At 38.2% G+C, this 123,764-nt stretch overlaps 5 protein-coding genes across 10 annotated transcripts; 4 read left to right on the top strand and 1 right to left on the bottom strand.

The window, feature by feature from the left end:
* The first annotated feature begins 29,196 nt into the window (after nt 1–29,196).
* Nucleotides 29,197–34,246, top strand: LOC104605825 (lipase-like PAD4). Its single transcript, XM_019199185.2, has 4 exons — nt 29,197–29,291; nt 29,392–29,731; nt 31,728–32,444; nt 33,129–34,246. Exons 1-4 carry the CDS (start codon nt 29,284–29,286, stop codon nt 33,903–33,905), a joined length of 1,842 nt encoding a protein of 613 aa, XP_019054730.1. The 5' UTR covers nt 29,197–29,283; the 3' UTR covers nt 33,906–34,246.
* Nucleotides 34,247–37,566: 3,320 nt separating this feature from the next.
* On the top strand, nt 37,567–42,502 carry LOC104605826 (Tetratricopeptide repeat (TPR)-like superfamily protein). Of its 4 annotated transcripts, none has more exons than XR_016085834.1 (2): nt 37,567–38,270; nt 42,213–42,502. XR_016085834.1 is itself a non-coding variant. In XM_088904217.1 (2 exons), the coding sequence occupies exon 2, from the start codon at nt 38,890–38,892 to the stop codon at nt 40,501–40,503; it is 1,614 nt and encodes a 537-aa protein (XP_088760343.1). In that variant the 5' UTR covers nt 37,886–38,270; nt 38,870–38,889; the 3' UTR covers nt 40,504–41,594. The 4 variants fall into 4 exon arrangements, 3 of the variants coding, with proteins under 3 accessions (XP_088760343.1, XP_088760317.1, XP_010269045.1); XM_088904217.1 differs by lacking the exon at nt 42,213–42,502 and adding an exon at nt 38,870–41,594 and having other exon boundaries at nt 37,886–38,270; XM_088904191.1 differs by lacking the exon at nt 42,213–42,502 and adding an exon at nt 38,739–41,594 and having other exon boundaries at nt 37,886–38,270.
* An 18,191-nt stretch (nt 42,503–60,693) lies between these two features.
* SECA2 (Preprotein translocase SecA family protein) lies at nt 60,694–98,047 on the top strand. 2 transcript variants are annotated; one of them, XM_010270744.2, is made up of 31 exons: nt 60,694–61,066; nt 61,145–61,279; nt 61,365–61,434; nt 61,532–61,596; nt 61,673–61,793; nt 62,603–62,694; nt 62,780–62,845; nt 72,114–72,178; nt 72,254–72,341; nt 72,463–72,528; nt 72,692–72,807; nt 73,005–73,095; nt 77,948–78,031; nt 78,176–78,268; nt 78,372–78,467; nt 78,561–78,646; nt 80,538–80,616; nt 80,997–81,110; nt 81,525–81,620; nt 81,700–81,763; nt 81,880–82,169; nt 85,433–85,488; nt 85,809–85,926; nt 86,026–86,106; nt 86,472–86,551; nt 88,114–88,168; nt 88,295–88,364; nt 88,484–88,673; nt 88,766–88,889; nt 97,575–97,649; nt 97,720–98,047. In XM_010270744.2, exons 1-31 carry the CDS (start codon nt 60,893–60,895, stop codon nt 97,882–97,884), a joined length of 3,165 nt encoding a protein of 1,054 aa, XP_010269046.1. In that variant the 5' UTR covers nt 60,694–60,892; the 3' UTR covers nt 97,885–98,047. The 2 variants fall into 2 exon arrangements, with proteins under 2 accessions (XP_010269046.1, XP_010269047.1); XM_010270745.2 differs by having other exon boundaries at nt 97,746–97,939.
* A 2,479-nt stretch (nt 98,048–100,526) lies between these two features.
* LOC104605830 (Photosystem II reaction center PsbP family protein) lies at nt 100,527–104,563 on the bottom strand. The gene is made up of 3 exons (XM_010270749.3): nt 104,246–104,563; nt 103,995–104,150; nt 100,527–100,946 (listed from the first exon to the last, which is right to left on the bottom strand). Exons 1-3 carry the CDS (start codon nt 104,561–104,563, stop codon nt 100,686–100,688), a joined length of 735 nt encoding a protein of 244 aa, XP_010269051.1. The 3' UTR covers nt 100,527–100,685.
* Nucleotides 104,564–104,833: 270 nt separating this feature from the next.
* SRT2 (sirtuin 2) lies at nt 104,834–123,306 on the top strand. Of its 2 annotated transcripts, XM_010270747.3 has the most exons (11): nt 104,834–104,973; nt 106,463–106,502; nt 106,662–106,923; nt 107,056–107,121; nt 107,825–107,870; nt 109,685–109,845; nt 109,932–110,061; nt 118,875–119,039; nt 120,083–120,210; nt 122,551–122,650; nt 122,746–123,306. In XM_010270747.3, the coding sequence occupies exons 1-11, from the start codon at nt 104,932–104,934 to the stop codon at nt 122,797–122,799; spliced, it is 1,194 nt and encodes a 397-aa protein (XP_010269049.1). In that variant the 5' UTR covers nt 104,834–104,931; the 3' UTR covers nt 122,800–123,306. The 2 variants fall into 2 exon arrangements, with proteins under 2 accessions (XP_010269049.1, XP_010269050.1); XM_010270748.3 differs by lacking the exon at nt 107,825–107,870 and having other exon boundaries at nt 109,714–109,845.
* Nucleotides 123,307–123,764: the final 458 nt, after the last annotated feature.

Here is a 123,764-nt window from a genome sequence, read left to right as displayed (position 1 = left end):
GAGATGTAATCCTCTCTCTGATAAAATGCCGGTCCACTTCAATATGCTTAGTTCTATCGTGTTGTACAAGATTATGGACCATATTAATGGCAATTTGATTATCATAGTGCAACATTAGGGGTTTCTGATAAATAATACCCAACTCCGCAAATAACGATCTCAACCATAGAATCTTAGCCACACCATTTTCCATGAACTTATATTCAGCTTCAACACTGGAATGAGAAACAACACTTTATTTCTTACTCTTCCAAGAGAGAAGATTACCTCCTACAAAAGCATAATATCCAGAGGTAGATCTTTGATAATTAACACACCTAGCCCAATCAACATTTGTGTAAACTTCTTCATGTGGTCATTATTCTTGAACAAAATGCCTCTGCCTGGGGACCTCTTCAAATATGCTAATATTCTCTCAACTACAAGGAGGTGAATAGTTCTAGGAGAGTGCATATACTGACTAACTGCACTGATTGTATAACTGATGTCAGGTCATGTGAGACAAAAATAGAGAAGTTTTCCAACTAACCGTTGGAACAAAGCTTTATCTTCAAGAGGCCCCCCACCCTTTACACTAATTTTGTGGTTTTGTTCAATAAGTGTGTCAGTAGGCTTAACACCAAACTTTCTTGTTTCTTCCAGCAGATCAAGAACATACTTTCATTGAGAAACAAAAATCCCATGCTTGGATCTAGCTACCTCAATGCCCAAGAAGTATCATAGTTCTCCTAAATCTTTTACCTCAAACTCTTGATGAAGGAGTTGCTTAAGAGACTCAATTTCACTAGTATCATTCCTTGTTACTACAATATCGTCTATATATATAACAATTAAGGTTAAGGAAAAATCCACTCTCTTAATAAACAATGTGTGGTATGATTGGGCTTGCACATATTTGAACCTCTCAAGGGTTCCTCTGAATTTGTCAACCAAGTTCTGGGGGACTGCTTTAGTCCATACAAGGCTTTGTTCAATCGACAAACCTTATTTCCTATCTCTGTACCATAAAATCCAAAAGGCAACTTCATGTAGACTTCTTCCTCCAAGCCTCCGTTGAGGAAGGCATTTTTAACATCCATCTGATACAACGGCCAAGAGCAACTAGTTACAAGAGATAATAGGACTCTGATAATGGTCATCTTTGCTACTGGTGCAAAAGTTTCCAACTAGTCAACACCATATTGTTATGGTCTAACACAGGCTTACCCTTGCCCACGCTTGGCAGGCTTACGTTAGGGACATCACCATCATTTTCGCCTGTAAGATTTTTGGGAGAATTGATGTTATCTTCAGGAAGGCCACCAAAAGCTTAACGTACTCTTTGAGGAGGGGTGGTCAACCTCCTTGGGTGCCTAACCTTGGCACTCCTAGACCTTCATCCCCTTGCGGGGCAGCCCTGGTTAACGGCTAGCATGGCTACTAGGGTTCCTCATGGGCGCACACATGCTCATGGGGACAGTGTTGGACCGGCACTGTGCTACCAATACTCAAGGGAGGCTTGGCATGCGAGCCTGGCTCAAGCATGACCCCTCACCACGCCAGCCCCATTGCCCAAGCTGAGTGAGCTACCCCGTTGCCTCTAGCGCATGGGTGTGTTTTGGCCCAAGCGGTTGCCTACCATCATGGCACACAAGTGCCTGTCATCTTCGGCATACAGGAGACCCATCACATCGGTGCCCAATCACCTCTCCGGCGCATAGTCACCTTGCATTATGGTCGTCCCCCTTTAGCACGTAAGTGGTGCCTCCCATGGACCGGTGTGAGTAGAAGAGTGCCCCGGCATTGGACTTGAGGTCATGATCCAATGCTACTGACTTTGGTGGAGCCATCCCATCGGGCAACTCCTAGCCTCTCAGCGCATAAAGGCTTGTCCTGGCCTACCTTGGCCTGGATGCCGCACGGGTTTCTTCCGCTGTAGAACTACCCCTGTGACAATATGTCAGAGTAAATCCCTTTGTAACTAATCGGGCCTTATACCTTTCTACAAAACCATTAGCATTATGTTTCGTAGTGAACACCCATGTACATCCAACTGATTTCTTCCCTTTAGGCTGATCAACTATCTCCCAGGTATTGTTTCCGATGAGGGCATCCATTTCTACTTTTATTGCATCTTTCGACTCAGATACTGACAATGCTTCTTGTATTGTTTTGGGAATGGGAATATCAACAATGGATACAAGAAAAGATTTGTAGGATGGAGACAAATGATCATAGGATAAGAATTAAGAAATGCAGTGAGTTGTGGATGTGGTGCAACGACGCTTTCCTTTACGGACTGCTATAGGGAGGTCTAGGTCATTCAATGAAGGTGAAGGCTCCATGGTGGGAGGTCTCTCATCTATAGTATCTAGTGAAGAGATTGTGGTATCTAGATCTAGATCTGTAGAAAGAATTAGGGCTAGCCTAGACTGATGATGACCAAAATCAACCTATCTCCACCGTCTGTGATAGACTCTCACATCCCAGAACCTTTGACAACCTTCCCCACTACACCCCTCTTCACTTAATGGGATTGGTATTCTGATGAGTTAATCCCAACCTCACTACTCTCTCCCTAAGGAGAAACCCTTGGATAATAAGGTACATCCTCAAAGAAAGTGACATCCATCGAAACAAATCTCTTCCTAGAAGTGGGTTCATAACAGTGATATCCCTTTTGAGTTTGTGCATAACCAAGGAAAATACATTTTGAGGCCTTAAGATCAAATTTGGAACGATGAGGGCCAATGATCTGAACAAAGAAAGTGCAACCAAAGGTTTTAAGGGGAATGATAAATAATTCTTTATTAGGGTATAAAAGGGTAAATGGAGATTTCATGTCAAGAACCTGGGAAGGAATTCAATTGATGAGATATACTGTTGTAAAAATAGCATCCCTCTGGAAACGTATAGGCACATTAGAGGTAAACATAATGCTTTTGGCCACCTCCAATATGTGTCTATTCTTTCTTTCAGCAACCTCATTCTGTTGTGGTGTATGAAGACAGGTACTCTGATGGATAATCCCATGGTCAAGTAGGTAGGAGGCTAATGGGTTTGCAAAATATTCTTTTGCATTGTCGGATCTAAAAATTTTGATTCTGACCCTAAATTGGGTTAAAATCATCTGGTGAAAGATCTAGGTCAATGTTAGAACCTCATCTCGAGAACGCATAAGGTAAACCCAAGAAAAATGAGTATAATCATCAACAAACAATAGGAAATATTTATACCCCCCCATGGAAGTGGTATGATAAGGTCCCCAAACATCAGTATGCACAATTTCAAAAGGAATTTTGCTTCTGTTATTACTCAATGAATAGATTGTCCTACAATGTTTTGCAATGTCACAACTCTCGCATTTCAAACTAGACATCTGAATAGATTCAAATAAATTAGGAAACAAACTCTTCAAAGCCCGAAAGGATAAACGACCCATCCTACAATGCTAAAGCATCACCTGATCAATAGACTATGAAACAAAAGACTTCTTAGTTTCACTATCTTCACAATGAGAACTCCCTCCAAGCAGGTAGATTCCATTCATCTCACGGCCAGTCCCAATCACCTTCCTTTTCTCTAGATCCTAAAAAACACATCGACTAGTGAAAAAAATTATTGAACAATTCTGGTTTTTTGTAATGCTACTAACTAAAAGCAAGTTAGTACTAAGCTTAGGAACATATAAGACGAAAGATAAGGAAATGGCATTAGACAATTTGATGTCTCCCTTGCCAAAAATAGGAACAAGGGAGCCATCAACAATGAACACTTTGTCTTTATCGGAAGATAAATGATAAGTAAAAAATAGTGACGACAAGCCAGTCATATGGTTAAATGTTCCTGAATCTATTATCCAATAATGTTTTGTATTACCTAGAGCTGAAGCATGATAAGCTGAGGCCTGATTACCTGATTGAACAAAGGATGAGGTTAGAGGAGTTGATGATGGTTAAGGAGATGGTACTGAGTTACTAACTTCACTTTCCAATTGTGTCAAAGCAGCTCGGACAACAGCTAGGGTGTCTAGAGGAGTGCCTCTTGAGGCTGATGAGGCTGCACTATCAGTGTTAACAACCATATTGGCATTCCCCTTTTTGTTTTTGAGTTTTGTTGGAACTAGATGTGGGTGCAATTTTCAACAAGTGTCTTTAGTGTGTTTAGGTTTCTTATAATGTTCACATACTAGGTCCTTAACTTCTTTCTTCATATCCCTTTCCTTATCACCCCTAGACTTGGGTTTAACTGCTTCTAGGGCTGATTCGAAGGGATGCTATTGTAACATAACTTTTCTTCTAGTCTCTTCATTGTGCATTAGGGAATATGCTTGAGATAGAGTCACATTGTCTCTTGTTAACAACTGCTATCTCACAATATCGTACTCAGAGTTCAAACCAGCCAGGAACTCAAATACTCTGTTAGTTTTAACTTGCTTTCTATAAGTTCGTGTATCTTTCTGACTTTTCCATTCAATTGTTTCAAGGTGGTTAATTTCATGCCATAAAGATTTTAAGGTTGAAAAATAAATAGAGACATGTTTCTCTCCTTATTTGAGATTTTTAACCTCACATTTCAGCTCATAAGCCCTAGCAACATTAAGGGGTTGAGAGTAGGTTTCTTTCACAATATCCCATATATCCTTAGTTGTCTTTGCCTATAAGTAATTTTGGCTGATGTGTGGCTGCATGGAATTGCACAGCCATGTCATCCCCAAATAATTTTCCCGAATCCACTTAGCATAAGTGGGATCCTCCTTAGTTGGTTACTTCATATCCCCCAACAAATATTTCAGCTTTCCTTTACCCCCAATGGCCATCATGGCTGATTGGGCCCATTCTTAGTAATTTGATCCATCAAACTTTACAGTTGTAATTTGGAAAGTATTCTCAATCATGTTACCTGAATCAGTCCCAAAAACACCCTCCCCTTGGCTCTTAAAATCCACTCTTGATTAGGAATTAATTAAAAGGCACTTCCTAATTACGGTACCAGTCGGCCTACTGGGCCTATAACTAGTAATAGTGGGTCTGGATGTAGAATTTTGATTTAGTAAAAGAAAACTTTCTAATTACTATGACAGTCGGCCGACTAGGTCTTGAGACTGATAGCAGTAAAAAATAGATTCAGCTATAATAGTTCTACTAAAACAGCTCTCCTAAGTCTTCCAAAGAGCAAAGAAAATCTTTAAATCGAGGGAGACAAGTAGGCCGAAAGGAATATAGAAAGGAGGTTAAAAATCATGAGGGTTTTCTCTTAAACCCCAAAAAGGAATATAGAAAGGAGATATTTTTATAACCATACCTCTTAGATCAAGTTATTCTTGCTACCGTTCTCAATGAAGAATGAAATCTTACTAGGAAATTCTGAAAAAAATCTGATCTTGATCAAAACTTCTAAAATTCTGATCATCTCTTTCAGTTTTGAAAAGAAAAAAAAAAACTAATCTTGAACCAAAAAAAAAACTTCTAAAATCAAGAACTGATTTTGAACCTCTTATCTTTCTCTAATTTTTTTTGGTTATCAAGGATACAATCCAATCTTTAGACTGCTGCCATAGATAACCTCCAAGAAACAGCCAAATAAAGATCTTTCTATTCTTCCATCACTAGGCAATTCTCATGTGGTCGGTTGGATCAAACTCATATGAGATGCCCTAGATCTTGCTTTGATACTAAGTAGTCATACAAGACTACAAATATCTTTAGGTTTTGAATAGAAAAAAAAAAAGAAAAAAAAAAAAGGAGAAGAGAAGAGGAGAGGAGGAGAAGAGAGATAGAGAGGGAGAACTCGTGGAGAGGTTTTAGAAAGGAGAGAGTGGTTGGTATTATGGAAACAGTCGCTCCACTCTTTAAATTTATATACAAAGTTTTATAATTGTAAAAGGACTGAATGATTACATGGCAAAATAAGATTAAACATAATTAAAAACTAATCCTAATTACAACTCAGTGCTCATAGTGCTATCGTACGAACACATTAATGTGGGGCCCATAGTTTTCTACAATAATGTTCAAATGGTTCTCTGGTTGATGGGAGCACTCTCAAATTATTACTATTCATTGTTGTTAACTCTCCTAATCCCATCCTACATTTGTTAAAAGAAACAAAAGCTTCACTAATGACCATAAATTACTGCTAATGGATGGTACACGATCAATTTCCCTAAGAACATAAGAGAATCAAAGCACCAAATTTTATGATAACATGACCTCAATACACCTAACAGTTTGACATAAAGTTAGCAACTGAATTGGTTATGAGACATTTCTGCCTTAACAAAGTTGGGGGGTTAATAGCTAGTGGACCCTATCTCACTGTCTGCAGCTCTTCCTTGTCGAGAGTTAGCTTGTCATTTTGTTTATGGGGCCCACTATGTCCATCCTAATATTTTGTCCACAGAATTTTCTCATATCATTGTCTAAAGTCTAGATACGACAACTCGCTTTTGCATTTAAACCATTCATATTTCAGAATTCTAACTGATTCCTATGCAAAGATATTTCCTCATTTTAATGCTCATTAAAAGCATAAAGCATATTGTTGCTACCAAAGTTGGGTTGGAGGGCAACAAGGGAATTTTTCTGGTGTATGAGGCCGATAAATCTGACATGTAAGTAAGAGAAGAGTACAAATTAGATGCCCCATGTGTTATTCTAGGGGCAGAGATTCCGACAGTCAAATTAACTAAGTGCTAAAGAGGGGTTGGACCAAGTTTAAGACAAGGGTTCAAAACTTAGTCCTTAATAGTTAAGGAGAGATTTCTTGGGATTCTGAATGCAAGAGAGCAAAGGTGTCTTACCTTGGGATGGGAATCCCCTTTTATAGCTGAACTTGCTTTGGAGTGGTTGGAGGCGGTTAGAGATGTGTGGCTAGGATCGCATTTGGCCGATGCCATGTGGTGCGATCCAAGACCTGCCAAGTATGCCTACATCACATATCCTAAGGAGGTGCCTAAGGATTTTATAGACTTTTTTTTTCAACTTTTCTTTAATAGAAACAACATTAATTTAATCTTTCTCTTGTACAAATTGGGAAGCTTAAATGGTGTTTGATAACTAATGAAACAAGAGCTGAAAGTGAATAGTAGGAAGATCTCAAATTTAAAAATGAATCAGCAGTAATGGAATGATTGTTTTGCCATTGAAATTTTATCATGCACTAATAATATACATGAATCTGAGCCATTTTTGAATTTGGAATCTTTTCCACATTAAACTTTCAGCACCCTTTTCAGTCCTCATCAAAAGGCCCCTCTTGATTCATTTCAATTAATATTATTAAAAATTAGCAAACTTATTTGAACAGAGTTCTATTTGTTCTATCCAATTGGAATATGGATCTTGATGGGGAAGTCCCTGTCAATGGAAAATATCCAAGAGAGATGGTAACAACATATACTTTGAGTTGGGATCCTTTGATATCACCTATGAGATGAAGACATATCCTTCATCTTTCTACCCGGATTAGTCGAGGGCAACAAGGTAAATTTGCTCACAAGTTCCGAAGGCTTTGAGGATTCAAAGGAGGGTAAGCCGAGGCCGAGGAATGTAGGCCAAGGCAAGATGCTCACTTCTGAGTATGGTAGAAGCCAAGGACTACAGGTTGTCAGATTGGTGACAAGAGGTCCCTAGAGATCCGAGGTACTACAAAACAAGAGATGTCAGAGGCCTCAGGTGGAGACCCGAGGCGGATGCTCCGACGCTCAAGTTAGTACAAGGTGCAAGGTGGGGGAAGGTGCAGATGAGGTCTCAGTGGTAGTCCTCGGATGCACTGGATCCCTAGGGGTAAATGCTAATGAAGCAAGGTAGGTGCAAGAATTTAATTCAAGGCACTGAAAGTAAATGTGGGAGTTGGATCAGGATTCTGGGATCTGGATCCCTTGTCAAGGGAGAGTTACCTCATATTTATACTTGAGAGAGCTAGAGGCAGGTGGGGATGAACATACTAGATGAGAGCCGTATGAAGTCAGGAGACAGGTCCACGCGAGTACGCCTAACTGCTCCACGGTTGCCTCCGTATGAAGGTAGTAGGGCTCCCCTTTGCTATGGTTGGCGTTGTCAAGCGTCAATGGGCCGGGCCTCTCAACCCATAATGGGTTGGGCCTAGCTAGCTCACATCACTTGCCCCCCACTCCCGAGGCTGAGGTGAAGTCTTGGCTTTGGCTAGTAATGGAGATGGTAGTTGAGGTAAGGCTTCGGCTTCGGCTTCGGCTTCGGCCGTCGGGAGTAGTGACTATTATGCCTTTGGGTTCATCAGCCGAGGGGAATTCTACAGTGGCGCCACTTTCACTTTGTATGTGTCTTCCTTCCTCACTGGTTTCGAGATGTGTGTGGTGTGGATGCCTCATGTTAGTGGGGATGGTCCCGTGTTACATATGGTTAGGTTGCATCAAGGGCCCCGTGAGGAGGACGATCACCTAGACATGCTAAGCGCGTGTTTTCCGGGCTGAGCAGTTTTCCCGGTGGGTCACGACGGGTGGACTCTGCGATTCGATCACTGGGTTGTGGTGGGCGAGCCTCGCGGTTCATCCAGTGTCATTTTGACTTCTAAGGGCATGCGTCGAGAGGTGCGGTATAGCTGGTTCACAAAAGCGGAGGGTCCACATGACCATTGGATCTATAGTGATCTGAGTCGTTGCTTGGGCATCATTTCGACTTCCGAGGGCGAGTGCCGAGTGGTGCATTGTGGTTTTATGATGGAAGCGAAGGTGCCTCAACCGTTGGATTCAGTGAGATTTGGGCCATCCATTTTCCTTTAAATAGGGGCCTTAGTGGCGACTTCCCCCATCATTTGAACGTAGGCGTCCTTGCTGTTGAGTGAACTCAACTCCCAGGTTCTCAATCCTTCAAGACACCCCCGTCTTCACCTTCTTCACCATCTTCTAGGTAATTCGCAATGCCTTTCTTAGACTCCGGCCCAGAGTGTTATGAACTCCTGAACACCTTGGGAGGGAGCTCTCCTCAAACCCCTTCCCCTCTCTCCTCGTTAGGTCCCTTGGCCATTGTCCCTCTTCGGCAGGAGATTGTAGTGCTTAGGGAAAGAGTAGCCTCTAGGGGCATTGAGGGATACCACCGAAGCGATGACTCTCCCTGTGAAAGCGTCGTGTCGGTATCGCTGAGGGAGCCCGAAGGGTCTCCTCAGGCCGAGGGGGAAGACATTGCAGAGCTTGTCGCTGGACCGGTGGGAGGGAGCACTGCCCGAAGGGTGGTTGGCGCTAGTATCCCATGCTCAAAGTTTGATAGATCCTTGGAGGTGGGCCAGGTCAAATCCTTGGCAAGGAGGTTCCACATACCCCAGTCCTACGATCTTAGGGTTCCCTACATAGGTGATTGGCCGTGGATCCCTGACGACGGGGAAATCTGCATTTACAAGCATCTTTTAGAGTTGAGACGAACGACCGGCGAAGTATAGGTAGCCAAGGGGCTGGTTTCCTCAATAAAGGCCAAGGCATCACATCGGCGAAGCCGGGGACTCAAGTTGAGACGAATGACCGAGGCAATCGGGGTTGTCATTTTTATTGCACTAAGTATAGGTAGCCGAGGGGAGCACTATCCATTGAGGAGGTGATGAGGCGTGTAGGGCCTCGTCCACCTTGGCGTGCTGAGGGGGTCACCATCCACCAAGGAGGTGATGAGGCATGTGTTAGACAATTGTATGCCCTTAACTACAATCAGAATGATGTACATTATGAATTTATTGTAAATGAATAAAGTACATATTTGATTCATGTTCCTGTGGTGTGTTTCTGTGTAATACCCTTAAACTGGACACTTATGAGACTCGTGTTAGTTTAGAATGTTCACAGCCGTTGGATAAGTCTAGGGAGATTTATCCTGCCAAGGCTGACACTGGTGTGTTGCCAAATGTTGGGGTGACCTGTCTCAGCCGCCAAGGTGAGACCCAAGACACATGTAGTGTAGGATTAATTGAATCTTTGAACCGGACCAGATTTCCAGAATTGTCCTGGACCTTGGAGATTGATGGGCAAAACTAGAAAGTTACACCTGACCCCTAGACTCGTTATGATGTTGCACTAGATGTCGAATTGGGTTGTCTTTGATATGCCAATCAGTGAGATCCTTAGCGGGGGTCAAAACCTGGGCATGTTGGGACAGTCTGAGAATTCATCTGAGTGGGTGATCATAGTGACAGGATCAGCCCCTTTGTCGGACAAAGGTAATGATCGGGGATGCACTCTCTCTGATGGAAACCAAGACCGTCAGAAGCCAATTTCAATTGTTGAGATTTGTTTTGCAAAATATATTTTATATGAGATATAAAAGTATATATATATATATATATATATATATATATATATATATATATATTATGGTCTCAAAACGTTTGCAAAAGGTTTTAATTCCCGAGATCCATGTGAGTAAAGAGTGCATCACTATTCCTTGTAGCCAAGGGAGAGGTCCTCTCTTGTCGGGCAGTGTTTGATCATTACGGGCTGAGAGGTTAAGTGTAAGACCATTAAGGGTAATACCTGATGGGCTAATCTTGCATTTGCCAACAGTCCCTAGGTGTTACAAGGTGGTTTGGCCTAGGGACCACTTAGGGTAAGTGTTGGGCTCATAGAGCCCATGTGATGGGTTTCAGGGGGTGCACTGTCCATAACAGTGTATTCGGCCAGGCCTTGTAACAAAGGTTGGGCTGAACCCATGTGGCTGATGTGTAGATCAATGTTTGGGTCCCACGCCATACAAGGAAGCACAACTGGGTAGTAGTTTGGAATGCTAAGTGAGCACATAACCTTATTGGGCCTAAAGCCCATTTCGAACTGGGCTGATTTGATCAGTTAAATAAGGGGCGAATTTTGGTATTATATTAGAAGATAGGATTGGGTCTTAACACTATCCACTCAGAGAGTCTAGATCTAAATGTGATTCAGATCTGGAAACCTCCTAATGAGATTAGGAGAAGGTTGATCTAATCTACAAATAAGATAAGGGTTTACCCTTATCACTTAAAGGGAATTATGATCCAAATATGATTTGGATCATCAACTCCTAATGGGATTAGGAGCTGATCCCTTTAAAGTTATAAAAGGAGGAGGGGGCGGCAGCCTTTAGTAGAGATATACATTCACATCCTCTTCGGAGCTGAAATCATAGAAGGAAGAATTCAGCAACCCTGCGAAATTCTTTCTTGTCGCCTCCTTCCTATCGCCGCCTCACCTGCCAATTCGATCTCCAGTTAGGTGGGAGAAATCAAGATTGGATCTTGATATCAGTTTCTTGTGAAGGTACTGATAGGAAGCTGTGCTCACGTGCCGTTCTACTGATTCTTGCGAAGGATCAGGTTCTTGGGAAGAACGCTGCTGACTCTGCTCCATCCTGCACTGCGCCATCTTCAGTGGGAGTAGTTTTTTGTTCCTTCCTTGGGTGTGAACACCTCCATTGGGAGATACTATTTCTCCGTATCAGGTATATCCCTTCCCCACTGCTTTTGTTCAGATCTGGTTCGGTTCACGGTTCAAGATTGATCCTTGAAAAATATGATTTTTCTAAAATAGGGAATACGATTCCCAGTAGGATGGAGAGAAATTTTTTGAAATTCGCCCATTCTATTCCGCAAGATTCAGGCGTCCATACGATGGATATCTCATCCCTTCAGCATGAAGGGCCTCGTTCGCCCTGGTGTGCATGTTTCTAGCAAGGTGCTCATCCGAGGGTCATCACAGTCTCCTGCATCAGTCCATTCCGAGCACTCATCCCTCGGAGGAGGGTTTCAAACGTTGGCAGGTCACGAAGCTGAGGGTTTTTGAGGACTTAAGACGCACATTCATTCAACATTTGAGCCAAAGAGGAACTTTTGCTTCATTCAACATTCATCACTTGGCCACATTTATTGAAAATACATTCGAAGATTCTCCGAGTTCCACGTCCGGGGGATGGGTTTTCCATCAAAGTGTTCCAAGTGAAGGGTTCTAGAGCCGAGGACGTGTTTGACTCTGTAGGGACCTTCCTAGTTGGGGCCCATCTTTCCTACTCTAGGTTTGGGGACCATGACCTTTTTGAGGACGAGGTCTCCTTCTTAGAAGTGTCTTTCTTTTACTTTCAAGTTGTAGTGGTGGGCTACGCGTTGCTAGTAGCCTCGATCCACTTGGTGAAGTAGTCCACAGCAACGACAAGGTACTTCCTGCCCTTGTGGTAAAGGATCGAGGAGGTTCATTCCCCATTAAGCGAAGGGCCAGGGGGCTGTTGAGGGTTGAGAGGGTTATCGAAGGTTGATGACATATGTTGGCATGCCTCTGGCACCGATCGCATCTTTGCATGAGTTCAGCTACATCTTTTTGAAGTGTTGGCCAGAAATATCCCTATCTCAATGTCTTCTGGGCGAGGACCCTGCCGCCGAGGTGGTTTCCACAGATGCCTTCGTGAATTTCTTTGAGCACGTACTCCCCTTCCTCAGGGTGGAGGCATCGGAGGTATAGCAGGGTGAAATATCTTCTGTACAATTTTCCTTCAAGTAAGGTGTAGTGGGCCACCTAATGCCGGAGCCATCTAGCCTTGTTCCTGTCATCGAGTAGTTGTTCTATCAGAAGGAAGTCGATGATGGAATCCATCCATGATGGCTCGACCTCTATTGGTAGTACTTGAGTCTCTTCAATGGACGGTCGAGGTAGCTTCTCCATGCGAACTATGCAGCCAAGGACCGTGCCCAAGGAGCTTGGGTCGTTCCTGTCGTCGGGAAGTTGTTCTGTTAGAAGGAAGTCGATGATGGAGTCCATCCGTGATGGCTCGACTTCTATTGGTAGTACTTGAGTCTCTACAATGGACGGTTGAGGCAGCTTCTCCAGGCGAACTATGCAGCCAAGGACCGTGCCCAAGGAGCTTGCCAGCTATGATAGGTCATCGACCCTTGCGTTGTCAGCTTGCGGGGCTTGCTTTAAGGTAAAGTGCTAGAAATGGTGGACTAGTTCTTAGACTTTGACGAGATACTTGGACATGCTTTGCTCTTTGGCTTTGTACTCACTGTTCACCTAGTTCACCACCAATTGAGAGTTCCTAAAGGTTTCGACATGTGAGGAGCCGAGCTCCTTGGCCAGTTGAAGTCCGGCGAGGAGAGCCTCATACTCAGCTTCATTGTTGGATGTTGGGAAGTTGAACCTCAGTGTGTATTCGATGGTTTAGTTGACCACGATGAGGAGGATAAGGCTAGTGTCGCTTCCTTTGGCATTGGACGACCCATCCACAAAAGCTTCCAAGCAGGGGGAGCGTCTCCAGTTGGGTGCCCTTCTCCTAGTTCACCTTCTGGGGCCTGGGGAGAGCTCGGTTGAAGCTGCACTCTGTCACAAATCGACAAGGGCTTGTGCTTTAATGGCGGGCCTCGGCTAGTACAGTATGTCGAATTCGGAAGGCTCGATGCCCCATTTGATCAAACACCCTGAGGTCTCAGGCTTGGCAAGGACAGCTTTGAGGAGATGATTTGTCAACACTGTGATGGTGTGAGCTTGGATATATGACCTAAGCTTCTTGGCTGAAACCACGAGAGCGAAGGCCAGCTTCTCCACTTCGGGGTATCTGGTTTTAGCATCGCATAGTACCTTGCTGATGTAGTATATCAGCTTTTGTGCTCTGTCTTCTTTGATCAGGACTAAGCTGACTACTTCATCCCCAGCTGACAGGTACAAGTATAGAGTTTTTCCTGGGACTGGGCAGGCCAAGACAAGATGTGAGGTGAGGTACTCCTTGAGTTCGTCAAAAGTTCATTGACATTCCTTCAACCATTGGAAGTCTTTCAGTTTCTTGATGGCTCGGAAGAAGGGAAGACACTGGTCAGTTGACTTTAACATAAAGCGGTTGAGTGCCACCACTCAACCAATGAGCTTCTGGGTTTCCTTCACTGACCGAGGAGGTGCCATGTCTAATATGGCCTGTATCTTCTTAAGGTTGGCCTCAATGCCTCGTTGAGGGATGATGAAGCCTAGAAACTTGCTCGAGGTGACGCCGAAGGCACACTTGTTGGGATTTAGCTTCATATTGAACCTCCGCAAAGTGTTGAAGGTCTCGGCCATGTCCGAGGTATGTGCTTAGGCTTTCAGGCTCTTCACCACCATATTATCTACATAGGCTTCAACGTTCCTCCCCATCTGGTTCTTGAACACTTTATTAACAAGACGCTGGTAGGTAGCTCCTGCATTTTTAAGCCCAAAGGGCATCACCTTGTAGTAGTATATACCATGCTCGGTGATGAATAAGGTCTTCTCTTCATCTTTGGGGTGCATCTTTATTTGATTGTATCCGGAGAAGGCATCCATGAAACTAAGCAATTCATATCCTGTAGTGGCATCAACAAGGTAGTCTATTCTTGGCAAAAGAAAACTATCCTTAGGGTATGCTTGGTTAAGATCTGTGAAGTCAATACAGATTCGCCATTTCCCATTAGCTTTCTTAACCAAAACTACATTTGATAGCCAGTTAGGATAGTATACCTCTCGGATGAATCCGGCATTGAGTAGCTTGTCAACCTCTTCTCTTATAGCCTTTCATCGCTCTAGTGCAAAGTTCTTCTTCTTTTGTTGAACTGGACGCTCAACTTAGTACGAGGTGCAAGGTGGGGGAAAGTGCAAATGAGGTCTTGGTCGTAGTCCTCAGATACACTAGATCCCCAAGGGTAAATGCTAATGAAGCAACGTAGGTGCAAGAATTTAATTCAAGGCACTGGAAGTAAATGCGGGATATGGATCAGGATTCTGGGATCTGGATCCCTTGTCAAGGGAGAGTTACCTCATATTTATACTTGAGATAGCTGGAGGCAGGTGGGGATGAATGCACCAAACAAAGTCAGGCGATAGGTCCTTGCGAGTATGCCTAACTGCTTCGCGGTTAGCTATGTACGAAGGCAACAGGGCTCCCCTCTACTGTGGCTAGCATTGTTAGGCGTTAGTGGGCCGGGCCTGGCTAGCCCACATCACTTCCCACGGTTCAAAGTATTGATACAAAAAAAATACACAAATTTTACATATTACACGATTCAAAAGGGTAATACTCATGATTAGAATCACTTTCAGCTTTCAAGATTTCAACTAAAGATGAACTAGGAGGGGTATTAACAACTGATAGAAAGCCTTTCCTCCTAAGCCCTTGTATTTGATGTATTGGTGGATTCAAAAACCGATATGCACTGATACATTGCAATACTACCTGAAATTCCATCCTCTGATTAAATACATACAGAGGATCATACCCACAAAGAGGTCTTTGACTGTTAGGGAATTAAGATAAGGATCGGTGCATGGACTAAGATAGATTACATAGAGTTCTAAGAAAGAGTCTTAGATAGAGTTTAAGAGTTTGAGTTTGAATAGGTTTGATCTCTGTTTTATCCGATAGAATTCTTGGTTTTCCACGTCCAAGAGATCAAGAGAACAAAAAAAATGACTGAGATTCAAATGAGAGAAATCAATTTTCGAGCCTAGTATTATTGCTCTGATACCATATGTTCCTTCCTGAGAGAGGCGAGAGAGAAAAGAGAAGAAAGAGGAGAAGAGATGAGAGAGGCGATTGAGACTCAAAAACTAAGGGCTGGCGGTTCCTATTTTCTTATTTATATTCCCTTAATGTAATAAGAACTGAAATTACAAGAATGCCCCTGACAGTTCCTAATAACAAACAATTAACAAGGAAAAAAGAAAGTTAGTTGTCATCACTTAGATAGACTAGGTTGACGATTAACATACTAACAACATACTAACACAGAACCAATAAATAAGATTCACAATAGTCTATAAATAAGATGTAATTATCACATTCATTAATGCATTCTTTTTAGCCTTTCTTGATTTCTATCACTAACATGTTCCTCGAGGTGTGCTAAATCCTCTATTAACCTCAAGGAAACATGCATAACTTCATCTCCCATGCATGTTATATTATAAGGTGGTCTCAGGGATTTCAATTCCTCTCATATCTTTTACCTAAATCATCATGGTTGCACTTCTGATCTCAATTCAGCACTCAAGAGCCCTTGTGTAAATTCTTTTGAGAGCCCAAATTTGCTGCAATTGATGGCTGTTTTAGGGTCTGTTTAACCAATAACGATATTCCACATCAGCCATCAAATCTATACGTCCCAAAACCATTCCAATCTCTCACTTCGTAAGCATGATGGACGTGTTATTATCGAGTTCAAATCAGATCCCCACAAGACTGTGCCCCACAACATCCCACAGCACATCCCGTCATGTATTGGAAATATCTCCCATTATTTCTGGTACCATCATTGGGAGATGTTGTCAATACACAGCGGGAATGTGCTGTGGGATGTTGTGGGGCACAGTCTTGTGGGGGACTGATTTGATCTTGTTATTATCGGTTAAACAGTGCCTAACACGGTCATCAGTGCAGCTGATCTGGGCTTTTCTTATTGAGTATAATTTATCTATTTCTGTATAGAGTCCGGATCAGCTACCTACAAAACATCAGGGCTGCACATTGGGAATATCTCTCCATAAATGACAATATACAAATATCAGAGATATTTCTAATGTTGGGCTGTAATTTCTTGTGGGTAGCAGATATGGTGTCTTGCATAGGGGCTTGCGTAAATATGAATCTGTTCAGATTCCAGAAGGTCGTTAAACCAGCTGTGAAATTAATACAACTCTTCTTTATCTAGGCTGTTTGAAGCCTATGACAGAGGTTTTATTTTCCCATGCAAAATTAACACAAGAAAATTGAGTGAGAAATGGAAAATATGATGGTTGTCCTTTTAACGGCTTATTTATTTTAAGGCCAACAAAAAAGGTTTGAGAAATATGATAGTATCCATTACACCGTCTGTACAACAAAAAAACATGATTGATTGAACTAACAATGCATACAACTTGTTAAATGTGAGAATATAATTTATGAAAAGTGAAATAAAATGTATACAGAATTTTATGTGATTGATTGAGATCTGATTTAATATTAGTGAATGCACCTAATTCAACACTATCTTTTCTCTTATTTTATTTTCTTCCACTTATTCTTCCATATATGTTTATGATTATATGCCCATATTTTTCAGACAAATTTGAGTTTATGCCCTTATATTCTTTAGCTTTAGCATTTACCCCTCCTCTATATTATTGCATCATTTTCATCACCTAAAATTTGCATTTAACTAAAATATTTTGAACTATTTTATTTAGAACCACAATATTGATGTTGAATGGTGGAGACTGTTTTAGTTATTTCTAGTACCAAACCTTGAAAATAAAATCTTTCTTTTAAACATCAAGGGGCGGCTCATTCTCATAATCAATGGGCCAATTGCTACATCATTCTCATAATCAACAAGTTCTATGTATTCAACCTTTCTCTTGTGTCACATGTATAATACCGAGAATTATACATTGCATGATAATGAGAATGATCCACCATAAAACTACAGAGGTAGTCAATGCATGAAAAATGGTGCAATCACAAGTGATTCCTTTGCTGCGCCACCAAGCACCTACCGTGTTGTCACGGGGTAGTTCTAATAAGGCACTAAGGTAATAGCGTTGAGTCCGAGTCAAGGTTCAAAATATCAATAGTATCGGTTTGTATCGATATTTTTTTTAAGTTTTATTTATTTTATTTTAAAACTGGGTCAGAGGGATCAGTTTAAGGTCCGGCTACCTTCTGAATCATGATCTGACCCGATACAACCCCTAAATGGGTATATCGAGAAGCCATCGGGCACAGTACGTATCAATACTTTGACAAGACCATCACAACTCTAAGTCTTAATTTCGCTCCTCTTTGTCACAATCCCATGACCTCACCTCTGGCCCCATGTCACTCGTCACATGGTTATGGCAAACACTTGGACGTTTTCTAGAGTGGTGCATCTGACCAAGGTTCTAGAAGGGGAAGTGGTTGCACTTGTGTTCACATGTGAACTTCCAAAAAGAGCAAAAACTCGAGTGGTGATGTAATTGCATGACGAAACCCTAATTTGCTTCATGTGTTCCAAATCCTATAAAATGTTCTCCTCCTTTTACCATAGAGATTTTTATGACTTCGGATCTCTTGCCTATGAGAACTCTGCCATGCTACCCACAATATATTATCCCCCGTGAATCGGGAACATCTCCCTCTGCATAATACTATGCAGAGGATGAGATATTCTTCACGTGTGACTAAAATATGGACAAAATTCTCGTGGACAAGAGATCCAAATTCAATTTTTATAAATAGGGGGTCTCCGAGTATCCCCACACGCTATCCTATCCTAAACCTTGCATAAGCTTTTCCATTTTTAAACCTCAGATCTTATGCTCTCTCTCTCACTCTCAGCTCCCTAGAACCTCCCTCCTCCGCCATCTGCCGTCTTTCAGGTAGAGCACCTAAGTGCCTCCCACCTCCACTTACAACATATTTGTCGTGTAATCCACACATTGGTTGCATTTTCAGTGTATGTTAAGGAAGATCATTTATGCCTTGGTTGCCCTGCATTGTTTGACACCCAGCCTTAGGCGTGCAACTAGGGTAGGCTCAATTTGAGCTTGGACTGACCTAATCTACAATTTTACATGGATTGGGTTTAGATTTTTGGTCATCCTGGTAGATCCAAAATTCTAAGCTTTTCTAATTTTTAAGTTGGGCCCAAAACCTTTGGCCGCTCAAACCTATTTCGACTACATACATACACATATACATATATACATACATGCACATATGGATTCATATGGGCAAGCCTAGGGTGTTGACCAGGCCACATCAACTCAACATGCCCTTATACTGTTATGTTAGACTATTAATACAATAGCACCCAATAGGGAAATGTTCAGCTGTTCACTGTATCGACTATATATGATTGTCCTTAACTAAGAAAGTTGATGACATGACTGCTGAAAGATTAGTTAAAAGGTTATTTACATATCTTGCATGCGGGATAGGGTTCTCTACAGAAGTCACCTAGCAAAGAAATCTAAACAACCTAAAGTTTCTCAGGTGCTAGCTCAAAATGGCTGCACCCACATGGTCTATGATCACACCTCGTTTAACAACTTTCAATCCAAAAAGCCTTTTTCCACATAAAAATCAAATGTAGGGTTACTAAAGGCAAACCTACCACTCAAGGGGCAAAGGGCACCATCCGTTTAGAAAGTTAGGTCTCTGTCTCTCTCTCTCTCTTTCTCTCTGCATGTTCCATGTTTCTTCCTTTACCTCTTAATAATTCCATGTCTTCAATCAAGTGATCAGGGTTCAAGGATTAATTTCTTGAACACTTTTCCACCTAGTCTAGTCAGGTCCTATCATATGGCCCCACTCACATGGCAATGGGCCAAAATCATCATGGCACATTTCCTAAGTTTATTGTTTAGAACCACCGACCAAAACTTCTGCCACAGACCAGTTTTAATGTTGATATGGAATCGAATTCCGTAACCAGTACTTTGGGAAAAAAGAGTCAGAAATTTTAGGCCTAAAGTATAGTTAAGGTAGGTGCCTGGAATATCGTATGCAGATTATCTTCTCAGTTCATCAATTAATGGGTCCTTCAGTTTTATTGCCATTTATTTTCAGTTCATGTGTTGTTTGTTAGTTCCACATAAAAACTCTTCCCAGTAAAAATACATACAAAATGAGATTTGTACAGTCGAACAGTTGAGATGAAAATAAGAGCAGAGCAGAACAGAGTTGTACAGTTGAGATGAAAGTAAGGACAGGCCAGTAGTGCACTAGGCTCCTGTCAATTCAAGATTTGAAATCTGGCCACCCTTAATTGTCCAGTGGAACAATATTCCAACCATTGCACCACCAATTCAGGGAGCCTGAGTTGGTCATTGTTGCCATCTCTACGTTTGAATAGGTGCAAATTCAGACCTGTGAAAGAGTAGGTTCTCTAATTTTTGTGAATGCCAAGCCAATGGGCGGCATGTACATCCCTGTCACTACTCACTCACTCTGCTAATCAGATCTAGTGCATAGCACCCAGCCCCACTTTATGAGGGCTAAAGCTCCCTCACATACTTGAACTTACACATCTCCTGAAAGCAAAAATTTTGAGAATACAAAATCTAGCTGCACATCAAGAATATATTGTCTTCCCAATGTGTAACTGCATGTCCCTGTTTAAGGATGGCAATTTTTCATATACCTGGTTGGGTATTTGACCTCCCCGAGGTCGGGGATGGGGATTGCTTTGGCGGGTGGGGACGAGAATGGGAATTAATAGGAATCCTCGATTGGGGTCGGGGATGGGGAATGAAGTTCCTTCCCTGACCCGATCCCAATTATATATATTAAATATTATTCATAATAAATATATTATATATATGCTATTATTCATGTTATTTATTGATCAAAATATATTTAAAATATTATTTATACTTTGAAGTTTTCTTCTATTTTAAATAAAATTATTTAAAAAATATATATATTGTTAATTAACAGTCTCCATCGGAGATCAGGGATGGAGGATAACTTTTATCCCCGATGAAGATCAGGGATTAATTTCAAAATTGGGATCAGGAATGGGGAATATAATCCCTGCCCCGAACCTCCACCATTATCATTCTTATCCATGCTTGCTAGTGTTTGTAAATATAGGGTACCCCCATAGGACCATCAAAAATGCCTCCTAAACCAATTATTGTAAAACTGGAGAGTAATTCATTACTTGCTCCTGAATTCCTGAAGGTCTTATAACAACAAAGATAAAAAGAATATGAAGTGGCAAAACACTTGTTTGCGTTCAGTTAAACACCAAAGAACTCAAGAATGACCTAGCATAGAAGACATCTAAACATGGTTTTTAAAAACGAACCGTGACCGAACTGGTCAGGGGTCCGGTTACCAGTTCGAACGACTGGCCCATTCTGACAAAAAAATAAAAGAAAATTAAAATTAAAAATAAAAAATAAAAAATTGGAAAACGGTCAAAACCGTTTGAAAGGTTAACTGACCAGTTCAGCGGTTTGCTGACCAAAATCAACGGTTTTAGGGGAAAAAGCGGTTTTGGAGGAAAACGGAATCGATCAGGTGACCGATTCCCGATTTTTCCTGTCCGACCATCTGGTCCGGTCCAGTTTTGAAAACCATGCATATAAAAGTGACTTATTTTTCCAAACATTAACATCTCAATGAAAAATCTATTTATAGGTGTGAGTTCTCTTTAACGTTAGAAAATATTACTCTTAGGAGAGTTCGAACAGTTATGAGGCTAACTTGGATTTAGCATCAATTGGACCTGTTATGTTTGTTGGATCAATTATAGTCAAGGTTTTCAAAATTGGATCGGACAGGGAACCATTCTGGAAACCGGTTCTCAGGTTGAACGGTTTGACTGTTCAACTACCTAGCCAACTTTGCCAATCAGTTATTGCTGATATGGCAATAGTTTGTTCAGCAGAAAAAAAAAATGCAATCACATAAAATAAATAAAAATAATACTGCATTAAGCATAAGAGACATTTTTAACCATTGGTGTTCACCGAGCTATTGCCCGATTGATTTATCCTTACAGAAAGGTTATTTTGATTGAGGGCATCTGGTCATTCATATCAACAGCTCCATTAGATGAAAATAAATAAATAAATAAACAAAAAAACCAGTGGCTCACTTGTGAATCATAAGATTCCACATCAGATTTCCTCCTGGCTCTCTTGAATCCATTAAAAATTTCTTATTTTTATACTTTTAGGCTATGTTTGTTTTGAAGGAAAAGGTAGGAAAAAGGAAGAAATCAAAGTAGAAAAATCTATACAAAGTTCGTAAGGTTTTTCTTCCTTTTCCTACTTTTTCCTTCCGACCAAACACAAGAAAAAAGACTGGAAATTCCAAACCTATGTGATCCTTCATGGTTTCTCTCTACCTATGAAACCTCATCATCATTTCTCTCTCCTGTGGTTTTTTCCAATAGCAATTAAAAAGCAGGGAATCCATTGATCTGCATGTATATTTATGTATGTGTTGTGTCATGGATTGTAAACTGCTACTTATGTTTCTGTTCAGAAGTCTCTTTTATGTTTCTGTATGGTGGAGTTAAGATTTTTAAGGGTGGATTGAACTGTAAAAATCCAAAAAAAAATATTGAAGTAGAATTAAATACTTTTCCATGGATGTGTATCCGCAAATTCATGTTTTATCCTGATGAATCAAATTCTTGGACATGTGTAATAATAATAAGAAGAAGAAAAAGATAGCACATACAATGTCACGTTAGGAAATGTAAGTAAAAAAACATGTATTACATACATATATATATATATATATAGGGCTTTTACCGTTCAGTCCACCCCTAAAAATCTTAATTCCACCATACAGGTGCAATGAATCCTGACCATAGATCAATGTCAAATCTATGGGCAGGATGCAATTTATAGGGGAGAGCTGTAATTTCAAATTTCTGAAGGGGAATACAGTCTATTTATCCCTTTAATTATGCCCAAGGCGACAAATTTAGAAGAGTCAATGCAACAATAATTAAGTGGTTGTTAAGTATTGTTGAATTAATTATAATATTATCCAATTGAGCTATTGCTGAATTAACCTTTGAATATTTAAGAAGAATTTTCAGAGCTAACAGGTGTGCTCGGAGAAATCGGATTTGGTGCTCACATTGATTTTACAGCTCTTTGTATTGAAAACACCTTTTTTATATGAATAAAAAGAAACAAGTATGAAGATGTTCTCAATACACGGCTGAAAATGACTGTGGGAATGGTATAAGCACAATTTTGTAAGAATTGAATCTGCCCTCGTGTTTGGATGTTTAATCCAATCATCACCTAACCACTGAAAAAGCACAATTCACAAAGCTTCTTGTTAATAATCAATGAAGGAGGGATATGAGATCGGCTTCAGTCGGTGTAAGGCCCGTGTTGTGTTGGAATACCATTTGAACAGCTTTTACAGTCTTGTATCGGAAAACAAACTGCTAAAATATATTAATTTGCTTGCTCCAAATAAGACCCGCATGTCTTTTTTTCACTCTTCACTGTTTTCCAACCGTAGTTCTGCCCATTCTTTTCTGTTGTTAAAATCTTTAAAATTAAACTTCTTTGGTAAAATGAAATTTAGTTCCTTTGTTAAACAATTGATTTTTCACAGCAAGCATTGTGCTTTCGATGCGAGGGAATTTGCAGCACTGTGACTATGGTATTTCCATATAATCTTTTTTTCTATTGTTTCACTAATCTATTTCTAATCGGCTACATTTAATTTTTCTATTCCAATTTATTTTTGCTAACCAAATCATCCGGCACTGTGTGTAGGGCTGTCAATGGACTGGATGTTGGTCTAATCTGGTCCGATCCAGCATGAATCCATTATAAATGGATAGGTCCAATCCAATCTGATGAATACTTTGGACCATTCTGGATTGGTCCAATTTAATGTTTGGACTGTCTTAACTGTCTGAATTGGTTTTAATTTAGATCAGTTCCAACCCAAACTGGGTCCATTGACACCCTTACTCTTATCTTGTGTCAATGGACTGGACATTGGTTCAATCTGACCCAGTTCAATATAAACCCATTACAAATGGACCAGGTCCAATCCAATCCAATAAATACTTTGGACCATTAAGTTTGGACTGATCCAATTCAATATTTTTTATTTGTCTATCCAATCTGTTCAAAATGATTTTGATTCAAACAGGCTCCAACCCAAACCTGGTCCATTGACACCCCTAATTGTCAGTGCCATATCTTGGCTAATTGTGGAGTCATTTACCATGTTAAACACTAGGTGTGCATTCACCACACCTAGGGGTTGGACTGGATTTGGTCCAATCTGATCTAGTCCAATATGAATTCATTACAACTGGACTAGGTCCAATCTAATATGATGAATACCCTGATCCATTTTGGACCAAACAAATTCAATGTCTGGACCATCCAATATGTTCAAATTGGCTTTGATATAGATTGGTTCCAACCCAAACCTGGTCCATTGACACCTGTATTTTTATCTCTATCAATGGACCACATATTTGTTTAATCCAACCCATTCCAATGTAAATCCATTACGGATGGACCTGGTCCAATTCAATATGTTTTATCAGTCCGTCCATCCCATCCAAGTGGGGTCCAACCCAAAACCACTCCATTGACACCCCTAACCACACCCAGATCCTTTTCCCTCTCAAGTAGCACCAATGCTTCAATACTTCCATTTTGAAGTTCCAGCACATATGGTTGTTAGCGAGAAAGTCCTTTTGTACAGATGCTTCTAAACCTACATCATTGTTAGAGACTTCAAAACTTGCCACTGATTATTATTATCTACAATTTTTTCTTCACTCTATTATGTGTCTTCAATCCTTTCATCCTCGTGATTTTCCACCTAGTTCTCTTTCTTCGACTCTAACTTTACTAAGAAATCTTAGCCAAATAAATAAAACAAACTACAAAATGTCAAGAGATGAAATGAGGGGCTTTGGAGATAGGTTATTAAGAAGCTCTTAGGCTGTGTTTGGTTTGAAGCAAAAAGTAGGGAAAGGTAAGAAAATCTTTACAAACCTTGTATAAGAGTCTCTGCCCTTCCCTTCCTTTCCCTGCCTTCTCCTTCAAACCAAAAGCCTTAGTAATAACAGGGGCCTTCATATTTGTATTTGGTTTTTCATCCCATTTTCCTTCCCCTTTTCTAATTAATTTCATTTTTCTTCTTTAATTTGCATTCATTTTCACCATGTCCTTGTTTCTTGCAGAAAAGGCAACATTTGGAGAGGTTCCCATAGATAAGTATTTTTTGCCAATAACCCTCTTTCTCAAGTCCAATCTAAACCCAAGAAGGGTTCTCTTTTAAGAGGTCATCAGGCATGCACGTAAGTTTTAACTTGGCAAGATCAACTTTTAAGATTTTCCTAACAACCTTAGTGATCAATCTAATATAGTTTTCATTATTCAAGTTAATAAGGAGGCAGGGAAAGCTTTGATCAAAATGTTGAATAATCTAAAAGGACAATCCTTGATCTTGAAGAATGAAGACTTCTTTCAATCAAGCCCACATCTGATTCAAATCTTATCAATATACTAGTGGGGACCTGTGTGATGCACGGTATTTATTAAGCGAAAGCTAAATAATAAAAAAGGTCATTTATCAAAATACCTCTTATATTTTCATGGATTTACTAAAATCTACTCTATTGTTAGCATTTTACTAACACCACTTATAATTTGCAATGGATTTATCAATATTCCATTAGATAATAGTGGAAAATGATAGTATTGAACCTAATGTTTATTTAAATAAATTTAATCAAAAGAAAATAAAACTAAAAATACTATTTTTGCCCTTAATAAGACACAGGCATCACTCTATTGGCTATATTTGGTCAATTTTGTTTTCTGTACAAAAAAGTGTTAAGGGTATTTTTGAAATAAAAAATCATGGGCCTAATGGCAAAACAAATACTCCTTAATGAAAGGTTGATTAAGTAAATAAGTTGTAAAATATGTGGAATGTTTTAATAAAATGAAAACTGTAAGGTAGGTTTAAGTAAATATGTAAAACTATAAGGTGTGTTCTAATAAATGACCTTAATAGAAACACATAAGAGTATACAATCGTTTTATATTTTCAACTTTTTAAATAATTAATAACTATTCATATTTTATATACTACTTTTAATAAATTTTTTATAATACAAAAATAACAATAATTAATTTCAGTTAGGTTTATTCATTAAACTGATAAAATTGACCAACCAAATCAATTCAACCCGAGTTGGTTGGTTTTCTAGTATTTTAGGTCGACTTTGGTTCAAAAATTTCTCAATTTGACCAAATTGGATCAGTTTCACTTTGATCATTTGTAAACCGACCCACAATCAAATGGCAAAACAAATATTCCAAGCCACAGGCATTAAAATAGAAGAAGCTTTTAACATGGCAGCAAAGGAGGGAGGATCCCCTAGAGGAATCATAGACTCCAGGAAAGCCATCATCTCATCAAATTTGGATTAATTGAACACAATAGCATAGTGGACAATGGAACCAATGATAATGCCCCATGCCAATGAAAAAGAAAATGGGCTCAACAGTGAGAAATTAATTGGTTGTGGGTCTCATATATTTTATTAGTAGCATGGAAATATATCATTGATTCCACAGCCCGCTGAACAGCTATTGCATTCAACTAATCCTTACTCCATTTCATCTTATCTTGCTATATATGCATCAACCGGCTCTCCCTAGCTACAACTCGGTCCCTTGGTAGTTCTACACTTTTTCAAAGCTCAAATGTTACTTCAACACTATCAAATGACACTTAAAATGAAGGTTCCATAATACTTTTCTCTTTGAAATTGATGTTTTAAAAAATCGACCCAAAGCTCCTTTTTCCCTACAGAAAGTAGCAGGTCAATGGTTCAACCAGCCACGTCTAAAGGGTCAATCCATGGTAAAAATGGTTCTGGACAAAATTATTGGTCCTAGGACCAAAACTTGGCAACACATAGATCACAAAAAAAAACCCAAAATAAAAAAGGTAAAATAAATGCATTTATAAATACATAATTTTATGGATGCACCTACGTACATAAATGTATATTATTAAAAAATAAGACTAAAATAAAACAAATATATATATATATATATTGTAACTTAAAACCTGTGACCAATTGACAACCTCCTAGGTCAACAAGTTGCTAATTAAGTCAACGGTTTTTTAAGTAATGGTGGGCTTTAGAATTAACTCAAACGAAATCATGATTGGGTGAGATGGGATGGAAGGTTAAACCTGCTGTTAGCTAGGTTAATGATGGGTTAAAAACACTGTTTGAAATACATGTTAGATTTCTTAAAAGTGGAGATCAAGTTGGAATTTGGGTTCAGAAACCGCAAATGATGAAATTTTGACATATTTTATATCAAAAACAGACGCCCAGATCAGAAGTTAAAGATATTTGAAGTTTTATCATCTCTTTTGGCCTCTTTTCTTCTTTTTTGGATCATGGGCTTCTAAAAGTCTTTCAGCAACCTGCTTTTGGTAGAGGGGGTGCAGCCCTATTCATGAGAGATGATGAACTATGTGGCTGCTATCAAAATGGAGTGTGCACGCCCAAAATAAATTAGTCTAAAAGAAGAAACTAAGGCCCCGCTTGGTGGACGGGAATAGGGGTCTGGAATCGTAGTTGGAATTGGAATGGGCTATTCTGATTCCAATTGTTTAGTTGGGTGGAATCAGAATTCTATTCTCATTTCTGCTGGAATGGCATTCCCCCATTTCTGCTAGTGATGCTTACTAGCAGGTAGGACTTCTCTCTTATAAATTGACTTGTAGATGATTAAAAAGTTAGGTCAGATAGGGTTGGCTATTGAAGATTAGGTTAGGTTAGAATTGAAAAATATAATCTCAACCGAATCTTGGGTTGGATTAGGGTCAAAACCTAAGGTAAACCAACCCAACACAAGTGTATGCATGTATTATTTATTATTATCATAAATAAAATGGTCATGACGGTTATTGTTATATTATCACTTTAGTGGTAATCAATCAGGTGGTATTCATCAAAATTCACGGGATTTGATTGATCAAAGTTCTTCCGGCATCATAAATTTGTCCAATATATAACTATTATAAAAACAAAAACACAATAAAAAAAATAGCATGTAACTTAATGCCTTTTTATCTCAACTCTCAAAGAAGAAGTGTAGGTTCAAGTCCCTTCAATGTTGTTTTTACTGACAACAATAGATATTTGGCCCAAGGGCTTCATTGAAAACTGAACCGCTGGTTAAAGTTCTTCCGGAGAGTTCGATTGGTCAAAGTTCTTCTGGTATCATACCTTTCCAGCATCATAGATTTGCCCTATATATAATAAAAACACAATAAAAAATAAAATACCATGTAACTTAATGCTTTTTTTTTCTCAACTCTCAACGAAGAAGTGTAGGTTCTGTCTAACTATGACAACGTTTCTTTAAAGGTTAAGATTTTTATATAATATACCCGTATAATAATTCTTTTTTTTTTTTCTTAAGCCAGTATAATACTCCAAAAGCACTAAAACTTTGTCCTTGTATATATATACTGAACAAAATAATTTAGTGCTTTGGCTTTTGGTTGATATAATAATTGTTGAATAGTAAAATAGTCAAAGGTATTGTGATCAATCCAACTTTAGCTCTCATGTAACATATCCATTAAAAGATAGAAGCAATAATTCATTCAATTCAATAATTTCAGTTGTCATCAAATGGCCTCAAAAGAACAATTGGTCCATACCCAATTCAAGTCCAACCCATCCTGATGTCATAAAAATGGGATTGAACAACAAGGGCTGGGCTAGTGTTGATCTCAATCTGGCCTGATTTAAACCTCTAACTACTTTCCATTCAAGATGCGAATTCACATCTGCCCCCCACAAAACATGCCCCAAAAACGTCCCAAAGCACATCCCAATATGTATTGGGAATATCTCCCAATAACGAGTATGGGAAATGTTCTCAATGCACGCTGAGATATGCATATGGGGCATTTTTGGGACACGTTCTGTAGTTGGCAGATGTGAACTCCCAAGATGGGACCCATGTAGCCTTTTAACCATGTCGGCCATAAGGGTATAATAGATAAAAGTGCTTGGTATAACTTGCCTCAAATTAGGAGTGATATCATTCATTGCCTAGTCTGTCTAGACTGTAAATTTTAAGTTCTTGATCTAGGAGTCTAGGGGGTGATCATGGTTTGGGCCCAGTTCTAGGTCTAAGACTTTAAATATTATATATATATATATATATATATGACAAATAATAAATGTATAAAATTTCTGTTATATATTATAAAATATTATATGTGATATATCATATATTTGTATATAATATATTGTATAAAATAAGAAACATATGCACATATAATACTTAATACATGACTGGGCTGTGCCAGGCTACAAATAATCACTCCTATGCAGAACTCCGGGTGTTGGCTGGCCGGGTCAGCCCTGGGCCAAGGTTAAACTTCCTTTAAACGGGTGCTAATTAAGCCCGGGCCCATGATCATCCTACCTCAAATTCTAAATACCATCCAATCGGACCATTAGGGATTTCTTATCCACCCTCTATCCGCCGTGAACCATATATCTTTATAAGAAAAATAAATAGGAGATTTGGGCTCCAATCCCAATCGGACATGCTGTTTTTCAGTTTTCACTTGAAAAGTGATGTTCTCACTTCAACAATATGTAAATTCAAAGAAATTGTCACCAAGTTTCTATGTATTTGACAACATGGGACCCACCAAACGCTCCTTCAAGATTTATAATTAGACCCAACCCGTTTCAAAAATCTCTCTCAATTAAATTCTCTCTCTGTCTCTCTCTTTGCAGCTGCAATCAAACTGCAAGGGAGTAGTAGTGTTAGTAGTAGTAGAACAAATGGAAATGTAATCTGAATTGTGACAAACTTCTTCTTCTTCTTCTTTATCAATAGAGACCCCATACTTTTTGATTAGTTTTCTAACTCATTTTGACTACCCATTTCAGGTTTGATATCAGCGAGATGTTGGCAGCTTTCCTGGCTTCAACTCCTGTGCTCTCCCAGTCATGGCGCCTCTGCATCCTCGCAAATGCTACAGAAGGCGGAGGATTCATGGTTGATCAATTTGGAGACGTGGGTTACATTGCTTTTTCTGGGTTACAATCGTTTACTGGACTGAACCTGGACGGAAACAGCTTGGTGCAATTGAATGATGCCAGTAGTAGTACTACTGGGTTTTCCTTCTCGTTGCATGAAAGCGAAGAAGACGAAGAGCCTCCCATGGTTCATGCTGGTTTCTTTCAGACCTTCCACTCTCTTTGCACCAACAATTGCTTCAAAAATGAGGTTTGATTCTACCTTTCTCGTTAATTCGATCTTCTTGTGTATTGCTAGGGTTCTGAGTTCTGAGTTCTAGTTTACGAGTCACACTGGCGTCAATGGTTGACGAACTGAAATTTTCATGTTCTGGTTTTCATGACTCGTGAGCAATATCGTCAATGGCAATGATCTTAGCTCAGTTGTAGGTTGTTTGATCAAATTGTCACTTAGTAACACATGCAAGTACGTAGAGTTTATCATCAAGGAGGCTAGCTCCAGAGAGTGCTGGGCAATCGCTACATTTAACAGCCATTGCTAGCTCTAGACCCAGTTCAAAAACTGCTGCATTCCACAGCTGATGAATCAGGTGGGATCCATGACATTTGCTAGATTTGAGGACTGTGATCATCCAATCTGGTCAGTTCTAGTCATGAATATAAGATCTATCTCTTGGATGGACAGTGTGGTTATATAAACTACTCTAACCCAGTTTGATTCAGGTCATATATATATGGTTTGCAATTCTTTTGCTTTTTGGGTTTTTTTTTATTTTTTCTAGTTCTTCAATCCAAGGGATATTTTGCCCCTATGGTTCTATCTGACCACACAATTCGCCAAACCGGCCGGTTCAAGTTTAGAGGTTGTTCTCTGAACTATGTGGCCTTATAATTGTCTTGGGCAACGTGCTTGTGGTAGTTGAAAACTTGGTGAACGATTCCATTGATATGACTCGGACTCGGTCGAGTTGGAACGGTTTTGTCCATTGCTTTTTTTTTGGGTAACCATCTCTTATTATTGGGGTATCTGTAATAAAGTTAATTACTATAATCCATTAATAGAAATGTATGTACTTAGAATAGCTGTTTCTTTTAGGAAATGATCTTGATTTGTTATAAGAAATGTAAGGGCCGAGTCTTACTGTGGATTTTGCACAATTGGTACAACCTGGTGGGTTGATTTGGGATGACTACCCAGTCAACTCGACCGACAGTTTTACACCATGGTTGAAATTTTGAAGAGAGGATGAAATACTAAAATCAGAATTTTTTAGGGTTTTGAGAGAATTTGATAACATTGATTTCATTAGAAATGGAACTAAATTTAAAATTAAAGAATGGCATAACTTTCCCTTAGTCAGAACTGACAGTCCTCATCAGTAGTTTGGTATGACCTGACCTCTAATTTCTAAGCATATCTTGAAGGAAAAACTTTGGCTGTTCTGAAAAAAATAAGGTGTTTCCAAGCTTTTTTTTTTTTTTTTGTTTTTTTCAAACAGCCAAACTTTTCTCCTTTTTGGTTCTACTGTTCTTAGTGGTCGGTGGTTGTGATTGGGTGAAGCCTGCATTAGCCTTGTTAAAAGAGAATATTTATGAGGAGTTAAAGTTAAAATGAAAAAAAAAATAAAGATAGAAGTAAAAAAAAGAAAAAAAATAATAGATAATATTAAAGTAAGATCAGTACAAAAAGATATCTAAAAGCAAATATGAAAAAAAAATAGAAAATATAATAAGATAATTAACAATAGTAAAATTATAATAATTAATGGTTAACTTATAAAATATGGTTATTTTTTAATTATAAATTTCACATAATTGTGTATATTATGTATGTATGCTGTGTGTATGTAAATGAATCATCCAAATATGAAATAATTGCATGGATCTGGTTTGGACTTTCAGAGTCCATTGACAGCCCTAGATGATCTTGAGCCAGAACAGCTCAACAGCCTCAACTGGTTTGGTCTGCCAGCCTAGTCTGGCCATATGGGTTTCACTACAGTAGTTGAAAGGTTACCATTTTCTAATTTTTTAAAATACAATCAAAACAACCCACCTTGTTGTACCATCTAATTCATGACTATTTGAATGAAATAACAAAATGGAATTGGCCCTTGAAAATGACCATGGATGCAGTTATCAATCTTAGAATCCACCAAGAATGGTTTATATAGATGTTTATATTATCATACAACAGTTCAAGGACTGAAGTTATTCATTATCATTATGTTTATGCCTATATGCAGATAATAAAATTAATGGAGAAAAGCAAGGCAGTGATAGTTACAGGACACTCAATTGGAGGAACAATAGCCTCTCTTGCAACTCTTTGGTTGCTCTTTCATTTACAATCTTGCTCCTCTCCTCACTCAGTCCTCTGCATTACCTTTGGTTCTCCATTACTAGGTAATAAGTCCTTCTCGAAAATGATCCTCAGAGAAAGATGGGGAGGAAAGTTTTGCCATGTTGTTTCCAAACACGACGTTGTCCCGAGGTTATTCTTTGCTCCCCTCATCCCTGTAGCTCCACAACTAAATAAATTACTGCAATTCTGGCACTTCTTCATGAAATCTCCACAGTTTTGTAGTCTTGAAGCAGGATTATCCAATGAAGAGAAAACTAAATTTTATCAATACATAATGGATCATACTGAAGCTGCTGCAGCTGAAAAAGATGGGTCAAAGAGCTGTTCATATCGGTCATTTGGGTGTTACCTGTTCTGCTCTGAAGAAGGAGCAGTTTGCATCAACAATGCGATGGCAGTTACCCAAATGCTGCATTTGATTTTCACAACAGGTTCAGCTGATTCTTACATAGATAATCACCTCAATTATGGAGATGTTATATTGAAAGTCTCTGGACTATTCTTGAGGAGGAGAAACTTCACACAGGGGGTTCTTCCTGAGTCATGCTATGAAGCTGGGATTTCATTGGCAATGGAGGCCTTAGGAATAGATTGCCAGGTAGTTTTCTGACTCCTCTCTTTTGTCTACTTCTTTCTGTAAGAACCAATTTCTGTGTAAATAAAACAATTGATTGATGGATCGTTCTTCTTGAGCATTTTCCTACCAGGTTCTTTCCTATATCCCAAAACACTAAACTGATCTGAAAATCTTAACAATCACAATTAGCTGAATTTGGAAGTTATTTTGCCTCTAGAAGGAGTAGTACTTCATGAAAGTGTTAATTAAGGTTGTGTTTGATTTGATAGAAAATAACAGAGAAACAGAAAGTTGAGAGAAAGTTCCTAAAGGAATTTTACAAAAATCCTTTAGAACTTTCCCTAAACTTTCTGTTCCTCTCTTATTTTATATCAAAGCAAAGATAGCCTAAGTTGATTAACTAAAGCATCATATTAGCCTGGTCAGGAGCTATATGCCCCATATGTGTTGCACAATATTGGTAAATCTGATTGGTGAGCATTTGTATTTAATAGTTGATCAATAGATGATTGATCAGAATTTGTTATTGTTGTTATATGTTGAAATTGTATTGAAACCCAAGTAAATTGTATGGGTATGACTGCAAAAGTTCTGTATCAGATGCTCTTCAATTCCACTCATACAAGTAGGCTTGAAATCTCTGCTTAATATAGGGGACACAAGGAATGTTGTTGTTCTTATCCTTCTTTTCTAAATAACCTGCAGGACATAATTGCAGGGCCATTGATGGAGAGCCTAAAGTTGGCAAAGCAGTCGGGCCGTAGGCTAAACCTAAAAAGCGCCGAGCTTGCAATTAGTCTAGCCAAGATAACACCTTATAGAGCTGAAATTGAGTGGTACAAAGAAAAATGCGACAGTTCTGCCGATCAAAAAGGATACTATGACTCCTTCAAGCTCAGGGGTGCATTTAAGGGAGGCTTTCGGGTCAACATGAACAGGTTAAAGCTTGCTTTGTTCTGGGATGAAGTAATTAGCTTGATGGAGAGCAATCAGCTACCCCATGATTTTCACAAGAGAGCAAAGTGGGTCAATGCATCCCACTTCTATAAACTCCTTGTTGAACCACTGGATATAGCTGAATATTATAGGGAAAATATGCACATAACTAAAGATCATTATCTAACTCATGGAAGAGAGAGGAGATATTTGATCTTTGATAAATGGTGGAGAGATAGAGAAGATGTTAATGAAAATGATAACAAAAGGACCAGGTTTGCAAGCTTGACTCAAGATTCATGCTTTTGGGCAAAGGTGGAAATGGCAAAGGAGTGGATGCAGAATGCTAAGAATGAGAATGACCCAAATAAGTTAGCTGTACTTTGGGACAACCTGAATAGTTTTCAATCCTATGCTAGGCAACTGGTTGAGAGTAAGGAGGTCTCTAAGGATGTTCTGGCAAAGAATTCAAGCTATAGTTTGTGGTTGGAAGAATGGAAGGAGTTCCAGGCATCAGTGCTGTTGCAAATTCCTAATAGGTTGTGAAGTGGTTATTCATCATTAGGAGATAAGAAAAGGAAGCATTGTAGTTCCATGTATTATACATGTTAGTGATGAATAGGTAGTCTTGTATTGAAATACTTTGTTATCTGTATTGAAGTACTTTTTTTTTTCTTTACTTTGTTTGTCTCAGTTGTACTTGGATTAGGAAAGCTGTTACAGTCCTTAAGGTTAGATATGGCTTGGATTGACATGTTGCAACAGTCTTAAGAATGTTGGTCTATTGAATTTAGGGGGTGTCAATTGGACTGAATTTGGTCCAATCCGATCCAGTCCAATGTGAGTCCATTACAAATGGACCAAGTCCAATCCAATCCGATGATTATTTTGGACCAATCCAATTCAATGTCTGGACCATCGATCCAATCTGTTCAAATTTGTTTTAATTTAGATTGGTTATAACCCAAACCCGGTCCATATTGACACCTATAGCTTCTATCAATGGACTAGATATTGGCTCAATCCAACCCAATCCAATATAAATTCATTACAGATGGACGAGGTCCAATCCAATCCAATAAATACTTTGGACCATTAAGTCTTAACTGCTCCAATTCAATATGTCATGTTGGTCCGTCCAATCCAAAACCAGTCCATTGACACCCCTACTATTGATCAAGCATGTAATAATTGGCAATGGAGCCTACCCCCATATTGCATCTTTAGTTTTGGTAATACATAGTGAGGACTAGGATTCCAGCTATGGAGTTATGGAAAGGGATGACAAGGATTGTTTTGTAGCAACGGGTTTTGGTGCTTCATTAACAGAAGTTATGGGCTTATGTCTTTAAACGATTCGGAAACGGAACCGTTCTGATCACCGTTCTGACAATAAAAATTAAAATATATATATATATATAAAATGGTCAAAAACCGTTGAGCGGGTTAACGGGCCAATAGTTTGACCACCCAGATCAACGAATCATTGACTGATTCAACAGTTTTTTGCCAGGGACCGGATTTGGGATAAAATGGAACCAGTTGCCTAGATGATTCCCAGGCTGATGGTTCAATCGTCCAGGTCAACGAAGGTTCAAAAACCATGCTTTGAAGTGTGGTTTTGTCAATATAGTTTTGGAAATTGACTCTAGTCTGTAGGGTCAGTTCAACTATATATGTAGTAGAGAAAATTGCATGTAGAAAATGATATTTGTTTTCTCATAAAGGATGCTATCACCTTGTCAAAGAATCTTTTTATTTGGTTTTTGGTTTTCTTTTGTTTAGCACACAAAGGTCTATTAGCGCATGGAGACTATATCCCTTTTTTATCCTCTATGGTTAATAGATATATGGTGACTCAAGATTAATATGAAGTCTTGATGATTAGTTTACTAAACATAGTTACATTTTGGATATGCTAGATGATTGAAGTTTTAAATCATCTAATTAATCTTACATCTTTTCAAATTAACAAGCAATTTTGAGCATTCATACTATAAGAGTATAGGACTATTATCTTCAGCTATGGTTAGTTTGATAGCCTAAGGTAAGATCCACATGGGCCTTTAATTTCACCCAATTTGAGTTGTTTCTAAATAGAAACTAATACTTGGTCCATGGGACCAAATTGAACGAATTTCATGAAACCCTTAGGCCCCATTTGGTATTGTCCATGCATATTTTTGTTCTTGAGGAACTTCTTGTTCTGGAACAATGACCCTGTTTCTTATTCCAAAGAAACAAGTGACTTGTTTCATAAATTGTTCATGAGGAACATATTTCTATTCTATAGAAATAGAAATGATGTTTGGATAGCCCTAATTCTTTAGATCAATTTACATAACATGTAAAACAAATAAAAGGGGATTGGATAGTTGAACTAACAAGATTAAAATGATCCATTTCCCCCCCAATTCTCATGTGTACCATATGCACATGTGTGTGTAAAATTTAAAAGACACGTTCAGAGCGCACTGTCACGGGGTGACATAATTAGGCGCTTGGCTAGAGGTTTTTTAGATGTCTCTTGAGGCTTCTAGCCAACTTTGTATGTTTTTGGGCTATTCTGAAGCGTTTTGGGGCATTTTAGAGTGTTCTCCATATGTCTAGAAAGGGTTGGATGCTGGTGGAACCCTCTGGAACCTTGTGGAACATTCTAGGTTTGTGTGGAATGCCCTAGGATAGTTTGAAGTAATCTAGACTTGCTCGGGAGTGTTCTTATACCTTATGGAATGGCATCCCCTAGAAGAGTGTAGAAGATAGATTGTTTTAGAGGTGCTTCTAGATGATGCCAAGTATACATAGTTTTAGAGGATGCTTTGAGTGGGTTAGTGTATAAATTGGGGTCTCCTCCCTCATTTGCAAATCATCCAGGGTTGTGAGAGCATTCTTTGAGTTATAAGCCTTATTCCATAGTGCAATACAATATTTTCCTCTTACATTACTTGATGTGCTCTTGTGCGCCTAGTATGTGTCATTAACACTTAAACAACTTAACAAGAATGATCTTGGACATACAGTTTAGTTGATTTGCTTGAAGGGCCAAGTGAGTGCAACATGACTTGGCCAATGAAAGCGATCGGGTCATGACAATACACATTCTCAAGCCATGGTTTCAAAGAAACACCAATTTTGTCATTTCTCTAGAACACGCCAAACACGTTTCTGTTCTATGGGGAAATCTGGAACACTAGAAATATTCCCATGGAATAATACCAAACAATGCCATTGGGTTTTCACTTTTAACGAAAAGCAAAGCCTTATTTCTTTATGAAAACCCAATAGAACTGATAACTTTATCCAAACAAGAGGAATAAAATTCAGTCATGTTATGATCAATTGGTCTTCTAATCTTGGTTAAAAAACAATTTTTTGGGTTAGAGTTGGGTCAGCCTTGATCAGGTTCTGTGGGCCATGTTAAGCCCGACATGCTAACATTTTTTCTCTTGGTAAAGACCTACTCACATTGCAACATTGAAATATTTATATATATGGGGTTATATGGAATGAGTGGCATGGGTAAGGGTGTTCACAGTTTGGTTAACTGAATCATGAGCTAATTTTTTATATCAATCTGGGAACCGAAGTCGAACCAAAATCTATCGGTTAACTAATTGATCAGTTTGGTTTTTAACCAATTCAGTCCATTTTCTCGATTTTTATATGTTTAATATATATTATAAAAGTATATAAATACTATAAACATATATAATATATTATATTATAAATAATTTAATATATATATATTAATATATATTAATATATATATAATATATATCAGTCGGTTTGGTTGACTGTCAGTTTTTCTTTTAGGTTAACTAACAACCTAGTACCACTTGTTTTTCAGAACACAAAACCAAAACTGAATCGATTGGTTTGATTAACCGGATTTTTTTCGACTTCCTTGATTTGGCTCAGTTTTTCGATTTTTTGTTGAGAACCCTAGGCATGGATTTGTTAGGGTGGGGTGTAACTCAAGGTTGGCCCAAATTAGCATTTTACACTATTTTGACTCGGGCCTTTAGGCCAAATTCATTCAAATTTTGGCAAAAGCCTAACCCAAACCTAATGGGTGCAACCATGCAACTTGGGCAGGGTGGAGGTCAACCCAAGCCTGATTCTAAAAGGTGCAAACCTTGGGTTCAGGCCTGGTTCAACCCAAGCTTAACCTAATACAACTTGGACCAGGCTCGGGCTTAATTGGATTTGGGCAAATTGGGCAGGTTTGAAAGAGTTTATGTACATACCATCTTTCATTGGGCTTCTTGGTCCAATTTAAGGGCAAAATAGATAAAATGTATGTATTTATTCGAATGGGCTCAGGTTAAATTGGGCCCGAATTGGATTAGGCCGGGTCCAGGATCAGTTCAACCCAAACCCAATCCAAATTTAAATTAGGCCCCAGTCTCCAGGCCCAGGACCAGCCCGAAAACTTAGGCCCAACATGTTCAAAAACTCAGAATAGATCAGGTCGGGCTTGGGTTCGACCCGCCCAATTGCACCTCTCTAATAAAACCCTAGAGTCCAAGGAATCCAACCTCATGTTTTCGTCTTCAAGAACAGAGTACCGACGGCCGACGGATTTTCCTTTTGATTCTTCAATTTCACTTTTTTGTTCATGTTTTCGTCTTTGATTTTGATTGAGAACGACGGCGACCGACAACGAACTCGGCATTCAAAAGCAGTGTTTACCCAAGTTTTCATCTTTGCTCAAGGCGACTACCCATGAATCCGATGACCCAAGGCAGCGGCGACCACCATTAAATCCGGCGACCCAATGCAGCGGCACCACCCTCTTTAAGTCTATCGGCCAAAATTCAGAGGGGCTTTATGTAGCATTGAACCAATTACCACCCTCTTGGGTCTGGCGACCAGAAGCAGCGACTTTACGCCTTCACCAGCGAGCGAACGGTAAATATATCTTCTGATTTAGGTTGAAATAATCCTTTTATTCAACTCAATAGAACCTTAATCCAAAATTCCGGACGTATTTAGGGTCAGTTACATGAATCTTTAGATCATTTCTTACAAGTTCAGTCCATGTCTTCTTTGGCTTTCGGCATGCACTTTTTGAGCCTTCTAGAGAAACTTTCCAAATTCCAAGTTCTTATTCAATTGCAGAGAAAAAATCCAGATAACAATTTAGGACTTTTTGCAAAATAAATGACCATAAACTATTTTGGGCTTTCACGGTCTTTCTCGAGGCCACCTGCTTCTTTACTGAAATAAGTTTTGAATTTTGCTGATCGTGATTTCTTTGTTGCTCCATCGAATTCATTCGAATTATCTAAAATTTTAAACCAGGGTTTCAGTAGTTAAGTGGTTTCCATTGAAAATAGCCAACATTGCTCTAAAGCCAATCCAGAAATCATTATGTAGACTTTTGGAGGAGAAATTCATCTCGTTGTTGCAGACATGTAAGGATCTAAAACACCTCCAGCAGATCCAAAACCAAATAATCATCCATGGTCTTGAACAAAATGAATACGTCCTGCCTAAAATTGTTGCAGCATGTGCAAAATGGAATAAGATGGGGTACGCCCGCCTGGTATTTGATCAAACTCCGGACCCAAATGCTATCCTCTGGAATGCGATGTTCAAGGGGTATGCAGAGAATAAATTCCATAGAGAGACATTGGTTCTATTTTGCCAGATGAAGAGTAAGGATGTCAAGCCAAATGCTTATACCTTCCCCTTTGTGATCAAATCATGCGGGAAGATCCTTGATTTGGGTGGAGAGGAAGTGCATTGCTGTGTAATTAAAAATGGGTTTGAAGCAAACTCATTTGTAGGGACTACATTGATTGATATGTATTCGGAAAGGGGTGCAATTCAGTTAGCTTATCAGGTGTTTTCTGAGATGGCCGCAAAGAATGTGGTTGCATGGACAGCAATTGTAAGAGGGTACATTATATATGGTGATGTTGGATCTGCACGCCTCCTCTTTGACCTGACACTTGAGCGTGATGTCATTCTCTGGAATACTATGATCTCAGGTTATATTGAATCCAAGAATCTAGTGGAAGCAAGACGACTCTTTGATGAGATGCCAAATCGAGATGTGATGTCTTGGAACACTATGTTGACTGGATATTTTAACAATGCAGACCTTGAGTCAGGTGAAGGGCTTTTTGAAGAAATGCCAAACAGAAACATATTCTCTTGGAATGGTTTGATTGGAGGTTATGCCCTCAATGGTCAGTTCTTCAAGGTTTTGAGTGCTTTCAAGAGGATGTTAATGGAGTCTGATGTTACACCTAATGATGCAACACTTGTGAGTGTTTTGTCTGCTTGTTCAAGGCTAGGGGCTCTAGATTTGGGTAAGTGGGTGCATGTCTATGCAGACAGCAATGGGTTTAAGGGGAATGTATATGTTGGCAACGGATTGATTGATATGTACGCAAAATGTGGGAGCATACAAAATGCTATCAGCGTGTTCAACAATATGGTTTCAAGAGATTTGATCACTTGGAACAGCTTTATTGGTGGGTTGGCTATGCACGGACATGGGATTGATGCTCTGAATGCTTTTGATCAGATGAAAAATGCTAGGGAAAGACCTGATGGAATCACCTTTGTTAGCATATTGTCGGCTTGCACACATATGGGTCTAGTTGAAAAAGCATTTCTGTATTTCCAATCCATGGTTGATGACTATTCCATCGTGCCTCAGATTGAACATTATGGATGCATGGTTGATCTTCTAGCTCGAGCTGGTTTGCTCAATGAGGCTATGGATTTCATAAATAAGGTGCCTATTAAAGCTGATGCTGTTATATGGAGTGCACTGCTTGGGGCTTGTCGGATATACAAAAATGTCCAATTGGCTGAGCTAGCTCTTGAACGGCTTATTGAGCTCGAGCCAAAGAACCCTACAAATTATGTGATGCTTTCAAATATATATGCGGATATTGGGAGGTGGGGAGATGTAGCTCGACTGAAAGTTGTTACAAGGGAGATGGGGGTTAGAAAATTACCAGGGTGTAGCTTGATTGAGGTCAATGATAATGTTACTGAATTTTACTCGTTAGATGAGAAGCATCCTCAGAGAGAGGAGATTTATGGGGCTTTGAGGGGATTGACAGAGCTATTAAAGCCATCCAATTATGACGTAGACCTAAAGGAATTTGAGGAGGTAACATGAAAAAAATAAAGAGATGCCATGAACAATGAAAGCAAAAACTACTCCCCAGCCTTGTTAACACATTGATTGAAAATTGAAAGCCTTTGGTTTATTTGGAAAAATAGAAATAATAAAGTTTTCAAGAATTCCGCGCTCCCTCCTCAGCTCCTACTTGATAAAGCTATTGCATTGGCTAAAGACTTTGTGGCCATTATTAATGAATTAAATGCTGTGTTGCTGATAAAAAAAGAATTCCTAGCTATTGGGAGGGACCTCTCTCTCCTTCGGGGTGAGTTGAAGAAGATAATTTGTATCCAATGGATCCCCTAGCTGAGAGTTTCATTAAAATAAACTTGGATGCATCCAAAAAAGACAATGGGGGATGTGCCATTAGGTGGGCTTGCTTGCAATCCTAGTGGCTGTGTGCTTAGTATTTTTTTCCAGGGCGGTTGGGTACTCAACAGTAAATGTTGCTGAGGCTTGGGCAGCTTTGGAAGCTCACAGGTTGGCGCATGCTTCAGGAGGGAAGCAGTAATCATTCAAGGTGACTCAAAGGTCATGGTGGACTGCCTGAAGAGAAGAGTAGATGAGTAGATCCACCATGAAATGTCAAGCCCATATGATTCCTGTTTTGAGATTAGCCGTTGTTTAGCCTAAATGTTTCGGTACTCCCATGTTCTTTGAGAGGTGAATGCTGCTGCTGATTGGTTGGCTGATGCGGGGCACAATGACCAGGCCTTTCATCCATTGGTTCAAATGGTTGTTTTGAGCTAGTTTTGTTGTAGTGATCCTTGGGGTCGGGCTAGTCCAGGCATGTGTAGTCCAGTTTCTTCTCCTTGATACCCAAAACAAAGTTTTTCTCCACATTTTTTACCGTATCAAGTTTTCTCATCCCTTGAATCTACAGATAATTAATGTTAAATTTATACAGCACTCCAGTTTTGTGTAGATAATCCTGACTTCTGAAATGACTATTCTCTTGTCTGCAATTTCCCTGTTTTGAATTATATGTTTACTAGCAGTGACCCATGTGATGCATGGGCTTTTTTTTAAATGTAATTTTAAGGAAAAAAATGAAGTAATAGTGATTTACTAAAGTTTTCTTTTCCTTTTTAGTTATTGAGCTTCAAACTTATTCCTTTTTATATAGCCAAAAAATGTGCTTAACATGAGATCAAGAACCAAGTTAAAAAACAATTTCAAAATTGAACTGATGAAGATAACCAAAGACTCACTTTAAGTGTTTTTTATTGTCGAACCAAAAGAATCGATGACACAAATTTTCATTAAATTAATAAAAGAATAGAGAAAACCTAATAACTCATGGGAAGGAGAAGTGGTTTCAGAAGAAAATTGGTTCACCCCATATACTAAAAGATATTCAAGAGGAATTTAATGGGGAGGGGAGATGTTTTACAAACATTGACTATCAAGGAGAGGGAGAGAGAGAGAGAGAGATGGTGTTATTAAATGAAGACCCATGAGGGTTTTAATTTTTCCTTGTTATATTTTTAATGATTCCATTTAAAAATAAACATGCACACGTGCAAGAAAGGAGAGTAGGAGAAGGCACATGTGATCTTATGGTGAGAAGACACCTCACCTCCCATCTTTCCTCTTTATCTTCATATATATATATATATATATACCAATTGGTCAGAAGTGTAGTTACGTATGATGATGATGAAGTAGAATATCAAGACTATGAAGGCCACATGTGTTGTCTACAGGTCTACAGCAGTCTTCTTTGTTTATGGGAACGATGGTTATTCCTTTAATGCAAGTATAGATGCCACCAAAGTGAAGAAACTTCATACTGTTATATTTGTCCATGACCAAACCATTTGAAATTTGGAATCAGATGGTTAATATTTAATCCGCTGAACTGTCAACAATTGTATGTCACTTTTATTTAATTTTTATTTTTTGAAAAAGGTAATTGTATATTAGTATAGATCAAAAGAAATTGATGTACGTGAGGGGATGTACATACTAACTACGTTACAAAAAACACTCCCCCATACAGGGTTCATGAAAGCAATGAATTGTTGCCGTACAAAAAGTCCATGTAAGCTCTTGATTTGGCAAGATTTATGTGTAAAAGAGCCACAATGTCCCTGGCTTCTAAGAGGTAATGTGCTACAGTGCTAGCATCAAGGCCCTCCCTGATTTCTGACATATGCCATTTTTGGCTTACCCCTAATGCTTCAGCTTGCAGCAAATTATTCTTATGGGTGCTGTTGATGATCTCCTGAAAAAATCCAGACTGATTGCCTTTACAACCTTAATTCAGGCCAAAATCAAGATCAGGAGGGATTGATTAATACTGATATCAAGATGAACACAGTTTGGTCCATGTTGATTGGGAGTTGAGGAAATGTTAGACATTGAGGGGGCGTTCTTTTTTGGATTTTGAGAAGGGGAAAGTTGGTCAATGGGATTTTGATTCCCATTGATCAAGAATCCCATGTTCTTTTTTTAGATTAACGTGAGAAATAGGAAATAAGTGATACCCATCTCCTAGGTGGGTAAGTAACTTTCCCATCAGGGGGAAGTTTCTAACATTTGAATGGAACAAAAATGCCCCTTTTAATAATGGATTTTTATGGTTAAAATGGTTATTTCCTTTTTTACTTGGGAAATAAAAGAACATAGGTAAATACACTTACGTGGGTAAGTGTTTCCCAGGAAAATTTACCTAGGTAATTGCATTCACCCGAGTAAATAACTTACCGAAAAGAGAGCGGGGCCTAAATGAAATAGAACTACAGTTTAACTTCAATAGCTAGTAATAGATCCATGCACAATGAAGTGATACTGTGACCAGATAGTTTCCCAAGCTAAACTCTTGGCATTTCTATCATAATGTAGCCAACAAATCCCGTCTTTCTTGAATAAATCCCCTCTTCGTGGATATTTTCCGCATTGCTGACATTATCCCATTGCACATTGCATGTGATTGATTATTTGCTTGATTTTGGTATTACAAATAAACCATTGTTTTAGTATTTTGGACATGGGTCTTCAAGCACAATTGTACATTACCTTTGCTAGGAGATCAGCAAGACCAAAATTATGATCACATATGGCTTTTAATTATCAGCTAGGATTACCTCCTTTGTGTTGGGAGAAACATTAAAACGAAGTTTCTTCCGACAATTGGTTTTCAAGTAAGTCAAGACAAACATTTATAAGATAAATAACCGTACAAAATAGTATGATGGGACAAATGCCCACACAGTGATGACCTGGCACTGTTTATCAAATAAAGGGAAACCATACCAAACACCTTATTAGAATTTAGACCTATTCATGGGCTAAGTAGCCCGATGGGTTGGCCCAGCTTGGCTTGTCTTAAATCAGGCTTGGACAATTTTAAGCCCGTGGGCTTGGACTTAGGCTTAGGCTCTAAAAACTAGGCCCGAAAACTCGGGCTTTTCCAAATAAGCCCGATCCAATAATATTACATATATAACAGGAATTTAATATATATTTTAGTAACACATAATATATTATATGATGATATAAAATTAATAGCAAAAAAAAGTATTATATATATATATATATATATTAAATGTATAAAATATTATATAATATATAATATATTATTAAGAATATATAATTAATATGTTATAAAATACCTATCAAAGTCGGGCTTCAGGCTTTATATAGGGTCAGGCTCGGGCTCAAGATCTAGGTATGGTTGGGTAGGGCTCGGGCTCAGGCCTAGTATTTTTTTGTTTATAAAGAGGCAAAGCCTGGCCTGACCCATGAACAAGTCTACATTTTATTAATAATTGGTTTTATTATGTGATTTGACCTAGTTGTACAAGGTAGGCTTAATGAAAGTTTTCACGACATGGAATGGATTGAACCAGTTTCAGAACTCAAAAGCTAGGTAAGGTTGGGCTGACATTTGGATTCACTTGCACCTTAATTCTGTAGAGGTTAGTAGGTGTAGTGCATTTTTGGGTGGGAGAATTTGGGCAAAGGTGTAGTAGGGGTATCAAATCTCCTATCAACAAAATATATTCAACACCCTACTAACATGATCTATCACCGCACATCCCATACATGGCGAGCCCCACTTTTATGTGTGGTGTCAAGATGATGTTGGTAGGTTGATGGAATGTGTTCCCTTTGGCAGGAGATCCCAACTCGCCCATGACTATATTATCTCTTGCTTTTAGACCCTTAGAAGGCAATCTTATGATTTCAGCCATGGATTTGGGGATTTAGTATAAAAGTTGGTATTCCAGTGCTTTTGGGCGTTCTAGATCATGGAAAGGGTCCAGTTGGTAATACTCTAGGTTATAATGGTAGCTTATAGTCAAGCTTGTGCTTATAATGTAAGAAGGGAGGATGACTCTTACATGCATTTAGGAAATAAGCCCCAACTAGCGAGGGCATGATGATAAATTCGAAGGAAAAAACTGGAAATGTAGGAATTAATAGAGAAATTGCATGTCAGGAACCACATTGGATGATTAAGCATGGATAGAAAAAGTAGTTTAAGGTGTGATACATAAGCCAGAAAGCAAAAAAAACAAAGCAATAGTTATGAAGTTCATAAAGATGTTGTTAGGTGCTTAATAACTGCATATGTGTTATCATGAAGGTGACAACGCTTCAGTGAAAGCTGATTCATTTGTAAGTGTTGAAGCAAAGAGGGAGTTTTTAAAGAATGTTCTTGCCCCATTTATTTGATGAGCTAGTCTCTCCAACGTGAACTTGCCCAATGCCTGGAAAAGGAAAATTCCATGTAAATTGTGGGCAATATTGTCAAAGTGTGTTTGTTGTCACACTGAATTTTAATATTCTTTCATGGAAGGAAGGTTGCGCTTGTTGGGCAAGTTTGATTATTGTTCAAATATGAAATATAATGAACAAAATAATTGTATGGTTGCAAGAATCAGACTAAAAATTCTTAGACTGGTGTGATTGTACCATGAATTGATTAGTGGCAAAAGCGGTCTCTGACATGTCGAAACCCTAGGGAAAAGTTTAAGTGAAAGTAAGTTCAATAAAATGATAAAACAAAAACTATGTCCTTAAAATATATACATATATTTTAATATTTAGACATGAAAAAAAGGAAAAAGCTCAAATAATATTTTCAAATATAAAATACACTAAAACACAAAAATTACAAAAAATATAAAAAATTATAGAAATTGCACACAAAATAAAAAGTTATTTTCAAATTATAGAAACTATAGAAATTGAAAAATAAAATCAGAAAATAAAAGTTGTAGAAAAACACCAAAAATTATAGAAAAACACAGAAATTGCAAATAAATAAAAAAATACAAGAAATTTTATAGATGGTAGAAAATAAAAAAATGTAAAAAAACAGAAATTATAAAAAATAGTAGAAATTATAACAAAACACTAAAAATGTAAAAAAAAAGAAAAAAAGAAAAATGGAAAATGAAAAAGACCCTTTTCCTCTAACTCGCCATGCAAGGGTGATTTGGCCGTAAAAATTGTTACTTATTCTGACATGGACACCTCTGTTAAGAAACATTAACGGTGCACTAACAGAAGGTGAGTTTTGAAAATAAAAATTTACTAACTTGGTAAGTTTTAGATGTTTTGAAAAGTTGTAGTGAGTTTAAGAGAAATAGTAAAAACTCATGGTGAGTTTTTGACAATTTCCCTTAAAGAAGGCTATTTTGAGCTATAATTCAGTGTGTTACATGCAAACCAAAATCTCCTATAGACCTGCTTCATATCAGTAATACCAACCCACATTTAAATGGACTTAACTTCAAAATGTAGACAAGATGTAAAGATAAAAGTATATAGGAAAGATAATTAACATCAATTTAATCAAAATCTCTATCTGAATATTGTATGCTGCAAGAAATATAAGACCAAACCACTAGAGAAAATTATGGTTTTGATCAAAAAATTCAAAATGCATGGCAATTATTGTCTCAGTTCTTGAAAAATAAAAGAAAAACACCAAGTAATAAATAATGCATTTTATGTGTTTTTTGTTTTAAGAAAAACAACGTTTCTCCAACCATGTTGGACAATGCCTCGTAAAGTTGGTAAACAAATGGAAAAGCATATGGGCAAACATGAATACACTCTCTGAATGCATGCCCAAATACAAAATGAAATTAAATCTCTGAAAAAGAGTCCCTTAGACTACCTAAAAAAATATATGGTAAGATGTTTCACTGGTGAATTCCATTGCTGTATATGTCCATAATCAATGGAATTTTCTTCAGCATTCTAGTTTGAATTTCCCAAGTGATGATCTAAGTTCTGGATGAGGGTCACATCAAGTGCCCATGAAAGGGATTTATTTACTTATTTTTATAAAAGGCCCATGGAAGTAATGCCACTAAAATGGAGAGAGTCAAGGACTTTGAGTTCTATATTAAACCTCTTATTATTTGGACTCAAAGAACTGCCAGCTTATTAGCTCATTCACTAGTCAGATAAGGAGTTCCCATGGATAATTTATTCAGGAATATTCCTTAGCAGAATTTGGATTCATTTATACACATTTATATAGGGGAGTCAAACCGGATTCAGCTGCATCATTTACTATTGGACATTGTATCTTAAATATGCAAATACATCAAGGGAAGTCAGGGTTACTCTAGCGCCGGCAGAGGTACTTGTACTACTCTCATCAAAGGTTAGGATCCATCACTATTTTCTGCCAAGGCAATCATGGGCATGTCTCGGTGAATTTCTTCTGATATAGGGAAGTCAAAAGCAGACGAGAAGGTTGCCAATAGGTCGGCGGTGGCTTGACACTTAACAGCTTTGGGTTGTGTATATTCTATATCGTACTCATTAAGTTGCATCATCCATTTCACGAGTCTACCAAATAGGGGAGGTTTATCCATGAAAAACTTGATCGGGTCACTTCGTGCGATGAGACACCCCTTTTGCCCCATAATATAATGCCTAAACTTCTATGTGGCGAAGACCAAAGCTACACATTGTTGTTCCATGTGGGAATAGTTCTTTTCTGCCGCTTTGAGGGTTCTACTGGCATAGTAAATGGGAATTTCTAATTTACTCTCATCTTCTTGCGCTAACAGGCACCCTATGGCCTCCATCCACGTTGCGATATACATCCTGAACTCCTATCCATCTTTGGGCGATGACATTGCAGGTGCCTTGGCCAACGCTTGTTTCAACCGCTCGAAAGTGTCTTAGTGCTCTAGGGCCCATTTGAAATCAGTAGCCTTCTTGACCAACTTCATTAATGGTAGAGCCACATGTGCAAGGCCAGGAATGAATCTCCTTAGATAGGAGACTTTCCCAAGGAAGGTCTTCAATTGGGACTGATTTATTGGTGGTGGAAAGTCTAGGATAGCTCTGACTTTGTGCTCATCCAGGTGTATCCCAGCTTGGTCTACTTTGTAACCTAAGAATTTGCCTAATTGTACTCCGAATGCACATTTCAATGGGTTCAACCTCAGTTTGAATTCCCTGCATTTGATAAAGATTCTCCTCAAGACTTCGGGGTGTTCCTCTTTCTTCTTAGCCTTGACCACTATGTCGTCCACATAGCAGTCTATTTCCTTGTGAATCATATCATGGAAGATGCTAGTCATTTCCCTCTAGTATGTGGCCCCAACATTCTTTAACCCGAAAGGCATCATCTTGTAGTAGAAATTTCCTATGGGTGTCCTGAAGGCTGTGTGAGGTGCATCCTTGGGGTCCATAAAGATTTGGTTATACCCACTATAAGCGTCTAGGAAGGAGAAGAGTTTGTGCCCCACCGTTGAATCTATCAGGACTTCCATATTAGGGAGAGAGAACTCGTCCTTGGGGCAAACCTTATTCAAGTCTTTAAAATCGACACAACATCTGCGATAAGGCAAGGGTTAGTATCTGGGTATCATGCCACCGTTAGGGGTCAAGTAGGGAATACAAACCTTAGTTGCCCGTTCTTCCTCTTTACTAGGACCACGTTGGCTAGCCACTACGAGTGCACTATGGGCTTGATAAAACCTACTTTCAGAAGCCGCTCTATTTCCTCCTTAATCTTCAGCGTCACTTCTATCTTAAAGACTCTTTGCGGTTGTTTTACATGCCGAAACTTTGGGTCGATGCAAAGAGAGTGGCAGACTAGCTCTAGGTCGAGTCCTGGCATCTGGTCGTATGACCAGGCAAACACGTCCTGAAACTCTGTGAGGAAAACACACATTAGGCTGGTTCTAGGTTCCAAGGTCTTTTGTGATAAGGTGCTCATTTTACCTTTTAGGAGTGTGGTTAGTTTCTCTCTATCATTTGCTGATAGCCTGGCAGATATGTACAAGGGTTTCTTGTCGGATCCGTCAGCCGCTAAGTTGATTTCTTCTAATGGATCTTCGACCGTGTCAATGGAGTTTGTCATGCACTTTGGGGATGCCCTAACTTCATCGCAATATTCTAGTGTGTCCTCTTTCAGTTCCTGGGGTTGTTTAATTGTTATTTGTCTGAGTCTTAGGTGTTTTATATTTCATATGTAGTTTGAATATTGTACCTTTGCGCTTAGTTCGGTGGTCGGTGTATCGCTTGATGGCATAATCATAGCGATATCGCTTTGTGGTGTGGTGAAATAGCATTGGTTGAAACATTACTCAGAATCTTCGGTTAGACGAAAAATGCGGGTATGTTTTATAGATTTTCTTGAAAAGAAAAGTAAAAGACAATTTTTTTCTCTTGATACATAGTGTGATCAGGGCATATCTAGGTAATTATATATATATATATATATATATATATATATATATATATAAAAAAAAAAAAAATAATGCTCATACCTTGAGGATAGCTTTCTTAGTCATGGGGAGTCCATCATCTCCCGTCGTTCGCATGCATCTACTCCTCTTCCGCCGCTGTGATGTCCCCACGGGCTCATCTTCAAGCAAATGTGGCAGCTTTTCCCCTTCCGCTTTGGCCACCCTGGTCTCACCGTCTTCTACTAGCTCCATGAACTAGACAACATCTTGAAGATGTGTTTCGGACTTATAGAATGGGGCCCTGATAGTCAGAATCCTTATTGACCTCCCTCGATATCTAGCTTTTATGCATTGATGATATGTTGAAGGAATGAGAGCTAGGTCATGTATCAGCGATCATCCCAGGAGCGTGTGATAAGAGGTCTTCCCCCGAACTATTTGAAATTCTTGCACTACGCTGAATGGCCCGACCGCGACTTGTAGTTCTATGGATCCTTCAGTAATCGAGGGGTTACCATTGAAATCTGTTACTTCTAACGGCAGCCCCTTGATGTCTTCCTTCCGAATACCCATCAATTCTAGTGTGTGGACCGGGATGAGGTTCACGGAACTTCCGAGGTCAACCATTGATCTCCGAATGTCGTACCCCCTATCTTCGCCATAATGTACAAAGGCCGGTTATGTAGGGGATCGGCTGCTAGTATGTCATCTATTGTGAACTCGACACTGCCACAATCATGGTTGTAAGGCTGTAATGGATACTAGAAAACTTCCGCCAATGCTCTAATGGCCAATTTCCACATTGCCGTGTTGGCCCCTTGTTTGGCAAAGAATTGTTGCAACTCCTCATTTGGTGTTGCCCGATCGTCCTGGCCACATTAACACTACCTCCTCGAGCATGTACCGACAGGGGATCAATTTCCACCTAGGCTGGCTCTTTCATCATGAACTGGTCCAATTTCACTTTCTATGCAAAAATCCTCCTGAGGCTGAAGCAATCCATCAATTCATGATGTGGTGTTTGATGGTAATGCCACCACCTATCGCTATGTTTGTCCTTCTTCGGATCTACTCCCGGAGGTGGCGGTGGCAAGCTGATGACTATCTTCCACCAACTTATTCATAATCATAATAACTTCTTTGGTGTAGGGAAAAGGGGGAGGTGTTGGTGCATCTCTCCTCCCCTAAGCGCTTCCTCTTTGGTACTGTCTTGGCTTGGCTCCTCCATTACTTCTCAGTCTTCTGTCGACCGCATAAGCCTCCTCCCTGTTGTATGGAGTCGCACCTTTGGCGGTTCACGCCATCCTTTCTGCGCATTTCTAGAGTTGGCTAAAAGTTTCTGCTTTGACATTTTCAATGTCGATCCCATACGCAGGGCGCATACCCTGAACGCATTGTTCAGTGAAGCTCTTCTTAGTAGCATGCTCGTCAAAAACATAATGGGTAAGTTTTTGGAATCTGAGCACGTAAGCGAGAAGATCCTCCCCCAACCCTTGTTCTATATTCTACAAGTCTTCCATCATCAGCTTCCTTTCTAGGGTGAACCATTTAGATAGGAACCTTTTGGCTAACTCACCCCACGAGTCGATGCTTCTGGCTGTGAGGCTCACAAACCACGTGTACGCTGGTCCGGTCAGCGACTTTGAGAAATCACATACTTTGAGGTCTCCATCGAGAGCATAGGGACCGAGGGAATCCTCAAACTTGTTGATATGCTCTTGTGAGCTGCCCCTCTGCCCGTCATTTTGTGCCCACTACTGGGGAGAGGCATACCTGGTGGATAAGGCTTATATAGGATGCGGTCGGAATAAGGCTTCTGTAGGACCGCTGAATCTTGGGTCCAGTTGCGGCTTTCAACCACTAGTCCCTAGACATACTCTTTCAACTCGTCTTTGCTAAGAGGAATTTCTAACACTAGATCGGTGCTGGGGAAACTACATGTCTAACAAACGGGTACAGAGCCTGTCTAAGATAGGGGTATGTTGGCCCTGTGGTGTTGCTCCAAGATAACAGGGAAAGAAGGGATGGTATTAGAGTCATGATGACCGTGGTTGAAATTGGAGTTTGGGACACTCGTAATGGTGGCGCAGGTGTCTGTTCGGCCTGGGCAGATCGACCAAGCAAGATCTGGAGGGTGCTCCTCGTTTCCTCCATGCTTTGCTCGATCTTCTTGAAACATTCCTCGAAGAGCAGAAGGGAAGCCTCAAACCATAGACCTTATTCAACAAGATCTCAATGTCGGCCTAGATGGGTGTCTCCATTTCGGGTTGGTTCTCCGCTGCGATGTTGGTGTCATCTGGAATGTCACCCTGCTCTTCGAGAATGGTGGAGAGGTTGATTCTTCTTGAGGCCATCTTTTGTAATCCAAGACGGAAACAGAGATTCTATTGTGGGAGCCGGATGTTAGGCTAGGTTGGAGGATGATCTCTTTGAAAGATGAAAGAGTACCTTCAAGGAGAGTCAACAAAAGAACTCTCTCTCTCTGATACAAGGATTAGGGAAAAGGGTGTTTAGGCAAACGGTTGAGGTTTGAAAGTCTCAATGAGGGAAAATGCTTCGGACTCTATGATCTCTAACGTGAGGGGGATCTTTTATTTATCAAGAAGATCCCAAGATCCTAAAAGGTAGGAGATAAGGATCTCCGCTCCATATCGGGAAAGGGAGCATATTTCTCGCTAGCAATCATTGGATGCTTCACTAGGGTTTCACCACGTGTATCATGAGGATCTTTCCGATGATTGGCTTTCCTTATCCTTGAGATTCCTCATTACTCATGTGTGCTACTACCTTTTTTGCGCAACGTGTATAATCCAACAAGACATCGATGATGTCGCCACTCGGCGAGCGGTGTTTTGCTAATCCCTCGTGGTGTCCCGCTACATTTTTTGCTATCATAGGTTCCTCATGTCTCTGAGTGTGCACGGGCCTCGCTATGGGTTCGGCCTAAGTATCTCCCGGCCCAGGTCGCAAGTGGGCTTGTGGGTTGAGGGTTCGTCGCACGCTTTAGCTGGTGTAGCCTCACCACTCATTCAGGTAATCTTGGGGTTCCCGAATGGGTTTGACTATGGTTTCTTTGGGTTCGGGCGCCGACTGGACTTTGATGAATAGCAGGTTTATCACGATTCCACAATACGTATTGCGAGTTCATTACAGGGTTGATGGTGTGTTGTGGGTTCATCGCAACGTAAGAATTGGTTATGGGTTGTTTGTATGCAACTTTGTGATGCTGATTTTGATGTTTGATATTCTTTGAGGACCCAAATGAGCTATACATACCTACAACATGAAAACGGTTCAAAAAAGAGACCTGAGTATCTCATCAAAAGCATGTATAAAGAAAATTAACAAATTAATCCTGCTTCAAGGAAAACATTGAAGTGGTTCAAGAACTCCAAAAGGGATGAATAAAGAAATCCAGAAGGTTTATAACCACTGGAGTACAATCGTTTTTACCATAGTTAATTTCTCTTTTGGAAAGCCCTAATAATACAACCATTTTTTGTTTTCTTCTCAGGTAGCTTAACCAGATCTTTAGAATTAGGCTTAGGCCTGTTAAGTCTCCAAAGAAGTTACACCAAATGATAGGGATCAAGCATAAGAAGTAAAATAGCAATTCAAAATCCCTAACTTGGCGGTATGATAAAAAAAGACTCGACAAAATATTAAAGAGAAATAATACTAAAGAAATATGAAAACTCTTATTACAACAAAGGCACATTAAGAAAGAAAACAAGAAAAATAATACTAAAGAATAACCTAACCTCTTTGGGGATGGAAAGAAGACTTGAAGTTAATGGTTAGAAGCTGAAAACAAGAACAAAAACAATGATAAGAACATAAAGAATAAGGCTAATAAACAAAGAAGATAAAGAATCAACTACCTGGTGGATGCAAAGTAGGCGAATGGTAGGTAGAAGACACCCAAAGATACATAGCATGAGGTGGGGTGGGGCCTCTATGTAACGCAACCACTCAAGAAATCTAAAGTTTTGTCACTCTTGTAGTTGGGAGTTGACGGGTCGAGTGAAGAGCTGATGCATCCGCCTCCAGCTGCAAATGAAAAGCTTCACGCCTCCACCTTTAGACTTCATAGGAAAGAAGTCAACAAAGAGAATTTTGATTTGATAAGGAAAAGTACGACCAGATCAGAATCCCGAGTCTGAGAGATCGATGATGTGCAGTGCTGGTGTAGAAACAGAACGATAATGGTGCAAAGTAAGGCAGAGTCACCTTCTTCCCATTTGGAAGATTGTAATCTCGAGTATGAGAGATCGATGATGTGCAGAATGATGATGTTCTTTGTAGAAATAGTCGCCTTCTGTTGATCAAAAAGAAACAACCGCCTGTCTTCAGTCGAGTCTGAGATGATGATGTTAAAAACCGCCATTGAGAAGATGTGAATGAATTGTGCTCTGAAGACACATTTAATGTGCTCAGAAGGCACTGCATCGCTGCTTCAGCCAAGTAGTGCCATCCTGTCTTCATCCAAGTAGCCGAGTAGCCGAGTCTTAGAAGCCACATTAAATGTGCTTCTTTAGTCGAGTAGCCGCTTTTTTTAGCACATTAAATGCACTTGAGTAACCGCCATTAAATGTGTTGTGTGAGTAGCCGAGTCTCAGAAGGCACATTAAATGCGCTTCTTTAACCGCTGCCAATCCACTGCTGCTTGAGTACAGGATTCGAATCCATTAAATGCGCTCAGAAGGCACATTAAATGTGCTCAGAAAGCACAAGATTCTTTAACACGTTTAAGAATTTGAATCACAGGATTTGAATCACCAATCCATTAACACGTCACAAAGAAACAACACAAACTTAATACACAGAAACAATACACCCATACACGTGTGAGTTCCGCACATGTAGATGCTTGTTACCAACACCACAAGCGGCCACGTCTGCTCTCCTTGTGCCTCCTTGCACTTTAAGTATATATACATGATGTGGAAAGAGTAGTTGAGGATTGACCTGCTTGAAGATGTCACTCTATAGGTTGCAAAAGTGGTTAAATCTCCCGAGGCATTTTTGGTCCAAACTAAAAAATCTTCTATATGCAATATATCTTCTAGGAGGCGAATCTGTTTAATATAGACCTGGCAATTGGGTTGGGTGGGTCGGGTTGGGTTAAGACACGGGTTGATTTTGGGTCGGGTTGAATTTTGGGTTGGGTTGCCAAATGCAAGACCCTAACCCTAAAATTCCAAATATAAAAATAAAAAACTTGAACATTTAACAATTCAAAGAGTAAACAATAAAGAGTAAAGACTAAATAGTAAAAATTAAAGAGTGAAAACTTCTAACAATGAATAAATAGTCCCAATTAGACCTAACAATCGAGTCAATGGGTTCACCCATGACCCAACCCAATTTTTTCCGAGTCGGGTCGAGTCGGGTCATTCTCAAATTCAGATAGTTCAATATGAGACCCTAACCCTATTTTTTCAGATTGGGTTGTATCGGGTTCGCGGGTTGGATCAACTTTTTGCCAGGTCTAGTTTAATAGCATCGATTTTGCTCGCTGTTTAATATTGTTCCAATACATCATCCCTCCATTCATGACTCATGAGTATGAGTATCTATTAGGTAAGCAACCCTAGTACATTGGACATTATAAGCCTACATCACATCCACAATTTTATTTGAAAAGCTTGATATTCATGGATCTGACTATGTATCAATTCTCCATGCTTATTACCCATAGTGCCCCTATACGCAGATCACGTCGACATTGAGCCATGTTGCGCTATACCAATGAAGTGCTTTTCTTATATTTTACAACCTAGAATGTATTGCCTAAGCTGAGATATTTGGCCCAAAAAGCATGTGATTTTAAGTATTGATACATAGAAATGTATCGATACTTTGAACCTTGCGTATAAATATTAATTTTTTGATGAACAATTATTGAACACCAATCTTATATATTTATATCTATATAAACATATTAAGTTGAAATGTGTACGTAAGAAGGCCTAAGGATGAGGGAAATGGAATTTAATAGTATTTTTTGCCTTTTTTCATAGAAATTAAAAGAATGACACTCTCTACCAACTCTCTCTCTTGCTTTTTTTTTCTTTCAAATTACAAGAATGCCACTTGTTAACACCCAATTTTTGCTCGGTTCCTTGACCCTACATCTTTGTACTCCCCTTTTGCACTCCAAAAACTTAAGACACAACCAGATCAACTTGAGACTTTCCAAACCCGAAGAAACCCTCCTTTGACACAATCCACATGACAAACAAGAACCTTGATCAGACATCATCCCCAGACTTGAAAAACTATAACTTAGTTACACATCAATTTTCATGACTAAACTTTAAAGATCCATCGTTCATCACACCAACTTCCTTTCTAACGACCCCGATCTATGCGATATCCAAATTCTAACTCCTGCAAAATCAAATCCCATATATCCATCACCCCAAGACCACTAGGAAATAATCAACTAGTGAGTCCCACCACGAATCTTCAACAATCAATCGCAAAAACATCAAGATCCCATTCAAATGGCCCTGAACGATTACCAAGATCGACCATATATTTCTCAGATCAAAACCATCCACTTGACTCCTCACCATGCCTACCTACCAAATTGTAACTCAAAATTCTCTCATTTAACCCCCCAACAAGCGAAGATCCTATTCTAATAAATCTCATTAATTAGAGCCTACCATCCATCATCCCAACTGCACATGACAAATCAGACCTTACCTCTGTGTTTGGAGACCCAAAAAAAACTAGCGTGTCAAATCTCACGGTGAAATACCTCCATTTGACTATTGAAAAAGTAAGATTCTATTTTGAACCCTCTCGTTGATTGGAAAACCATAAGCTAAGACAATGATCTGAACTAAATCAACCAATTTACACCTCTGATCAAAGATCCATCACTTCCATTAGATTCAAAAATCCTAGGATGCCAAATTTCATTACCAAACTCATTCATTTGACCGTTAAACTAGAAAGTTACCATTTCGACGAACCAGATTAAATTGCCGCATCATCTAGCCCAACTTGAAGCCCTTAAAAGGGTGATGGCTAATGTCAAACCCAATCTTGACCCATTAGAACACCTAGGCCAATCAAACAAAGCCTAATAAACCCAAAAAGCTCAAAATACCAAACAGACCCTTACTTAAGACCAAGAAAAGACAAAATAACTTTAAAAAGTTCATCAAATTTACATTTTCTTCCACTGTCAGTTCCAAATACGGGGCTGCAATGTCTGGCACGCCCCAAGCACCCATTGGACGCACAAAAACCCGTGAAAAGTACACCCAAATCGAAAAAAGAGTTTCACTAAACAAGAAAGCTTGACTGTGCACTTATTTCTTTGAAGAATCTTTGTCTATTTTAGTGAAAGAATTATCCTTAGTCACAAACACTGTATCTGAGCAAATTTCAGACCCACTTCCCTCCATTTTCTCTATATATAGAGGCCTAGTTGGAGCTCCAAAGGGGGGGGCTGAAGGGAAAAAAACCCAAGGGGGATCCGAGGGGAAAAAAAGAGAAAGAAAAAGGAAGGAAACCCAAGAGAGGCTCCTAGAGAGAAAGAGAGAGAGGTTGTTGCCTCTTGTTCACCCAAAATCCAGAGGTGCTCTGAACATCAGATTCTAAACTCGTCTCCTCCACCTTCAAGCAGAGGTTGTTGTAACCAGAAACACTCCCTAGCTCTAGAACCTATCTAAACTTCATTCTGTCACATCCCTAGCTGATGGAAAACTCCTGTCAATTTCTTCTTGAAATGTTTTTTCTGGGTTGCAAGGTTCTGAAATGTTGGAGAACCATCGTTTTCAATTTCTTCTTGACTGAGAGTAGAGGTAGAGAGGCGAGGGTCTTAGGGAAATCAATACCTAAGACGCGATAACATCACCTCAAAATCGGTCTTAGGAGGAGTTGAAAGCATGTTCCTCCAAATTTAAGAAATTTTTGCAACCATTTTTGTTTTTCTTCGAAAGAAGTTGAGCCTGAATAACTCTCGTATCGGGTTGCTAAAGCAGCTTGGAGAGAGGGTGCCTAATACCTTCCCTCTCCCAATCCTTGGGACCTAATATCTCTTGGTTGTGTGCCTCTCCCATGGAAAACGGAGTCACTATCAAAGACCTAAATCGAGTTTTCAAATTTGAAAATGAGGGTCCATTTCCTCTAAAAAATGGGTGGCAACTCCAACTCTTTTAGCCGGCCATGAGCTTTCCGGAGCTCACAACACTCTCTCTCCTACCAAATCTCTACTTCTCTTTTTCTTACAAAATACAAGAATACCATCTCTATCTCCTTATAAATTACAAGAAGGCCACTCTCTCTCCAACTGAGGGAGACCTCAGCTCAGCATCTCGGCTACTAGGGGACCTACTATCAAAGGTAGTCGAGTTCGAGCCGAGTCAAGCCAAGCTCGAACTTCTAAGCTCAAGCTCAAGTCTCTAATTCAAATTGAGCTCGAACTAGACGACACCTCAACCATTGAGAGAAACCTCGGCTCAGCACAGTAGAAACCGCTATCTGCTTATTCGGTCAAGCTTCTTGTGAAAGGAAGAGGAGGAAGTTGTAGATTTCAGCAATAAAAAGAGAAAAGGGAAAAAGGAGAAGAAGGTCAAGTAGGATTGTGTATCATAACCCTAGCCGCCAGCCCCTCATTCTATTTATATTTAACTTAAATATGAGATATTACAAAGATGCCCTTAGTAGGGCGGCAACTCAAACTAAATAGTTACAACCCTTTTAAAAATAAAAACTAATGGGCCCAAGGCCCAACTTCTTAATTTAAAAGAAAATAAACTAAACACAAACCGGCCCCATTCAACAACACAAATCGGTGGCCCCATTCAACAACACAAATCGGTGGCCCCACTCAACAAGCACCTCGGTTACTGAGGGAGATTTCGGTTCAACACCTCGACAACTAAAGGAGACCTCAGCTCGGCACGTTGTCAACTAAGGGAGACATTAGGTCGACACCTCGCCTACTAGGAAAACCAGGAAACCTTAGCTCAACACTTCAGCAACTGAGGGAGACCTCGATTTGGCACCTCTACAATTGAGGGAGACCTCAGCTCGGCACCTCGGCTGCTTGAGAGACATGCAATCAAAACTGCCCATAGGAAGAAGGAAGAGAAGAGAGATCAGTCTTTAGAGGGGTTGCCACCATCGTCATCCAGAGGAAAAAGAGAGAGAGAAAGATCGAACTTCGAGTTACTGCCGTTGCCGCCCAGAGGAAGAAGAGAGAGGGAGAGAAATCAGACTTCAAATGAGTTGCTGTCACCGTCGCTTAGAGGAAGAAGAGATAGAAAGAAAGATCGGACTTTAGAGGGGGGTTTCCGCCGTCGTTGCCCAAAGGAAGAAGAGAGAGAGAAAGATCGGACTTCAGAGGGGTTGCCGCCATCACCGTCGCCTAGAGGAAGAAGAGAGAGAAAGATTGGGCTTCCGCCACCATCGCCCAGAGGAAGAAGAGAGAGAGAGAAAGGTTGGACTTTCGCTGTTGTCACCTCAATTCGCTCATACCACTTCGGTTGTTGCCACTACCGCCTCACTCGTTCTCTACTTCTCAGAGCACCCCCACTGTTGTTGAAGAAAGAAGATGAAGTGCTCTTTGTGTGCTTGAGCCCTGTGAAGTTCAGAGAATGATTTCAAAGAAGTGCTCTTTCACTCTTGTATTCATCCTTCAGTTTCAGATTAGTTCCCAAAATTTGCCAGGTGTAGTACATTGGTGATTTGTCTTTCTCATCCCATGTTCAAAGTGATTGCAAGTATGCAACATCTCAATACATAGGAGAAAGCCAATGTTTAATGTCTAAGACTGTGGCTTTGTCTAGTGCATATGGTGCGGATACGGTTTAGTTTTCTCCGGTGATTTGGTGTTGACGAAGACTGTGGGAGGAAGATAAAGGGAAGAGAGAGAGAGGTCGGAGGATGAAGTTGGAGCCGAGTCGAGAGGAAGGAGACAAGGGTAGCTTTAGGATTTAAAAAAAAATTAAACGTCATGTGATATCATGTGCGTATGGATTTTAATGAAATATTAACGTTTGTCATCAAATTAGTCAATTATCTAAAACAATAAGAGTACACTTAGTTTAAGGGTAACAAAACAGTAAGAGTACACTTAGTCAATTATCTAAACCATATGGGTAGTTTAAGAAATTTACCCATATATAAATTTACCATTTGTCATCAAATTAGATATTATGTTTTCCCGTGCATTCGGGTCCCCACTACTCTACTGATATGATCAAGGTTTAAAATTTCGATATGATACGCCCGTATCTTTTAAAAACAAATACGGGATACACATGGAAATCGTGTGTATCGTCTTTTTTCATGCGTATTAGACCCATATCGGGGGCGTATCAAGGCGTATCAGGGTGTATCGGTAGCATATCGACGAAAAAGATACGGCCAAAAACCGAAAAAAATAAAGGGGAAAAGTAAGATTCTTTCACCCCCCCAAATGACTCTAAAACTCCAAACCTTATTCCTAGAGTGCTAGATTTGCAAAATTTTGCAAGAAACAAGTATGAATCGTTATTTTTTTAAGATTTTTTAAATTTTGAAAAAATATGGTAAAAAATAGGTATTTTTTTCAATTTTTTATAATATCTTATGATTTCTTTTTTCTTGTATGTATAAATTTATGTTAATCTACATTTCTTACATCCAAAATCACATTTTTTTTTGTGTTATCTATAGATTTATGGAAATTTCATGAGATATTTGGGGAAAACATAAGTTAACAAAAAATTTGAAAATATAATTTTTTCTCTGCGTATATAGACTAAATATATTTTAGATCTATAGATTTATCTATCATATCCATAGAGCAATTGAAATTTCTTCTTTAATATTTTTTTTATTATTATTTTTTTTATTTTTAGAATAAAAATAAATAATAATTAATTATATTTTATCGTTTGATCACACAAATAGAAAATTCTTCTTTAATATTTTTTATTTTTATATTTATAGAATTAAAAAATAAATAATTAACTAATTATATTTTATCATTTGATCACAATGATTGAATATATTATAATTCTATGGATCATCTGCATATATCTCACAAGGCAATTGAAATTTCTTCTTTAATAAATATTTTTTGAATATATTATATAATGTTTATTTATTTTTTTATATTTTCACTTAGAAGTTATGTTAATGCATATTTTATGATTGGATAAGAGAGTTGATTTTTTTCCATCCCATTAAACATTAAAACTTAAGAATTATAATTTATAAATTATAGTTAAGTATAGAATTTTTAATAAAATTATAATTAACTACAGCATATTTCTTCATAAAACCATTAAAATATATTAATTTAATGTATATACACTTCATTTAGGTCTTATATTTAATATTTATATATTTTTATAATTTATTAAAATATTTATAATGTTTCAAAGCGTATCTTAATTTATCTCCGATACGCATACGTATCCAAAACGTACTGTATGCATCTCTTAGAATTTGCCTTTCCGATTCCCATACTTTAAACCTTATATGATAATGTCTTTCTCCCAACGAAGGCAGCTCTATACTCTTTCCTCTGTTCTGCGTCTGACCGATAACAATGGAGCGCGGGAAAAACCTTCTTCAGTGACCAGCCATAAATCAAAACCACCATTTCCCACTGCATAACAAACTTACCAGAGTCGGAGGCTCTGTGTAGTTCACCGAGATAACCACCAGAGTTACCTTAACATAAACACCACCTCTCCATGGCCCTTTCTCCTGCTCTGCCTAATACCTTTTCTACTACCAAGCGGTTTCATCAGCGACCCGCCTTCCTCCCGACCAACCCCATTTCGAATTTCTCTTCTTATTGTTCGTCTTCTTCTTCTTGGTCGCTGCGATATCGTTATTCTCCGAAGCCCACTGTCGCCTCACTCAAGGTTTTCTTTTGTTCTCTATCTCTATCTGTTTTTCTCCTCGTTTATCATTCTTCTGTTGTGTTTATGTTGTTATTTCAGGAGAATTTGGGGCGATTAAAGAAGAACTGGAGCGACTTCACTAGCTTAAACTACTGGGTGGTGCGGGATTACTACCATCTTGTAAGCGCCGTTAATGCTTTGGAGCCCCAAATTCAGAGATTGTCTGATGAACAGGTTTGCTATCTCAATTCGGTTTCTTCCGTTTTTAATGGTTTGGTTTTAATCACCTGGATTTTGGCTTGTATCTTTTGTTTTGCAGCTGACTGCGAAGACCGAGGAATTTCGACGACGTTTGAGACAAGGGGAAACACTTGCAGATATTCAAGCTGGTCTGGATTGCTCTCTTACTTCTTTCGTTTCATTTTACTGTCATTTCCTTGTATTGCTTTGGGGTTTATTTAGCACTTTATTTTTTGGTTTTCTCAGAGGCATTTGCTGTTGTGCGCGAAGCAGCAAGAAGGAAGCTTGGGATGCGTCATTTTGATGTCCAGGTATTTGTTCATCATTGAATTCTGACTGAAAAAGGTTAAAAAAAACAATCTTCTCATATGCGTCTTTTGATGCTAGATTGTCGGCGGAGCAGTTCTTCATGACGGGTCTATTGCGGAGATGAAGACTGGTGAAGGAAAAACTCTAGTCTCTACTTTAGCAGCTTATCTAAATGCCCTGACGGGTGAAGGCGTCCATGGTATGGTCTAGTTTCTATCTGAGGATACGTTCTCTTTCTGAAACAAGGGTAATTGATACTTTGTGAATGACTGAGATCATTACTGTTTTTTAATAAAGGTCTTCTTTTTTTTTTTTTAATCTTAGGACAGTTTTAGGGTGTAGTTTAAAGAATCATTGATGGAGTTGTTTGGATTGCTACAAGTCTTAGAAGACCCACCGTGGATTCTCTTTGGTGGATCTGTACTAGAATATTATGGCTAGCTAGTATTATGACCTTCATTTGTGGCTGATGATGTGGTAGAAACTATGGGACCTAGTGGCTCATGCTTGTCAGCTCAAAAGCTTGTGACATTCTGTAATAATTGGGCAAATGTAATACTGTTATCAGGATTCAGGACCTAAGCTGTAATTTCTGATTGTATAGATCAGTTCTTTGGCTGATTTGGCACAATGCTGCACTAACAGATAGTTCTATTTGTTCTTTTGACTGCACAATAGAATTGACATCTTGATGCATCTAGTGTTACATGCCATTGTTAGAAACTAGGTTTGGCTGCTCAAACACTATTTTGTTTCCTGTTTGAGTTTTGAACATCTCCCTACATTATATGTCATGCATGCGCTATTATTATGTTCTAAATTTGCACACCAAGTTCTATTTGTTTTTGTCATGCTTAACATAGTTTTGGAGACATACTCTTTATTAAGGCATGGAATGAATCTATGAAATGTGAGATATTGGGACATGGATTAACAAGCTCAATGTACTTTCATGAAAAACCATAGTATTGTTGGTTTACATTTTCTGCATTCTTATTGTTTTGACAGTGGTAACTGTTAATGATTACTTAGCTCAACGTGATGCTGAGTGGATGGGTCGGGTTCATCGCTTTTTAGGTCTGTCAGTGGGCCTTATTCAGGTACTCTCTGTTAATGAATTGCTAATTTACAGTTCATATTTTTCTTGATGTTTCGGCATTGTTATCCTCTTATTTTCTGTGACAGAGGGGAATGAAATCTGAAGAAAGGAGATCCAACTACAACTGTGATATAACATATACTAATAACTCTGTAAGAATTTTTCTTTTTCTTTCTTTATTGTTAATGGAGAAATATTGTATCAATAATATGACATAACACAACTAAGAGGACAAAATTTGCTGCAGCCCAAACTGCTGGAGTATAGATAGGGACAGCAGGTGTCCATCAAGACAATAACACAAATATGAAAGTTGGACCTCAGAAGTGTTGGTTAAACACTTTAAATGTTTATTTCATTTAAATGTTATCTATACTTTAAATGTGCATATCAAGACAAAGTCTTCTTTCACTTAAAGTGATAGGATTCACTTTACCAAATCACTCTTTTGTCTAGGTGCCATTCTGTAGGGCAGCTCCATGATTAACCCATTCTGTAGGGCAGCTCCATGATTAATTTATAAGAGCACATTGATGTTTACAAGGACTCATACCAGGTTTACTGTTTGCAAGGATTCCCTCTCAGTGTTGCATTTAGTTCTAAATATTATGGAAGATTTAGGCCTGGATATCATATTGATGGGGGTTTAGGTTTCGTCTAGATCATAATCTCATTAGATGGTGACCTTTCCACTTGGAGTAAACTTTGGAGCTTAAAAATTAAGGAAAATTAGTAGGTGCCACTATAAATGGAGCATGCCTAGCTCGTGCAGAATATCTAATGGACAACCATGAATTGTGAAATTTATGGTTGTAGGCTTCTCTTCCTATTTGTGATAGCAAAGGAGATTGTGCTGGTGCTTCTTTTCATGCGCAGTGGTGGCATAGAAAAGTAGTGATTGGGTAATAAAAAAGCAGAAGCTTATGCTAATAAAAGGAATGGCAGATTTGGATCTGTTCTGCCTCTAAGAAGTCCAATCTAGAAGGTTCCACAGAAGATTCTGCCTTTCTTGAAGAGATGTTCTTGGATCCTTCAAAGTTGGATGGTTGTATTTGGACTCCTCATCCTTCTGGCTCCTTCTCTTGTGCCTCTTTTTTCAAAATCATGTGTCCTTCCCTTTCCCTTTTGTAGCCCTTCTTGTCAAAGAGATTGGTGTAAGACCTCTCTAGCTGGGGGAATTACCCCTTCCCTTTCCCTTAATTTTGTTTGTTTTGATGTGGGTTATGGGAACATAGTCTTATTCTAGGAAGACCTTTGGCTGGGGGAATTACCCCTTAAATTGAAATCCATTGTACTCTACTCATTATCAAACTATAAGGCTGAACCCATTTCTAGGTTTGGTTTGCCCTTAGAACTTGGTTTAAATTGAGACTGGTTTCAGAGGGGGTTTGAGGGACAATGGATGTGATTCCTTAATTCTCTTACTTTCAAATTTGGAAACGGTTTTCTTGGATCAAAATTCTTTGGACAGTAGAGTTTGGTCTCCCTCCCTTGATGGCCTCTTCTCTTGTGCTTCCTTTTTTTTTAACCTTCTTATTTGCTCAAAACCTGTGAGAGAGAACTTCTCGGTCAAAGAAATTTGGTGTAAACCAATCCCTCCTAAGGTGCAAAGTCTTTGTTGGGAAGTGTTCCTTGGAAAGATTAACACTTGTGACATGCTACAGAAAAAAAAAAGGCCAAATAAATGCCTCTCTCATGTTTGTATCTTTTGTATGGCTAGTTGTGAGACCTTTCCTCATTTACTAATCTCTTGTTCTTTTGTGTCTTGCATTTGGGAATATTGATCATATTGGAAGGGTTAGGATCCATCATATGGATGGCTGAACCATGCTAGATGGCTGGGCAAAATTTCAAAAATTTCCTAATCCTTCTAGGAATCGAATTCCCTATGTTTTGAACAACTGTATTTTTCCGTATCGGTCTTGCACTAAACCGGACTAGATTTGAAATCAAACAAAGAGGGAGATGTGTACCTGATACGAATACCACAGACGTAGATCCCATGGTGGAAATTCACGCCCAAATCAGTTTTAAAACCAGCCTCCACTAAAGATGGCGTAGTGTATAGGTGAAGCTGATTCAGCAACACAGTTTTCAGCAAAACTGCAACCCAAATGCTTGGATTGAACTAGGGAAGGTGAGCTTGAATTTCCTCTGAATTTTTCTTGCAAAAATCATAAGAAAACTGATCTCTATTAGTCCTTGAAAGCCTAGGTCGTGATAGGGTTTCTTGGAAGACAAAAGAGAAGAAGAGAGAACAAGAGAGAGTGGCCTTTTAGTCTGGTTTGCCCTCTTCTTCTTTTATCTCCTTATGGAGCACTCTCTTAATCAAATTAGGTGATTATCCAAATTTAATTTGGATCTAGACTTTATTAAGAGATAAGCTTTATCCTCATAAGTGGATGGGTGCTCTATACCCATTTCCAAACCCATATTTGACCAGGTTGTCATGTGACAACTCACTTAATCTTATTAATTATGGGCCTTAGGCCCATTTCCTTCAAAGTCTCACGCCCTAAGATGTTGCATGGCCAACTTAGGCCTAATTTGTATGGCGTGAGACCCCACAATGACCTCACATAAGTTCACATTGGTTCGGCCCCAGCCTCTATGAAAAGGCTTAGCCGAATTCACTGCTAAACGCAGTGAACCCTTGAGCACATCACTATGGACTCAATATGGGCCCAACATTTACACTTAAATGATCATTGAATTCAGCCATCCTATGAAGACCCAAGGATAATAGACTTAAGTAAGATAAAGCCCATTAGGTAATCAGCCTTGTAATAGTCTCTTACACTTAATCTCTTGGCCCATAATGATCAAACACTGCCCAACAGGGAAAGACCTCTCCCTTGGCTATAAGGTGCAGTGCCACACTCTCTACTCGGATGGATCTTGGGAATTAAAACCTTTTGTAGACATTTTTCATAAAACATAATACATCTATCTATATATATATCATATAAATATGTTTTGCAAATCCAAATCTCAAACACAGTTGAAATCCATTGTTGGCAGTTTTGGTTTCCATCAAAGAGAGTGTAAGCCCTATCATTCACTTTATCCGACAAAGGGGCCGATCCTATCACTATGATCACCCACTCAGATGATTTCTGAGATTGCTCTAACAGACCTAGGTTTTGACCCTTGATGGATTTCACTGATTAGCATATCAAAGACAGCCCAATCCAACACTTAGTGCAATACATAATCCATGTGCTTCGGGTCTAACCCTAGCAGCTGAGATAAGCTGCCCCAACTTCTTTGGTAGCACATCAGTGTTAGCCTTGGCAGGATAAACTCCCCAAGTCTATCCAACGGCTGAGAACATTCTAAACTAACACGAGTCTCATAAGTGTCCGGTTTAAGGGGTAAACACACAAACATACTAATATCAACATGAAACATTAATGTACTTTTATTCATTTACAATAAATGTATCTATACACAATCTGATTGGAGCTAAGGGCATACACTATCTAACAGATCACCCCTCCCAAAGGTTGTTCATATTTGGATTTTTAATAAAATTTGCAGTGACCACCTCTCCATTAGGGATAAATTTTGGGCAAAAAAAAAAAAAACTACATATCTTCTCTACTGGTGGTGTCCTGTACTTCTCTGTGACATGTTGAAAAAATTGATTTTATTTTGTTAGGGTCTGTTTGGATGATTAAAGCGTTTTTATTTTTTCTGATTATTGTACTTTACTTATAATAGGGGCACAAGGGTCATTTCCCTTCTTATTTTTTTGCCTATATATTATAATGAAGCTGGCACCGCCAGCACTGTTCCATTGCCTCTAATCCTTCTTTCTCCTTTCTTTCTCCTCTTCTTCCTCCGCTTCTCTTTTCTTCTCTTTTTTTCTTCTTCTTCTTTAATCTTCAATCGGATTTACTGTCAAGATGGTATCAGAGCGTGGCCATTGAATCTGGGTGATCAAGTGCCTTCTCCAAGCTGCTGAATCTGGGCGGAACAAAGGAGTAAATCTGGGTTGATCGAATCAGATCAAGTGTCTTCTCCAAGCTGCTGAATCTGGGTGGAACAGAGGAGTAAATTTGGGTTGATCGAATCAGATCTGCAACTGGTACAACCCTATTTCTTTCCTTTTTTTCTTCCCTTGGTTGTGTGCCAAGAGGAAAATGAATGGTTCTGAACCACTGAGTGTCGGCAAACCCTTGTGAGGTTTATACCTCTATTTTCTTTGGATCGTGTGATCCTATACCTGTGAAAGGTGGTTGTAGGTCACGTGTGACCTATTTTCTCTGCTTGTTGGCTTGATGTCATGTGTGTAAGGATCCCTCTTAGTGATTAATGCTTGTAGACCTTCTAGAAAACTAGTAGGCTGGGACTATTATTCCGTACAGATCTGAAAATCAGATTTATCATATTGTTTTTTCCTGGAAATTGGTGCTGGTCTTGTGCAGAGATCAAGTCCAAAACTGAAGTGTGTGTGTGGACTGATCACTTGTTGTGTGTGGAGCTTTTTGTTCTGATATAAGGAGGGGTCCTAAGTTGAGGTTTTAGATAAAAAATTCTGTGTTGATCATGTCGTCTGAGAATTCTGCTACTTCAAGGATTTCTGGAAGTCAAAATGGAGTAAGTGGGGGAATGGATATGAGTTTCCCTATGGCTGTTATTCCCTTTGATGGTCTGAATTACCTTGAATGGTCTAGGGGAATAAAACTCTACATCACTGCTAGGGGAAAAATATGATACATCAATGGGAAAGTGAAGGAACCGAAGAGCAAAAGTGCTGAATATGATAGATGGAACCAAGAAAATAGTATGGTGATGTCATGGCTCTTGGTTTCCATGCTTCCATAGGTGAGAAAGACATTTATGTGGGCTGAAACTGTTTGTGAAATATGGGAACAAGCAAAGTCCACCTATTCAGAGCAAAGACACTATGCCAAGATATACCAACTGCAAGTTGAATCGTCCACTTGCAAGCAGGGGGAAAGGAGTCTCTCGGTGTACTATTCGGATCTAACATCGATATGGAAAGAGCTTGATCACTATCAGAATGTAAATTGGAAGTGTGATGAAGATGCAAAGGCATACAAATCACTTGTATCTCAACAACGGGTATTTGCCTTCCTCTTGAGGCTGAATCCTTCATATGAGTCCATCAGGTGCAGATCTTGGGAAGTAAAGACTTGCCATCAGTTCAGGAGGTTTATGCCTTAGTTCAGTCAGAAGAGAGTAGAAGAAATGTGATGAATTGTACAGAGGGGGAGCCAGTCGCCCTAGCTGTCCGGGGAAGTTCAGATACTAATGTCGGAGGTGGTTTTAAGAAGGGTGACTCTCAGAAAAGAACAGATGATAAGAGTAAACTTTGGTGCACTCACTGCCAGAAGACAAGACACACTAGAGATACATGTTGGGATCTCCATGAAAAACCTAAATGGGCACAGGATTTGGGTAAGAAGCCAACAACTGATCAGGGCAAGAAACCAAGTTAGCAGAATCAGAAAAAATATAACTCAACTAATATGGCATCTCAAGAGACTGGTCCCATGGTAACTCAGGAAAGACATCCCAGTTCTGACCCTAAAGAAGAGATCATCAACTCCTTCCGTGACCATTTGGAGTTATATGGTAGGACTCTTCACCAGATGGATTCCGGTCCTACTCCTTCTACCTCTTTCACATTTGCATCAGGTAACACTACCATTGCCTTCCATGTGTCATCTCATACCTTTAATTCCCCTTGGGTAATTGACTCCGGAGCCTCAAACCACATGATCGGTAAGTCAAATTTATTCCAAGCATACAATTTTCTCTTTGGGAGAGAGAAGGTGAGACTAGCTGATGGTTCTTTCTCCACCTTAGCCGACCAAAGAACCATATCTCTCCCACTTGGCCTTACCCTTTCTAATGCACTACATGTTCCAAAGTTACCTATAAATTTGCTTTCTATTAGTAGTGTTACTCACTCCTTGAACTGTTCAGTTACTTTTTTTTTTTTTCGTCTTCATGTGTGTTTCAGGATTTGGCCTCGGGGAAGACAATTGGTAGAGGAAGCATGGTGGATGATCTCTATATGTTGGAGAATAAAGCTGGTCTTGTGGCTACAAAGTCCTTGAGTTCGTCTAGTGAAAGTCTAGCCTATTTATGGCACAGTTGTCTTGGTCATCTTTCTTTTGAGTCATTAAAAGTTATGTATCCAAAGTTGTTTGAGTCTTTGTCAGTGAGTCAGTTGCAGTGTTAGACATGTCAATTGAGTAAACATTGTAGAAACTCTTTTTCTTTGAGAAATAAAAGATCTGAATTTCTGTTTCATATTGTTTATTCTGATGATTGGGTCCCTGTTACTCTACCTACTGAGGCTGGATATAAGTACTTCATTACCTTGATCGGTGATTACTCTAGATACACCTGGGTTTACCCTATGCTATTTAGAAATGAAGTGCCTAAAATTATGAAAGACTTTCAATGCATGGTGTTCACTCAGTTCCAAACTGAAATCCATATTTTCCAATTGGACAATGCAAAGGAATACTTCTATAGTGATCTCATGGAATTCTTTGCTTCGAGTGAATCACTTCAACGAAGCTCTTGTGCTAGGACACCCCAACAAAACAGTGTCGCTGAAAGAAAAAACCGTCATCTTCTTGAAGTAGCTCGTGGCTTGTTAATCCATACGAATGTTCCGAAACGTTTTTGGATGGATGCTATTCTGTGTGCTACATACATCATTAACTGTATGCCATCTCGGTTACTAGAGTATAAGGCCCCACATCAACTTTTGTTTCCTACAACTCCGTTATCCCCCATTCCAATGCGTGTTTTTGGGTGTCGTTGCTTTGTTCATAACTTGTCACCTACTCGGGGTAAACTTGATCCTCGTGTTTTCCTTAGTTACCCTTTATCTCAAAAGGGGCATCGTTGTTATGATCCAATCTCTCGCAAGTACCATGTCCCAATCGACGTATCTTTCTTTGAGAATCAACCTTTCTTCTTGGTTTCTCCTCAGGGGGAGAGTAGGGTTGAGGAGAAACAGGCTCAGACTCAATTACCTCCTCTACCTGACCCTCCTCCATTCTGTGTCTTTCTTCGCCACCACAAAAGCGAGCAGAGTTCAAGAGCCATGGAACCTGACACTATGCAACCAACATCACCGGCTTCACCGGAGGTTGATCCTTCCCATCAGCTACACTTGCTTCTATTGATTCCCCTGTCATTAATGATCTTGATGTTCCTATTGCTAAGAGAAAGGGTGTTAGATCTTGTACCACTAATCATCCTATCTCTCACTGTGTCCTATGACCATATTTCATCTTCATATCGTGCATTCCTCTCCTCTGTTGACAGTATCCCCGTTCCTAAGAATGTTGTAGAAGCTTTATCCAAACTTGAATGAACAGATGCAATGAAGGAAGAGATTAATGCATTACACAAAAATGACACTTGGGAGTTGGTGGATCTTCCTGAAGGGAAGGAACTAGTGGGTTGCAAGTGGGTGTTCACAGTGAAACACAAGGCTGATGGAACTGTTGAAAGGTACAGGGTCAGACTGGTGGCAAAAGGTTTTACACAAGTATATAGAATGGACTATGTAGAGACTTTTGCTCTAGTAGCCAAGATGAACTCTATCAGGATTCTCCTTTCATTGGCAGCAAATCTTGACTGGGAACTTCACCAATTGGACATAAAAAATGCTTTCTTGAATGGTGACTTAGAAGAGGAAGTGTACATGACCCAACCTTCAGGTTTTTGTGCCAAAGATAGTGAACAAAAAGTGTACAGGTTAAAAAAATCTTTATATGGGCTGAAACAATCTCCTCGGGCCTGGTTTAGTAAGTTCCACTTAGCAATTCAACAGATGGGGTTCAAACAATGCCAGTCAAACCACGCTCTATTTGTGAAGAAAGGTGAAGGGAAAATTGCAGCTCTAATTGTGTATGTGGATGACATAGTGATCACAGGAGATTGGGAGGCCGAAATACAAAGACTAAAAAAGTTCTTAGCCACTCAATTTGAGGTGAAAGATCTAGGTCCCTTGCATTATTTCCTTGGAATTGAAGTTGCTCGTTCTCACAAGGGCATCTTTATTTCCCAACGGAAATATGTACTAGATCTACTAGAAGATACAGGCAAACTAGGGGCAAGACCAATTGACTCACCAATTGAATCTAACCATCAATTGGGAGATAGTCAGGGAGAGTTCTTGAAAGATGTGAAGAAGTTTCAGAGACTTGTAGGGAGACTCTTGTATTTGTCTATGACCAGGCCTGATATTGCTTATGCAGTGGGTGTCCTTAGTCAGTTCATGCACAATCCTAGGACAACTCACCTTGAAGTTGCAGAGAGGATCCTCATATACCTTAAGAAGTTTCCCGTAGCTGGTTTGCTGTTCCAGAAACATGGACATTTAAAGATGGAAGTATATACTGATGCTGATTTGGCAGGGGCAGTTGATGACCAAAAGTCTACTAGTGGGTATTGTACCTTTGTAAGGGGAAACCTAGTCACATGGAGAAGTAAGAAGCAAAGTGTGGTGGCTAGATCTAGTGCTGAAGCAGAATACAGAGCTATGTCTCATGGAGTTGCTGAAATCATGTGGATAAGAAATCTGTTAGGTGAACTGGTTTTGCAGTTAGCAACCCTATGTCACTCTATTGTGACAATAAGGCTGCTACAACTTTGCAGCTAATCCAGTCCTCCATGATAGGACGAAACACATTGAAGTGGACAAATCATTTTATTAGTGAGAAACTTGTGAATGGAGAAGTGTGTACCCCATATGTCGGCTCAAAAGAACAACTTGCAGACATCTTCACCAAAGGTCTTCATCATGTGCGGCATAATGATTTGTGTGACAAGTTGGGCATGATTGACATCTATGCTCTACAACTTGAGGGGGAGTGTTGAAAAAATTGATTTTATTTTGTTAGGGTCTGTTTTAAAGCGTTTTTATTTTTTCTGATTATTGTACTTTACTTATAGTAGGGGCACAAGGGTCATTTCCCTTCTTTTTTTTGCCCTATATATTATAATGAAGCTGGCACCGCCAGCACTGTTTCGTTGCCTCTAATCCTTCTTTCTCCTTCTCTTCTTCCTCCTCTTCTCTTTTCTTCTCTTCTCTTCTTCTTCTTTAATTTTCAATCGGATTTACTGTCAAGATGACATATGTTTTACTTGGTTTGTTGTTTGGGCTTTTAGATTGCTCCTCTTAAGTGGCTATGATCAATTCGCTCTTGAGCTTTATTATCTTTTGCTTCTTCTGTTGAAACTTGATTGGTTAGATTTCCTATTTTCCACTTTAAATTTTTGTTACTGGTGAAAATCCTCTGTAGATATCTGCAGTTATATTTACATGAATGACCTATTTTTTTTTTGGCTGCATCTGATTAATGAACAGTACAATATAAGCTCTTTAGCTGTTTATGGATTCTTAGTAATGTCTTGTAGGAACTTGGTTTTGACTACCTCCGTGACAATCTTGCTGGAAACAATGGACAACTTGTTATGAGATGGTACGTTCACAAGCATCACGTGAAGTTCTTATTTTCTTGATTTCTTGAACTACTAAAAGTGTATGTCCTAAACAGGCCAAAGCCATTTCATTTTGCAATAGTTGATGAAGTTGATTCAGTCCTTATTGACGAAGGAAGGAATCCCTTGTTAATAAGCGGAGAGGTAGTTTTCTTCACATTTTGGAGGCTACACTTAGTGACTTGTGGTTCTAATAATAGCTGATATTAGTTGAAGTAGCTAGTTAGAGGCATCCTTCTTTCTTTCATTTTTTCTTTGTTTTCAGGCTAGTAAAGATGCTGCACGATATCCAGTTGCAGCTAAAGTGGCTGATCTGCTTATACAAGGCCTTGTAAGTGAAGCATATTCCTTTTCCATTCATTTAATAGTTGATCTTTATTTTCTAGTCACATGGTATACATACAATTTATATGCTATAACATTATTACTGCTACGTGAATCTAATTTACTCTTTAGGAATTTTATTAATATTTCAAGTTACATTGATATTACAGCATTATAATGTGGAACTTAAGGATAACTCTGTGGAGTTAACTGAGGAAGGGATTGCCCTTGCTGAGATGGCACTTGAAACGAATGACCTATGGGATGAAAACGATCCATGGGCAAGGTAAAATTAGATACTCCTTTTTACTTCTACTCTAACAATGTCAAATAGTAATCTTCAAGGTGTTGAACTCAACTGGATATGTGGATGGTAATCAGAAGTATTCCTAGGGAGTTGACATGTTCTTGTGGTCATTGGCTAATGGATAACTCTAGTAGCATATTATTTCCTTTCAAGTGGTTAGCTTTTAAATGTTGCAGATTTGTGATGAACGCCTTGAAGGCCAAGGAGTTCTATCGGCAGGATGTCCAATATATTGTTAGAAATGGGAAGGCACTCATAATCAACGAGGTAATTCCTACTCCTGGTATAATTTGTTAAGGTGGTGACTTTCATATTGTTACATTTTTAGTCAAACATTTTTTGAATTCCTTTTTCAATTGGCCTTTACATCTATATCCTTTCACATTTTATTTAAGTACAATAGTGTTCTAAATAGGCATGAGTAGTTGTTGAATGAGAAGCAAGAAAGAAGAAAAGAAAAGGAGAAGGAAAGAGAAAAGAGGAGAAGAAGAGAAGAGTTACGAATGGTTTGTCGTACTGTTTACACCAGAAATATTGCATTTATATTTGAGAGGAAAAATACAAAATTTCCCTTGGGCATCCAAATACAAAAGAAAGGAAACATACTTAGCTAATCATATTAGGCCTTAGGCCCACTTTCTTTAATGGTTCACGTCTCAGGGTATTGTATGGACACTTTAGGCCTGAACATTGTATAGTGTGAGATCCACAAAGGTCTCACACAAGTCCATAAGGGTTCAGCCCCACATTTGGAAGAGGTTAGGCCGAATTCCCTACTTAGGGGCAGTGAACCCTTGACCCAATCAGCTTGGGCCCAACATTTACACATAAATGACCATTGGATTTAGCTACCTTATGAAGGCCCAAGGACAATGGACATATGTAAGATGAAGCCCATAAGGTAATCAATCTTGTAATGGTTTTTTACACCTAACCTCTCGACCCATAATCAAAACACTACTCACAGGGAATGGCCTCTTCCCCAACTGCAAAATGCAGTGTCACAATCTCTACTCGGATGGATCTTGATATTAAAACCTTTTGCAAACTTTTTTCATAAAATAGTAATATAACATATAAATACATTTTGCAAACTAGATTTCAAATACAGTTGAAATTCACTACTGGTAGTTTTAGGTTTCTATTAGAGAGTATAAACCTTGATATTGACTTTTTCTGACAAAGGGGTTGATCCTATCACTATGATCACATACTCAGGTGATTTCCTAAACTGCCCCAACATACCCAGATATTTGACCCCTGATGGATCTCACTGGTTGGCATATTAAAGACACTTTAGTCCAAAACCTAGTGCATTACCATAGCTAAGTCTGGGGTTAAGGGCAACTTTCCAGTTTTGGTCCGGGTTCAATGTTTCTTTCAAACACCCACTAGCTGTGCTTGGGGTCTAACCCTAGTAGCTGAGACAAGCTGATCCACCAATTCGGCAACACACTGGTGTCAACCTTATTAGGATACCCCCCCCCCCCCCCCCTAAATTTATCCAATGGCTGATAACATTCTAAACCAACAAGAGTCTCATAAGTGTCTAGTTTAAGGAGTAATTCACAAAAACACATCGATTTGAACATAAAACAATAATGTACTTCATTTATTTACTGATAGATGTTTATGTACATCAAACTAATTGAAGCTAAAGGCATACACTGTCTATTAGTATTGCTCCCCATCTTCTGGATCTTTCCACTCTAAAGCTTTCAAATGATCCATTTCTTCCCATAGAGACTATAAGGAGAAGTACATTACTACAGTCCTCTCCCCCCTGATGCAAAATATAGGCCTCCCTACAAAGCTAATAAATCCTAGTAGTGTTTCTAGCTTGAGGATAGGTGGCTGTGACCCTATACCCAATGCCCTTGGTAGTGGATAAGAACATGCAGTTACGAGCTATATGTGACTGCATAGAACAAACCAGCCATGACATTACCATCAGATGTCTTGCTCCCATTTAGCAAACTTCGTTACTTCGGGTCTTTTGGTTTAAGCTCGGTTTCCTTTCTAGTGATAAAATCCAACTTACCTATTCTTCCATTGGCAAGATTAGTAGACTGGGGATCATTCCAGGGAGGTGGTTCCATCAAGTTTCATAGTGGTTATCATGCCATTGGAAATATATACGTTTCTTGGAAACACTCTTGGGACCAAAGTGAACATCCTTAGAAGCCTCCATTCCTTAACAGGGCAAAGTTTTGAGAGTCACAAAGAGTTTTGATGCACAACTGGCATACAACAAGGCCAAGGGAGAAGCTAAAATACGACTGAGAAGCAACAACAACCCCCAAACAATCTGGTGGAAAAATATAGGGAGAAGAAAAATCCCCCAAAAATTTCTAGGGTTGAAAAACATATGGGACCACTTCCTATCTTCCTAGGCTATAAGACGAGCCAAATGAAGTTGGTTTGGAGGAGAAACACTCCATTAAAGGTGCTAAACAGCTTCAATATAAAATTTGAATTTTCTATAAATTTCCCTTTGGAAAAATATAACAAATCATAGAGGTTTCACATGGCTGTAAACCTATATAAAAAATCTCTAAAATCAGGGCCTTTTGAACAATATCAGATTCAAGGATGGTTGCCGCCACTTGTATGGACTGCTAATGTCATCTAATGACAGTCCGATGTCAATAGGCTGCCTCTAGGGTAACGAACACCAGCAGAAGTCTCACCCTGAATCCAAATGTTGGTTTGGTACCAAGTTGTTGAAAGAACCAAGAAAGAAGAAAAGAAAGGAGAAGAGAAGAGAAGAGTTACGAATGTTGTGTCTCGTTACTGATATTTGAGAGGAAAAATACAAAATTTCCCTTACTTGGGCACCTAAATTCAAAAGAAAGGAAAAAACCCCAAAATACCCTTACAACATGTTGTATATTCTCAACATGATTCAATACATAGCAGAGAAGCCATGTTCTTTGAATGGTTCTTAAGAATTTTCATTACTGCCACATGCATCAAAGGGTTAGAGGAATAGAAGAAAAGAGAACATAAGAGAGTGTCTTGTCATCCTACATATATTTTGGATCATTGAGTCAATACTTCTTGGATTTTCATATTTGATGGCATTTATTATTTTTATTTGGATATTCTTAATGGCTGATACTCGGATACCTATGTATGCCTAGTGTTTTGGTGTTGTATTTGACAAGTATTGGATAGAATACCAGGTACTGCATTCTATAGCATTAACACATAAAATATGTAAAGTGGTATGTTAAGGGATCAGTCTGGAGCTTGCGTCTCGGCCAAATGCAGTTCCAGATGAAGATGAGGATTGTAGTGGTGAAATAGTAAGGGGATGGAAGAAAAATCAGAGGAAGATCAGAGGTTACAAGAGAAAGGCCTTAGATATTCACAAACCAAAGTTTAAGAGAAGTGGGTCGGTGGTGAGAAGTGCTCCGAATTGAGAGTAAGGGAGAAACGTGGATCTGGGTGATCGCCAAGTATGACAAGAGCATCAATAAGAGTCTCATTGGTGAAATAGGCACGAATTATGCGAGGATCCCGACTAATTTAGCAAATAAAGAGCCTGATAGCTGTACCCTAGGTGGCAGAGGTGCCGAGGTTTTTTGCGACTATCCTGTGTCCGAAGTTTCAGATGAGGATGGTTTTAAATCCGAGGAGGTGAAAGCAGGTAGATTGGGTGATGATCTGGGCCTTAGGATTGATCAAAGAAAAAAGAAGATCTGGGCCTTAGGAGCAAGCTTGATGAAAAAGGAAGAGAACCAGATAAGCGATGTGATCAACAAGAGATCTTGTAGTTCGAAAAATCTTAACGCAGTGCATGTGATGAAAATATTCTCCAGGCTAAAACTTGGTCTGGCAGGGGCAGACCCCATGAAAAACTACAAATGGGTTTATATGAGGAAAAGATTAATAGGCAGTAGGTCATCTCGCTCTAAAAGCAGGGGGACAATGACGCAATGCCAGCCTGTGCCCTCTCATTTAGGAAAGGAGCAACAAAAGGACAAAGTGAGTGTAGATGACTCTAATTCTGGTAAGAGCAAGACAATGCAAAACAACAATGGCGTTGATAACAAGACAGGGTGTGGGACTCTTCAAAACTTGGTAAGTAGAGAGGTCACAGTTGGAAAGAGCTTGGGTTTATTTTTCTGGGGTGGTGAGGAGTTTGCTAGAAGGGCCTTTGAGGAGTTTGAAAGAAGGAAAAGGGAAGAGAAGATGAACAAAGAAACTCATCGGGAAGGCAACAAGCATTGGGAGGAAGGTGTTTCAAGCCGAGAGGATGAGTTTGCAGTGGAAGATTGAGGCTTTGGTCGTGGAGCAAGGAGGGTTTAAGTTTCTGTTTAGGGGTGGGTTTGGATGTTTTGCTCTTATGGGGATTTCTTGGTTTGTTTTCTTGGCTTGTGCTTGAGATTGTTTTGAGAAAAGCTTTATGTTTCGCCAGTTTTGGTTTTATGGGTTTTAGTATGGGACTTTTGAGATCCTTGTTGGGTTCTTAGGGTTTGTTTCCTCTTTGGTTGATGTCTTATCACCTTCCTATTGTATTCTATTTTCTTTTTCTAATGGATTTTTATCTTATTCTTCAAAAAAAATGTTAATTATACTATACAAATATTTGCACATATTAGAAATTTAATCAAGTTTGGAAAGACATAGTCTTGAGAAATGATATTTAGCTTCAAACTAGATATAAATACATGATATAAGCATATTACATGGGATAGCAAACCCATATCCATGTCCAAAATTTTAGGAAATGGAGAGTCATATCACCATTTTCTGTATCTGTGTCTGTACCCATCTCTGGCATCATAGCTTAATAGATATTTTTTTGTTTGACTGAAATTGCATTCTTTCTATATTAAAATTTCAAATAATTACTGTGTGATATTTGACAAGGATAAAATGCTGTTGTTCTTATACTCTAAAAGATCTTTTAAAGATTTTATCTTCTAGTCACAAGAAAGAACCGACTCAAAATTTTATTGATGCAGAAGTTCTACTTGCATGATTTCATTAGGGATTTGTATAATTCATCACTATGAAAAATGGGTATTTTCAGTATTTTTCATCTCTAATAATCTTATGTAGAATAGGCAAATGGAAATTTCTTAATTTCTAAGGAGAAAAACCTCTGCAGCTGACAGGGAGAGTTGAAGAAAAAAGGAGATGGTCCGAGGGTATCCACCAGGCAGTAGAGGCTAAAGAGGGTCTGAAGATTCAGGTATGTCTAAAAGTTGATTTTGGTGTTATAAGCTCTCTTCTGTATTTGTAGAATATGGGCTTCTGGTCTTTCTTTCTCATTTGTAGAATAAAACCCTAGTTTAACTAATCCAACTAACACCAGTGGCTTTTGTGCATTCGTTAGGCTGATTCAGTTGTTGTGGCACAAATAACATATCAATCATTATTTAAACTATATCCAAAGCTTTCAGGAATGACTGGAACTGCAAAGACAGAAGTATGGAGTTATGTGATTTTTTATATGATATTTCTTCATTTATCTCTTAAATATTCTCATGCATTATTCTTTTCTTCCAACATTCAAATGTTTTTTGATGCAGGAGAAAGAATTTTTGAAAATGTTCCAGATGCCAGTTATTGAAGTTCCCACAAATCTACCAAATATTAGGAAAGATTTACCTATTCAAGCTTTTGCGGTAGGAATGCAATTTCATATTAATAATTTTCTCTCTACCAGTTGGTTGTTTTTTCTGTGAATTTAACATGCAGTAAAATGTATATTGCCTTAGACTGCTCGTGGCAAATGGGAAAATGTTCGAGAGGAAGTTGAATACATGTTTCGACAGGGTCGTCCTGTTTTAGTTGGGACCACAAGGTAAATCTTCAAGAGTTATTTGTCAATGTGATGAACTTGCATTAAAGGCTAGGTTTTGTTTGGGGTGGTCTGCAGTGAATTTATGTTTTATGAAACTAACGATGCTTTAATAAAACATGCATCTCATCCTTTTCTTTTAAAATTCCAAACTTTTCTCTAGGGGTGGTGTAGGATTTTTTTTTTTGTTTAATTTTGGTTTGTTTATTCAGATAGGTTGCCCCAGAGGTCAAGTGAGTCTTTTCCATTTTTTGGTTAAAATTTGTCTCCAGTCTCCTGGCCCTGAAGTTGAAGTAGGATTTAGACAGATTAGGAAAGTTTTATGTGAATTTGGGTTGTAGTTATAAAGGGATGTGGGGTAAGGGGCAGACGGTTGCAAGAAATGGGTTGAAGATGAGGAGGTTGAGTCAGAGTTGGAGGTAGATAGTGAGGATGAAGTGTGCATTGATGAAACTCATTCACTTGAGAATCTGATTGACATTGAAAAAGTTGTAAATATGGAGGTGGAGGTTAGTAAAACCTTGGGTTTGTTCTTAGGTGGGGAAGAGAAATCTAATTTAGCAGTTGATGGTGTTAATTTGAACAATTTTGAGATCCGAGAAAATGTGGCTCCTTTTGGAGTTGATGGGGACAATGTTGAGGGGGGACAAGAAGGGTGTTACGGCTTGGAGACAGAGAGGAAAGGATTGCAATGGGAGTTTGAAGGAAGATAGTCGGGGAAGAGAAATCTAATTTAGCAGTTGATGGTGTTAATTTGAACAATTTTGAGATCCGAGAAAATGTGGCTCCTTTTGGAGTTGATGGGGACAAGAAGGGTGTTACGGCTTGGAGACAGAGAGGAAAGGATTGCAATGGGAGTTTGAAGGAAGCTGAGATCGCCCCTAATGCTGTTAGGCACTTCAGCAGCCAAAAGAACCATCATCAAATTCAGGTTTCAAAGGTTTTTGCTAGATTGAAAGGGGGTTTGTTTGGGGTGGCTGCAAACAAAGTGGTGTAGAAGTCCAAGAGATCAATTAAAACAAGTAAAGGAGACCTTGCTAAAGTTTGTAAAGCTATAATAAGTAATTCTGTGTTTCTGTCTAGGTCGGTTGTTGGGGTGGAGTTTTTTTGGGTGCCCAGTTATTTCTTTTTGGGTTTTGGGCTAGTGGATTTGTTGGGTTTCAGCTGGATTCTGTTTGTTTTTTGCTTATTTGTAAAGGGTTGAGATAGGAGTATGGATTAAATTTGGTCAGAGGGTCTTTTGTACCTTACATGTGGTGTCTAGGGTAGTTTTTTGGGTGGAGTTTGGAAGTTTCTCTCTTCTATCGGGCGATTGCTTATCACCTTTCTTGTAATCTCTTCTTTATTTTTAATGACTTTTTATTTTGTCTTCAGAATAACATTTTCCCAATAGTTCTTAGTTTTTTTTTAGAATTGAATTCATTTGAAAGATTCAACAAAAAGAGTCAAGGGTTAGGTCCATACCCAGTCCACCCCTCCCATGACCCCAAATAGCTGGGATGAACATTGGTTTATTGGTTTATTTTTATTGGGTCCATTTTTTTTCTTTTCCTTAGATTTACTTTTACTTTTATATTCTTTATCTTTCTCTGGTTTATTCATTTCAAGTATTATATTTCATTTCTCCAAGGGTGACTTATTAGTTCTGGGAATTAATAAGGTCATTTTCCATTTCCTTGTTCATATGGAGGAGATTTACATTTTTCTTTTTGGGGTGTTTCATTCAACCACTATATGTTATTCTTATGAGGGCTTAAGCTTTGAACCTCATTAAGTTCAGGTCATGCTATTGTCATCTTATACTTGTCTTTTCATGTGGAAGATATTTGCTTAGTGTGCACATAGCATCTTTTGTTTCATTATTACTGAGTATGGTCACCACATTTGGATGCAGTGTGGAGAATTCTGAGTATTTGTCTGATTTGCTGAAGGAACGGAAAATTCCTCATAATGTCCTTAATGCACGGCCAAAGGTTTATAGCAATTCAATTCATTACTGTTGAGATGCTTATTTTATTATATTGGTGCTGTTCATATTCCATTTTGTTTACGTTCTGTGTTACTTTGTATACTTGTAATTTTCACCATATCATATAGATAGAGAAATGGGAAGCACATGACCTCCAAGACAGTTTCTCCACAATCTTCTTCTCTTCATTATCTTTTTCTTCAATCTTTGTTTCTATAACAGATTTCAGATTTCTTTTTTATTTTATCACAAAAAATGTATTACAAACTTGTCATTTGATGTCTACTTCTTTAATTGAATAGAAAGTGGTTTGGTTACATTTGTTTTATTCTTCATGTAATTTTCTTTTACCTATACATCTTTTCTGTTTCCTTTTCATGATAGTATGCTGCAAGAGAGGCTGAAATTGTTGCCCAAGCTGGTCGAAAATATGCCATTACCATTTCCACTAATATGGCAGGCAGAGGCACTGACATAATCCTGGGTGGAAACCCAAAAGTAAGTTCACTTTCTCAATATGTGCTCATTTGAGCCCTAAGCTGACATTTTAGATTAATTGGTGGTTTCTGTCACCTACAGTCACATTTTTTCACTGCAAGTCACATACAGTTGCTTGTTAACTCATAGGAGTGATGGATGATCATGACCTAGATGATGCGGCATAAGAAGATTCATCCGTTAAAATGAAATTTTCCTCTTTTTTCTTAGATCTTTTTAGGGGACTCTTTCTCAAGCTAATATTGTGAGTTCATCACTATTTGCTTCTTAAAAGTAACATCTCTATGGATCTGATAATTTCTGTTATTGTGAATTCATCATTATTGTACTTAATTCATATTTTTCATAAAAATTTTCTGTTATTGATGAAAAAAAAGTAAGTAACATCTTTCTCTCTGGATCTGATAATTGAAGATGCTTGCGAAGGAAGTAATAGAGGATAGTTTACTGTCATTTCTGACACAAGAGGCTCCAAATGTTGAAATTGATGGTGATCCAATTTCACAGAAGGTGATTACAAGATGTTGTCAACAACTGATTTAGGAATACTTTTCAATTTTGGTTTATTTATTTATTTTTTGTGATGCAGAGTTTATCAAAAATTAAGATTGGACCATCATCATTAGCTTTGCTAGCTAAGACAGCTCTTTTGGGTTTGTAAATTAGGCTTGACTTTTATCTAGAGTCTTTTTAGATACAATTTATTTTTAACAAACTCTTATGTGGATTAATCAATTCCTTTTCTTTTTCTCAAATATAAATTATTCAGCGAAGTATGTATCCAAAAGTGAAGGAAAGGGCTGGACATACGAGGAGGCAAAGACTATGATATCAGAGTCCATAGAGATGAGTCAATCAATGAGTATGCAAGATCTAGAAAATCTTTTGGCTGAACAGTCTGATATGTATCCTCTTGGTCCTACCATAGCATATGCTTATCTGTTGGTGTTGAAGGATTGTGAAGCACACTGTTACAATGAAGGTTCTGAAGTTAAAAGGTTAGGGGGGCTTCACGTTATTGGGACATCTTTGCATGAGTCACGGAGAATAGATAACCAGGTCAGTCATAAGAATATAACTGACAACTGATGGTGATTTTGGATCAACTGTTCTGTAAAGCTTACTTTTGTTCTTTTATTTGTGCTTAGAAATTTGCTGTTTGAACTTCAGATGGGGGCATACTTGATAATTAGTAACTATCAATATCTTTTTCTGTTTGAACTTCAATGCGCAAGCCACAAGGCTCTTGAAGAATTGCTATTGAGGAAGTATCAATATCGTTTGGAAGGGAAAAACTGGAGGACCTTTGAAAGTGGAAAAAAAATCTTCTCCTACAGAATTTTTTTTTTTTTTCGGGTTTTTTTTTGATGAATCATATATGGGATCTCTTTTACCCCTCATTTGAAAGAAACTTCAATGATTTGGAGATATAGCAAGTGACAACTCTGTTAGCCTTAATTCTAAGTCAGCAAATTAATCTGCTACACCAAGATTCCAGAAGATGGAGATGGACCAAGTCTAGCATCTTTACAATTAGATCTTTCTATTGGGGATTGTTAGGAGAAATGGGATGCTCCTTGCCTCATAAGTCATAAGGCCATTTAGGGTACCTTAGCAATTTCTAAGGTCAAATTCTTTGCTTGGTTGGTGGTGTGGGAGAGATATTTGATTATATGGTAGCCAGGAAGGGTATGAACATACTTGACCTTCTCTGTCCTATGTGCAAGAGATTGAAACAGCATCTCATCTTTTCATATTTTGCACCTTCTCAACTAGAACCTGGTGTTAAAAGGGTTTAGAATCCATCATATGGATGGCCGGACGATGCTAGATGGCTGGGTGAAATTTCAAAATTTTTCTAATCCTTACGGGAACCGATTTTTCAGTGAATTTGATAACTGAATTTTCTGGATCGATCTTACACTGAACCGGACCAGATTTGAAATCAAACAAACCGACAGGGAAGGACCTCTCCCCTGACTGCAAGGTACAATGTCATGCTCTCTGCTCAGATGGATCCTAAGAATTAAAACATTTTGCAAACAGATTTCAAACACAGTTGAAATTCACTACCGATAGTTTAGGTTTCCATCAGAGATAGTGTAAACCCTATCATCCACTTTGCCCAACAAAGGGGCCGATCCTATCACTATGATCACCCATTCAGGTGAATTCTTAGACTGCCCTAACATACTCAGGTTTTGACCCTTAATGGATCTCATTGATTGGCATATCAAAGATAGTCCAATCCAATACCTAGTGTAGTACCATAATCAAGTCTAGGGTTATGTGTAACTTTCCAGTTTTGCCCATCAATCTCCAAGGTCCAAGGCATAACTGGAAAATGGTCTGGGTTCAGTGTTTCATCCAAACACACACTGTATGTGCTTCGGGTGTAACCCTAGCAGCTGAGATAAGCTGCCTCAACTTATTTGGTAGCACATTAGTGTTAGCCTTGGTAGGATAAACTCCCCAAGTCTATCCAACGGCTGAGAACATTCTAAATTAACATGAGTCTCATAAGTGTCCAGTTTAAGGGGTAAATACACATAAACATACCAATATTAATATGAAACAATAATGTACTTTTATTCATATTACAATAAATGTATCTGTACATTAATCTGATTGGAGCTAAGGGCATACACTGTCTAACACCTGATACCATTTTTGTAAGGCTTTCCCCCTCAATTGGTGCTGTCCTGCTTCAATTAAGGCACTATATTGCCATGAATGACTAAAAGAGGATGGTTCTGCTGGGAAGATGTTCTTGTAGCAGTTTTTTGGACCATTTGGTTAGAAAGAAATTCTAGAATTTTTGAGCAGAGATGGAATCTGGATAGGTAGCAATCAACTCTGCTATAGAAATGATAAGTTGGGTTTCCACTCTTTAATTGTTTTAAAGGGGAAGTTATCTCATCCTCTTTCCTGTAATTGAATTTTTTAGGGGGGTCCATGTTTATTTGTACAGAAACACTTTGTACAAAGGACCATGTATACACTTGCTGATACTTAATACAATTATACTTTACCCTTTTTCAAAAAAAAAAAAAAAACTCCTAATACTTTTGTGGACATTATCTCTTTCCTCATAGAGTATGTTCAATCTTATAATAGCTTGAAAATGTGACCCTGGTTAACCTGTTCTTTTGATCAATAACAGAAAATTTATTAATAGATCAAGAAGCGACAATTACAGCCTCCAAGGAGAGGGGTAAGCTCTCTAAACCCTCTCCAAGAACAACAGAAACAAAACCATAAATATTTACAAGCAAGCCCACAAGGATTGAGCCCTTCCCACCCCCTGCTTAGCTAAGGCGTCAGCAAAGGAGTTAGCGCTCCTTTTGACCCATTGAAGTCTTGCTACCATACCCCTTGGTAGCCATTTGAAGTTCTTTTTTTCATTTGCATATTCCCATAGGCCATTCTCATCCTTTTCCAGCCAGCCAATAACTATCTTGGAGTCACCTTCAATGATGATTAGGTTGTGAAAATTTAATTATTTTGCTCTTTTTAATCCTTCCAAAACAGCCAACATCTCAGCCCTGAGAGAGTCACCTACACCAACTGACTCAGAAAATAAAGTCAAAACTTGTCCTTCCTCATTCCTGAATACATCTCCAATACCTGAAGGCCTGAGATTACCTTCACTGCTTCCATCAAAACTTAGCTTTATAAACCCTTCAGCTGGTGGAGACCACAATGGATTACAGACATCTTTTCATGAAGCTGATTTTGCCACTTTCTCCCAGTTATTCAGCAGCAGCCCTGTTGGAATATCCTCAAACATTTTCAGTCATTTCACCCATTGCATCACTCTAACTGTAACAACCTCCAGAATTGCATTTAAACTTCTTTCCTTATCTTGGAATACCCTTTGATTCCGTTCTTTCCAAACTGTCCAGCATATAGCAGCTCTGGTGCATATGCTGTGAATTGAAACAACCACTGTGATGCAATTTTGCTAAAGCTAGCTTTTTTGTGTATTTCTTTTTATGAGTTATAGTTTTTTTCCTTATATTTGAGTACCAGTTCTCTTTTAATAATGCTCCCTTTTTCAATAAAATGATTACCATCATGTTTTAGGATTATATTCAACAAATAAATCATAATTTTCTGTTCTATAGTTTTTTAATTCATTTGTTCTTTCTTCTTCCTATTATGTATGTTAATGAAAATTTGTGCCTACATATATAGAAGAAGCTATATTCTTTCTCCTAGGTCAGTTGATCTTTTTTTTTTTTATTTTTGTTTTTATTTCTTACTGCATATTATGTTTTAAATGTTCTAATAACAAACTTTATTTTATTGTTTATATGCAGCTTCGTGGGAGAGCAGGTAGACAAGGTGATCCAGGATCAACAAGGTTCATGGTCAGGTGCTGGTTTTCTCATGATTTGTTTAAGAATTTGAATTTAATATGCCTAGTAGATTTACAAACACTTGGAATTTCTTCTAAAACATTATTGTCCTTGGTTCCCTATATTTGTCCTACCTAATGATGTAACTTTCCATTTAAAAGAAATTTAGGTGATTAAGTAACTTCTAGTCCTAAAAATTAAAATTTACAAGGGTACAATTGCTCCTCTACGTGTCTGTTAATTTCTGGTCCAAATATTCTACATGGTTGCTAATTTTTAGTTCAAGTCCAAAATGGAATCTCTAAGCTAGTTTGAAGATTATCTATTTATGGAACAGCTTACAGGATGAGATGTTTCAAAAGTTCAATTTTGACACTGAGTGGGCTGTGAGACTCATATCGAAAATTACAAATGATGAGGATATACCAATTGAAGGCAATGCCATTGTAAAACAGGTGCTCTTCAAACCTATGCATGCGGCAACTTTTTTATTCTTCACATCTTTGGTTGAAGAGATAAGCTTGTTGACAATCTAAACCACTTAAATACTGTAGCTGTTGGCTTTGCAAATAAATGCGGAAAAGTACTTCTTCGGCATAAGAAAAAGCCTGGTTGAGTTTGATGAAGTATTAGAGGTACATATTTGAAAATTACACCACATTCACTGGATTGCTTCTGTTGGATGTTGAGACTTTGAATATTAAGCTATTTCCCATAGGGTGTTTTTTGTTCTGTCTACTTTGTCAAGGTATGACAGATACATTTAAAATCCTTACATTTGATGGTAAACATCAATGGTACATTGATACTTTTACACTGAAATTACTCTAATATATTTTTCACTGGAATCACCACAATTTTGCAGTTAGCCACTATGTTAATTTTTTTTTTCCAATTTTGAGAACAAAAATTATGCCAAAATCTTAAATTCTGAAGTTTGGCATTTCAACTTACTCATATCATGTTGCTTGACTGAAGATTCTTGATTTCCTTTTACTAGGTTCAAAGGAAGCATGTCTATGACCTTAGGCAACTGATTTTGACAGATGATTCTGAAAGCTGTTCTCACCACATTTTCCAGTGAGTTCCTTGGTTCTCAGCACTCCCATCCTTTCTACTACTATCATCTATTACTGTGCTAATTTCAAGTTTGCATTAGACTTTCAAATGATATATTACAAGTCAATAGGGCTAGAAGAGCTAGGGGCAGACTAGAAAGGGCATGGTTTGAAGTAGTAAGAAATGACTTAAGTGCTTATAATTTAATGATGAATATGGCAGTGAACAGAATGGAATGGCAAAACAGGATTCCTGGGCTGATCCACTATAGTTAGGACAAGGATTAGATGACGATTTATGACTTTCAAATGATATGTAGAATTTCTTGCTGATTTCTGTTTATGTTTTAAAATACTATATTCCTTTTCAAATATTTGAAGCTACCCAATGTCTAAAGAGTATGCTTAATGTGGAGATTTAGAAATAATGTTTTCTTGATTCTCTTGCCATAGTTGACTTGTATAGGCCTATGGGGTACTGCTGCCTTTTAAGTTCTCCACTTTCTTCCTTTTAACAACAGATGCATGTGTCCATGGGCTAATTATATAACATTCTTCCTTCTAAGACTTTTTAAATAACAAAAAGAAAAAATCATTTGATTTGAAACATATTTGAGGAAATTGGTACCATACTACATATGATTTGATCAGAATAGCCATTTCAAACTCTTAACAAATATGCCTAATGTCATGAAGAGAAACTACATTTGATTAGAAACATATTTGAGGAAATTGATACCACAACATTTGATCAGAATAGCCATTTCAATCTACTGAAATTGAAAATGTAGAAATTGATATCTGGTCATGATTGCCTTTGCTGGGGTGCCTCTTTTTGTCTTGGCTACGACTGCCTTTGTTATCATTTAACTGAGATGACCCTACAACCAATCCCCGATTATGTAAGGCACCATAGACAGATAATTTTCCTGCATAAAGAGAGGACTTTTGAAATTTCATCTTCCTCTACCTGAATGGTAATATTGGAAATCTCCAAAACACAATGCTGAACCATCATATTCTGTAAAGCGACTAATATGCTTTTCTCCCAACCAGAAAAAATGCAGATTGTGATTTACCACAAAAAATGACCTTTGTTATATTACCTTCAGTGCCTTTGAAAAATTTTAAACCATGTTTAATCATATGTGAGGGAGAGAACCATCTACAGCCTTGTTCATGAAACTTGGCTAATTATGGTTCTTCACAACATATTAACCTATGTGTGGGGGAAAACCATTTACAACCTTGTTCATGAAACTTGGTTGATTATGGTTCCTCACACCATTATAATGCATATAACTACAATTTAAGGCCATTTGTAGCCTTATTGATGAAATATGACTATTTATGATACTTATTTACTTGTTATGTATAAAAAGTTAGTTTATTTATTTGCTTGTTTTTCTCTCAAACAAAGAGGGAATATATACCAGAATTTTCAAAAGGAAAATTCTGTAGAAAAATGTTACTTAGTTTAGTCTATAAAAATATTAATATGTAGATTTACTTTTCTTTCCTTTTATTTTTCTATTTTCTTTGCCCTTTTTGAGATGAACTAAAGAAAAAAAAAATAACTTGTAGATACATGCAAGCAGTTGTGGATGAGATTGTCTTTGGAAATGTTGATACACTGAAGGTATTTGAAACTTTCCCTGAGAATACTGTTTTTCTTTGAAGGGTCCAAGCTGATCCCTAAGAGTACTGTTTGTTGATGCTCTTTTTCTTTTTCACAAATTCTTCTTGTATTCTCTTTTTTTCCCAGCATCCAAGCAGCTGGAATTTGGGTAAGCTCTTGCACGAGTTTATTGGACTTGCAGGGAAGATATTGAATGGTGAGTTCATCTTATGGGATGTGATTTTAGTACTTTCTATTAGCTAGCCAAATTATAAATGATGATGAGACAGGTAAAGATTCCTATACATGTATCCTCATAAAATCGAACTTCTCTAGACTCATTTGCAGGCTTGACTAAGGAAGCTTTACTAGATTCACTTGAAAAGCAACATGAATTAAGCTCTATAGAGATTGATAGCTTTTCCCTCCCAAATATGCCAATGCCTCCGAATGCCTTTAGGGGAATCCGCAGGAAAAGTTCTTCTTTAAAACGTTGGCTTGCCATATTCACTGATGATTCAATGAAGTGAGTAAATCATGCTATTATATTTTAATTTTTGGAAATGTTTCTTTATCTTTACATGCCCCATGGGGAACCCTATGATCTGTTAAGTGCAGGAATGGCAGATACAAAGGAATTACTAATCTTCTCCGCAAATACCTTGGAGACTTTTTGATTGCTTCTTATTTGGATGTTGTACAAGAATCTGGTTATGATGATGCCTACATTAAAGAAATCGAGGTTAGTTTCTTTTCTTTGTTGACTACTCTTGCTCAAGAGTTGAAGCTTCATAAATTCCTTTCTTGATCAATATATATATATATATATATATATATATATATATATATATATAATATGAACATCTAAGGCTTACTTTTTTTGCTGATGAAGAATATATAGTTATTTGAGATCATTCCTTCAGAGAAAGACATCATATTTTTCCCTGCTTTTTCCACACTTATGTTGAATTGCAATTATGCAGTTCTTGCAACTTGTGCCAATTTATGTCATTTATATTCTGGGACACCAGATACCTAGACATGCTTGACACATTGTATCTATTGATTGCAATAATGAGACTGACATCAGTAGTTGCATGAATACTTGTAGATGTTTTCTAAACAAAGAAACACAGAAAATATTAACAAGTTCTCAAGTCAAATCAGATTGATTTGGGTGGTGAATAATTGAAAATATTTAGAAAACCCAGAAAACTGGATTGGTGAATAAAGCAAATAAGGACTACAAGGTAATGATTGGGATTTGGGATGCTAGTCTAGAAAGTAGTTTCTGCAATTTTCCCTACATTTAGCATATAGTGTATTGTTAGAGTTGGATAAGTAGGGGTATTTCTGTCTTTTCTTCATATATTGAATTGTGTTTTGTCAGTTTTGTTTTAGTTTAAGTTACATGTCCCATACTTAAGTAGGGGCATAATATGAGGTCGGCTGGGATGGGAGAGATTTTCTATTCTCCCTTGCTTGGCAGTTCTCTTTCTCCCTCTCTTCTTCTTCTTCTTCTTCTTCTTCTTCTTCTTCTTCTCCTTTCTCTCTTTCTCTGGACTGTAATCAACTGAACCATTAAAACTTGGTATCAGAGCCATAAACAAGAGAAAACAGGACTGCGATTTCAAGTTTCTGGTGCTGTGATTACTCCTTTTTCTTTTTCTGGGCTGCGATCTGAGTTACAGGTGATAGAAGGCTGCGACAGCCTATTCTGGTGTTTCGAGGACTGCTGTGATCTGAGTTAGAGGGAATAGAAAACTGCGGCAGCCCTATTCTGGGGTTCCCAGGGCTGCTGTCACCATGAGTGATTAGTTGGCTAAAGGAAGAAGGCAGTGGTTTGTGGAGCTATAGCAATGAAATGAAAAAATTTAATTGGCTGTGTAGGGACATTGAGATACAATACAGCTGGGTGAAGAGGACTGCTAATTCATTTGCAGATGGGCTGGCCAAGAAAGGGGTGAATAGGGAGTCTCTGTTTTGGGCTAATTTTTAACTTTCTTCCATTGTATCTTGTTGGTGGGGAGTTAAGACATTTTACCTCCCCCTATTGTAACTAAAGCTTCACAAAACTTCACATCATTAATAAAGTTTTTTGTTACTGATAAAAAAAAATGTGGTGGTGTATATGGTGGTTTGAACCCTCTACTGAGAAGTTTCAAGAGGGGTTTTTCTAACCCGTTGACAGTATCGGTGCTAGTAGTAGTTGTGACCTTTTTTTTTGGGTGATGAAGAAGATGGATGAATGTACCAGAATGGTAGTATTCTCATTCTGGTTGGATGAAAAAGTGCTGTAAGGTGGTGAGTGGACTGCTGTAATGTTTAAATAACAGCAGTATATTTTTTTTTGGGTTGATAATTATTAGAAAGGGTACTGATAGTTTTGTGAGTTGAGAACATGATGGTAGCAATTGGAGATGTTGTTGGTGATCAAAAATCTAGTGTGATGATTCCCCCAGATTATCTAAGTGTGCAGATGACATCAATTAAACTAATGGTGAAAATTATATGCCATGGGCCAAGTCGATGGAGATTTTCTTAGGGCTAAGAAGAAAGTGAAACATGTGAAGGAGGAGAATCCATTGGCTGAATCCCTAGGGTTTAGTGATTAGGAGCAAGATGATGCTCAAATTATGACATGGTTATGGAATAGTACGGAACTCAAGATAAGTGTCAACTTTATGTTCTTAGATACAACCAAGGAAATATGGGATCATGCTAAGAAACTCTACTCTGGACAGGACAATACTACAAGAGTATATCAACTCTACCAGAGGAGTGTTTTAGTTTGCAGCAGGGAAATCAAACCCTTGAAGAGTATTATGCCAGTATGAGAAATCTGGGGAATGAATTCAATGTCTATCATCCCTTTACTTCAGATGTCAAAATTCAGCAATAACAGAGGAAACAACTTGATATAACCAGGTTCTTGGTGTGGCTGAAGTTAGAGTATGAACCAATTAGAGCAAAAATTTTGGATGGATCTGTCCTTCCTACTCTTGAGGAAGTGTTTGCTCAATTTCGTAGGATTTCTCTAGGACCCACAAAGAGTACCACAACATCTAACATATCAGTGTTTGTTGTAGCAAGAGGAAGAGGTCATGACTAAGGGGGAGGCCGTGGTAGAGGACAAGGTGGCACTCCTAGGAAGTGTATGCATTGTGGAATGGAAGGACACAGTTAATTTCCATTATGATTTACATGGCCCACCTTTCTTTTTGATCAACAAAATGAGTTATTTATTAATGCTTGAAAAAAATTATAGATCCTTGCTACACAGTAGCCTAGACACAGCAAAAACCAGTTGGCCACCCTGATTACCATGCCCCCTTTTTACTATTACAGATTACAACATTGCCCAAAATAGAGTGGATCTGCATACTCCCTGTTTTGCGAGAACATCTGCCAGTCCATTTTGCTGTTCTTTTTACCCATCCAAAGCTAGTGTTACAACTTTTTGCAAGGTAGTCAATTTCCCTGAAGGCAAATTTATATCTCCAAGGAGCTGAAATAATTTGTTTTGCCCAAGAAATAACCAATAAAGAATCTCCTTCCACTTCAATCTCTCTAATACACATCTGTGTTGCCAATTTTAGTCCTTGTAAGAGAGCCATTGTCTCGGCCTTAACTGAGTCGCCAAATCTAATTGGCCTAGAGATCAAGGCCACAACTGCACCTTGATGGTTTCTGAAAACTCCCCCTATACCCGCCCTCCCCGGATTACCAAAAGAGCTCCCATCAAAATTTAATTTCAGTTTGTTTGGCCTTGGAGGTTTCCGTTCCATTATCACTACTTCTTGTGTATATTTGTTTGTACCACTTTAGATCCATAGAGTGGATTTGTATATCTGCAATCCACATCTTATCTAATCCAGTCTTTCATGAGAGGGCAAAACACATAGAGGTTGATTACCACTTTGTAAGAGAGAAAGTCCTTACTAGAGTGATAAACACAGTGCATGTGAGTTCAGGTGATCAATGGGTAGACTTGTTTACAAAAGGGTTGAGTTCAGGAAGAGTGAATTATATATGTAACAAGTAGGGACTAGACATATATTCTCTAGCTTGAGGGGGAATGTTAAAGACGGCTAAGTAGGGGTATTTCTGTCTTTTCCTCATATATTAAATTATGTTTTATTGATATGGACAGAAAAACAAATTACATGCAACACTTCAAATATACAATAATAAGCACAAGAAATACCAAGCTGAAAACAACAAAATAAGTTGGATTTTTAGGGATTTCAAACCTAAACCTGAAGTAAAACTCTTCTTGGAACAGTTCTGCTACAGTAACAATGATAGCAAGCTGGTCTCCCGTGCAGACACAATGATAGAGGGATTGGAAGGTGCCAAAATGGGTCAACTCCTTAAAACCCAAGCTCCCAATACTTGAAAAACCCTAGTTGGGGCTGAGATATAGCTCAAACAAAAGAAAAAGAACAAAAAAAGACCTCCACAGAAACAACTGAAGGGATAGGAGATCCATCATATGGATGGCCGAACCCTGTAGGAAGGTTGGGCGAAATTTCAAAAATTTCTTTACTCCCATCCGAGAATTGTATTCCCAATTTAGAAAACTGCATTTTCAAGGTTTGTTCTTGTAACCAAACCGAACCAAATCTGAAACCAAGATTAGGGAGGGATATACTTGATATGGTATCCACGCAAAAAGCTCCTCCTAACACAGGTGTTCATGCCCAAAGAGTGTACCAAATCCTCCCTCCACTGAAGATGACACAGCTTAGGATGAAGCAGGATCAATAGGTAGTTCTTCACCAAGAACCTCTGATTCTTCAACAAGAATCGAATGGGGTAGTGAGCACAACTTCAGAATTGTTTCTTCTAGCAAGAAACAATATCAAGATCAAATCTTGATCAGTTTCAAGAATTGGAGATCGAACAAGGTAGAGCGGCAAGAGCAAGGAGAAAAAGAACTAAAGGCAAAAGTCAGTCAAACTGAGTTGTCTTCTGTAATGTTTGAGTGTCTTTTTCAGATTCGCCCTGCTCTCTATTTATAGCCTTAAAGAGACAACCTCCTAATCTGATTAGGAGTCTCTTGATCCAAATCTTTATTTGGATCTGAACTCTTTAAGTGATAAGGATAATCCCTTATCTTATCTGCAATTCAAGATCAGCTTATTCCTAATCAAATTAGGAGTTCCCTGATCCAAATTTCTATTTGGATCTGGGCTCTTTAAGTGGATAAGAGTTATCCTCTTATCCTTATCTGTTGATCCAAACCCAGATCCGCCCCTATTTAATTAATCCAATTAACTTAGTTTGAAATGGGCTTTAGGCCCATTAAGCTTTAAGGCTCACTTTCTTTTAATGCTGGCTAGCTTGGCTCTCTTTGTATGGCGTGGGACTCTATCATTGATCTACACATCAGCCACATGGGTTCAACCTAGCCTTTGTTACAAGGCCTGGCCGATTTCTCTATTAAATATAGTGAACCCCTGAGTCCATCACCATGGACTCTTAATGGGCCCAACATTTACACTAAATGGTCCTCGGGTCCAGCCATCTTATGAAGGCCCAAGGACTGTGGGCAGATGCAAGATTAGCCAATCAGGTATAACCCTCAATGGTCTTACACTTAACCTCTCAGCCCTTAATGATCAAGCACTGCCCGACAAGAGAGGACCTCTCCCTCGGCTGCAAGGTACAATGTTGCACTCTCTGCTCACATGGATCCTTGGAATTAAAACCTTTTGCAAACAATTTGTGAAACCATAATATATAAGTATATCTCTATATAAATATATTTTGCAAAACCAAATTTCAAACACATTTGAAATCCACTGTCGACAGTTTAGGTTTCCATCAGAGAGAGTGCATTTCCCCGTTCATTCACTTTGTCTGACAAAGGGGCTGATCCTGTCACTATGATCACCCACTCAGATGAATTCTCGGACTGTCCCAGCATACTCAGGTTTTGACCCTCGCTAAGGATTTCATTGATTGGCATATCAAAGACAGCCCAATCCGACACCTAGTGCAGTACCATAATCGAGTCTAGGGGTCAGGTGTAACATTCCAGTTTTGCTCATCTGTCTCCAAGGTCCAGGGCAATACTGGAATTTGGTCTGGTTCAGGGTTTCAAGAAAACCCACACTGCATGTACCTCAGGTCTCACCCTGGCAGCTGAGACAAGCCACCCCAACCAACTTGGCAGTACATTAGTGTCAGCCTTGGCAGGATAAATCTCCCCAGATCTATCCAATGGCTGTGAAGATTCTAAACTAACACGAGTCTCATATGTGTCCAGTTTAAGGGTATTACACAGAAACACACCACAATAACATGAATCAAATATGTACTTTATTCATTTGCAATAAATGTCATAATGTACATCATGCTGATTGGAGCTAAGGGCATACACTGTCTAACAACAACCCCCTCCTCTTTTATAAGACTCACTAGCTTGCTGGACAAGGTAGCTAAAATATTTACACATAAACCCCTAGAATGTTTTTCTTTCACAAACAACTCCTTAAGAACAAAACTAACTTCAAACCAACCTCCCAAAAGATAACTTTTGTTACAAAAAGACCCTAGAGACCAAAACCCAACAAATGTACACCCAACTTCTCCTGATCAGAATCAGAATTATAAAATGACGAAAATACCCCTGGACCCAAACTGTTAACAAAGCTTCCCAAAACAACAATTTGGGATCCTACTACAAAAACATGCAAAACAGAATACATTCACATATTTTTTTCTTTTTTGGCCTCATCATTCATCAATTTTGTTTTATTTTTAAGTTACATTTCCCATACTTAAGTAGGGGCATAATAGACATTGTGATCTGATATATATATATATATAATATATATGTGTGTGTGTGTGTGTGTAATTGAGGTCGGTTGGGAGAGATTTTCTATTCTCTCTTGCTCGAAAGTTCTCTTTCCTTCTCCCTCTCTTTTTCTTCTTCTCTTCTTTCTCTCCTTTCTCTCGTTCTCTGGACTGTAATCAACTGAACCATTAAAACATGTATAATCCCACCTCAGGTTATAAAACTGGATTTTGGGAAGACCTATGGTGGGGGGACAATCGGATGGACCATTATTTTATTATTTTTTCATCAGTGACTATTATGTTTACTGTTCCCAAGATTTCACCTTATTTGTCAAACTCCAAAGACAGGTTTATTTTTGTAATGGTATCTTTTGAAAACTGAAACGTCTTATGGGATTTGGGTTTAAGAAGAACACTAAGAGATTGTGAATGGGGATTGTAGGGAAGTCACTAACCTCCTCAACCCATCAAAGAAGCCTTTGTAACACAAAGTGATGGGGGCCATTGAGTGTGAACCCTTGACACTAGGGAACCTTCTCTTGCATTCTCTACAAGGCATAAGACCCCCCTTCTCAAAACCCCATACCTTTCCCCTTCAAAGTCGTGTAGGAAGACCCCTTCCTCCTAAAGTCAGTTTTTTAGCGGGAAGGTCTTTAGTGGGGCAATAGACCTTTATTGGAGTACTTCCATAATCTTTACTTCATTTCCTTGTTCAAAAATAAATCCATTTTCCACTTCCTCTCCTCCTCTGGGAATGGATTATCCTGGAACCTTGGGTTTAGAAGAGGTCCCAGGGTACATGGATCATGAAATTCCTACTGCCTCTGTGTCTTTATATCAGTCTGAGGTTGATAGCAGAATTTGGACAGTATGCAGGTGGAGTGGTTGGTTTGAATCAAGGTAAAGTATCGATACACCAAATATGCACAAACTTGTGTATCAGATGTTTCAAGACCATAAATGCCCTTTTTTTTTGTTTTCCCCAAAATTGGTCAGGGGGTCGGTCTTAGGCCTGCCTACCCCTTAAAGTGGTCAAAACCACAAAAACCCTTTCTTTAGAGCATTGGGGGCTTGTTGATACAGTACAATATGCCCAATATGGGTTATATCATATCGAAATTTTGAACCTTGGTTTCAATGACATCAAATCTCTCCTAAAATGTTCTTCCTCCATATCTACCAAGAGAGATAAGGTCATGTGAGTATTAGGGTTGCTGCCATATGGATGGTTTGGGATGAAAGGAATAACAGAATATTCAAAGAGTGCTAATCAAAATAATAGAATAATCAACTGTAGAAGCTGTGAAGGAAAATATACAAATCAGTGGTGTATTAGGTCAAAACAATGGAACTTTTCGAAGTTTTTTCTATTGATCGAGATGATATACTCAGAGGATGGAGTGTAGAGGCAGCCTCCCCACACATAAGGCCACTGTTTCCTTACCATGGAGTCCACCTCATGAAGGTGAAATGAAATTAAACTTTAATGGTTGTGTGGGCAACCCTGGAGCTTCAGATATTGGTGGTGTCTTCAGATATTCCAGAAGGAGCATAATGGCTATATATTCAGGAACAATTGGAAGTGGTGGCTCCATCAAGGCAAAGGTATTGTCAGTATGGCAACGCTTTAGAGTGGCAAAGAGCCTTAACACAAGGAAAATTACTGTAGAGTATAGAGGGAACTCAGAGGTGGTATTAGAGTGGCTGCAATGAAACAAACAAGGGCCACAGCAGTATTGGAGATACATTAGTGACTGGGGATTGCCTGGTCCTGGGAGAGAGATGTAGCTCAACATGTGTAAATCTATATGGTCAGAACAGAGAGAGAGAGACTATTTGGTTCTTTGAGATTTGTCTCTGTCTTTGTCTTTGGTTCTTCATATCCCTAAACTTATTACCTGAGGTTCCCCCAGGTTCTATGGATTTCATTGATATAGAGCACTGGTTAATAAGGAAAAAAAAAAAAAAAGACTAAAGCATCTTTATACTCTTTCTTTTTGTTACTAAGCATCTTTAGATCAAGGCTCAAAGTATTGAGACCGATGATACAAAATATCTCTGTATTGTGTTTCAAGGTCTCAATACTCTCCTTGTACTTATTTTTGACTATTTGAAAATAAGTGCTATATTGCTTTTACCATGAAGCATCCTTACTTTTTATATTAGGAATATCAGTGGGTTCAAAATAGATATGCATTGGTTGATAGTTTGGTACAGAAATTGCATTACCTGCAACCGTGGTTGCAGAAAACTTATATATACCTCCAGTGAAATGCGAGCACATCGGTGTTTGCAATAAATTCAACACATCACGTCAGTTATTTTTTATTTCAAACACTGACGTGCTCACATTTCACTGGGGGGTTGTTCAGTTGTTCTGCGACCAGGTTAGCAGGTAATGTTTTCTTGTTGATACACACCAATACGTTGTGATATTTCAAAACTTGTTTTAGACAGTAGGGTCTTTCTGCAGGAAAGAACAGAAACTCCTTCCAAGGACTATCAGTTGTACTTCAAAATCTAATTTTACTTTTCATATATTGGGAATTGGGAAATAGATTACATGTTTGTGCTGATCTTTGTAAGCTTTAACTCCTTTTTGCCTTTCTTGGATTTACAGAGAGCAGTTCTTTTGAAGACTCTCGATTGTTTCTGGAGAGATCATCTGGTAAACATGAACAGGCTCAGTTCAGCGGTAAATATGATCTCTCTCTCTCTCTCTCATGTGTGTGTGTGTGTATGACTTTAAATAAAATGACTGGCAGGTGAATGTGAGGAGTTTTGGGCATAGGAATCCACTTGAGGAATATAAGATCGATGGATGTAGATTCTTCATCTCAATGCTAAGTGCAACTCGAAGGTTGACAGTGGAATCACTATTTCGGTATTGGTCCTCACCAATGGAATCTGAAGAGCTGTTTTTATCATAGAAATATCAAACATGATATTTCTCATTTTTGTGTTGTATATTTCATTTATTTATTTATTTGTTTTTTTCTTTTTGCTGCTTTTGATACTCCAACTAGGAATGCCAATAAAATCCTTATTTGACTTCTTGAGCACCAAAATGGAGGCTTTTCAATTTAGGCCTTCTGGTGTTCTCTCTCTCTCTCTTCTGTGTGTGGTATTGGCATTGGCAGATAACTATTTTTTGAGCTAGTGATCCATTTGTGGTCATTGACTCATTGTATGCTGAGTCAAGGTTCCAAAACGCTAAATATTAGGTTTTAGGGGGAAAAACAAGGTTCAAAGTTTTAACACAACACGCCTCGTATTGGGTGTATCTTATTGTATATCGGCCACCTTTAGAAATGGCCTTTTTAAGGTATTTTAAGAAAACATTTTTTAATAGTCAAATAATATTAAAAGAAGTCTATTCTGAAATTTTGAAAGGAAAACTAAAAAAATGATGTGTTTATACATTATTTATAATCATTTGAGCTTTGGGGGCTGTTTCATAACAGCATAAATTTTTTTAAGGCTTGTTGCTTTGTCTTTTAGTGGATAAAATAATTGAATAAATAAAACATTTATGGTAAATCTTCAAAACATTTCAATAAAGTTATTTTCTCTCTCCCCCCCCCCCCCCCCCAATAAAAAGAGCTTTAGACATTAAGGGCCACAACATCTTTTAAAAGTTAAAACTTATTCAAGCAATAATCTTTTCCGTTCAAAATAATGTTAAATAATTTGATTATTAAAATTTAAATAGCATATGTCTGGGACCGGAGTTCAAATCAGCCCCCCACAAAATTGCCCCTCGTAATGTCCCACAGCATATCCTGCCGTGTATTGGGAACCTCTTGACATCATCATTTCTAGGATGTGCTGTGGGACGTTGTGGGGGGCTGATTTGGTCTCCTGGGACCGATGCAGTTTTCCCTAAAATGGGTGACACATCAGTGCCAAATCAGCATTTTGTGGTTTGAATACAGTTCTCTGTTTGGTTGGTGTTTTTTTTGGAAATCACTGAAAAAAACAACTATGCTTAGGAAATCAAGATGACTCTGGAAAACCATAAAAAAAGATGTTCTCATTTTTTACCATTGCTAGCAACTGTTAGCTGATGTGATGATGAAAAACACTTAAATAACAGTAATGGAACCAAACAAAGAAACTACATTGGTTCCAAACACCACCATATTTATAAAGATTAAAACAAATTATATTGGTTTCCTAAGATTAAGGTATACACGCATTTAGTTCTTTCATCATTTATAATGGTGGAAAGCAAGGTTCAAAATATCGATACGCCTGATACGCCAGTATGGGCGTATGGCGTATCAGGCAAATCGATAATCCTTTTGGGTGGTTTTTTTTTGCCAACTGGTTCAGGGGAGACAGTTTAGGTCTTCACCACACCCTGAACTGGTCAGACCACCGATGCATCCACTGTAGGGGCGTATCAGTGGGGTGCTGGGATGATACGTATCGGCCGATACAGGCCAATACGTGTCGATACTTTGAACCTTGGTGGAAAGTATACTATCTGCCTTAACTAGTAGGAGTAAAGAGGAGTAATATTAGTGGCTCCAATTGAGGAAGAACTTTGCAAATTCTCTCGAACGAAGAGCAGCAATCTCTTTTTACCCATACAAAGAATTGGTTCAGGTAGGAACGGATGTATTGATTCATGTAAGAGTGGAGGTAAGAATCCAGCTTTAAAAGATGACGAACAAACTGAGAATTGTTGTGAAGAGAACTCAAACGGAATAACTGAAAAAAATAAGAAAAAGGACTGGCATGACATATAGACATGTCCTTAAAGCCTTAAAGGTTCCATATAAAGAACTAAGAGGGATGAATTGATATCTTGAGCTGGCCTTGGGATATACTCAAGTGGTATGGTTGTGAAATTTAAAAATAACATCTAACATAGTTGTGGGCAATTACTTTTTGTGATGGTATATTCTCAAGCTGTCGAGTGTGAGAATGCTGGTTCGAGTCTGAGAGTAGCCACTTTGTGCAAAAAAAAATGCCAAAGGTTAGGACTATATCCAGTCCACCCCTCCCAAGACCTCAAATAGCTGGGACCAACATTGGGTAATGGCCTTTTACATGCCAACATAGTTAACTTTGGCTTCATTCAGGTTATTATGCCAGTTCCATTGCCTTGGATGTGCTAAATTTGGACACAAGCAATTGCTACATAAAACTTGAAGAAAGTCCCAAGTTATAAGATTGGTGGTTAGGGAATGAAATTTGCAGAAATTAGCCTAGTTCAGTTGCCACTGAAGGAAAAGCCTTGCATCAGCAGCCAGATCTTGCAAGGTAATCCTCTCTGACCAGTTGATAGAGCCTGTAAGGGGACTTTCTGACCAGTTGGAAAGTTGGGCTGAGTGGATGACTTACCTTATACAGTAGGGGAAAAATCCATCATTTAATGGGCCTGGGTCAAATTAGTTAAACTTAATAGAAATATTCAAGGATGTTATCTCATGAGTAACACCGTCAAATGGCTTTATAGTTTCCAGCAGCATGGACTAGTTGATCTCATCTGAGATGGGTAGTTTATGGCAACTTAATGTTCATTCTCTCACAATCAAGGGAATTTGGATTACAGGACCCATGCTGGTAGAAACATAAGATCATCAATTAAATAAGTTGATATGCAACCTACAGGCAACTATCCTCCTCAACAATTAAGCAGTGCTCCCTTAGGCCTCGGGCATTCGGCACAAGCAGCAGAATGAATTGATGTCATATCAGAAGAATGAGCGATGCCATTTAATTACATGGATGGTGCTGTATCAAAAGAATGAAGAACTTGTTCCAACATCATTCTAGTGTGAGAACCAAGAGGATTCTCTGGTCGGTCAGAGTATGTGATATTAAGAAGGTAGAGCTTCTTAGAAGCCACAAATGCAGCTGAAAAGATTCTCTTCATCCCTCCTCTAGTGCTATCAACTTTGTATTCAAATTCGTATACTTGCAGGCCTCCATGTCCTGATCTCTCAGCAATACCAATCACCTCAGCATCCTTTGTACTTTCCTACACAACAAGGAGTTGATAAATACAAGAACATTTTAGAACCATTTTCTAATTACTAGGCTGTGAAATTAAGGGCTGATACGATAAACTCAGCAACATGAACAACCAATAATGTGCTTTAATAACGATTCAAGAGTTTAAATTGAAAAAGGTACCAGACAGTTGCTGAAAGCCGCCTTCTTCATGTGCTTATAATAATAGTATACAATCTCCATTAGAAGGCAGCATCTTGTACTCTTAACTAAGGACAAAAAAGAATAAAACCTACTTGGAAAATTACAGTTTTGGTAATTTTATGGAGCATAGAGGAAGAAAGAAAAAAGGTAGATTTTTAACAGTTAATTGGAACAATTCTGGATTGGGTCTCTATTTGGGTGTCTACAATTCTTTCAGTGAGTGCAATTCTAATTAAGTTGAAGCCTTTGCTTTCTCAAATGCCTCAATTGATCTATCGATCCTGCCTAAATGGATATCATCATTGAAGCAGAATGGAAGAATTTTGAGGGTAGTCCTTGGTGCAACCATTAGGTTGTGCCATTGGAACCTGGGTGACCAGGGTTCAAATCCTCTCTGTGTATCAGTAGTGGTAAGGCTGCATAAATCTATCCCTCCCTAGACCCTGCATTGGCAGGAGCCTCGTGCACTAGCTTCCCTTTACATATCATTCAAGATATCCAGGATGTGTCTTCCCAATTGAAGATCTACCTCATGCCTATCAACTTAAGATAATGATTTGGTTGATTCCCTTACCAATAGGGGATATTCTTACCCCCATGAGTGAGGTATTTCCTTGTCCTCTTTATCAATCTTTGTCCCATCTTCCCTGTAAAACAACCAGGATAAACCATGAAAACAAGCAAGCATTCACACAAAAAAGAAACGATTTCATGGGGTTTGTCAATGGTTGCTTACATCCACAGATGAACCCCTGTGAAAATTTACAATAATCTCAACTAGAACAACAACCCCAGTTTTTCCTCCTAATTTCTGAAAAAAATAGAAATTTTCTCTCATATAAACCCCAAAACCCCCAATGACAATATATATATATATATATATATATATATATATATATATAATCTTAACTAGAACAACAACCCCAGCTTTTCCTCCTAATTTCTGAAAAAATAGAAATTTTCTCTCATAAACCCCAAAACCCCCAATGACAATATATATATCTATATATATATATATATCCTTTGGTTCAGGATGTTGTACAGACAACACCCAAAATACCCTAATTCAAACCTTCAACTTGTCTTCCTAAGGCTACATTTTACCAATTTAATATAAGACACCTACATAAGATTCCCCTTTCTCCTTACCAATACTTTTATCCCTCCTAGAAAAGAAACAAAACAAAAGACAAATTGTACAATAAAGTGGAATATGTCACCTTGCCACTTTAAATACACATAGGCAAAATGCTGAAATAGCAAGAATGAATCTATAATTTTATAAGATTGGTCAAGAACTTCAGATTCCATTCAACATAGAAAGGAAAAATAAACAATCTCAGTATCATGGTGGTCAATGTCTTTCCTAGATCACTATAATAAGACTGAAACATTTGGATGTCCACAACCAATACATTTTTGGAAAACTGACCTACAAAACTAAAGCAATTTTCTATTTTCTGATCACTTAAAGATCCAAAGTGATTAAAACTAGAACCCCTGCATCTGTAAACCGACCAAAATTTAGGCCTTAACAATACCTCATGCATTAAGATAAACTGTCACTAGAACAGTTTACTGAACATTCAATTTTTCTATGGGAAGCTATATTCTTCCTCTTGGATAGTGCACCACATCAAGGGAATATTATTCACCAAGGATCTAGTCAAGATAACAAGAATTGCCATCATCCTCCATAAGAAGTCTCCAAGAACCATATCAGGGACAACTTTTCAATTTTCTAAGAGAAATGCTGGTCATCAAACAATAGAAGCCACCTATCAAAGAACCACTGGGAGTAGAAATGTTGTTATAGTAGGAATGAATGTGGCTCATGGGTCCAGAAGAAAAGGTAAAAAGATATTGAGACCTTTGGATGAACCATTAATCAGAACATATAAAACATATAAATAAAATGAAAGAAAAAAGAAGAAAAGTATTAGTAACAGTAGCAACAAGACCCAATCTCTTAGATGAAAGATATATAATTCATGCACCAATAAGAACGGGCTGTCAACATAAACACAGAAGTAATAGTTATATAGCATAACCAACTTAAATTCCAAACATCTTTCTTATGAAGCAGAGTAAGTTCATTATACTTGTTAAATGCTTGAACAAATTCATTTGAAAGTGACAAATGGACTTAAAGAATTCATTGGAGGACAGAAGAGACTTATTTAGGCCAGACTAAAATGATAACCATCTCTATTTCATTTCAGTCATTCATTCGGCTTTTAGCTTAGACCAATTCTCTCATATATGTTTTCTTCACCAAGATTGACCAAATAGATATGAATTACAAGTTCACAGTAAGGGGACCAGATTCATGCTTTAAATGAAAATTTACACAGGAACTCAAAATTAAATGAAGATATAAGATGGCTCATCCCAGACTAACATGTTTTAATGCAACCGCAACAGCATGCCATATATGGATGGCAAGTGGTCAAACATATTAAGAGCACTTCTAATGGTATCCTCAAAGACCATGACTGCACTAGCAAGTAGCAATAAGCCACTTGAAACAAGTATGACTAACAAAATGGCATATCAGAATTTGTATAGGTATAGCTGACTCCAAATTGTTGGGATAGCAGAAGTTGTATATCAAGGGTATGTGCATTGTCTTCCCTAATCCTTCTATTTGTCCCTCCCAGAATCTATAATTGTAGGTTCTGTTAACAATTAGCCAAGTACATTCATTGTCAAATTTGTATTGCCCCAAAGAAACTTAGACTTGTATCATCATCATTATCTGTAAATACTATTATGTAGTAACTAGCACAAGCAATTAAGCATGGAATAAATCAGCATTTTGATTACCATAAAGAAAAAAAAAATCCATAAATAACATATAATTAACAGTCACCTTGCGCTTTTCAGCTTGGATGAGCTTGTCTGCCACAAACTTGGGGCTCCCAAATTCTCCAAGAGTATTTAAACGAACTGGGCTAACCACAACTCCAACATTGTTTGCGCTCTTGTTCACCTCTTCAAACAGAACTGTCGCCCCTGCCTTATCAACCTACTAAGATCCAGAAGAACAAAGACAGAATTGGTTAGTAAGGAAAAAAAAACAGGAAGATTAACCAGAAGAGAAATGGATAGAAATCGGGAGACCTTAATCCATGAACTAGGTATTAGAAGAGTGAAGCCCTCTTTGCCATCCGTATACCTCTCCAATTCCTGCTCTTCGGCCATTGCTGCAGATATAAGCGCAGAAGCAGTGGTTACTGGGAAACCCAGAAGTATGCATAAACCAAACTCTCTCTTGCTTACACAAACTAGTAGCTTGTCTTTCTGCTTCCCCTTCCGAGGAAGAGAAGCTTCAGCCATTTCTGTTGGAAGGCAGGCTTGAGTAACAAACGGTCTATGATTCGGCGGGACAATGCAACCGCTCAAAGGTGTAGGGGAGAATGAAAACAACCCCATTATCATCACTACTCCTTTCCCTTTCCTCTCTTCCCTCCATTTTTAACGGTTTTACATCGGATCAGAGATTGGTTCAAATCCAACCACATAATCTAGGATCTCCTGAACCACTGTATCAGACGGTCGAAAGCAAAATGTCTCGTTTTTCAATGGTCTATGTTGACGGGACCCACAGAACTTACTCTATTGGGAAACTGGTTTACCATTGGTGTGTAGTAAAGACGAGAGCTTTCGGTCAATATAAATGGCGAGAAACATCGCAACGTGTCCATGGAGTTGTCTTCACTTTTCAGAACCCAAAGAAATAAAGGAAGAAAGCAGACAAATTCTCAGCTCAGAGACGATTTAGACCTCAAGAAGAAAGTGGAAGAAAAATGGCTTTGATGATGCGAGTACCTTGGCGACAATTCAAAACTGTAAGTTTGAAAATCTCTCTCTCTCTCTCTCTCTCTCAATCTGTCTCGTAGATGAACATAAAGAATTAACACAAAATTGACTTAAAAGCATTCTAGGAATAGTGCTACTAAAGATTCTCACAGTGTAATTAGATGCTGCTGTATTGTTTTTCTTCTGGAATTGGAAATCCCAGCAAAAATATAAAGTTGGGTATGTACATATTATCAGTAGTGGACTGCAAGGAACTGCATAGACTTGGTGGAAATCGGAGTTTTCGTTTTTTTAAATGTGCAATGGAAGACCATTATGAATATTAGAATCTACAGAAGGAGTGATGCAATTCTTCTAGACAGTCGAGCTGTGCTTGGCGGAGGAAGAGTTCCCTCAGATTAGAATAATTTCCTGCAAATAGAAAGTTGAATCCAATTAAACAAAACAAAAATTATTCGTATATGCAGAATCATGTATATGTGCTGTGCATCTATCTATTGGATGGTAGAATTATTGGCAAGATTGATGGTGATCCAATGTCGTTATTTCTGGTTCCCCAATCTTAAGAAATCTGTACAGAAAATAACTTGAAATGTTGGAAATGGGGAACTTCCATTGCGCACGAAGTGCCTTTTTGTTATTTGTGTGAGTCTTGCCAGTGCACCAGGTTATCATTGTGAAAATGTTAAGTGTCACTAATTCAAGAAGTCCACACCACTGGTTAAACTTTTATTTTTTGTTGGGCATGGGAGAAAGTACCAACAACCTTTCAAATGAACAAGCATCTAAAGTTACACAAGCATTCTCTCCATCTCTAGTGAACTGTCAAAAGCAGGATATACTCAAGGATTTTGAGCTCTTTCAATAAGCCTGATGCTTCTAATTATATTCTTTCCCCCGTTGAATCACATATTGACCAGAAAAAGAAAAAAAAAAACAAATAAGTCGTACTTGTATTTTATTTCAAGAGCAAGAGGATATTCTAGCACAGCGAATTTTATTTGGAAGAAATTGTTGATGATAATTATATACTAATATCACATTTGCAAGTAGCGTAATTGCTAACAAGTAGTTGCAGCAAGATGTAATCGGACTATTGGCAAAATGAAATGTCAAAGGTACTACTAAATATGTCTGTTCTACATTGCTATACTTGAAAATTAATGGAAGTGTTCATAGCTTGTGCTTTAAGCATTTGGAGTTTAGCTAAAACAAGTCTAGCCTTTTTGAAGTGACCCTTGATATTAAAATAGTTATTGTTTCTAAGCAGCAACAATGTAACAGAAATTTCTGCAATCTTAAGCGCTAGGTGAACACTTCCGTTATATTTAATGTGATGTTCATTTTTAAATTACAAATGCTCAAAGAAAAAGGCAGTATTGGTTTTGTTTTCTCATTTTTTCTCATTTTAATTTATTCCCATTTCATATGAATTTAGAAAATTTGGCACTGTACAGTTGTAGCTGTTTTCGCTTGTTTATAATTATAGTAAAAGCCTTTACTATGTTTAACGTGCAGTTAAGAAGTGCCAGGGAAGTTCTGGGGGCAGTGAACACAGGCAAGTCTTTTCATATTGTGATGGGGTTTTCCAGCATTTTGCAATATTTGCATGCATTTTTCTCATAGTATAACAAAATTTAGAATGATGGAAGGAAATGCTTGCATGCATTGTCAATTTACAATCCACTTCACAATTATGACATTTTAAAAATATCAGGGCCATCAAGCTCATTTAATTTCTCAGATACAGTTCAGTCAAGTAGTAAATTAGGACTACCAATCAAGTCAAGAAGTGGCCGATCTTTTCAGGGCTTTGTGAATCTTATCCACACATCATGCCAGCTCTCAGTTCCTGGGATAACATCAAGAAGTAAAGATAACACTTCTACTGATTTTTTGAGGGACAAGAAGGTGGTTCCAGAGGCTGATCCTCCAAGTATCAAAGATATCAACCTTTTGTATCAGTTCATTGATCAAAGGTTAATTTTCATATATTTCTTATAATCCTTTAATTTCTATGATCAAGTGGCATGGAATGTTTTATGGTTTATCATGCTCTTAAGAATTTGGTTGTGCACTAAATAAGTTCCTGCATATTGGCTATGGTGCAGTAGCAATCTCATGGTTCTGACTGGAGCAGGAATAAGCACAGAGTGTGGAATTCCTGATTATAGAAGGTTTGCTATTTCCACTTTATACCAATCCATGTTGTTTCTCTAGTTTTTTATTACCCTTGTATTGAAGTGATTGCTTTTTGAGTTGAATATGCAACATATGTCTCTGAGTCTACAAGTATGGAAATTAATGCAAATTAGCTTCAATTTGAATCTTTATTGTTAGTGTGTTGACAGACAATGATAGTTCTTGGCAAGAAATTTCTATTCTCTACATACTGATCTCTTCTATGAACTTTGTTCAGCTCTTAAGCTAATTTCATCCAGTTAAAATTTAGCATATTTTTTATGAGTATTAATAGAAAAAGGATTGATGTTTTGGTTGAGTCATTGCCTGATGCAATAGTAAAACCTTGACAAGTGTTATTTTGGTTGAGTCTGAGAGGAACTGCCTATGCAAAATAAGGCAGAGATTAGGTACATGTCCAGTTCACCCTTCTCAAGACCCTGGATAGCCCGGACTAGTATTGGGTAATGGCCTTTATGGCCTAGTATTTTTGTTTTGGTTGAGTTTAATCATGATTAAAAGAAAATAATATTCAGTAAAAAAGACTAAGACAATCAACCTCAATAAGAACCTGAGAATATTAATTTTAAGAGTTTGTGATCTAAACATCTTAACCGATCTTTTTAAACATCAAATGTGTTCCAGTTCTAAAATGCCTTTCTTTCCACACAGCAGTAACATAACTTTGTTTTATTGCAGTCCAAATGGAGCTTATAGTTCAGGTTTCAAACCAATTACACATCAGGTGATTTGAGGCCATGAGCTTAGAAACTGTTCCTCTTGCACTTTTTTGAAAATGAAATTTCAAATATTTTATATCATGAAAGATTTCTTGCAAGTACAACATCCAAGTAAGCAGCTTCAGAATTACTCATGTTTGAGAGTTGGTTTCTATGGCATATTCTAGTTCTTCTCTTAGTTCATTATCATTATCAAGGTTTTTAAGAACTGAAATTTTGGTTATTTCAATCGTTCAGATTGAACAAAATAAAATGAGGTTTCATTATTTTGACTATCAAAAACACCATTAAAATGTTTCAGCATACTGGGAAAATACAACTAAAAATGTTTAGGCGAAATCTAGTAAACAACAACATTATGTAACTCTTGGATACCTTGCTCTACAGACATGGTGGGACCCATGAAAAGACATTCTAAAAGGAATTGGCATTGGTCCCCTTTGTCTGTACTCTGTAGGGAAAGGTATCCATGAGTTGCATAAACTTGTTTACTAGGTCAACTGAAATTTATGTTATTTATAATACAAAATTTTTAAATATTCAGAAATTTATTAAAAAGATTCCAAATTTTCTGACATCTGGCTGAAATAAATTTACTAAATATTAAGTTTAACATTTTATTGTAGTTTACCAACACCAAAATGTTCCAAAATTTTCAATGTTACATAGAAATTTAAAACAATAATCAACAATTCAATTTTTGAATGGTTAACAAGGACAAATAAAGAAAGGGAGCTGGAAAGGTTAAAGTGTTTCCAACCTTATATGCTTTATCTGTAGTATATGATAATGATGCATAATGACCCTTACCTGGGATCCTGCTCTAGGGGTTTTATTGGAAAAAACTGGAAAGTGTCTCCTACTAAGGAGTAATAATGGAAAGAATTGAGAAATGAAAAACTACCATATTCCAATGCACCTACCTATCAAAAAAAAAGCACCTAATTACATAAAAAGAGAAAGAAATATAAGTTAACATTTACAATGATCATTAACCTTGTCAATGAATGCATTAAGCTAAGGGACTTAAGATCTTTAGAGTTATATGAGGGATCAATATGGAAAAGAATATAAGTTTTAGAAAGGATCAATTAACTTCATGCACATCAGCTGAATGTTACATCACTGGAAGCTTTTATAAAAGTTTAATCAGAAGTGAGAATTTTCCAGACCAACAGATAAATCGGTTATTGCAGATTTATGACCTTTCTATGATTAGCTTTCAATGATAGGAAATAAATGCATTCTTTCCAAGTTACACATTTCTCTTGATGCCACAGCCGCAGGACTTTGCAATTAATATACACCTTAATTGAAAAATCAAAGATAAACCAAAGATTTATGATCAAAACATTGATAGAATTCCTCTTTCCTGACTTGATTCATTGGAATTTAGACCAATTGGTTTCTGAGAAGGGCTAGGTGAAAATAAAAAGGACATGGGCTGAAGTAGTAAGAAATGATTTAAGCGCTAATAATTTAACAATGGATACGGCACTAAACAGAGCTGAATGGTGAAACAGGAACCTTGTAACCGACCCCATATAGTTGGGATAAGGCTTAGATGATGATGTTTTCTGAGAAACTATCTCAATAACAAGACTAGAGAAAGAAATTAGCTGTATAAAGATGATCACTGCCTTCAAAAATTTGGTCTCTTCCAAGATGGCTTCTGGCAATTTATTTTGGTAGTAATTTTCTAAATTTTGTCTGCATTGAGCAAATTGTTTTGGCAATACATTTTCATAATTGTTCTGGTTTTTCTTTCTTCAGATTTTTATTTCTAAACTTCTATTCCCATGAGAGTGCTTCCTAACAGGAATTCATCCGGTCAATCCGAACTCGTAGGCGGTATTGGGCCAGAAGCTATGCAGGATGGAAAAGGTTCAATGCTGCACAGCCAGGTGCAGCTCATATGGCATTAGCATCTCTAGAAAAAGTTGGTCGAGTAAATTTTATGATTACACAGAATGTTGACAGGTAAGGTTTATAACATAAAGCCTTTACTTGAGGACAGAAAATCTGTATAGAATCTAATAGGAGTAATTATTTGACGTCTTTGTAAGGCTGCATCATCGTGCTGGTAGCAACCCACTTGAATTACATGGCACTGTTTATTCTGTAGTTTGTTTGGAATGTGGGTTCTCCTTGTGCCGCCACTTATTTCAGGACCAATTGAAGGCCCTTAATCCAAAGGTATTTTCTGTTTCATGTTAAGTATCTATATTATTACCTACACTTGCAGGACAAGGAAGTTTTAAAATTTTGGTGGATTTATTCCTGTTAATTGTGGCAATTTTACAAATGCTTAAGGAATGTATATATGAATGCCATCTTAAAATAGTGCACAAGATCAAACCCATGCACCACAAGAAAGGATAGGCTTTATTTTCTTGTATTCATTTAGAAACAGAAAAGGGTGTGCCACTGAAATTATTTAGACCTATTCATTAGGTACTAGTATCACATATTAGTTCTTGGACTAATTTGCATGGGCGATTTGAGTTCTTACAGAAAGAAATGCATTGCAATTTCTTTTCAAGTTTGCTACTAACTCAAAATGGCAAGTAGGCATATGATCCATTAGGAAGGAGCTAATAGACATATATGTAATCTTTTTTCTTGGAAAGACATGTAATTTCTCATATCTGCGTTTCTTATCAACTTTTCATTATCATTTGCATGTCAAACTTGATTTATCCAATTGCCAGTAGATTTTGATTGATTGGATGTTATGTGTTTACAGAGAGCAATCTGTAAACTAAATAAGTGTTAGTGAAAAATGTATAGTATAATTTCTCACATAACATAATTCACCTAATTAAACTAATAACTGGGTTTTTTGATGTTTGGATAAGTCCCATTCAGGAAATCATGTAGATATTCCCTTAATTATATCTCTGCTAGGGGTAGAGAAAACATTTTGGTTTTGATTCAGAAGTACAAATGAATAGACTAAACTAAGTAGCATTTTTCTACAGAATTTTCATTTGAAAATTTTGGTATATATTCCCTCTTTGTTTGAGAGAAAACCAGTGAATATAAATAAACAAACTTTTTATACATAACAAGTAAATAGGTATCATAAATAGTCATATTTCATCAATAAGGCTGCAAATTCCCTTTAAATTGTGGTTATGTGCATTATCATGCTATGAGGAACCATAATCAGCGTAGTTTCATGAACAAGGCTGTAGATAGTTGTTTCCCTTACATAAAGTAATGATTTTCAAGGTCAGAATGAAGTAAGGAACCATAATTAACCAAGTTTCATAGACAAGGCTATAGATGATTATCTCCTTGCATGTATTTCAATATGAACAAGGAAGAAAAGAAAAAAAAAAGGGAAGAAAGAAAGGAGTGAGAGGAATAGAAAGAATATAGTCTTCAATCTCTTGTGGGAGGCACAAGGAGTATCATATTGAAGGGGTGTAAGAAGAAAACAAGATTCCCTACCTTCCTCTTCCTTTTTTTATGCTCTCGACACCAATCTTCTTCTCTTTTCTCTTCCCACTTGTTTCTTAGTGCTAGAAATCCTATAGATAAATTAGTATTAGCCAACAAAATGGCATTAGCCCCTTCTCCTATATAGAGGAGGGAGGTGGTTAAGTAACCCCCCACTCCTCTCTTCTTAGGGTGCCAAGTGTCACCCCACTTAAAATGGGTTAAGGAGGGAAAATAAAACTCTTCCTTCCTAAGGTGACAAGTGTCCTCCCACTTAAAGTGGCTAGTGTGGAGACTATGTAACTTGATGTATCTTATTAGTATAGTCCCTGTTGTATATTACCTATACATCTTATTCTTCTTTTCTCTTTCAGCCCTATATGGGCATTCTTGTAATTGTATATATCTTTTAATATATACTCTTTGAGGTGGGGGTCAATTCATTCTTGACACCTCTAAGATTATTCTTGTTCTTTTCTCTATTCGACCAAGAGTGTTGTGTGTTGACATGGTATCAGAGCAGGTTGCTCTCTAATCTATTTTCCCTCTTTCTTGAACCTCACTAGAAGTAGTAATCCTCTCGTATTAGGGCTGTTTTGTTCAACCCTTTTCTGTTCAGTCTTCTTTGCGCAACCAGCAGGAGAGATTTCATTAGATCTCTCTTGGGAGACATTGGTTCGAGGCCAAACTTCAGATCTGATGTCGCCTAGGCCTGATCTATTCTCCCTACAAACAGTATCTGATTTGGTGAAGTTTTCGAAGGAGTTCTGATCTTCTTCTTGGGGCAGCAACACTGTACAGTTTCCTTTTTTGGACTGCAATAGCTTTGGATTTCAGATCTGGTGTCGCCTAGACCTGATCTATTCTACCTACAAATAACATCTGGTTTGGTGAAGTTTTCGAAGGAGTTCTGATCTTCTTCTTGGGGCGGCAACACTATATAGTTTCCTTTTATGGATTGCAGCATTTTTTGGACTTCAGGCCTTCTACATCAGCCTGCAATATGAGTTTTTCTTTCCAGATTGAAGGGTTTTCTCAAGTTCTTCTTAACCCTACACTCAGGTTCTGGTTTGGAGATTTTTATGGATTGTTTCGATCAACACAAGATACCTCCTTGTTCTTGAAGAAGACGCCTGATGTTTGGTAAATCACTGTTTTCTCTCAAGCAGCCGACTCGATCAACCTATAACCCTAGATCTGGTGTCATCCTAGGGTTTTCTTGCTTCCCATTTATTTGATTCAGATTTCAGATTCATATTTGAAAGGTTTTAGACTCAACAGTCTTAAAAACTTGCCTTCTTTGGACTATTTTCTTGAGTTCTTGATTGCTGAATTTGGTTGTCTCTGATATCCTTGTGCCTGGACTGCTGTTTTCTTGTTGAAATGGCCTTCAATAGAGACGATATTATTCCTATAAAACTAGAAGGATCTACCTATGGAATTGACATTGCTATTGTAGCACATGGGAGTAAGAAATCTACTACTAGTGGTGATTCTCTGGCATCTATGGTTGAGGAAAACATTTGATAACTGGTAACATCTGCTACTTTTGCTCTTTCTGCTATCGGCTTACCTGGTGAGTCGGTTATTGTGCTTCTCTTTCTCATATTTGGATCATTGACTTTGGAGCTACCAACCACATGACAGGAGCCTACCCTAACCAAGTAACCTTACTGAAACCCATCACAAACATTTGTTACTGCCAATGGTGAAAAGTTAAACATTATTGGTAGTAGTGATCTGTCTCTTAAGCTTTCACCCACTACTTCTTTCCCTCTTACCAAGACCCTTCTTGTTCCTAATCTCACTACAAATTTGATTTCTATTGGCCAATTAGTTGATGAAGGTAACATTCTCATCTTCTCTCATAATGGATGTTTGATTCAGGACTGAAACATTGGGAAGGTGAAAGGGAAGAGGTGCAGGTTGGGCGTCTGTTTGCATTGGAGTTCGAGAAGTCTCAAACAACAACATCATTAGCTTATTTCAGTTCCTCCACTTCTAGTTCCTTTCTGAGTCATAGAAATAATGTTTGGGACTTATGGCATAAACGTTTGGGTCATTTACATGTTGAAAAATTAAAATTTTTGTTTGATTAAGGTCTTATTAAGAATAGAGTTCCTTCCTTGCACACATATGATACATCTTATGTTTCTTGTTGCTTAAGTAAGAGTTGTACCTTACCATTTCCTCACATATTTGAGCATGCTACCTCTCCCTTCAAGCTTATACATAGTGATGTTTGGACTACATCTGTCACTTTTCGGATTGGATACAAATATTTTGTGTTGTCCATTGATGATTGTACCAGGTACACATGGATACACTTTCTTCGCCACAAGTCTGAAGTGTTCCCAACATTTAAACTATTTCATGCTATGGTATGGGTTTGGTTTCAATTACAAGTGTGTATTCTCTGTTCGGATTTAGGGGGGGAATACACTGATGGAGATTTTTTGTCTTATTTGAGGAATCATGGAATACAAGTGCAATGAAGTTGTCCAGATACCCTCAGCAGAATGGTGTGGCTGAGCGCAAGAATGGACATATCCTTAGTGTTGTGAGGACATTATTGCAGGAGTCCCATACTCCACCTTCTTTTTGGGTAGAGGCAGCCAGTACAACTATGTTTTTGATCAACTATATTCCTTCCTCTGTTCTTGGTAATATGCCTACCTTTCAGAAGTTGTTTGGTCGTTTTCCAGATTTATCTATGCTTCATGTTTTTGGATGTGTGTGCTTTGTTCATCTTCCCTCTCGTGAACGCTCTAAATTGTCTGCACAGTTTGTCATGTGTGCCTTTGTGGTTATAGTCCTGACCACAAAGGATTTCTTTGTTACGATCCCTCTATTTATCGCATTCGTATATCATGTAATGTTCTTTTCCTTGAGCACATTTCTTTTTTTGCTAAAATTGCTAGACTGTCTGCACCATCTATTTCTATTTTTCCAAACTTTGATTCATAGGATGCTCCACCTCCTTCTATTAAGAAGGACCTTCTCATTTTCTCTCGCAAGCGGTTACGTGATCCAGCCCCTGTGCCTGCGACTCTCCTTCCTCTCGGTTCAGATTATCATCTTACCACTGCTCCTATAAGTGATACCTCTACAGATGTTCCTCGCTCCTACTAGGAAGCTAATAGTAGCCCTCATTGGAAATAAGCCATGGACGCAAAGATTCATGCTTTACATGAGAATGACACTTGGGACCTTATGCCTTCTTCAGATGCCTTCAAACAAGGCATGTTTGAAGAGAATAAGACTGCACCTGCTAATACTTCGTGTTTGCTTTCTACTGCTTCTGGCTTTGAATCTTTTAATTGTAAAAATGATTGGCATTTGTGGCATAAACGCCTCGGCCATCCATTTTCTAAGAAACTTGACCAGTTATTTTCTTCTGATAGTTTAGTTGTTCCTACTATTTCCTTTAAGAATGTGAATAAAGATTGCATTACTTGTGGTTTATGTAAGAGTCATATTTTACCTTTTCCTTCTCACTCTAAGCATGCTACAATTCTTTTTTATTTAATACATAGTGATGTCTGGTCATATCCAATTGTCTCACGGTTGGGATATAAGTACTTTGTAACCTTTATTGATGACTGCACCCATTTCACTTGGGTTTAATTTCTTCGAAAGAAATCTAAAGTGTACATTGTATTTAAACACTTTCATACCTATGTTACTACCCAATTTGATGCTCGGATATGTGTGCTACAATTGGATTTAGAGGGAGAGTATGCTGATGGGGACTTCCAAATTTATTTAAAACAACATGGAATTCAAACCCAAAAATCCTGTCCAAGCAATCCACAATAAAACGGGGTAGTAGAAAGGAAGAATGGGCATATCTTGAGTGTAGTCAGAACACTTTTACAAGATTCTCATGTACCCTCTTGGTTTTGGGTGGAAGCGACCAACATTGCTGTGTATCTCATAAATCTGTACCCTCAGGGTTTTTGGTTGTGCTTGTTTTATGAACCTTCCACCTCATGAACGCTCAAAGTTAACTACACAAGGAGCTTTGTGTGCCTTTATGGGGTATAACTCTGAACATAAAGGGTTCCTTTGCTATGATCCTTCGGTCCGTCGTATTAGAATCTACAGGTCCATCGTAGTGTAGTTTTTCTTGAGATTCTATCCTTTATTGAACATATTGTAAAATTCCCAGCTCCTTTCATTTCCTTGTTACACAGTTTTGAATCTACAGGTACCTCAGATATACCATTGCAACCTCCGCAACAACTTCAGACCTACTTCAGGAAGCAACAACCTTCTTCAGTCTCAATACCCCCCTGCTCCACCACCAGTTGTTGACCCAGTCACTCCAACTGCCTTAGTAAGTGTACCTGATCTTCCCCTTGAACCCACTGCACCCACTTTATGTCGTTCCTCTAGAATTTCTCGCCCACCTGACTGTTATGGTTTTTCACCAGACCATAGCTTCTTTTCTGTTGTTTTATCTACCACAAACATTCCCAGATCTTACCAGCAGGTTGTAGCAGAACCACACTGGAAAGATGCCATGGATTCTGAGATTCGAGCCCTTCTTGAGAATGACACCTGGGACTTGGTCAAAGCTTCACCTGAGACATCTCTCATAGGAAGTCAATGGGTCTACTTTGTGAAACAGAAATCTGATGGAAGCCTAGACAGATACAAGGCTAGGTTGGTTGCACAAGGCTATAAACAGGAATATGGGATAGACTATGAGGAGACCTTTGCTCTTGTAGCTAAAATAACCACTGTACGACTTTTGATGGTTGTATCTATAGCCAAACAGTGGACAATCCATCAGATGGACGTCAAGAATGCTTTTCTCCATGGGGAGTTGAAGGAAATAGTCTATATGAAGCCCCCTCCTGGATATTGTACAGACCTGCAACTTGTTTGTCGTCTGAAGAAGTCACTTTATGGCCTGAAGCAAGCTCCTAGAGCCTAGTTTGAGAAGTTCAGATTTGTCATCACTGACGCTGGCTTTATCTAGAGTTCTTCTGATTATTCTTTATTCACCTTAAGGCGGAAGCAGGGGGTAACGATATTACTTCTTTATGTCGATGATATACTCATTACAGGGGATGATACAAAAGGAATTGCTAAGCTACAATAGTTACTTAGTGAGCCCTTTAAGATGAAGTCCTTTATGTCGATGATATGCTCATATGGCTCCAGACTCTTCTACTTGAAATACTTGATGAACCATCAACGTCTATTCCTCTCTATGCAGACAATGTCAGTGCAATTAAAATTGCTTCCAACTCCATCTTCCATGAGCAAACCAAACACATAGAAGTTGATTGCCACTTCATCCGCGATTTCCTTCTTGAGGGTATTATATCTCTTCCTCATGTCTCTTCCAGGCTCCAACTATCAGACCTGTTGACTAAAGCAATGACTTGGGCTCGGCATCTATTTCTCATGGACAAATTGATGCTTATTCCTAGGCATCAGTTTGAGGGGGAGTGTGGAGATAGTGAGAAGATCTAGCCATAAGGCTACTTTTGTACTTTTACTCTTCATTGTTGTACATCTATTTTATGTACTCTCTTTCTTTTGTACACGAAGGGCAGATTTGTCCTTTTATTTTTTAATCTAAATATATCATTTATGGTGTCGACTGACACAAGGTGTCACACCCACCATTCTTTTGTTTCTCTCTTCCTCTTTCTCTGAACTTTCGACTTGACACTGACATTATATAAATTTCTTATAACTGAAATCAAATTACAAAAATATCCCTGTTTATGAAATTATTGTTGGCTAAACTATCCCATTTAAGTAATAAAGAAAAGACACATGCATGTGAGTACCCAGATCTAAATAGGAATAATTAGCATAAAATCAACACAAATACTAATAACCAACCTCTCAATAAATAGCAAGTTTTCAATAATTCTATCACAAATAATTGTTGTCCTGCATAGACTAAAAAATATTCAAATATCATAACATCTAAATCTTTACCATGGAAATTCAACCATATCCTTAAGATTTTCATGACTGTCATTAACGTTCTAGACATTTGATCATTGGGTCATTGTGTAAATATTAATCAAGTTTTGAAATCATACTAAAATCAAGGTATTTGGAGATGTATGGTGATGAAAAGTCGTTATCCCATTTAAAGCTTTTATCTCCCCATTTTTGTCTTCATGTATCTAACATACCATCTTATTTTTGCTCCTGCATTAGAATCTCTTGATGAATAAACTTTAGACAAGGGTAGTAGAGAATAGATCATTAATGAGATGGTGTGAAATCATATTTGTTGGTTCGGCTGTTTTTAGTGTTTATGTTAGTCATATTTGTGTCTTAAGTTCTTAGTTATTGGGCCTAAACTTGTTTAATGTTTTATTTGTTTTATTTGTCTAGGTGTCCCATCACTAATCAGGGGCATTCTAGTCCATTCATGTAATATTATTTTATAATCATCTATATGTAGGGCCGGATGAAGAGAGTATGCCGCCTTTCTCAAAACTTCTTCGGCTGCTGTATTCCAGCAAACAATACTAGCCTCACCTCGTGGTAGCAACATTGCATATCTCCTATCCAGTGTTGTCAGACTTGGACTTGGATTGGATGGTTGAACTGGTGACCTGGTGACCTTTCCGGGTCTTAGTTAAATGATGGTGATCACAGCTTGAATGGGCTAAATGATGGTGATCACAACTTAGACCTGTTCATGGGTTGGGTAGCCCGACGGGCTGGCCTGGCCCGGCCCGTTATTAAGTCGGGCTTGGTTATAATTTTAGGCCCGTGGGCTCGGGCTCAGGCTCGGGCCTAAAGTGCCGGGCTCGACTTTTTTTTGGGCCGGGCTCGGGCTTTCTCAAAAAAACTCGGCCCGAGCCCGAGGCCGACTTGATACTATATATTAAATAATAAAATATATTATTTTATTTAATAAAAATAATATATATAATATTTTTTCTTTGTTCTTCTTCTCTTTTTTTCCAAGTAATAGTGAGATGTTTATTATTTTTGAGTTTTGAAGGTTTTTAATATAAATAAAACACTTTTTATTGAATAGAAAAAGAAAAGGTTTTCTGTTTTCAAATTTCTGGTTGGGCTCGGGCTCGGGCCTGGGCTTCGGGCTTCATATGAGGGCCAGGCTCGGGCTCAAGGCTTAGGCGGTGGGCCGGGCTCGGGCTCGAGCCTGAGTGTATTCTGTTGATACATATACAAAGCCTGGCCTGAACCCGACCCATGAACAGGTCTACAAGTGACCATTCCATTTTCTTGTCTGCTGCAAGTCTGACAGCATTGGTGCTGTGCTAAAGTATTTCATTGAACTCTTGCAATGACAACCTTGCTGCATATGGAAACTTTGATTCTATTCATCTCATCATGCATGTGTATGTGTTAGCATTTGGAGAACTGTCAAAATGCAGTTTTGCATGCTCTTGTTACCTTTTATTGTTAGATAATCTTCAATGTTTTTCATGTTTTTTTTGACCCTTGAACAATGAAAATGAAACCAGTAAGGTAAACAACCTCATAAACTTCCTAAAGAAATGAGTATTTGGGATTCATTATGGTACATGAGAGGATTATGTGACTTGTTCCAGTGGGCTTTGGCAATTGAAAGTTTGGACTGTGGGAACCCAGGATCAGACCAGAGCTTTGGCATGAAGCAAAGGCCAGATGGTGATATTGAGATTGATGAGAAATTTTGGGAGGAGGATTTTTGTATTCCCACCTGCCAAAAATGCAATGGAGTACTGAAACCTGATGTAAGTTTTTCTCCTTCCTTTGTGATAATGCTTGCAGTTGGTGGTAATGTTAAATTGTTGATCTTTATACTTCCCGTAAGGTGTTTCCTTTTATACTGACAAGATTGATATATGTTGGATATTGACATTTATTATCGGTTCTTAATTTATCATTATATCTCAGTAAACTCTAACCAGGTTAGGTTGTCGATGAAGTTAGAACTTCATATTGGGAGGTTATACTGTTACATGGAAATTCAATAGTGGGATTGATGGCATGTAAATATAGAAAAGATAAAGAAAGAATAATTACATAAAAACAAGCACCATTAAGACAAAGAAGTTGGCTTCTGCTTTGATATGCAACGGATTTCTTATATGATATGCATAATTACTTCTGTATTGGCAGTGTTCGTTTTTGACATGGTCTTCAATTTATCTTCTTAAAATATTATCCGATATATTGTGTGTAGCAACAAGAAGCAGATGGACATCTTTTCATGTGTTCCATAAAAGGTCGAAAAATATGCCTAGATTAAACTGAATAGTTGTCAATCTTTTTCTGATTTGAAATAGATGTCAGATCCCAAAGACATCTAACCCAAGTGGCAAAGCTCTTCCATTACAATTATGGGTATGTCATGTTTAATTAAATCTGGTATTCATGATATGATAATTTCAATTTCAGAAGCCTCTGAAGGGCAAGTCTTCCCAACTGATAAATGTTCAGTCATGTGGCATACCAGGCAATGCAACAAACCTGCCTTTGAGCTTGACATGAGTACAATAAAGAAGCAATCTACACGTGTTGTTGTCTTCTTTTATTTATGCATTTTCTGTATGAGACATAGCATTTAGTAATTACATTACAAGAGGTGAACACCCTTTGTAATTGATCTGCATGGTGTTTGTATATTATGGGCATTATAACATGTGTACCATCTCACTGTTCCTTCCTTTCAAGCTCAGGGAATTCACGAGTGTACTGATAATGCTTAAATAAATTACATATAAAGAAAAAATGTTAAGATGATTTTATCTTATTATCTAACTGAATCTTGAAGGTGGTATTTTTTGGGGATAATGTCCCCAAGGATAGAGCTGATAATGCAATGGAAGCTGCAAAAGAATGTGATGCTCTACTCGTGTTAGGATCATCATTGATGACCATGTCTGCTTTTCGACTTGTAAGGTATGAATATGCTGAACATTTTGTCCTTTCGTATTAACAGAAAAATAATAAGATCTGTAAATGTCCCATGCTACTAAGAAAACAGAATTGAAAAAATAAGTGAATATAATTCTAAATTGTTTGTCTTTTTCCAAGACACCTCTTGAATATGAATAATATTTCTGTGTACCTACGGTTTCCTTCTTGGTATTGTCAACTAGAAGATTTTGGACACAGTATGATCTCATAGAAATTCTTCATATTGATGTGAAGGAGTCAGTGTTATCAATGTGGTGAAGCAATTACTAGTCATTTAGGCCATTCTAGTCAATGCTATGACTAGTCAGTGCCTAGGTGCTAACTAGTCAATAAGAAAAAGAAATATTCTTTACTTTAAGATATTTTTTTGATCAATTTCTAAATTTAAAATATTGATGCGATCTCATAAATAAGTTAAAACATAAATTACAATTATGCAAGAAAAGAATGATATCAAATATTTAGTTTAGTTTTCTTTTGCAAACAAAGAAAAAGTTTCCTAAGAGTGATGCATCTTTGATTATTCAGTGTTCCCTTTGTGGCAACTCCTAACCAACACACTACGCTATTTTTTTATTGGAATTGATCAAAAGTTTTTAGCAATGTTTTAAAACATGGAGGCGTGACGCAAGGCGTCCCACTACCTAGAGGTGTGAGGCATAGTTCAGAGCGTGAGAGGCGTAAGCCTCCCGAACACAAGGAGCAAGCCTCCTTAAGAGGGGGGGGGGGGGGGGGGGGGGCGAGGAGGAAGAAGAGGCAGAAGAATCTCATTTTTCTTTCCCCTTATCTTTTCTTTGCTTCCCATTCCTTTTCTTTTCTCTTTTTCTCTTTCTTGTTCTCTTTCTTTCTTTTTCTTTCCCTTCCCTTCCCTCTCTTTTCCTTTCCTTTCCTTTCCTTTTTTCCTTTCTTTTTTCTTTTTTTCTGCCCTTTTACATGAGGTGTGCATGAGGCGCATGAGGCATACGCCTTTAGCACACCTCATGAAAAAAGTGTATGAGGTGTACACCTCAGGAGTGCCAGCACCTTTGGCATACGCCTCAGGGCATTTTGGGGGCACCTCGCCTGGAGGCATATGCCTCCCATGCCTTTTAAAACACTGGTTTTTAGCTATCTTGGAAATAGGCAAGAAGTGCAATATTGAGATATTTATGTCAATAAATTATATATTTGGACTTGTGTATATTGGGCTTATTTAATCCAACATATAGGATGTTTGGGTTTGAGAGAATGTAAGATAGGTTGGTGGGTTTCATGTTTGTATCATATTCTGGTTTCTTTGAAGTGGATTAATCTCCTCTGCTGTGGATGTATGCCATCAGACTAAACCACATAAATCAAGTACATGTTCATACAACAACTACTTCCTTCTTTCTTTCCTTCATTTTTTATGGTTTAGTTTCTTCTTTGCTATAAATTATCAAGTACGTGTTCATACAACAACTACTTGGGGTTGTGGCCCCCAAAATACATTTCAGATCTGCTCACTCCACTTTTTGCCATACTATGAGCCCAAGAGTTGGCGGGTCTCTGGATTCTGGACTCTGATTCCATCTGAAGGAGATGTTCACTTTGGATGCAAGGGCTCAAGTTTCAATAACAAGTTGACAGAAGCTCCATGAATCCTCTATTACCATCTCCAAACCATCCTACACAATCTAAGAGTCCACCTCTCATCATGCTGAACCAATCATGTTCAGTAGGGGAAGCCTTGAAAGAGACCCTTATTTCTTCTCTGATCCCCTAAGCCAATTGATCCTGAATATGCTAGTTATGTCTTCTAAGTTTCATTTGCAGTTAAATATTATAGAAAGAGTGAAGGTGTAATTGACACTGCACAAATCACTTGCCTATCTGGATGTAACCCAAGGATTAAAGTTCTGCAAGGTATTGGGGCATATCAGCCAATACATAGCGTATTGGTGATCCCCTGATACACCCTTACAGTAGGTGTTTCAGGGTATGGCCTGGTTCATGGGTAGATGGGCCTTAAACTGACCCCCCTAAACCGGTTTGAAAAAAAAAAACTAAAAAAACATAAAAGCACCCAATGATACAGGCCGATACATCCTGTGTTGATATTTAGAACCTTGATGTTACCACTCCATGTGTCCAAGCAATATGAGTTTGAGATTGTCCTTAGTTCAGTACAAGATTTGTTCTATGAAATTTCATTAGATTGAGGGCTTTCAACAAATAGGTTTGCATGATTTCTTGTTAAACTTTAAATCATAAGGTTGTATCAATATCTAGTCTTCCATTTCTCGTCATCCTTGTATGAAAAACTTTTTCAATCTGATTCATTCTTCAAAATAAATTCTACAGAGCTGCTTATGAGGCAGGTGCCAACATTGCAATTGTAAATATAGGTGTAACAAGAGCTGATGGTTTTGTGCCTTTGAAAATAAATGCTCGGTGTGGAGAGGTATGGTCCTATAAATCCGATTTTAATATCCAATCCTGTGAATGATTGTGTATGCTTAAAGAATGATCATTATGTGCCTTTAATTGTTCTTCCAGATACTGCCGAGACTGCTTGATGTTGGATGCCTCTCTGTACCTACTCTTCAATGAAAGGCATTGTAAAGTACAATTAATGAAAGAATATTTTTCTCTTTAAAATTAGCTGTAGATTCTGGAGATTCATTGACCAACTGCTGTCCTGAAGGCATCACTTTGTAACAGTTGTATTCAGTACTGTGGAAACTCTTAATGTCTGAAAATTAGATGCTGCCGAGAAACCACAGCACTATGCAGCCAGATACCCAATACTTGTTCATGTGATTGTCAAATAGAGTTCTGGAGAAAAACTATAAATTAATTCAAACATGTAACAGAAATATTTACATGGATAATAATCAAGCAGACTCCTCAGTTCCTTGAAAGAAATGACTTCCTGTCAGGAAAGCAAGATTTTGTTGAGTTTCTAGGTCCTGTTAAAAAATTGTTGTCCCCAAACTCATGTTATACATTAATTGGTCTTTCCATGTTGTACTTAGGGGATTCATAAGTAGTTCATGTTTGGGGCTTTTGTATTTGAATGCATACCTAATTTATTGTACAATCAGTTCATCTATTAAATTGCCTTCCTTCTAGCATATACAGTTTCTGCCAATTCCAAGGAGGGAGCACTTAGAGATCAATGGGTGAGGAGAAATTATGGTTGAATGCTTGGTAAAGACGGTTTTGCATTTTCAGAAACCAGGGCAAACTCCATAGCATTATCTTATTATAATTCATTTCATAAAAGAAGAAAATATATTATATTACATTTCATTTATACAGTAGTTGTTAGACAGTTTATGTATGCCCTTAGCTTCAATCTGATTTGATGTACTTGTTATTTAGTGGAAATAAATAAAGTGCATGTTTTGATTCATGTTGTTTGGTTTAATTCTGTGTAAAACCTTAAAACTGGACATTTATAGAGATTCATGTTAGTTTTAAATGTTCACAGCCGTTGGATAAGTCTGGGGAGATTTATCCTGCCAAGGCTGATGCTTGTGTGCCACCAAGTGTTGGGATGGCCTGTCTCAGCC

This window comes from Nelumbo nucifera, chromosome 1, assembly GCF_055504915.1.
Source record: "Nelumbo nucifera cultivar China Antique chromosome 1, China Antique-T2T, whole genome shotgun sequence".
Taxonomy (NCBI): Eukaryota; Viridiplantae; Streptophyta; class Magnoliopsida; order Proteales; family Nelumbonaceae; genus Nelumbo; species Nelumbo nucifera.
Note: the sequence above shows the minus strand (reverse complement) of the source record. Positions and strands in the feature narration are given on the sequence as shown.

What these genes read in the sequence shown, in the direction of transcription:
- LOC104605825 (XM_019199185.2), top strand. An exon ending in ACAATTGCTTCAAAAATGAG is followed by an intron (nt 29,732 to 31,727) that starts GTTTGATTCTAC and finishes GCCTATATGCAG; the next exon opens with ATAATAAAATTAATGGAGAA. An exon ending in CCTTAGGAATAGATTGCCAG is followed by an intron (nt 32,445 to 33,128) that starts GTAGTTTTCTGA and finishes AATAACCTGCAG; the next exon opens with GACATAATTGCAGGGCCATT.
- LOC104605826 (XM_088904217.1), top strand. Translation starts at nt 38,890, where the DNA reads ATGGGGTACGCCCGCCTGGTATTTGATCAAACTCCGGACCCAAATGCT.
- SECA2 (XM_010270744.2), top strand. Translation starts at nt 60,893, where the DNA reads ATGGCCCTTTCTCCTGCTCTGCCTAATACCTTTTCTACTACCAAGCGG. An exon ending in ATCTGCTTATACAAGGCCTT is followed by an intron (nt 72,529 to 72,691) that starts GTAAGTGAAGCA and finishes TTGATATTACAG; the next exon opens with CATTATAATGTGGAACTTAA. An exon ending in TCAACAAGGTTCATGGTCAG is followed by an intron (nt 85,489 to 85,808) that starts GTGCTGGTTTTC and finishes TTTATGGAACAG; the next exon opens with CTTACAGGATGAGATGTTTC.
- LOC104605830 (XM_010270749.3), bottom strand. Translation starts at nt 104,563, where the DNA reads ATGATAATGGGGTTGTTTTCATTCTCCCCTACACCTTTGAGCGGTTGC. An exon ending in TACCTAGTTCATGGATTAAG is followed by an intron (nt 104,151 to 104,245) that starts GTCTCCCGATTT and finishes GGATCTTAGTAG; the next exon opens with GTTGATAAGGCAGGGGCGAC. An exon ending in TCCAAGCTGAAAAGCGCAAG is followed by an intron (nt 100,947 to 103,994) that starts GTGACTGTTAAT and finishes CTTGTTGTGTAG; the next exon opens with GAAAGTACAAAGGATGCTGA.
- SRT2 (XM_010270747.3), top strand. Translation starts at nt 104,932, where the DNA reads ATGGCTTTGATGATGCGAGTACCTTGGCGACAATTCAAAACT. An exon ending in CTTGGCGACAATTCAAAACT is followed by an intron (nt 104,974 to 106,462) that starts GTAAGTTTGAAA and finishes TTTAACGTGCAG; the next exon opens with TTAAGAAGTGCCAGGGAAGT. An exon ending in ATGGAGTACTGAAACCTGAT is followed by an intron (nt 119,040 to 120,082) that starts GTAAGTTTTTCT and finishes TGAATCTTGAAG; the next exon opens with GTGGTATTTTTTGGGGATAA.